Here is a 123,246-nt window from a genome sequence, read left to right as displayed (position 1 = left end):
GGGCATGGTCCCAATCCAATGAAAAGGCAGCATGAGGTGCCTCAAGATGTGCATGACAGCAGGCACTAGCACACTGAACAGATCAATGATTTCCACCAGGAAACATCCTGCCTCTGTCCTACACCTGTGAATCAGCCTCTTGCCTCAAAGCAGCAACTCTGTCTCATCAGATGTACAGTCTCAAGTTGTCTTCTGAGCCTGAAGGGCTTTTATGGGCTTTTGGGAAACTCTGAGGAGTTCTTTCCTTTCAGGGTGTGAGGCTGAGGTCTGTCTGCCAATTCAGCTCTACATTTACCAGCAAACAGATAAACCTGACTCATCCTGAGGAGCAGGACCTTCAGGTTCTCACCTCCCATGAGGAGCATCAGTTGAAAGCCAGCATGGAGTTCCACTCCTCTGTTCCCAGTTCAATTTTCTGTCCAAACAAGGTACCTGTTCAGTTTCTATCTAATTTAATATAGCTGTTGTGACCCTTGAACACAGAGCTGTGCATTTTTTTCTCTTGCTAACATCACTATTACTAAAGGGACTCGTGCCATCATCATGCTGTGGCACTCACCTTGCTGAAAAGATAAAGACAAAAGGACTGCCCTGCCCTAGGAAGGTTACATTCTCAGCCAAGGGACCACAGACAGAGGGCTCAAACACAGCGAGATGGAGTTGGCCAGAGCTTTTGATGAGCTGGTGCTGCAGTAGCTTATCTGCTATCAGACACTTTTATAGGCATCACAGGGAGTGATGCCTATAGGCTGTGATAGCAAGCAATGCCTATAGGAGCTGATGCCAAAAGGACTATGAAGATCAGATTCAAAACAGCCCAAAGGCTGTTGATGTAAGCAGAAGAGCTTTGGCAAAATACACATTGGGTTGGCAGTGGGCAGTGTGAGCTGGTGGTGTCAGCATGAACTGTGGCAGCAGTGTGGCCCTGGGACCTGGGGCTGCCTTCTGAAGCCAAACCCACCAAGGAGTGACAGTGCAATAAGCTGAGCAGTGTCAACAGTGCAGGCAAGAACCTGATGATTCATGTGATGGAGCAGAGGGAACCCAGGGAGAATGCAGAGTGATGTGGCCAAAGGGACATGTGAGAAAATTGATCATAGAATCGTAGAATATCCCAAACTGGAAGGGACCCACAAGGATCATCAAGTGCAACTCCTGGCCCTGCACAGCACACCCCAAGAATCACATCATATGCCTGAGAGCATTGTCCAAACACTTCTTGAACTCTGTCAGGCTGGTGCTGTGACCATTTCCCTGTGGAGCCAGTTCCAGTGTCCAACCACCCTCTGGGTGAAGAACCTTTTCCTGATACCCAAACCAAACCTCCTCTGGCACAACTTCAGGCCATTCCCTTGGGTCCTGTCATTGGTCACCAGAGAGGAGAGATCAGTGCCTGCCCCTCTTCTTCCCTTCATGAGGAAGCTGATCACTCAGTGGCAGGCAGAGGTTGTGGGAGACAAGAGAGGCTGTAGACAACAAACTGTATAGACACAGAGCTTGCAAGGCATGCCAGAGGTAAAGAGTATTGGGAAAATTGAGAGAGGTTGGAGAGAAGGAAGGGAAGAAAAGAGGTAAGGATCCAGAAAATGGTATTGACCAGCAGGAAAAGGAAGATATTGGGCAAAAATTAGAGTTGAGGAGGATCTGCATTCCTGAAAGTCTAGGGTGCTAAGAAAAGGTGAAGAAGGAAAACAAATGGAAATAGGTGTGAGGAAACCCAGGAGGCGGGTTGTGACAGGTCAAGTGAGATGATGAGAGAAATCTGAGGAAAGTCTCTTGTGGTAAGAAAATGAGGAGAAAATATGAGGAGGAATAGGGGGAAAGGAAAATTAAAGGTTTACATCCATCTTCATTGACCTGACATAGATGAGCAGTCTTCCTGTTCTCCAAGGGTCAAGAGCAGGACCAGGAACAAGCATCAAGAACAATGCCTCAAAAGGAAGAATACCTCCCTGCAAAACAAACCTGAAAAGCATGTCAGCATCCAAACTCCCTAGCCATTAAGAAGCTGCCAGGCTTGTCTGTCTTCTTTCCCACACTGCTTCTCCAGCCCTGTCTCTGTTCACATGACTGACACTGGACTTGCTACAAATAGAAAATCTATCCCCTCACATGCTTGACCCCTCTACCCTAGCCTTTCAAAACATTCTTGACTCCAAATATTTTTCCAGGCTGGATTGCCAGTCTCCTATCATGGCCTCTGTGAGACTCAAGTGTTGTGTGTGACTGCCTCTTTCTCCTGAGAAGAAAAGCAATGTCTCCAAGGGCAAGCAGCCCCTTGAGAGAGACACCATTTGTTTCAGTAGGCATACCAAGCTTGGAATTGGAGCACAACAGTGCCAGCAGACATGCCATGGCATGTCAGAGAGCACATCTGCCTCCTCACTGTCTCATGGAGAAACAGTCTCTTTTTAAAATCAGTTTAAAAACTTGCTCTGGGAAGGGAGCCCAGTACTGAGCTACAGGGAAAAGCAAGAGTGAAACAATTTTCCTATTGTAACTAGGAGATTCAAGGGCACGGGGAGGGGGTGGGCAGAAGGACAACAAACTCTAGAGAAGAGCTTAGAAACACATTTTTGGGATTTTGATTCCCACCTAAAGTGAGGTTTTAATGCCAATCTCTGCTGCCTATTGTCTTCACACCTCCCCCATGGTGTCCCTGGTGCTGGTGAGGAATGGCCTTCCACTGGCAGTGCTGCTTTGTTGCTCAACTCTGCCATGATGCTCACTAGCAAGGGTGGCCTGGGAGAGGCCACAAACTGCCTCAGACTGATCTGGCTCCTCTGCTTCTTTACTTGCATTTTCTCCTGTCCAGACTCAGTGTCCACTCACAGTAGACAATGGATGCCCTGAAGTGGAGTCACAGTTGAATTCAGAAGAGAAAAAGTGTGAAGTTTTAAACAAAACATTATAGAGGAGGTTGTCCATAGTGTACAGTCAGAGGAAAAGGTGACAACTGGGAAGAGTGAAGCACCCACACTGCTCTATGGATGGTAACACCATTAGCACAGAGACAAATTCTAATTTTGTATGAAAACTTGCACAGTGTAAGTCTGACAGACACCTTGTAAAGTATAAATGAACCATGCACCATGAAGTATAAATGCATTGCATAAATATTGAATAAAATTAATAAAATCCAAAGGCTGTTTCCTTTGGCATTTTATCACAGTGTTCATACCCGAGAGATCTCTGTTAGTCTTCAGACTGCTTAAAAGAAGCACAATGACAATCCCATGCTAGACAGCAAAAGCAGGATGGATGTAGATTAGCAGTATAAGGCAATGTTTTTAATAGTGCAAATGATTATCTGTCAAAATGAGCTATTTAGACATGTGCTGAAAGCTCCAGTACTTCCATTCTTTAAATTAGGAGATGCTTTTTAACATGATAACAACTATTAAAAAAAAAAAAAAAAAAAAAGGAGTTCATGTTTCAACTGTAATGGCCTTTGTTTTACAGATTGTCAATTAGTCAGAGCCACAACAGTTCTTACACACTTAAAATCTGTTTTGGACAGAGAAGTTATCCACTTACATGCTTTTCTTCTAGGTGTTAATATTGATTTTTTTACTATTTGTTTTATTTTATATTTTCAAAAGTGCGGTGTGATTCAGTCGATGCTGAGAGCTTGCCGTGCTACATGCTGCCCAAAACGAGGCGTGAGACAGCTCCTGACAGTCTGCATTGACAAAAGACTGGTGAGTGGGAAGAAAATTAGAGGTACAGGCTTGTTAGGCTTGCATCATCTTCAGAAGAGGGAAGGAGAAAGCCATAACCCTTGAGAAAGCTAAACCTGCTGGCGGGATCCAGAACCTCTAATCAAGAGGCAAGATAGTAACCACACCCAGGACTGCCTGTCTCCAGAAACAGCACTGTGTTTTGGAACCAAGGAGTAGCAGGAGGAATGAGATGTTCTGCATTAAAGGTTTGGCCAAACCTGATAGATGGATATGAGGCTTCAGCTGCTCCCCAGCTCCAGCACCCTCTGTGCCACTCAGATTGGCAGTGGAGATGCCCCTATGGAGCCCAGTCAACCCAACAGCCATAGCAGAGAGGCAGACACCACAAGGCTCTGACTTGCATCATTCTACACGGCCAGGCGAGGACGAGGTGGCCTCCTCCAGATGTGCCTCTGTCTCTGCACCAGCTTTAAAGTGAACCCAGGATCTCCACATCCAGCTGGTCAGACAAACCTCAGGCAGGATCTAATGTACTCCTGCCACCACAGAGACTTAGTTCATGAAAAATTAAGTGTTTTGGCTGTGTGAGAGAAGAATGAGCAGCTCTCTCTCCATTCTTGTTTCAGGCCTTGGCTTGCTACTGAAATATATATTGCAACTGGTCTAGGCATAAATGTAATATCATATTTTCCACATATGCTGCTTCTTGGCCAGTACTGCCTAGGGAGAAATTCAGATGTGAAAAACACAGTCACTAGTCCAGGATCCTGTCACTACCACAAATATAGGGCTCAGATTCTGCCTTAGAGTTCACAGAATAGCATCAGTGCATGACAGCCAGGCAGGGTATTTCCTCTAAAATAAAAAAGCAGCAGTGCTTTTAGTCATACTGACAGCAGGGTGGAAGGAAGTACTGGCCTCAAATTAGACCTCTAAACAAACAGGTGGCAGTTGGGATTGCAGGTTAAATTACAAGTGCAAAACCCAAAGCCCCTGAGGAAAGGTAACTTTTTCTCTCTCTCTCTCAAACTCAGTTCAGCATCTAGGAAATTGATGTTTAGATCTTATTTCCATCAGGAGGCAGAAGAGGTTTGGCCTCAAGTGCCTCACCCCGCAAAAGCCTTTGACAGAGGTCACTGTTCTGCTGCCCTGGGCTGCTTGCCACTGAACTTTGCACAAATAATCAGAAGGAGAATCCCCTTCTGCCCTTTAGTTCTGTAGTGAAAGCACAAGAGGAAGAGTCTCACAGTCTAGCCTGGACCACTCTGCTTACAATCCCTCTGAGCCTGCCTGTGCCAGGACATGGTGCTCTCAATCTCCTCTGTGCAGCAGCCAAAGGAGCCAGAACTCCCTTGAGAGCACCACAGGCCTCTAACCTCCCTCCAGCACAAGGCCTGTGTAACTACCCCATGTGTTCCTAACTGAGCATCCTTACACCTGATGGGAAGTGCTTTGAAATCTACCAAGCACGGACTACCAAGCTCATAGCTGGTAAACACTGCAGGAGCTGGAGCTGCTGGAGTAGGCAGGCTCCAGCACAATGAAAACTTGAAGGGGGGGAGAGATGTAAATAGTGAGGCACATTCATCACACACCAAACATTCCTGTGCAAGCCCTACCCCCACAGGCACCAGCTCTATCGGTCTTCCCTCCACAGCTGCTCACTAACTGCTGTGCTCTGGTGGCTGGGACTCCCCACCAGTGGGATGCAGCACCTTGCACAGGACCAGGACTCCTCCCTCTATTCCCGCTTAAATTTTTACCTCCAAGGATAGCAAAGCCAAGTTATTTAGGGGCACAGTAAGATAGTTCTGGATAGGAGCAATGAGGTCAAGCTTCTCACTGTGTGCATTTTTGCAGGGATAGATGTGAGATGTGTCTGCTTTCACCACGCTTGTGGCAGGCAACTGGACAAGGAGAACAAGAAAAGGGAGGGAAATGCAAAGCTTGGATGCAATAACTAATCCTCAATAGCAATGATACAGAAACAGGCAGTGTCTTGCCAAGATGAGGCAGATCTGCAGAGGCATTTGCAGCACACACACCCTCCTTGGTGTGCCCCAAGTCTTCAGGGGAGCACGCAATGCCCCATTTTGCATGCTTCCCTGAAGGAGGGAAGCAAGGCCTCCTGCTTACACCCACAAAGGAGCTCAATGTTCAGCTGAAGAAATTGGCACCAGAAATCCTGAACCAACCAATTCTGCTAATTGTGTTTTTATACTCCTAACTAGTATTAACCACTTAAACTTCAACTGAACTCCTCCTGTCTTTCTGTACAAATCACAAAACAGAGATAAAAAGCTAGGAAGGGAACAAGTTTTGCCAGGCTGGTGTAATCTGTAAGCAGCTTCAGTCAGGGTTACTGATCTTGTAAGAGAAGCCTGCTTTATCCTTAGTCTGAGTCCTACAACAGGACCCAGTTCACAAGTCTTGCACAAAGAAAGGTGATGGTTCTGATGATAAAATTAAATGTCAAAGCCCTATGGGCTTGGTAATATGGGAAATCAAATTTCAGAGGCTGCACTTAAATGGGACATTACATCTACAAGTTGCAGAGCAAAAACCCTTGGTTCATTATTTGTGGTTTCATAAAAAGGAAAATGCATAAGACTTGGGGAGAGGGGATGACTTTGTCAAGGTCCCCTGGCTAGTGGCAGTGCTAGGAAGAAAATAACAGTTTCCTGAGTGCCAGCCCTCTGTACTCACATAGTTCCACAAATGCAAGATGCTCCCTTGAGGCCCCAGCAGCTAAAATACTGTGAATTTGCAATCAAGAACTAAAATAAAAACAACCTGGTTGATCCCACTTGTAGGGATTTCATTGTTTTTCAAGCTCTTGTTCTATGTTTCCATCTGAATCAGAATAAACCCACTTCTGCCCACGTCTGAAAGAAACAATGTGGCTGATTAAAACTCAAAGCCTGAGAGGCCTCATTACTGGCCAAACCCTTTACTCAGTGTGCTAGTTCAGTAAATAAAGGATAACTAAGAATAACTAAAGGTTACCACAGTGGTTAAGAGAACTCACTGCTGGCTGATACCAGCTAGAATCCTCTTAGGTAGGAACACTTATTATATTCGTGTGGCATCTTTGGAGGTAGTAGAAATTGATCCTATGGCTGACCTTCTTTTCAATTGGTTTGAGGACTGCACTACTGAGATGTTCCTGGAAAGGAACCTGAATTGTGCTTTAACTTGGTCAGAATGACATAGAGCTGTTTCACTTTTCTTATAAACTCCTCCTTGTATTCCTGGTTTGGAGACTGGAGATAAATTAGGAGATTCTGTGCTTCCACACTGGGTTCACTATTCCTTAGAGCCCTGTTTACAAGAAGTACTCACCTGCATCTTGAAGCTTTCAGTAACTGAAATTTTGAATCCAGAAGGATCTCATTTGTCTTAACCTCATCTTTTTAGTTTTACATTGTAAACTCCACATTTTCTGGTTGCTTTGTAAATTACTAATGAAACTTAGAGCAGGATTTTCTGGGATTGCTCAAGTAGGGGAGTGAATCACCTCCCAGAGGAACCTGTTACTGTCCACTGAACATATAAAGGGCCCTAAAGATTTGCCTAGACTAGATATCTCACTTACCTGGAGCTGTATGAGAGTAATCCCAAAGCTAAGGGAGAGATGCACATAAACTGAGGACTGATTCAGAGAGAAAATATTGATAAAGCATTAAAACATTAAAAAACTTCCAGAGAGGTATGTGTACCAGCTCCTGATGTTATTGCTAAAAGTTATAGCTGCAGCTGACTCTTACAGAGACAAGGTCATTTCCACCCCACCCTGCCTAACAAACTCACTTGTGAATTTCTTCACTGGTTTCCTTATTGCACACCTACACAAAGGGAGAGGTAAAGTGAGCAGGTTCAAAGCCAGAGCCACTGTGGTACATGGACAGCCAGTCCCTCCCTCCTATAACCCTGGTTTTCAAAATCTGGGCACTGTGCTACTGAGACTCCTCCCAGCCAGACTGAGTCATCATCAGCCAGCATTAAGGAAAGGATAAAATTAGCTTGGCTATTAGAAATGTTTGGTTAATAAATAAAACAGTAGGACACTTTTGCTTAACAGTGAATGCAACCATAGACAGAGGTATGTCCTGGCTGCTTGCCTGGATGTAAATAGTGCATGGCTAAAATTATTCGCTTTGTCAAAGCTCAAAAAAAAAAAAATCCCTTCAGTAGAAACAAGAGAGCTTCCAGGGAGCTGAGCATGCATCCAAAACTGTGAGTCCAGGAAGCATTAGCTATGTGTGTCTTGGGGCGCCACTCCTTCCTGCAGCACCTCCCTTCCCCAAGTCCCTGAGTGCCTTTTGGCTGACATCACGTGTCACGCTGGAAAAGCACTGGGATCTCGGCGGAGAGCCGTGCATGTGGCGAAGCAGACAGAGAAGAAACAATTGACAGAAGATGCATTCAAAACCCAGTGCGTTGGACCTGCAGCACTGGTCTGGCTCGTTTAATGAGGAACCACAGTCTGCGGTGTCTGATGCAGGTCATCACTGCCACGGGGAGGATCCAGATCAGCTTCTCATCCTGTGTTTTTTCTTCCAGGGAATTTCTGCTCATTCCTGGGCTTTTCCCTCTGTGGTGAATAGGTCACAATCTAGGTCACGTCTCTGTTGCTGCAAAGCAAGAGTCTGCAGCTGCTAAATGCACCCATGACTGGAGTACTGAAGGCACAAAAATCCCAGCGGCCCAGGGAATGGAATGGAATGGAATGGAGCGCAGAAGCAGAAAGTTGGAGAGATGGTGCAGTGGGAGGCGTCAGGGCAGAGGTTACAGGCTGGAATGACTTTGTGAGCAAAGAGAAGCAGCAGTAAATGGCCTTTACTGTCCCATAGCAGGCAGCAGGGAAGGTGTGGCAAAGAGCAAAAGAACAGAACATCGGAAAGCAGCCCCTGCTGACTCACCAGCTGAGTCATGGCCTTGCCCAGCTTCTATTCTTTTTCCAATCAAGGAAACAGCAACTTCCCGCGAACTTCTTTTAAGGCTGGTTTGGATGCTGAGCATTCCTGCACCAAGTTTCCACTCTTGACAATCCCCTGTGCCCTTCTATATCTGTTTCCCAGCAGGAGGCACAATCCTTCAAAGCACACAGCGTCCTGCGGGAGGAAACGGTGCTGTGTGCTGTGGCCACTCCAAAGCAGAAACAGGATTTACAATTTACTGCTGATCAGCCATGCAAGCTGTGCCTCAGACAGCTAAAAACAGGCTCTCGCAAGAAAGAGGAGGCAAGGGGAACATTCAAGCCGGGAGATTTCCATTCCAGCACTGAACCTCTGCCCTGCTGAGGAAAATGCTCACCTTCAGAGCACTGCTTTGAAAGAGGAGATTGCACATTGTCTTGCTGTACTTTAAGGGTGAGAAGAAGACAGCCTACAGTGGGAGACATGAAAACTCAGGAATTACAATTGCTTCAACTAAATGCCTTTCTGGATTCAGAAAAAAAAACAGTGAAAATCAGTAAGTAAGAGAAATGCTAGAGATGGAAGAAAGGGGAACCAAAACCCAAAGAATATACATTGAAAGATTTCAGGAACAGAAAAATTACACAGGAAACAGGAAAAAATCCCTACACTGGCAAGGCTAAAAGGGAGTTTTTAAAGTCCATTAGGAACATAAACAATCTTCATAACACTGCAGGCCAAGAAGTAGATGAGAAAAACATTAACAAGGTTCCAGACAGGCACAAGGTTTTTAGAAATGTTTTTGTTCTCTTTCAGGACACTATGTCTTTTGCAGTCTTGCCATGATCTCAGAGAAGGACCAGCACTACATCCTAAAGCACTGCAATATCCAAAGAATGTTGGTCTCCTGATGTGATCCACAAGCAAATACAAAATTGCACTGAGAATGTGTACAGGTACCATAAAGGACACTAAGAGACTATGCCAGTGACACCAGCAAAGGATTTATTTTTAAGACTGATGCCTGTAACACAACCAAATATGTTTATTTGTTGCAGTTCAAAGACTACATGGAATTTTCTAATCCAGAAAATGACAACTCTGAGAAGGATTCAAGAGTCACCATGGACATATACCTGAATTCAAGCCCCCAGTGTAGTGGTGTGGGTAAAAAGGGCAGCATGATCCTCAGATAAACAACCACATAGAAAGCTGTGGTAGGAAAGTGATTACATCTCTCTAGTTCACATTGATGGAGCTGATGCTGAAACAGTTTTTATATTTTTGTTGTCAACAGATTGAATAGAGAGCAAGAAATAGCCCTCAAATAATTGATGTGAGGAAGAAAACAATCCCAAGACTAGAAGAGCCCAGGCAGCAGCAAGACTAGATTACAAAGTCTAAATATCTAGTGAGAACACAGGCTTTTAAAATTACCACACAAAGGCACAAAAGGCACCCGTGGTTGGAAACAAAGACAACTGAAATTAAAAATAAGGTGCAGTTTTAAACTGTGAGGATAATTAATCACTGGAGGAAATGATCAAGGGAAGTGGCGACTTCTGCTTTTCATGTTTTCCATGCAGCACACAACACCTTTCTAAGCGTTGCCACAGCCAAATTCTCAGCAAAGACTGGAACAGCCATAGGAAGATCTTTGTTATTGTCTACTTGTTTACATTATCTGATGACATTTCAATGCAGAATCCAGGAACACAGGAATTCATACTTGCCACCTTTACCACTTAACTTGAGTGGTGTCCCCTTCTACATCCCTGCACTTTGGTGGATCTTTAATCCCTTCCCTTATGCTTGGCTAGTCAAAAACACATGGAGAATGTCCCTAAATGTCAAAGCCTGCCTGGTGGGGCAATAATTCTCCATGTGTAGGGTGTTCCCCCCTTGGGAAACAGCTCTGTGATGTGACACAGAGGGACTGAGAAGCTGATGGTGATATTGATGAGTGTGGACATGCTCTGAGAATAGTTACTGGATGAAGGCTCTCTGAGCACTTGAGCTGGGGAACAGACCAGCTATTATTGATAGGCCCTGGAGACAATATGGTGCTAAACTTCATACTCCTAAACTAAACCAAACGAGTTCAAGATTGGGAAAAACTCTGTGTGGTTTGAGATCTTTAAACCCAAACGTTGTGCACCTGTGAAGGTTAGGTGCTTTTGCAACAAAATTGAGTTTGTATTTTTAGGAGTCTGGACTCAGGCACCTCCACTTCACCAATATCCTTCTTTATCTCAAGTCTTCTAAGGAAATCAAGCCCTTCACCATAAAACACATCTTGGTACACCAGTCTAGGGGAAGGGAAGCTCCCTGGGGAACAATTTTCGCCAAAGACACAAAGCTATTCCTTTACTATTTGAAGAATCTTCCAATCTGCTCAGAGCAGGAACTGTGCTAGTTTTTAACACACAATGGAATGCTTGCCTTTTCTTCTAACCCAAGAGCAGGAGAGGTCTCTTCAGTTCTGGAGGTCTTTAATCAAGACTTGATACCTTCTGCCAGATGGATATTACAACTGAACAGTAGGCACTGCCTTCAGGACATGTTACTGAGCAAAACATGACATTCTGCTGCACCACGACAGTCAAATTAGCATAACAGTCAGTGCCTCTTCATTTAAAGTCCACAGATTCATAATCTAGGAGTAACACCCACCATTGCAGAATGATGCACTCAGTTCAGGCTGCTGTGAGCTGTAGCCCAACAACACCAATTTCCCGAAGCCAAACTTCTCTGCAAGGTTTGATCTTGAGTTTAAACCGCCTGTAGTGGAAGAAATCATAAACCCATTTCACAGGCTGCTGATAGAGGCTTGCAGATGAGAAAATGCAGTGCTGGATACTTGGTTACTGACTGGCGTAGCTCTGAGGACATGACACAGTAATTACTGTCACTATTCAACTTCAGAGTGGAGCTTAACTTGCTTAAAATATTTGGTTTCTTTCTGTACTAAAGGCCCAGTTCTTCCAAGTGCTTTCTTTGATGGCTCGTTGATTGCAAAGGGTGCAATTGCCATTGCTGCTGTAGCTCCCTGGACAGCAATATTCGTGGGACCTCTTGTGGGCTCTCTCCTAAATTGCATGTTGGGTGTCGAGCACTCGGGAAAGTGTGTGTGTGCCCATTTGTAGGTACCTCAGAGAGCCTTTTACTTCATATGTCTAAGAGCGGATTGGCAGAAGCCTGACAATAAAGTGCATCTAAAAGGAGCAATAAACGCAAGGAAGGAGCTGCATTTTAAGAGGGGGAATTTAATTCCTTAGTGATCGTCGTTCGTGCTTTGACTTCTTTACACAGACAGCAATGTTTATGGAATCACAGAACAGTCTGGGTTGGAAGGGACCTTAAAGAGCATCTGGTTCTAACCCCCGTGTCGAATGGCTCAAAGCCCCGTCCAGCCTGGCCCTGGACACTTGAAGGGCTCGAGCATCCTCGGCTTCCCCGTGCATCCTGTTCCAGCGCCACAACACCGTCACAGTAAAAGGTATCTTCCTTACAGCCAATCTAAGTCTATCGTATAAACATCTACACCACGTAAAGGACTTCTCTGCAAGAGGGCAGGGACAAGTCAGATGTGACTTGCTACCTTATACTGAAACTTAGCCTGATGTTCCTAATACAGCCCCCCCGCATAAAGAGAATGCCCAAGGTTGTCCCTTCTCCTCCGCCTGCCATTGTTTCTATCCTCCCCTGTTACCTCTCCAAGGCTACCAGCCCTCCCTTCTCCTTACCCCCATCCCTCCTCGCCCGGACCCCTTAGCGCAGCCGCCATTGCCACCGAGGCAGCGGCGCCACTGCCCCCGCACTTCCGGCGCCATCATGGCGGATACGCTCTCTATGCCCCTCTCTATGGCCAGCCCTCCCGTGTCTATGGCCCGCCGCGGGGCATTGTGGGGGCCTGGCGGAATTATGGTGGCGGTGTAGGGCTTGGCCGCGCAGGGCGGAGGAGGCCGCGCTGTGAGTGCCCGGGAAAGCGGCAGGGAGGCTGCGGGAGGGGTCTGAAGGCGGAAAGGCGGCTCTGGGGCAGGGGATATCGGGGGGGAGGCGGGCTCGGCGTGGGGCCGGGCTGCGGCCGGGCCTGACGCTGCGGTTTGGATTCCCCAGTCAGGGCGCAGCCTGGCAAGGCCAAGGCAATCCAGCTGCAGGCCGAGCTCCGTAATTCCCTGTTGGCCGATAATTCCTGGTAGTGCTAGAGAGGCTTCTTCAGATATTTCTGAAATCTGAGAGGTTTAAGTTTGAGTCTGGGTCTTTGAAGGCCAAGCTGAATCTAGACTGAGTTAGTCCTGTGAAGAGCGGCTGGGGAAGCTGGGATTGTTTAGCCTGGAGAAGAGGCGGCTCAGGAGAGCGTTATCGCTTTCTGCAAGTGCCTGACAGGAGGTTGGAGTCAGCTGGTTGGGCTCTTTTCCCAGGACAAGAGGAAGTGACCTGAAGTTGTGCCAGTGGGGGTTTCGGTTGGGCATTAGGAAGAATTTCTTCGCCAAAGGGGTGATTGGACATTGGAATGAGCTGCCCAAGGATAGTGGAGCTATTATCCCCCAAAGTGTTTAAGGAAGGACTGAATTTTGGCACTTAGTGCCCTGGTCTAGTTGATAAGGTTGTATTTGGTCACAGGTCCGACTCAACAGTGTCAGAGGTGTTTTCCAACCTGGTTAATTCTGTAACCTTTGAGAAGCAGGGATGCTTTCCAGATGCTTCCTGAAACTACTGCAGCCACACCAGATCTTGTTCTTCACCTGATTTTATGGATCCCCCTGTTACATATAATTAGCACAGGATAAGTTATGGGAGCAACTGACTTTCTTGGATCATGGGTCTGGCAGAATGCATGCCAAGAGATCTAAAATGGCTCACTGATCTTCAGCTGACTGGTACAGCATCACTGAAAAGTGTTGGCTGTCCTTGATTAACAAGCCAATGCTAGTTACCATCTCACTTCTTTTTAAAGATGTTTCTCTCTGTTAATTTTGTTTTTTGAGTAGTTCAGGGGCAGTAACTGTTCTGCCTGATGGGATGTTACTTTAGGCCACACATTATATTATCATTTTGATGCTGAAGTTGGGTATTTTGTGCTCTCATTCAAAGTGACAAACTAACAAAAAAAGCTTGGTTTGGGCTTGCAGGGTCTCCTGGTCCTGTCAGGCAGTGCTGAACACAGTGTGTGCTCCCAGGGTGGCTGAGGCTGGTTGGAGCCTGATTCGCTCTTAGTCACAGAGGAACTGATGGTAGAAATTTGGGCATCTGCCAGTTTGGTTTTTAGGACATGCTGAGTTCCTGCAGTTTCTAGGGGAGAGCTGGTAACGACTTCTCCATTAATCCAAGCTTTTTTCCTTGTGCTTTGTTGATGTTGCCTGGTGTTCCTCAGTGGTTAATGATCAGCACCATCCTAGGCACACTGTGGTCTGTGGTCTCTGTGAGCCAGCGTTCCTGGTGGTGGCACCAGCAATGGTCTGGGGAGTAGTGAAGGGCTCAGCCCAGTAGGCAGTCGTTTTAAAGGGTGGTTTTTCAGGAGGAGAAAGAGCTTAGTTACAAGACTGTACTGCTTGCTTTAAGGATGGGAGATCAGTTCCTGGCTGGTGTTATTTACTTTACAAACATAGCTCCATACTTAAGTCAGTGTCCATTTTCCCAAGCATATTGGAAAAGACTCTATTGTGAAACCTGAATGGATTCTGTCAATGAAACACTACTTAAATTTAGATGATCATGAGCTGAATGACAGCTGGTATGCCAGCTGTATATTACCACTGGGGCTTGTCACTGCTTCTACAGTTGCAGGAGCAGAGTAGCTCCTAAGGAGTGTCTTGCACTGTGAATTGTAGTAAGAACTTGTTTCATCCCTTGATTCTGTAGGAGTGAAGATGACGACAGCAGCCAGGCCGACGTTTGAACCTGCAAGAGGAGGAAGAGGAAAAGGTGAAGGAGACTTAAGCCAGCTATCCAAACAATATTCTAGCAGAGATCTTCCTTCTCATACTAAAATCAAATACAGGTTAGTATCATTTTTTGAGTGTCATGGCAAAGCAAGCTGGGAATGACTGTTATGTTATGCGTGATAGTCTAAAATTTTCTCAATACATCTTGATGTGCTTGACACTGAGCAAGGTTCAGAGATTGTACAGGAGGGCTGAACAAGTGGGCTAAAAGTGAAAGTCTCAAAAGCAGAGCTAGTAGTTCAAATGCATTGCAGGTGATTTGGGGAGGTTTAATTTTAGTGATAATTTGTTGCTGTTTATGTACATGAATTATCAGAAGATGAACATTGGAGACTGAACTTCTTGGGCAGTGAAGTGGAAAGTAAGTTGGCATTGTGGGTGAGCCACAGGGAACACTGTCACTTACAGAGTAGGTTGGGATGAGAGAAGTGAAGTTAAGCACATCTTGAAAGCTGGAAAACCACATCATGTATTTGGCGAAGGACTGTGTGAGGGCATTGAGAGGAGGCAGGGCAGCCATGGAATAGCACTCAGGTAGTGGAATGTGTTGGAAGAGGTGATGTTAAGCTGCAGATGGTTTATGCAGGTCCTGGGAGAAGAAATTTCTTTAACGAATGAGAAAGATAATGTGATCTTGGGAATATTTTCATATGTTTGAAATTAATAATAAATTTTTATCTTTTTGAAAGAGTAAATAAAACCTGGAGTCAGCATGATAGAGTTTAAATTAAATGTGTCAATCTAAAAATGCTCATTTTATCTAATTGATGTTACTCTTGTCAGTGAAATTACTGTTAAGGTTTTACTTATGCTCTTTTTTGTGTAGATATGTACCCTGCCACCTCTTCTCTCCTGCCCCTTTTGTTTTCAACAATATGTATTCATAAGGGAGCTGAGTGTTTTGGAGAATACCAAAACAAGCAACACAAAAAGTGCTGTCAAATGTGTTTTGCTGTTATGGGGAAAATTCCTGGTGGTTTGTTTTGCAAAAAAAGTGTGGTTTGTAACACCAGTCTGTTGCTTTGGAAGAAGTCTGTGGGGGCCGGAATATACAATATATGTTTCAATTCCCTCCTTTTGTGTGAGAGGGAGAGATGGAGGGAGCATCAAGTGTCTTCTGTTCTTCCTTCCAAATACATTATAAAAAGTTGTTTTTGTTAAGTTGCCAGGACTGTATCACTGCAGGAAAAGTCCAGTATTTCAACCCCACTCATGTTTGTGTGCGTAGCACAGGGTTTGGGGAAATTTTGGAGCTCTAACAATGACTCCAAATTCATTTTTTAAATTACAAAAGCAAATTAAAGGCTTTATGATAAAGACTTTGGGCTGTGCACACAATGTGTTTATAATGGCTCACACCTGGGTTTCTTCCAGGTGCTCTTACTTCCAGCACTGGGCTCACAGAGAGCCAAAAGCAATTGCTGCTTGTTTTTATTCACTAGCTCTTTTCAAGATATCCACAAAAATTTCAGCAGCCTCTAGGTGGAATTTAATCTGGCTCAGAAATATGTAGTTCATTGCTTTTTGCCAGTGTGTCATTGTATAAAAGAGGGGTGACATGTATTTACAAGGTGTTTTGCCTGTTGTCCCAACTTTTTTATTATTGGTCATGGTCTGTGCTCACGGAGAAGAAAAGATTCATGGAAAGGATGTTCTAGTCTTGGTCTTATCTGTAAGCCTTAGAGATTGGGTTTGCAGGAGCAGCTTGTTGTGGTAAAACAATGAAGAAAGGTGACCATGATGTTTGTAGATGTCTGCTAGGACACTGGGATTGGACTGCTGGAGAACAGAACATTTCAACATAGTGAAATACAGACAGATGTTACCATCCTGTTTCATAGGAATTTAAGTAAGGTCCTTTCATCCATTCAGGAGCCACCAGGAGGAGCAGGGGTGTGTGGTGTGGCAGGTCTGTGTGTGCAATGCATACATACACAGGAGGGCTCTGCTGAAGAGAGAATAAACATACATTTGCATGGAACCCAGTTCTTATTCCCCATCCTTATCTGTTCAGCCCAGGATTTACTGGCCTCCATGAAAAACTTGCCCCCAGCTGCAGAGTGTCAAACTTCAGGCTTTCTCCTGATTTGTTGTTTTAGACAGACCACTCAGGATGCTCCTGAAGAGGTGCGTAACCGTGATTTCAGAAGGGAGCTGGAGGAGAGAGAACGCGTTGCCGCCAGAGAAAAGAACAGAGACAGACCAACCAGAGGTAAAAACCAAGAAACAAAAATCTAACTCCTTTGTGAAACGTTGCTCTTGCATGAAATTTGGTGTTGTAAGAAGTTTGCAGTTGCAGACAGCATGTCATGAGAGTAGAATTTAAGGTATTGGCCTGATAGTTCAGGGCTGTTGACCTGCAAGGGAATGTCCACTGGCTTTCACGCTGGCTTCATGCTAGCAGAAATCTAGGCCAGCCTGTAGAAAAGCATGCCCAGCTGATGCAGTATAATTGTAATGAATTGGCAACAAGTGTGTACAGCTGATAAAGGGCTTTATTTTGTACTTGGATGAGCAAGACGGGAAGGAGAAAGAGTAATGACTCATCTTCTGCTGTTATAGCACCAGTGTAACAATAAATCTGTTTGAAAGTATGCTTCACATATGGTGAAGTAATAACAAAATCAAAGAGCCTTTTGAGAAATTCTAATTTTTAGTATTAAAGTACAACCTCTTGTACTTTAGGTTTAGGTGTGAAGCTATTGCATGGCTTTCAAATTCACAGAAGAAAGTAGATGTTGTTTGGACCAAACTAGCCAACAGTAATGCTTTGGGATCATCCTAAATGGGAACCCTCCAGTTGGATATATGTAATAAGAATATTTCTCCACATCTGTTTTTTATGGTTTTTTTTCTGATTGAAATAATAATGACTTATAAAAACTTCTGGAGACCAAACTGTAAGTTTGGGATGTTGTTGCTGCTCTTGAGGCTTCCTGGGGGGAGGAATTAACCTGGGCATTATAACTGAGAAGTGAGGGGAAAGTAAGCATAAGCTTGTTTCTCTTACTCTAATGCAAGACAAATTGTGAAGATTTTTGCTTTCTGACACTAGATGCTGTTAAATGAAATGTCTTAGACACTTTTTGGTTTTACTCTTACACCATAGAACATACAACATCATCTTCTGTGTCTAAGAAGCCTCGGCTAGACCAGATTCCTGCGGCAAATCTTGATGCAGATGATCCTCTTACTGATGTATGTATTTTTTTTTCTGTCTTCTTCCCTTTTGTTACCCTGCCTTAAGGATTTGCTGTTAATGCTATATGTACTTCTTGGCTGCCTAAATATTTCAGACAGGTTCCAACATGTTTTCCTTTTACAGCTTCTGTACTGTGGTGAAAGTCCAGAGTGGTTCAGAGGATTCTGATCCATGCTGTAATGGTATTCTTGGAAAGCACAAAAATACCACTTACAGTATGGGGAATTACCACTGGCTCAGTAAGAATTCCCCAAGAGTAGAACTGTTGAGGTACTTGCAAATGACAGTCTGCATGAGCCACTAATTCTTGCCTCTGACTGTGCTTCTTATTGCTGATATCTAGGAGTTAAGTCAAAGGCTTGACAATAAGCTCTGGGTTTTGTAATCCTGTGGTTTTTGGTTCCAGCGGTACTGGACAAGTTAATCAGGCACACAGAATGACTTGTATCACAATGATTAGAGAGTGACTGAGGGCACTCATTCTCTAGAGTCTGTCAATTACATAGCATTTTTAATTCCAGTTATCCCAAAAGCACAAACACATTTTTCTTTTGACTTTACTATAAAAGAGCAAAAACCCTATTTGTATTGTATTTGTTGCTACCCAAGTATTTCAGAAATCAGCCAGCAGCAAATTGTAGCCTTAGCTGGGCAGCCCAGGGCCATTTTTTATTAAATTAAGTGAGCAAGCTGATTCTTGCTTTCCGTTTGTTACTATTAGGAAGATGATGAAGATGAGGACTTGGAAGACAGTGATGACGATGACACTGCAGCCCTTCTGGCTGAACTGGAAAAAATCAAGAAAGAACGAGCTGAAGAACAAGCTCGAAAGGTAAAATCTCACACATTAAAAAGCACTTGTTTTTTTTGTGAGCTAATGTCTATTAAAACTGGTGTGCCTTAAGTACTTGGGATGAGTGAGAACTGGTAAACAAAGTGCTGTTCAGACCTCCTCTCAGATATGATGGATTTGTTTTTCTGTCTAATAATTATTGATTTTTTTTTTTTTCTATATAAGACATACTGAACATTTTACTCTCTGAAACATTTTATTCCCTTTTCCTACACTTTGTACAGGGAGTGAGTCAAGGTAATCTTGATTTCATGTGTAAGCCTTCTGCACTCAGCTATCATATCAAAGGATATAGTGGCATTAGTGAGCTGCATACAATCCAGCGTAATTTTGTTTGTTAACTAGCTTGTATGAAACAAGAAATACTATTTTTATTTATGAAAATAGTATTTTTATTTATTTATGCTTTTTGGTGCTGCTTCTTATGGCTGCAGGTTTTATGCAGTAGTTGTCCTTTTACAGCCTTGGTGCTGCAAGGAGCACCAGTTTGAACTGTAAGACCAGAACTATTTTCATGTCATTATACACAGGCAAATTCATTTGACAGTTGTCTCTGCAAAATAACAGCAATGACAATACAGTAGTCTTTTCAGAAACTCAATTCACATGTAGCTTTCATACCTCTCTTATAATCTCTCTCTCTCTATATCATGTTCTGCCATTGAAGAGGGAGGAAAGTCCCTGTAGTTACAGATGTTTTCCTGTGAGTGGGACTCAATCCTATGCTAGTGGTCCTTGTGTAAGATGGATTGTTGGGATGAAGTGCATTCACAAAATTCCTAACTCTTGATTTGACTTCTAGGTACTGGAAGTTTGGACTAGTTTCTGGGAGTGGTTTGTGTTGTCAAACTTAACAAGTTTTAGGTTTGTGTTGGGTACTGGTTCTAACATTGTATTGCAACAGAGTCTAGAGTCCAAGTATTTCATCTGCACTGCTGAAACACTCTCCTCTGGTGGTGCAACAGAAGCAGTGGAAGTGTGCAGCATTTCCTCATCTGCTCTTATTTATTACTAAATGCTTTCTCTTTTTGAGTAGGGCTTAAATAATTTTAGTGCTTTTGTGAAACTTTGGTTCCTTCACCTGGAGTGCTTTTGTATGTTTTTATAGGTATACTCTCCATTAGTGTAAAACAAAACAAAACCCCCAAACCATCAAAAAGTCTGTCAGAAAACCAAGCCACCCGTCACCTGTGTATAAACTTATCTGAGGTATTTTTTTAGAACATGCTAAATAAACACATTAGATGCTGATAAGGACACTAATCAAAGGCTGTTCTGACAACATAATGTTTTAGTGCCTCTGAACTACTTGCAGCCTTTCCTATAGCTTAACATACACATTCATAGTGTAGTGTTTTTCATGAATGCTTTGCTGTCAGTGAACAGGGCTGAGCTTCCAGCAGACACCAGGAGAGGATAATGTTTTAGCTGCTGTTGGCAGCATTGTAGTTGTCAGCCTGTTCTTGCCTAACAATATAAAAATTTACCTTTAGAATCAACAAGGCCTGTAAAACGAGTGAGCTCTGCAGTTTTGCACCTGAATAGTATGCAAGGCTAAAAGCTGTACCCTGCTGCTTCATTGCAGAAGCTGTGCTGTACAAGACTGTTGCTACTTGATTGCCCATCTGGCCTGTGAGAGTCTTCTGCATTAAAGGATGTCTGAAAGCATCTCTTGTGTCTTTATCTAGGCATTTGAGGCACATCATGAAGCAATGAATTTGTCTTTTATAGTAACAACATGGTGAAAATTACTTAAAAACACTGTCAGCAATTCGACCGTGTATTCCTATGTGAAATGTACTAAACTACAAATTAAGTGTAGCCATGTGTAGGAAAGATTTTGACTTCAGTTGTCCTTGCATAGTTCTTATAATGAAATTGTAGGTCTGTGTGGATTTTCCACTTTGCTTGATAGTTGAAGTTATGCATCAAGATTAAACAGCATAACTTGTCGCATTTCAGTGTAGAAAACTTGCATTAGGAAAATAAGTTAGTAAATTGCAACTCGGATAGCCAAGTGCTTGCTTCTTTTATCCTGAGTGGAAAGTAAGAATATCATCTCTCTGAAATTCTAATTTTGTCACTAGAGGGTGCTAAAAGCCACGAAGTATTTGGGATAGCACTTGTTTTGTTTTGCTGTCTCTTACAGGTATTATATGTTACTTTCATGGATGTTCTCCTTACCCAGCAGCAGGGCTTGTAATGTCCAGTGCTGCATGCATACTGAATAAAATCGTGTTTTTTATTTGCAGTAGTGCCCACTATTGCAGACTCAGAATCTAGACCTGCAGTGTTCACAGGTAGTCTCTCTTTAAAATTGGCATCTTCAATAAATAGAGTGTTCTGTACAGGTACCTGGAACTTTATTTTCTTGTGGTTTTTTGAGGAATAGGAAACTAAGACTACTTTGATGGAAAAAGTAAAAGCCAGAGTGGGCCACAGCCTTGGAAGGAGTCTTTAGGGGTAAGGGTCATCTTTGGAAAGAAGTCTTCTGTTTGTTGGCTTTAGTGTGCAGTCTGTTTAGCTTATGCCTTGTTTTCCACGGCTTTGGTATAAGGTGTTACTGGCTAAGCATTTTAGAGTTATTTTATATAAAATCCTTTTCCTTTAAGGTGCATGTTATTTCATGTTACTATGTACTGCAAGCCATGATTTAGACCTAATTTTGTAAGTAACCTTGTATTAATAATTCAGATGACTTCAGGATAGCATTTTATGTAAAGTCTTAGCTGTGCAGTTGCTGTTAATCCAAATCCAGGTACAGGAATGCTTTACCTGCTGAAATGCTGCTGTCCCAGGTAGATAATGTTGGTAAGCCAGTGGCCAGGCAAAGAGAAACTGTGGAGTGAATGCCTGTTCCCTCTTCACACTGATCATCATTCTCTAACCCCATTGTTACACAGACAGATTAATGTGTCTCTTCTTGTCATCTTCTTGGAACATCCCAGGGTCTTAACAAGATTAAGTGGATAAACTACTGTAATATATCCCAAACCTGTGCCATATGTAGATTTTTCTCTGATACTTTAGTTATTTTGATTTATTAAAATGCTGGTCCAATTACTTCTGAGACTTCATTTAGAGTAAAGTGTATTTTTGTTAGTAGTCTTCACCATCATTTTGGCGTCCATTATTTGAGTTGCCATTAAACAAGAAGGGCTTCTTTCCAAATGCATATGTGCTGAAATAGCAGTTAAAACCAAAATGTGAGAATCTGCTTTTTACAGGGCATCCTGTTCTCTGTTAACTTCCCATATAGGTATCGCAAATTTCCATAGAAATCCTCTAAATCTAATTTTGACAATATTAGAGTCTAAGAGATTCTAATGGCTTGTCAGTCAAATAAACAGTTCCTCTCAAAGCTTGTTAACTTCTCAAAATGCTTAGTTCCCTGAAGTTATCTAGAATCATTAAATAAATACTATGAATGTTTTTAAAAAATTGTTTGAGAGTGGGAGTCCTCCTGACATCTCCTCTACAATTGTAATATCAGATTGTTTCTAGTAGACACTAAACTGACCAGGAAATTCTAGTTTTGAAAGCCCTTTCTGTGGAATTATTCTAGGTCTGTATAAACTGTACAAACACTAAATCAGTGTCTGTGTTAACCATCCACAGATGGGTTTCAGGAAACATTTCAATATTCTAAATTAAGCTTTACAATGCTCTTCTTTTTCAGTTTTCAAGTCTTCCTTAGAAAGTAAGTTGAAAAAATTAAAAAGAAACTTCAAACCAGTGAGCAGTTGAATGTATGTGTGCAGTTCTGGCAAGCCTGTTTTAATATCCAGTCATTCTTTGCTTTGCTTCTGAGAGCAGAAAAAATTTTAATTTTTCTTAACAGTTTTATTTCACTAAGTTTCTCTATAACTGAATATATTACTTTACCCGTGGTCAGAGTAAATCTTAGCTCTGCCCCCTGTTTTAGCCATGTCACAGGCTTTCAAATAATACATCAGAAAATGAGTCATGATATCTATTAACCTTTTCACTTAAATCTCAAGGGTCTGACTAAAACTAGAAGATGAAATCAGTGATTAAGAAAATTTCAGTGAAAAGGCAAAAGCACATGGCAGAGTATGTTTCTTCATTCAGTGTTTGTGACATGCCAGGAACACCTTAAACCTTGACAAGAACTAGTGGTAACATCCCTTTCCTTGTGGACAAAATCATAACAAAGCTGTGTGTGGACACTGCCATTGTGATTACTTGGTGCTCTTTGTTTTTGAAGTTTTAATTAATTATTTGAATCTCTGTGTTGCACAGAGTTAGTAACTTGCACAGCGTCAGATAACTGGGGTGTGTCTATGCATTCTTGAATTTCATTCCCTGCTGCTAAAGGCAGTGCTGTCATAGTTTGTCATTCAAAAATTACCATTTAAATCAGGTTATGCAGTTTATATTTCTTAACTTTTTTTCAGCCTTCGATGAAACTTGCTATTTCAGGTTTTCTTTCAGCTGCTCAACATCTATAAAAACTGAGTAGGATAAATAACTTTTATACAGTGGAGTCATTTGGGGAATTTCAGCACTTTCTGTAAAAGTAATCTTGCTCTGTGCTAAGGGTAGGAACTATGCTCAAAATAAACATGGTAACGATGTTTTTCTTTCCTTTGCAGTCAGAAACAGATATGCTAAGGAAAGAAATTCCCAAGATTGTCTCTACCACTTATTTTATCTGCCACTTCCCAGTCCTCTGCAACTGTAGTTGACTTAAGCCAGTGCAGTTTTTTTGCTAGCAATAGTCAGCTGTAGACAGAATTCAGTTGAGCCAGAAAAGCCAAGTTGTTGGGGCAGTGTACAAGTTGTGTCTCATAGCCTGCATGGTGGTGCAGTGGAGATGCAGTCAGTAGAGCCTGGAGTGTGGTTGGTCTCCTGTGTCATAATTTAGTGCTCACACTAATTTAGTGTGAGCACTAAAAGCTGTCTTGGCTCCCTCTAGTATCCTCTAGGTCTCTGCCAAGATGTGAGCTCAGGTGCCTTTGGGACCATGTCCAGCTGTTGGTGTCTTAATCCAGAGCTAAATCCCTCTTTTAGTCTTACACTAGTGCTTGTAGTATAACACTTCTTAAAAGTGTTATTTCAGCTTTGATTTTTTTTTTTCTATCATCACATTTTGTCACTTAATGCTTTTCTTTGTTATTAGAAAACTATGTTAGGCTGATTGAGGCTGAAGAATATTATGTGGGTTATATCAAAGCAGATAAAGGTTAGGGTGATGTGTAACATGCCTTTTAGAAATCTTAGTATAGAAAATTAGAATGTGCATCTGTGTGTAGGAAGTACATGGGAGTACTGTATGCCTGTTTTTTATGATTCTTAATATTGGCTTTATCTTTCTCTAGTGGTTCTGAATATTTGCCATTCAAATGACTGAGTGCTTTTTGCTTCTCTTCATGCATGGTGGAGAGTGCTGGAGTCGTCTGCTTTGTAGGAATTGATGAGATTAAATCTGAAATGGGGAAAGGGAGGGAAGAGGAGCTGCAGTTCTTCTTGAAGAGGTGCTGGCTGACTCCAGTCGATTTTTGACCACTAAAAAAAATCATATGTGAAGTGCATTGTAGTTCTCTGTATGTCAGTGGTGTGTGGATGCGTTTTCATGCATCATAAAAACCCAAACCTAAATAGTAATGACTGCTTCAGAAAAGGTCATGCACGATGCACAGGTTCAGTAACTTTGAATCATGGCTGAAGTTAATGTCTGTGCTCTACCTGCCACCTTCAGAAGAGTTCACCCGGACTCCAGCTCTAAAATGAGAAACTGCTGCATCTGTTTGCATATAGAAGCTTGGAACAAGTTCTCTCCACAGAGCCATTTTTCAATAAAGGACTATTAATTTCTTACAATGGTTTTAGTAGTGCTGCCTTCTCTTGATTAGGAATTTTTGGTTTGTAGCCTTTTCATTTGCTCTTGGTGTTTTTCCCTGGCCTGTTGTGTTTTCAGGGCCTCACTTTTAATGGAGCATTGCAGATTAAAGTTAGTGGTGCAGAGCCCACCTCATTTTGGACCACACAGAGAAAACTTCACATTCTTGCATCCAACTGTAAATTTGCTAATGGTCATAAGCAGTATCTGATCACCTCCTGGGAGCTTTCTGGAGATCAGTACTGGGTTTTTGCTTGTTCCAGTATCCAAGATTTTGCTTGGTTTCAAAACAGTGCTTTGCATGCATGTGCTCTACAAAAATCTGGGGGCTGCTGGACTTCAGGTGGGAACACATGGCAACAGACTGTGGTAAATGGGATTTCATGGCTCCTGGATCTTCCATGTTATGTGGAAGGAAGATGGTAAATCAAAGGTTGGCATTCTGTGCTTAAGCAGCTGCGTACATTTCTTGTCTCTGATCCACAGAGAAAAGTATAATTTGAGTTTATATTTCTAACATGGGAGGAAATTGCTTTTCCATATCAAATATTTTTGTTCTCCATGTTTCCATACTTACTGGGGTGATAATAACAGAAGTCGGACTGCAAATGTTAAATTTAGAGCTGTTTGAAAATTTAAAACCTCAGTTGATTTGTGTTAATAACTTCTAATTGTTGTGGTTTGTATTAAAGCTCCATGGATACAGTAGCAGGAAAGAGCAAGTTTTTCCAAGGCATATATGTTAAGAAGGGCATTACAGGGCTTGTCTTGAAGCTGTGCTTTGCTTTTGAGCAATTTGCCCTTCTGGGGAGCTTTTCCCATCCCACTGGCAATTAATTGCAGCTGGTTCTACATTTTGTGAGAAGCAGTGTAATGGTAGGTGTTTTTTCATAACTAAAACTTGAGTAGATTTTGAAAAGTAAAATCTTTACCAGTGATCCTGCATCATCTGCTATTTGTGTGTCCATTGAATCCATGTTCTTAAGAAAGCTGAGGTATTTTAAAAGAAAATTTTATAGAATGACAGAATGATTTGGGTTGGAAAGGACCTTGAAGGTCATCTACTTCCAACCCCCTTGCTGTGAGCATGGACACCTTCCACTAGACCAGGTTGCTCAGAGCTCCATCCGGCCTGGTCCTAAACCCTTCCAGGGATAGGGCATCCATCCAAAATTTTACATGCCTGATCAATTTAATGCAAAAATACTGTAAATTATAGGTCATAATAAATAACTTAGTATTGATTGAATGTTTGAAGCTAGGGAACTCTGGCTAGCATCATCATCACATTTAGCATTTAAATTTGTTAACTCCAGCAGCAAGGAAGCTGTTTCCTCTCTTGGGATCCTGTAGAAGTCCTCAGCAATTAATTTTCTGCAGGCTTTTTTTTTGTTTGTTTGGTTTTGTTTTTGTTTTTGTTTCCCCAGCTTGGGTAAAAACCCTAACCTCATGATCTCTTTGTTTTTAGTCTATATAATTTTTAAGTGATTTGATGGTTTGATTTTCCTGCAGTGCTAATGAAGCTTCAGTTCATTTTTTAACCATTTTTAACCATATTCATTGTCTTCAGACCATACTTCAGAGTAGGAAACCTACTTAGTCATCCTAATTTAAAGAATTACTTTCTTTCCTACTAGTTCTTTCATCAAAGAACACTCCCTGTAAAATTTGTGGAAGCTTGTGGAAAAATATGTAAAATTAATACTAAACAGTAATTTTCAAGTCTGTAAACATTTAAGTCACTAGATGTGCTAACAGAGCTTGAAAGTGTGGGCAGTGAAATTACTTTGTGTTACTTGTAGTGCATTGCTTCACTTAGGCTTGAGTTATATGCATTTGACAGTATAAGGGCAAGAAAATTTGTCTGCTTCTTAATATTGAAACTCTTAAATAGTCTTATGACATCCTGTGTTCATTTCACTGTGGGGTTCTCAGTATTCTTTTTAATTGGTCCCTAGGGAAGTTGTAGTTGTAAAATCCAAACAGCTGCTGAAAATAGAGAAGTTTTAATATGCTGTATGTTTTCTTCTGCCTACTGAATATTGTATGATGTACTGTGTTTTCTCATGAGGATAAAGAAAACGTTTTAATGTGTGTACAGTTTTTAATATAATAAATATGTATATGGTAAAGGTAGAATTCACCTGAATATTTGATGGCGCATCAGAGCTAAGTAGAGCCGATATGCGTGTTGCTTGTTTGACAGTTTATTAGCAAAGTCAAGCTCTGTAGAGTATCTCTGCTTCTGTCCTTAATCTCCTCATATACAAGTGCCAAACACTCTGAAAAATCTGAGCTAAGAATTAAAGCTCCATCTGTGTGAGTGTTCAAAGCTAAATAATGTGTATCTCTACCAGCTAGAGGAGAAAAGTGGCCTAGAAAAATAATATATCCATTTCTGGTTCTCAGGAGCAAGAGCAAAAGGCTGAAGAAGAAAGAATTCGGATGGAGAACATCCTGAGTGGTAACCCACTGCTGAACCTCACTGGGCCAGCACAGCCTCAGGCAAACTTCAAAGTTAAAAGGAGGTACTGTCAGTCTGTTCGGTGGCACCCATCACCTTGCTGACTCTCGCTCTTCAGAGTCAGAAAGTGTTATCACTGTAGCTGGTTTCTATTTCCTTCCTCAGATCTTGTCACAAGTGTGTAGGAGATAGCTTGGGGTAGAATAATAGATCATCTTTTCTGAAAGACTAAAATCTAATCCTGATGACTAGTTGTTCTGTCAGAGGGTCAAACTCTATTTATATGTTTTTGTATATCTCACCTAATTTTCATACAAGCTTACTGAAATGAAAAACTTCTGTTTTCAGGTGGGATGATGATGTTGTCTTCAAGAACTGTGCCAAGGGGATAGATGAAACAAAAAAGGACAAAAGATTCGTCAATGATACTCTGCGATCAGAGTTTCACAAAAAGTTCATGGAAAAATATATCAAGTAGTACAGTTTTATGTGCAGTAGTGCAGAAGGACTTGGTAGGTCGTGGCTGTTCCCTCCCTTTCCCTCAGAATTTAAGTCTGAATGTTTGGTCATGGATTCTCAAATGCTTTTCCAAGATCAGCAACAGCTTCATAATTAAGTGCTATGTATCTGGAGTTTTTATTCCTGCATATTGTTTTCCTTTACAGTTTAATTAAACCAGTTTGTGTCACATGAATGTTCTATTTCTTCATTGCGTGTTTACTTTTACTGTCCACCTGTAAATGGTAAAAGAGAGAAGCTGTTTTGCAATAAATACTGCTGATCATTTAGATTGCTTTCCAAAATGCCCTGGATTTGTAGTGATGATGGTTTATAACTTACACAACTTAGATAAATGTCAGTATTAATCAAAGGTGAGCAAGAGCTGAGTATGGGAAGCAGTGTGAGCTGAAAGGAGCTTATACTTTCTGTAGCAAACTGGACTTCCTCTTAAAAGCTAGTTAGAAACTTAGGTAATCTTTGTTTTTAGTTTCTTTTTCAGTCTGTGTGTGCGTCCTTTAGTGGTGGTAAAAGAATTGTCAGAAACTTGCAAGTGTTTTTATCAAACAAATGATACCAAGATACCATAGTACACTTTGTTTACTCCTGTAATGTCCATATTAATACTCGGGATGGTATAAAATATGAATGACTGCAAAAACAAGCTGAAATATGAAGGGTTTATTTTTTTTTTCCTGTTCTCCTGTCATCTCAGTTGCATTTGAAATTTTGGCCAAATGATGCACTGGATAGGAACATAACGTTTTCAAAATGGAGCAGTTACCTCCCTGCCTAGGAGGTGACAGTGGCAGAACTCAGATGTATTTGTGTAAAATTCTTGCCCTTTTCCTTGCCTATGTTATGCTCAATTGAGTTCATTCTCACAGCTGCTGTTTCTTAGTATTATTTTCAACTTCTTAATTTGAAAACTTACCTGATTTTCTTGAGAGAGTAAATGTAGAGCACAATGTTTCAGATTTTTGTTTGACTTGTATCCTGTAGAAGCTTTCCTTAGCTTTAGCAGTTCTTGCCACCCTTTCACTAAGCTAAGCATAGCTTACTAATGCCAGCAGCTCATACCCGCCTTTACTTGGAAATGAGATTTTCAGCATGCTTGGGATCATGTGAACTACTGGAGGAATATGTGTTTGTGTTATTTCTGCTGCCTGCCTCATGATAGAGATGGTTCTTGGGAAGCAGAAAAATGGGTGCCGTTTGTAAGTCTCTTAAAATAAAGCTACTAAAATCTTGGTAAATAGACAGCATTTACCAAGGAGGTGTTTAGAAGGTGGGAAGAAAAAAGAAAAAAATGTTGAGGGCTGTACTTGTCAGGGCCTGGCAGTGGACAATCCAGCTGCTGCTTCAGGTCCAACCTAGCAGCATAGTTGTCATGGCAACAGCAAAAAATACATTGGTCTCACAGTATTCCGAGATCTAATTGCTGTGCCAAAGTGAGTGAGCACAGAGTCTTATTGGATGGGGAGACAGATGGAATGCCAGTTCAATGCCCTTGTGGAAAATCACACATGCAAAGCGACCATCATTTGTGTTCCTGAAGTAATGTAATTTTTCTGGAAAAAATAACTTTAGAGAAGTCAGATGGCTGGGGTTGAATGAGGTCTTCCACAGGCATGCAGGCAGCTGTTCTGCACACCTGCAGGAGCATCCCTTTCTTAAACTGAGGCACGATGCATAGCTGTGCTGGGTCGTTTCTCCCAGTAGCTCCCTCCCTCACAGACTCTGGAGAAAGATCTGTAGTGCTCCAGGCTGCAGCTTCATTTGAAGGTTTTTGTTGGCATTGTTTTTCAGCTCCACCACAGAATTTGCAGATCCTATCTCTGTTGTTCTCCTTCAGAGCTTTTGTATTTTAGCCTCCTGGAGTGTAAGCTGACCCACAGTGAGGACTCAGCAATACACCAACACAATGTGCTAATTAAGGAATCTCAAATCTTACCTTTTGGTGGGTTTTGTATCATTAATTATGGAACTTTCTTTACTAGTACTGGAAAATCTGAAGTGCTCTGTGATTTTTTTTTGTCAGGGAAGTGCTTTCAATATTGATGTTTAATTTTCTACTGTCCTTCTTGCGTGCCTCTAGGAAAAGTAAGCAAGTCATTTGTTTTTGTAAAACTGCAGTGTGACAGTGAGTTCTTAAAAAAAAAAATCAGATTGACATTCTACACCTCTGCTCTCAGCAGTTTTTTTTTTCCAGGAACCCCTGTTCAGTATGACAAATAGCTTTCAACAAGGACAGTGGACCTGGCAGAGGCAACTTGTTCCAGGAGGTGAAGTGGAAGAGAATTAATGTTCAGTATTTCAAGGAAGGCATTATTTTGCAGTTCTGGCAATCAGGATTGTTCAGTCCTGTGTTTTTGTAAGCAACACCTGAACATACTGGCAGGTATAGACGAAGCCTATCTGCTTTATGAACAGTTTCCCTATTGTTCATGGCTACCTTTGGAATAGCAACTGAAAACTAGAATCTATTTTCCATGGGGGCTAACAGTTAAGCTTCTGAGGTTTTTTTACAAAGCCTCGTCTTTCAAATTTTTCTTGGAGTATGTTTTATAATTCTAAAGGGATTAATAGTATGTGGAATAAAGCCTAATAGTAGTCCTGCAGCTGGAAATAATCATGCTGTGTGTATACAGGGTTCTAAAATGGTTAGTGTCTATTTGTCTTCCTCAAGTAGATGGCTGAATATTGCAGGCTTCCTACTGCAACCAGTAGGACTGCCATCTGCATTTTTCAGGATTTCTTGTTGTTACAGGTACCAGGTCCTATGAATGCCTGGAAGGAGTTCTTTTTTAAAAAATCTCATCCAAACAAACCTTTTTTGGCGAGTTCCAGTTTCTCTGTTCACTTGTATTTTGTTTGAAGTAAAATCCTGGGGCAGGGGTGGTCTGATACTTGATGTGTTTCCCTTGGAGTGTCTCATGGGCAGCCCAGCTGGTGCCTGCTGTGGTGACAGCCCAGTGTCTCTTTTCAGCCAGGCAGGTATCAGTTCCCACTGAGGTGCTAAAATTTCTCTCACAACTACAAATACCTGAAAGTCTTTCATGCTGGAGGAGAGATCTGAACACGAGGTCAAAGCTTCAAATGCATGGGGGATGTTGCCCTCAAGCGTTTTACTTCAAAGAAATCTAGGATTCAGGCCTTGAAGGGATGCTCAGAAAGTGCTTGAGACTCAAGTGTTTATTCATATCTACAGCCAGGGCTAGTTGGAGTGTGAAGCTTTCTTTGGTTTTGTAAGAAAAGTCAGAATCACATGTAGGTGCTTCTCTGATTTTCTTTCTCATGGCATAGTGCTCTGCAATACAGATTCAGGAGGAGGGAAAGGAAGTACCCACAGAATTGTTTTCATCCATGTTTTCATTCCATCTCCTGTCAGGTTCTAGAAGGGAGTTTAACTAGTTGTTATTCAAAACCAAAACTCCCTGTCTAATTTTGTCATGCCTGTTTGGAAGGAAAATTTTGGGAAGCTTCTTTCAAGGAAACAAAGTCGTCTTGTGAGTTTTGTTGTGAGTTCAGCTGTATCTTCCTTACCAAGGCAGATTAACACATCATATCTAGTGACAGAAGCAAGTACAGCCTTGCTACCATGCTATATGTCTCAAGATACAGTGCAAGCAGAGCATAAATGGGCACATCTGGAAAATTCATGTTTCCTAAGAAAGGCTTCTCTGAGCTCTCTTTTTGAATTGTGGATAAGCAGAAAGAAGAGTAATGTTTCAGTACATGCCCCAGTCACTCATTTGAAGTAAATTCAAAAACAAACAAAAACCCCCACACAAACAATCAAAACCAACCAAAACCACATTGAATTCTTATCTGTTCAATCACAGATAGATATTGCCATTGTGCTGCTTTCCTCCATGGACTGAGGTCAGACAGGTTGGCTTTTCTGTATCTCAGACTTGACTTTGTTTTCTTGGCATAGGTGGGTGAATCATGGGACGTAACTCAAGAATGACAATGATATTGTGTCTGGTGGGGAAAAATTAAATAGTGATTATGTCTGGTTTTAAATTGCTTTAGGTCAGAGTTGGAATATACCAAGGGGTTGTGTAGTAGTTTTCTTTCCCCTTTGTAGCATCTGAGCAGTAGCTCAGGACCAGAACCTTCAAGTCACTGATTTTACCAAAACTTGTAATTTCAAGTGGGGAACTTTCATTTTAAAACAAAACCAGACAAAAAAACAAGCACAAAATTGCTTGGAATTCTAATGTGCCTAGTGCAGCTCTAATGAGAAGAAAGGGTCATGTATATCTAAACAAATTATGTCTCCTAATCCAAATCCCAGTTTGCCACCAAGCCTGAGAAACACATTCTGAAGTAGAGGGAAGAGGCACTGTACAGGAGGTGAAAGAATGGAACAGAGAAATCTGATCGCTATCTGTTGAAATCAGTATCAGCTGCATAGGAAAAGATTATTTCTAAATTGTATATGAGAGTATCATTTGAAAGGCCACAATGGGCATCTGTTATGAAAAGTTTTATGGAAATGGAGGCTGTAAAGCAGGCTGTATTTTGAAGAGCTTAAATACTCAGCACTCAGGGTGAAGGGCAGAATGAAAACAGGGTCTTCAGTGCCACAAGAAGCTGTATTTGGATGCTGCGTATTGAGCTCTTCTCCCCTTGGTATCTGCATTACTTACAAATCTGCCACTCCAACCAGCTCTTGTCTCAGAAATGCTCCTGTTAAGAAATTGGGCTATTTTTGTTTTTTCTGAGTTGTTTCTAGTGGATGGGATTTCAAGCAGTTGGGCTTTCTCCAGTAAAAAATGGTTCTTTTTCCTGCACTGGGAGAACAAGCTGTGAATTGGAGTTGGATGAGGGTGAAGGATATATCTGCCAGTTAGTCTGCTTACTTTCAGATGGGGTCCCTCGTGGCTGGTCTCTTTTTTTGGGGCTGCCCAGTTGAAGTTGGTGGCACATGGGTGGGTGGAACCAGGCAGCAACAGAGGTTGTCAGCACCAAACACAGAGTGGAAGAAATTGGGATCCTGTTGTGTTTCTTACTTCTGGTGATGAGAACTGTCACTTGCACCCCTGAAAGGACTGTGTTAAACCAACTTCCCCAATTACTCCTCCTAGCAATAGATGGATTCATCACATTTCTCACTCCAGCACTTGTTTGGGTAGTGCAGCATTGTGATTTATTTTAGAAGGTAAGACTTCATTGGAATTTCTTTGAAGTTTGAAACTTTGAGGGCTGAATTCATTTCATTTGGAGCATAGGCAAGCTGTGGTAACAACAATGAATCATGTTTTCTGAGAACTATGGAAATTATTCATAGTTGTTGAAATCTCTAGCCATTTTATGCCCACCTCATATTGTAATTTATGCATGCTTTTAAAAATGTATATTCTCTTTCAATGCATCCTCTTTTCAAGTGAGAGAATGAATAATTTTAGAAAATTCTGGGGCCAAATAATTAAAAAAAAATAAGGAAATAAAAGTCCTTCTTTATGTAATATCCCTTTCTACCATTTGTTCCAATAAAGAATAAAAGCCAGATGGTTTTATGTAGGCATTAGAGCAGGGGATTGTATCAGGGCTCTGGAGTCTATTTGCAGCCAAGATGGTGGCCTGGATTTTATTGCTCTTGATGGACTTGTGTTGCAAAACTTGTTATATTCATGGAGTTGGGCATGAAGCAAGGGATGAGGCAATGATTTTAGCCCTGCTTTGAGATGGGAGGGTATTATTGCACTGTGCTAGAGATGACTGCTGGGGATATTTCTCCTCAGAGACACCTTTAGCTTGCAGGCAGCTGCAGCCAGGCACTCAGAATGAGCCCATGCAAAGTAGAAACTCAGTTTACCTCTAGTGGAAAAAGTTCAGGCGATGGTGAAGAGAAAGGGAGCGGGTTCTGCCGGAGAGTTAAATCCAGAGTTTATTCCAAGGTAACACAGTTCTGAATCTCAGTACAGCTCGCACAGACCAGGACTGCATGGCTTCAATGCCTTTTAAGCTCACCGGGAGGTGGGAGGGAGAGGATAGGTGAGCCACCAACCAGGTGGGAGGGGGAGGGTCTCAGGAGACAATGACACCTGGACAGGCCAATGACTCCAGGTCTGAAAAGCATCTTTTGAACGTCTGCCAATCACACGATGCCCTTGCTGTAATGTGGAACTTGACAGACAGCAATTAGGAAGAGGGCAGGGGGAAGGCAAGGAGGAGGTAGAGCTTCACACCACAACAGGAGGGAAGCAGGGTTCAGGTTTTGACTCTGCTTCAGCTTTTGTGAATTTACAGGAGTGGTCCAGGCATGTAAACTCTTCCAGTCCCAACCCTGGATCTGAGGAGAGAACAGAGATGGGTGCTCCCATCCCATCTCTGTTCCTGATGGACATGGGTGTAGTTTACCCTTGTGGTGCCGAACCACTTGGAGCAAGACAAGGACCCTCCTTAGAGCATAAGGTGGTCACAAGAGAGATGCAGAAGCTCTGAGTTAATGTTGCTCAAGACAGGGGATAGCAGAAGTGCTCAGCATTGGTCACCTGGAGAAGTTCACACTTGCCAGGTCAGACTCCTGTAGGAGGATGGAGCTTGGGACATTCCTTTGGCTGCTGAGATGTCTCTTAGCTCAGCTGTAGCTGCAGAGCATGAGAGCATGTCTGGATCCAGAGGGAGAACGCCTTTGGCATGAAGATTTCATTAAAATTCCACATTTTCACAGGCAGTATTTTTCATCAATTAGCAGTGATATGTATCAGAAATATTCTTAATTTCGCTCTTCCTTTTAATAGAAAGCTACTGGCAATTGCTGATTGCAACTGGGAGCATGCATGGATAAAGTTTCTCCATTCCTTGCTGCGGTAGCCTTGCTGGCTCCTCTTCAGCAGTTGTTGGTTTGGAGTGGGTTTGTTACTTAATTTCATCCCTTTTTTCTCCCCCCAGTAATTACTCCTTGCCAAGAGTATCAAATCTGAGAACTGGAGTGTGTTGCAAGGATATGGAGAGATGCCACAAAGTGCCTTGGTACAAGGGAATGTGAGGAAGGATTTCACAGAAGACCTGGAGGGTGTTTGGACTGCACTCAGCTGGAGGGAAACACAGTGCAGAACTGGCAGATGCAGAACAAAGATACTAAAATGGTGAAATTAAGTAAAGGGAATAGATCTTGAGATCTATAGGTAATAGATCAGGAGTGTGATGGATAAGCAGGAAAGATGAGCAGAGTAACAAGGACAGAAAAGAGTTCTTCCCACTCTTGCAGTGTGCTTTAAGCAAAGAGGTGATAACTCACTAGGTGGGACCAGATGGACTCATTTGTGTGCTCTCCACGGCTCAGCAGCACTTGTTTCAGCTGCCCCAAAGAATGAGTTCCAGAGTCAGCACAGTTAGCTGCTCCTTAGACAACCAGTTCAGGGACCTGTCAACAGGCTTTCCAAGGGACTTGGTGTCTGTGGGAAAATGCTGAACAGCGTCTGAGATTGTGGTCAGTTAAGAGCCATCTGAAAGGGAGCTGGAAGATTTTAAAGCTCTAATTTCTGTTCTTGAATGCTCAAAAAAACCAGTGCTCTGAGATGTCAGTCCTGTGACTGGCATGGCTCTGGTTTTATCCCAGTGCTTTACTGCTGCCTGTGGTGGTCCTTGCTATTGTAAATGGGAGAGCAAGACCAAGATGTTTCTAAATACCTGGAATTCTTTTTTTTTTTTTTTTTAATCTGTTGTGAAATACAGTTTCTAGAGTGAAAACAACAAACCAAAGAGGTATTTTTAATATCATGGACATCCTAGGAGTCAGCTGTGTATTTTCCTGCCAAGTGCAGGGAGTCTGGTAGGATAAGCCACCCCTGGCATCTGCAGGGACAGTGAATAATTGAGTGTCAGAGAAATCAGCTCCAAACCCAAGGTGGCAAGCTGGGCATAGGAGGAGTGGTTTGATGCTGATTGGCATCATTATGGACTAACACAGAAGCTGCTCTTCCTAAGAAAAGATATTTGTCAGTTTTCTTGGCCGATGCAGCAGAAACAAAGGAATTATAGGAACAGTGAAGTGTGAGCGTGAAGGATGCAGTGGGACAAGCACTGGGTCTTCAGCAAAACCAGCTTCTGGAAATGGGGGAGTGCGTCCAGGGCTTGGTCCTTTTGAGGTTTTTTCATCCAGCATTCAGTAGGCCCGAACACATTTTTTCAATTTCATTTTGTGGCATTTTATTTCCTTGGCTATCTTTTCATTTCACTTCATTTCTTGATTCCCCATTTCACTTATTTCATGAAATGAAATCTTGAAATTTCAAATAAATAATTTCAATAAATTAAGAATTTTCATGAAGGAATTAAGTGAAAACAATGGAATGGGATTGGAAGAAAGGAAGTGCATCAAAATGAAGCTAAAATAATGAAATAATTTTCATTGACATCTCAATATTTTATTTACTTTCATGAAATGAAGGGTTTTTGTCACAGCAGGGTACCCAGATTGCTCACTGTACACTTTTTGAATCCAGCCATGGGGATGTGGATCTCAGCAGCAGCAGTAAGTTGCCATTAGGGCTTGGGTTAGGGTTCAGATGGCTGCAGAGCCTGCAGCTCCAGGGCACTTGGAATGGCAGTGCAAGGGCATCAGGGCAGGGTGCTACATTGCCAGCTCAACACTTTTTTATCTGTATACTTATGGCAATAAAGACGACTGCCACAGTGCCAAGCTGCCATTAGGGTTAGTTTTAGGCCTAGGGTTAGGTTTAGGGTTAGGGTTAGGGTTGAGAGAGTAAAGGAGCCTACATCTCCAGGAAAACTGGGGCTGGAAAAGTCCCGCTAAGGCAATCCTGGCAGGGCCCCAACATTGCAGCTTCTACATCTTTCCAATCTGGACCACCCATGGTGATGGGCATCTCAGGCCCAGCAGTGGAATGGCATTTGGCTTCCTCTGGGGGCTGAGAGAGGAAAAGAGCCTGGAGCTCCAGTGATACTGGGCCTAGAAAGCACAGGCCAAGAGGATCATGGCAGGGCCATGGTATTTCTGCCCTCCAATGTCCCACCCTGCCCAGCAAACAGCACACAGCGATGCGTGTCCCTGCCAATTCTCCCTCTTTCTAGGGTGCTCTGCTAAGGGAAAACTTTGATACATCCAGCAAAACAGTCCACATAAATTACTTTAGTGATGGGTGCAGACTCCATGGTACTTTCCTGCTGGTCCCCCACAAGGGACACATGGAGCTGGTGGGGTGAGGAGGAGATTGCCAAAGGCATTCCCAGCTGCTGGCCACTGCCCAAGCACTCCTGGGCTGCAGCCCCCTTCCGTGCCAGCTCTGCTGGGATCAGGAAGCACAGGTCATGATTTTTGCACATGATGATAACATGAGACTGCTGGACCCTCTGGGACCCCAGGGCATGCCCCACCAACAAATGCCTGGCACAGTGCAACCCTGGAGCTGCTCCTGAAGGGTGCCTCGACATGGCATCCCTCTCTCCAGCGAGCTGAGGGACAGCTCCTGTGTTCAGAAAAGTTTCTTCTACTTTACAAGTTCAAGCATGTTTTTCACATGGGAAAAATCTTGCTGCTGGTGAAAGATCCAAGGAGAAAGCTGACATGGGTGGGGTGAAGGCTCTTGAGTGCTGGGAAATATTTGCACTAAAGGGGTGTATGCAATTCCTCTCTAAAACTGAAATGAACCTGGTCTGTGGTAGCTGTTTTGGGTCTGAACATTTCAACTGGATGATGCACAGAGAACTTTCACACCCAGGGGATATGTAATATACTAGTTTTCAAGTGCAGACCCCGTTCCCACGATCACACAATCCCATTTTCTTGTGGCAAGCTCAAAGCCCTGTGCTTAGATTGAGCTTTTTTACCTGGAAAAGTCTGCATTTGAACAGGCCTGGCCACAGCCAGGGGCCACTGGGGGATAACAGAAAAATTTCTTTTAGCATGAAAGTCTAGCTCACTCTAGAATCAAATTCTTTGTACTCAAACTTTCTTCTGCCACTAGAGGTGATCAGATTTCTTATTCTCTTTGCTATCCTTCTTCTCTTCTTAATTTTGTTGTTCCCTGTAATGAGCCAAATTTTTATTGTGCTTATTCCTATTCCTGTTTATCTTATTTTCTTTTTCTGTTTCCTATTCTTGTTTTTTATTTATAGCTTCACCATAGGATGGTTTGGCTTGCAATGGATTTTTGAAGGCCATCCCCCTAGTCCAACCCCCATGCAATGACAGTGGACATCTTCAACTAGATCAGGTTCCTCCTAGTCTGGCTTAGTCTTATTCCACTTGCTCTCTCTCTTCATCTACCACTGCTGCTACTCTAATTAATGTAACTATTATACTACTGGTATTAGCATCATCATCACATGCTGAACTCACCCTTCAGATGAAAACCCCCATCCCAGAGCCTTCCCAGTTTTAGTGCCAGGTAAGAGCAGGCAGGATGAGCCAGCAGAGGGAGTGCTCCCCATGCAGATGCCTTGTGCCAGCTGGCTTTGCCCAGGAGTTGGCCTATGGCTGCTGGAAAATGGCACAGGAGAGGTGGATGGGGACAGGGATGATGTAGGCTGGTGCTGCAGTCCTGTTCGGGGTCGGGTGAGGCTTCAGAGCCCTGCAGGCAGGAGAGCCAGCACACACAGCCATCTGGGTAACACGATAAGGCACTCATGGCATCTGAAAAGAAAGGCTCAGCCATCTAAAAAAAGCCCTGTGGTGAGGATTATTTAACACCTTAACTGAAAGGGCTCTGACCTGTGCACCAGATTTAGGCTTGAGGAATGTGTACAATGATTTCATTCTAAAAGCAGAGGTGCACAGAGCTGGCATAATAATAATTGTCAACAAATATCCCTATTTACAGCTTGAGAGTATGATTTGGGGCTACCACACATGGCCCCAGTGTGCAAGGCACTGTACAAGCACCTAGATGAGGCTAGCTCCTACCTCTTAAGCTGTTCAGTATTAAAACTGAGCAGTAAAACTGGTGGCACAGGAGAACCTGACTGCCTGGGCTTTCACTGCCTGCTTCTGGCAGGGTTGAGCTGGACAAAGATGTTGGAGGCAGCGGGGTGAGAGGGTGCAGCAGAACAGGGTTGGATGTGCACTGAGAGGACGAAAGCCAGAGCTGCAAGAGGGATGCTACAAGAAAGCCAGAGAGGGAGTTTTTACAAGGGCATGTAGTGATGGGACAAGGGGTAATGGCTTTAAAGAAGAAAAGTTTAGATTGGACATAAGGAGGAAATGCTGCACCATGAGGGTGGTGAGATAGTGGCACCGGCTGCCCAGAGAAGTTGTTGATGCCCTGTTCCTGGAAATCTTCAAGGCCAGGTGGGATGGGGCTTTGAGCAACTTGGTCTCACAGAAGGTGTCACTGCCCAGGGCAGGGGTGTTGGAACTACGTGTGGTCTTAAAGGTTCCTTCTATGAATTCAGATAGGATTTACACCAAGCAGCAATTTTTTTGCACACCAAATTGCATTGCAGTTTTAATTGCAAGCCTACCAGAAAGGGTCATCTTAAAAATGCTCCAAGTAACTGGCCAAGCAAGAGGACCTCCATCTCCTCACACCTTACAACACCTTTCTTCCTCCTGGAGCTTCCTCCCAGCAGGATTTGGATTTTTCCTACCTGGGCTGATCAAGGCCCAAACCAGGGACCTGCAGAGGGATGTCATTTGCCATCACAGTCCCCTTTTATCATTCTGAGCCCAGCTGTCCTGGAGAAAGCTTCACATGCCTGGAGGGCCACTGGCTGTCCACCCTGCTTCTGCAGGGGACAGACACAGGGCATACAGGCACCAGGGGAGCCATGAATGAGGAGTCAAAGAGTCCACCAAGCAGCTGGAGAAGCCATCACAATGGTCAGGTCAGGTGTGAGTATGACTTCCTGAAAGGTCTGGTAGCACTGCCATCCTCCAACGTTTAGCTTGCCAAAAGCTCCATAGCTGCCTCATCATGTGGTACCAGGGGGAAAAAGTTCCCTTTCAGCACTAAACTTTGCTGCAGCTCTTCAGCCTCTCACAGGATGGGGGCCAACACAGACCTGGGGCTCATCTCTTACTTGCTGCCCTGCTTTGTGTCAGACTGGAGGGCACTGGCACAGGACTGAGTTCTGGACTGCAGCAGGGCCATGCAGGGTTACTCTGGAAAATATGCACACTGATATTTTGTTCATCTAAAGCTGAAGTGGTCGGTATGAAAGAAAATAGCTTGTGGTCTTCATACCTCGAGTCAATGAATTCCTGGGCCTTTTATAGCTCAGGAATGCTGGGCACTCGTGTTTGGTTTTACAAGGCTTCGAAGCCGCAGCTTAAGGTCTGGATGAACATTAATCACAGCGGCACGATGGCAGCTGCTTGTGTTTTTACCCCTCTCTCAGGTGAGACTGCGCTGTGGACACTGTGCCCTGTTTTCCCCACTTGCTTTGGTTTGCAGAGAGGGGGGTTACTACCTTCAGGCTGACCTACCTGACCCAGAGTGGTCAAGGAACACGCTCAAGACCAGCCCGGTCTGTTGGACTGCATCCAGACTCCAGACTGGGGATCCTGATGATAAGCAGGATCCTGGAAGCATCCTTCCTGCCAGGGAGTGAGATCTGAACTTTTCATGTTTCACTGCAATGTACTTTAAGTCCAGACCCAGAAGGTATTTAAAGGTGTCTGAAATCACAGCTTTTCCCCAAGAATGCACCTCACTGCTGTTTTTATGTTTATGGGAGGAGAAAAGCCCTGAAAATGGTAACAAACCAGCACAGAAGAGATGACACAGCTGTACGGCGCACCGAATCCAAGTGAATCCTGAAAAGGTCTTGTCATTTTGGATTGGACTAGATTTCTGAATGCTTCTAAATGGCAATCTTGCTAATATTTTTAGCTCTTCTGAGCTCTTTTTTTACACAATGCATGTCTGTTACTTACCTTTGGAATAATGGACTTTAATGTTTAAACAAACTGACTCTGGAAGTTTGCTTCTTTGCATGTTTATTCCTGACATTAAAATGCAAAATATATTTAACCTGCAGACAGTGTTACAGTGACATTCTGGTTTTGGCCAGAGCATCTCTGGTGAAGACAAAACCCAAAAGTAGAATAAGCCCCTGCCCTGTTATACCTGAACACAGCTGGCTATGAGGCTTTTCCCATCCTAATATTGGTTTGGCCTCTGTTAGTTTCCTTTTCTTCCATGGCCTTGAAAAACAAGATACATGCCAAATTTTACTGTCAGATCTTGACTTGAAGGAAGTCAAAAAGCCACAATCTCAGCAATCACCAAACTTTGTTCTTGGCACAAAAAATACTGCCAGCTGCCATATCTTGAAGATGGAGTGATCAGATGGGTCAGGCCGACCTGTGCTCGCATGAGGAACACAGGGTGCTGGGATCTGGGTCAGCAAACTTCTCCTCAAGCTTCTGCAACCCCCCTGGATCTTTGCTGACACACTCCTGCTCAGGACAGGTCGTTTCTTTTCAATTGTGCAAGGATCTGGGGAGAGAAGGTTGGGACAGGCAGAGAACTCATAGGAGAGAGAGGCCCTTAGTGGCATTCATGCCTTTCATGCCTGCAGCTCCCTGGGACCTGATTCAGGAATTTTTTAACAGACACTTTCAAGAGCATGTGAGAGCCTGCTGAGCAAACCTCCCTAACTCAGAGCCAGACACTTGGCTCACTTTTGCTCCCTTCCCCCCATTTATTTCAGTTGCATAAACAAACATAGGAACAATATTTCCACCAGGCTGGAGCATTCCCCTTGCCAGCACTACAGTATGCAATGGGATCTGATCTTTATTCTTTACTGAGCACAGTATATAATTCAAGAACATCTAGATATAAAAGATATTTAGGTACCTCACTCAAACTGATCCAACATCTGTCAAATAAAGAAGCCCCAGACCCTCAAGAAAAAATTTAAAAAAAATAAAAATCAGCGGGAGTTCTATGCTTAGCAGGAACATAGGGCTAAAAAATATTCATTTCTTCACCAAAGTATCTCATTAAGTTTCCCCTCTCATTTCCTTCCAGTGAAGACAGTCTCACTAAAATTGTATCTTTTCTTGATCATCTCTAAAATCATGCTCTTCTTGCTTGGGCAAGCTCACAGTTTGATCCTCTGCCTTGGAGACACACAGATTTCATGCCCACGTACCCCTAGTGGTGTCACCTGCTGTGGGGCCTTTCATTAACACCGGTGAAAAATTGAGAAGATGCAACCTTTAAAGTCCCTGAGGTATCCCCTCTTAGTCTTAGCACATTGTTTGCAAAGCCTCAAGAATTTATTTTAAGTTCTTTCTTCGGGGGACTGAATGTATTCACACTGGAAAAGTGAGAAAATAAACATGTTTATACATTTATTATCTACAATAGTAAGGCACAAATTTAAACAGCAAAGAATAAGAAATCTTTGGCTGACCAACAATATCAACATTTGCTGGGGGTGACACATAACATCCTTCATTTCCCCCCCTATGTACAAATAACCCTCCAGCTGTAAAACACTGTACACAAAACTTCTCTATACAACCAACAACAATAAAAAATGACAGTATTTTACAACTAGTTACCACTGACATCACCTGGAATGGCTACAGCACAGTTTCCCAAAAACACAAAACAGTTCAAAGAGCTGGGAAAGCCAGCACAAATAGAGCTGGGCCGCTCTGCTCAGCGGGGCTGACATATGGCAGTAGTACTCCATCCAAGTCCTGCTAGTGCTTGGGCTGGAGGGAGACACACCACTCCTCCAGACCTTCCCTCCAGGAAAACTAACATCTCTTGAGTTCAACAGAATTGGTGAGAATTTGGTTTATTTGAGCTGCTGCATACACACTGTCTCTAACAGTGTCCTATATCTGGGGCAGCATCATGTGTAAAACCAGCTTTGGATAGCAGAAACTGGGAGACTGTGGTCTGCCCAAGGAGGAGTGCTGTACTCTAGCTGACTTGGAGAAATCGAGCTGAACCACTACCAAACATAACTGAGAGCTGGTCCGTGCTGATCCAGCACTGTTTCTCCTGGATGCCTCACTGTCTGCCTGCACACAATTTACTGAAGAGTTTCAGCAAAAGAAATATTACAGCTGGTAACAAAATGCTTAGGGACTTCCAAGCACCTGGGTATCCTTATTTCTTGGACAAAAAGTGATGCAATTAAAAATTCACCAATATTTTACTTGCATTCCCTTGATTTGTCTTTCTCCCACCCCATTCCTACCACAGATGCTTGAGGAAGGGCCACAAAAGTGGGTCAGTGGTGATGTCACACGCGGTCCCGGCTTTTATGCAAACAATTACAACGTTTAAATTAACTTTAGAAGAAAAAAAATTATCTTACAAGGCATATATTAAGCTGTATAATATCTTCCAAGGGTTTTACACCTTTGGTTTCACAATGCAAAGCTGCTAATACTTGAAACACACAGTTTGCTTCCTGCACAACCTACCTAGCACTACTTTGTTTAACAAGTGCGAAACTCAGAAAGAGGGTGACAACGTACGTCTAATTCTAGGTACACGCAAAACTAAGTGCATAGCTTTAACACAGCAATTTTGTTCTTTTTAAAAACAAAAGGTATCAGCCAGGCAGTACTGAGCACAAGGCTCTGGCCTGTGAAGGCTTTCAGTTCATAAGGGCTACAGTTTTTGGCAAAAGCAGAGCTTAAAATGCCTGGTGTCCTCAACAGTCAAGGGCTCTGATGTGTCACCTACGGAAGAGGTGACCTTGAGCCAGCCCTGAGTGCACGATTACTTCTAGCACCCATCACTTTTCCACTCTGGGCAGCTTCACATTAGATCCCATTGCTCCTTTTCCCAAAGCCAAGCTCTCCTTAAAGTGCACCACAAGGCTCAGGAACTGCAAAGCCAATGCAGAAAAGCCTCGCAGAGGAAAATTTCCCCATTGGCATGTGCAGTGCACGAAGCCACGAGTAACACAGTGGGTGAGCTGGCTGCCTCCTACTGAATTCAGGGACAAAGCTGAAAATAAGAAATGTTCCACCCTGGGTAAAATAAGGTGAAAAGAAACCACAGCTCAGCACATAAAACACATGATGCTCACGTACTGCTTTGCAGTTAAACCCTTTTCCACCTGCTCCTGCACTCCTTAATGTCTAGTCCAACATCAGCTTGAACAGCAGATTTGGTGCTCAAAGAAGCTAAGATTTGGCTGTAAGAATTGAAATTAAGGAAAAATCTTGTTCTTACCACAAATACACTGATTCTTCAAATATGATGAACTAGTGCCCAGAAAGAGGTATCTTCTGATCTCACATGGCAACCCAGCTTAACTCCTCTAAAAACAAACCCATGCAGCTCCCCTCTGAGGGAACTCTATAACTCACAGCTCTTTAGGGAGCTGCTGGGATCCTCCCCCAACTTTCTCTCCTGAAACTTTCCTATGGTTACAACAGGGTTTGCTTCAGCAGGGTACCCCTCCCCCTTCTACATTCATCTACCAGAATTTCAGCTAACAACTGCTCCTATCAAAAAAAGAAGTCTCAGCAAGCTCTGAGGTTGCAAGACATGAATATTTGTACTGTAAATTCAGCTCCAAGAGAAATACTTGTCCAGCCAGGAAAGAGGCACCTGACCTGCCTGCCCAGGAAAGCCACACCAATGCCACTTCAAACAAATACTTAAAAGAACCTGCTGTGTACAACTACAGACCAATTATTCACAAAAATCAAGAAGTGAAATTTTTGAGACTGAAACCTCTGAGAAATGCATTGATACTGAGGAAGATGCAGTTTTTCCTGGATTATTCAGAAACTTTCTCTGGCCTCCGAAGAGACAGGATTTCACTCCCTGTCCTGGTTGCAGAGGCAGGAAAACAGAGCAGCAGCGTGCAACCAGTCTGTAACTTCACTACTTTCTCTTTATGCCAGAAAACACAGTTTTCTTTTTCCTCAACACTCCCCTTCTCACACCACTTTCCATTTTCAACAATCCTTTCTGTTCAGAAAATGTCAGACGTTCATTTCATCACTCCTCTTCAGTGCTCTTGACTTCTCGCCTGGTGAAAAAGTCTCAACTTGTCAGACTCTAGCTTCAGTTTGGGAATAAACTTTGTCTTTTTTCAGACTCTCAGGGTTAGTTTTCAAGGTTGGCACACCGAGGACCATCTTGGGCCTGGCAGAACACCCACAAAAACCCAGAGATGCTGTCCTCTGCTCAGATGAGGACTTCCATCATGTCTGTATCTGGAAACTCAGGCTTGTGGAGCAGGCTGCTCACTCTGCCTTTGCTGTCAGGCAGCTTCCCATGGCTGGAGTTCTCTGCAATGGAAAGGGAAAGTTGGTCTTCAATCCAAATTCAAGTTGTTCAAAGCAAATATCAACCCATTCCTTGAAGGTGGGGCATGTATTACCTGTACACCCTACATACTGAAAGCCATATTTGTTCAGGACACTAAGAATGTGTGATGCTGAATTCCCTGCACAATGACAGCAGGTGTGTCACTGTGCACAGACCCTGAGATGGTATTTAAGAGATACACACGAAAGAACCTCTTTAGGTAAAACCATAGAATGGTCTGGGTTGGAAGGGATGCTAAAGATCATCTAGTTCTGTGATAGTCAGCCCTTTTAATGATACACAGCATGTTTGCAGAGGGAAAACTTGCTTTTGAGAGGAGATGAATGTGTAAAAAACAGGCTCTTTCAAAATTACGTGCATAAAATAAATGTCTCCTTTGCTAGGGCTGCAAACCAGCAGTTTCCACCTTTCAAAAATAACTAAAATTGTACTTCTTCAACCCACCTAAAAAAAAAGATCTCCACTTTCTCCTTCCTATTCCCCCCAGCTTTTCTTTAAAAATTAATGAGAAAATGGTGTTTTAACCAACCATGGTTTCAGTGGAAAAAAAAAAAGAGAAGAGTTTGTGAGCAGGTGTGGAGTGTTTTCAAGGTGTGAAATTCTACAGTTTTATATCTAGCAGCATAAATAATTGCAAATTCTGCCTGCCACAGACGAACGGAGCTTTACAGAAGCTGCTGAGCACAAAGCCCTGCAAAGCCACTCTGGGCAGCCTTAAAAAGTTCTCTCTCTACAATTTTAGTTTCCTTGAAGAAACCTCCACCATACCTTACAAACTGTGGCAGCATCACATACCCACACCTTGCCCCCGTTAATACTGATGTGTCTCTAGGGATTGCTGATAGCCCTGGGGGTGCTGACACGTTGCACGGACAGGGATCTGGCAGAGCTCACCCAGTTTCTCGCTGGCCACTCGTGTCCCCAGGGGCCGTGGGGCTGGGCTGTGTGACGGGGTGGTACCCAGGCGTCCCCGGCCGGGGAAGGAGGCAGTGGCGGGCCAGAAAAGCTCCGCGGTTTTGTCCGTCTGGGTGCTGCTGTCTTTGCTGCCTGTCTTGGCGTGGGAGGCTGCCGGCACTGGGACGGACATGCAAGACAAGGAGGGCAGAGGTGGAGGCAGAGAGGGGCCTGATGGGTGGTCATGGTGCTCCTTTCCCAAGAGCAGCCCTGAAAGCACACAGAGGTCAGTAACATGCTGGCTCAAATGCACGTGCTGTCCCACATCCCACCCTGGAGCTACAAGATGCTGGGCTCCAGTCGTTTAGTTTGGCTTAGCTTTTCCCCTTGATGCTGCTTTTTCTGGCATCCACATGGTACTTTCCTACAAAACAGCTTTTTGAAAACAGCTTCCCTTCCCTGCCTCCCCTCCTGCACACCCATCCCAGTGGCACTTACTCCTGACACGGCCTTGCACACCTCCACACCCCCATCCTATGTGGCCCCAAACAACAGGCAGTCCTGCACTGATTTTCCCATTTATCTGCCACATCACATCAGGCTGTCCTATCCAAAGGGATCCTCACCCTCTTGATTAACTTTATTCAGGCCTTATTTCTAGTCCAAATTTGTTATTTACTCCCATAAAGTTGCAAACATTATGTGCTTTTATCTAGGAGATCTTCCCTCTACTACGACTTTCTATAATCAGTGCAGAATGATTTAATATGATTAAAGAATGACTGATTTTTGTGACTTAAGCACAAGGACACACATTCTGCCCATGGCAAGTGCTCTGGAAATGATCTGTCAGGGCAATGTGCACCAAGGCACTTTTGCTAAGCTCAAGCAGAAAGATTAGCATGAAGTGATGGATGAACCAAAAAGCAGAACTCACCTATGCTTCCCTTCCAGAGCTTTTCTTCCTTCCTCTCCTCAGCTATCTGGTTGCTGGTGAGCGAGGTCTGGCGCGAGTGCGCGCCTGCAGCAGCGGCGATGGAGGGCACGGAGCGAGCCGGTCGCAGGCTGGCACTGTCAGCTTTGCCAGGGTCCTTCCGCGACCGCTGCTGAAGGACCTTGATCATGGCATCCTTCTCAATTATCTTGGCGTGGAGATTCTTTATTCTGCCAAAATATGAATGCTCTGCTTACAGGAATGGAATAAACATTCATATGGGCAGGTCTCCACACCTGGAGGCAGCAGGGAGGTCCCCAGGCAGATGCCCTGCTGCTCTGTCCTCTCTGCTTTTGGATACTTGGGCATGACAGCTCCTGGCAGTTTGTCCAAGGATAGCCATGCACTTCAAAACAGACAGCATTTCTAGCTATTAAGCCAAAACTTTTCTGCAGGGTTAACTGAATCCATCTATGCTATGGTTTTACTAACCCAGCAGGAGCAGTCGGCAGTATCCTGACCAGGCTGCACATTGCTACCTTTACAATACAAACACATAGGCAATTTTCACCCCTGTAACATATTGGGACCAAATCTAGAAACTATGCTTTGGCAGACTGAGTTAACCCCAAGATTCAGGTCTGTTGTCAGCTGGAGTAAAGACCTGCTGAAGGGAGTTCCTTTTGGTTTCTCTAAGAGGTGGTCTGGGCTCTTCCTTTTTCCTCACTGCTGCAAAAACAATCAGCACATGGTGTTCAGAACTGAGCAAAGCTCACTACTTCTCTCATACAGACCCCGAAGACTCTCAAATCACTAAAAAAATTGGATTATCTGAACTCCTCTCCAGAAATGATTAACACCAAGCCATACTAAACAACTATAAAACTATATTTTTCAAAAATTTGTACACTTTGACAGTAAAATGACTAGCCTGACTGTGCTGTACAATATATAATACAATGCAGGTGCATTTTGTGAAGCAGTGAAGGTATTAGTTTTCATCATCACACATTTAATGAGCAATTTAAATGTAGATGCTAATCTATATTTATGAAGGCAGTAGGAAAACTCCACTACTTCCTTGGAAGCAGGATTAGCTCGCATCTGTGAGTGAAAAACAAAACCCAAAACCAGTAAAAAAAAAAATCACTGGTATTTTCCACAAGCAACAAATACACCTTTTTTATAAAAGTGTCTGCAAATTTGTGTCCTTGTATGCCAGACTACTTTTAATAGTGGAACAGCCTCTGCTTTGTAAAAATGTTGGGTTTGCCACAGAAGGCTTAACAGGAAGGTAGGGAGGAAGTTATGACAACAATTCTTTAATCCCCATTTGAATGCTGAAGAGCAAAACTAAGTCAGAGTGAAGCCAAGCTCATCCTTGGAACAGAAGGGCATTCTGGTTTATCTGAACCCAGCCCCAACACCACAACAAGCAGGAGTGGCAAGGCATATCCCTTACGTGTACTCCATGTCCTGGCAGCGGCGGTTGGCTTGCACGATCTCCTCCTCCTCCTGCCAGCCCCGCACCTCCAGCGCCGTCTCACCATAGCTGCCATTGTGCGAGTGGCTGGGGGCCGAGGCATCCCTGGCAAAGAGGTTCACCACGGTCAGTCAGCTCCTGAGACTGTGAGGCTGGCTTTTGCAAGTGAGAGTGAAACTTGCAAAGAAAACCCCAAACCCACGTTCAAAGAGCAAGCCAGCCATGTTGTCCATCAAGCGGATGGATACCTGGCATCGGGCATCCTGTTGCAGGCTACTCTTGGCTTGGGCTGGCTCATTAATGCCATTCATTTAACCGGGTTAAAGGAACAGAAAGCATGCTGGAATCATGGGTGACCCACACAGGGATAACAGCCATCCAGGATAGGGTCAGACATCAGAGGGACTGACTCACCAGATCCCAAGTCAACAAGATTACATCAAGAACCAGTAACAAAGATCTACACTTTGGAAGTTGAAAAACAGCACAGTTAATTGCTGCCTAGACTGGAGTGCGAAAGGAAAGTCCATCCTGAGTCACACATCTAAACGCATTTCAAAGGGAAAACTCATTTTAGGATGTTTCCTGGGGATTTGGTTCCTAAGAAACTGAGTTGAGAAGTTAACTATCCCAGCCTCCTGATCACTGGGAGGTGTCACTGCCTTTTGTGCTTTTGGCCACCACGCTTTGACACAGACAAACTGGAAACAGATAGTCCAGACATACACAATGTGAATGGGAAAGGTTTTACACCAGGGCATGTCAGGAATGGCTGAGGGGAGGAAGCTAGGTCAGACCAGGGAAAATACAACAGGGAATATCTGTCTTCCAATATTTACAAGGCTGTTTAAACATCAGCAGTGGTCAGTTGTTCATCCTGTAGGCTTGGGAAGCGCAAGAATCAATGCAGATAATTGGCAGTGAAGAAGTTTAGCTCAGATATCAGGAAAAACATTTTAGTCTGAAGATTAATGAAGTGGTGGAAAGGGTTATTTAGGCAATAAAATTTCCCTTACTATAGGTTTTTAAAACTAGGTTAAACAATCTTGTTGCAGGCCATGGGATGGGTGCAGCTATATACCATGTCCCTGCTCACTCTGCCAGGGTACTGGGAGGAGCTGCTTTACCTGTGCTGTGTAATTTGGCACCTTGAGACTCCCAGAGGCCATTGCTTCAATCTGATGCCTAGGTTTGATAAACTTTTGGACCCAGTCAAAAGGATAAATCCTGTCTCAAGCAACTATTCTATCTCACTGACATGACACCCAGAAGAAGTACATTAACCCTGGCAGCGTGACTCAGCAGGGCAAGACAAGCAACATCCAGCCTTAAGAGAACACCCATTCTGTACTATTTTGCCATCCTTTCCATGGTGAACAGAGCTGCCTGCTTGCAGCAAGGTCATCTTACCTCTCCGTGGCAGCCGTGGCTGCAGCATTCATGGCAAAGTGCCGGATCGTACTCTCCTCCAGATACTTCTGCTCCCACTTGGTCATGTCAGCTTCCAAGGCCAGGATCCTCTCCTCCTTCTCCCTCACCAGCTCCATGAGGGCTGGGGCATTATGCTCCGGAAGGCTGCTTGCCTGGTAGCTGCCCTGCCTCTGCCAGTGGAAACGGTGACAGATATTCATGCCCTGCCAAGCATGGCGTGCTGACCCTTTTTTCCTCAGTTTTCTGGCACATGCAAGGACATCCCCATGTCTTTTGACAGGGGCAGGTGGAAATCCCAGGCTAAACCCCTTAGCTTGCAGGAGAACAGGCACATTGACCTATGTGCAACTGTAGCACATGCTTCCCCAGACCATGCTGATAGAAGCAGGGATTAGGCTGCTACCCTGGATATGCAGAGATTTCCTGGGATACCCCAAGCCAAGGGAAAAAGTAGGAAAAAAAGTTGATAGGAAAAGAAGAATGAAGCTTTAAAAGATATTCTTCTTGCTGGGACTTCATGCCCATGGCTGGGCAGTGCTAAATATGGACAGGCAGTTATTACCAGAGGGTTTATATATTAAAGCTGAAAAAAAGCACCTTGAGACCTAGTTCCATGTACCCTGTTTAAAACAGCAGCTGGGAAAATATCACAGCCATGCATTTAAGCTTGTTCCTTCTGGCACATTAGTTCTTTTGTGCCCTCAGGGGATGCTGTCCATGGTGTAACAGCTAACTTTCTAACTAGAGGGGCAGAAGATTCCCAGGCACCTGTGGGGTGGCTCCCATGGGATGCTGACAAGCAGCAATGGGTGCATAACTCTTTCCATCTATGCTGCAAGAAAAGTGCTTGTGCAGGCAGGATTTATTCCACCCAGTTACAGCACTTAAATTAAAGTCACCTAAGCAGCAAGGGTAGTTACCCTGAGCTTCTCTCATTGCTGATAGGGAGGCAGAGGGAGATCCAGTCCTTGGCTCAGCAGAGGGATAAGTGCACAATGCGGGGAGAGGCATGAAGCTCTGGGAGAACTCAGTAGAAATAAATTAATTTTTAAAACTATTCAAGAGATTTGTTATACTCCATGGTGAACAGTATTGTGCTGAAGAGGAGACTATGTCTCAGGAGCACTGGCTTCTCATTCACGCTGCACCTTGAAGTTCCACTGGCAAAGCTGTACCACTGAAACTAGAGATACCAGGGAAGGGCTGCAGCCTTTGCCTCTGGTGCAGTAACAACATGCTTGGAAGATGCTTTCGGGAAATGCAGTATGGAGCAGCCCTTGGGAACAATGGCTGTGACTCTGCTCCTGCAAAAACATTGTCCAACCTCTGTCCGGAAGACAGTATTTTGGAAGCGTGGGCCTGATCTACAAATGGTATCTTGAGATATCATGGGAGCTTGTAATCTTCTGAGTGAAAACATCTGCCAGCCCTGCACACTCAGCCTGCAGTGCTGACTGAAAGGGTTTGTTTATTGGTCCCAATTCGTGCGTCAGTGATAAGGAAGATTTGCCATTTGGACTCAGCTACCAGCAAGCCAGAGACAGCAGAGATTCTGGCTCACTGTCTCTTGGTGTGCTGGGTCCCTTCTGTTCACTCTGGTAAAAATGAGAAAAGAAAATCATCTTTTTTTCTCTGCAATGAGAAAATGTTTCAGTAGCTATAACTCTGATCACTTAGAGAAGACAGCTCTGAAGCAAAAAACTGAGGTATTTTGATGTAAAGAGAATCTCTGCAACATTGTGGCTCATAAACAAACAGTATAGATAAAAATAGTAAAAATACCCCAATGTTTTCTCCCAAAGCTTATAGGTGAGACAAGAAGTTAGGAGTTATCTTACCTCTTAAAACTGACTAGATAGAATGGGTGCAGGCACTTGAAAATTATGTCAACCCAACAGCAATTGCTAATTATGGTACCAAAAAAATTTAAAAATAAACAAATAAACAATCTGTAAATTACAGAAGAATTTTCTGCCAAAATGAATGAGAAGGGTCTGCATGGAGCAGCAGCAGTGTGATACCTTGGGCAGGGTGCTGGGGGACCTGCCCTGCCCTGGGGCTACCAGAAGGAAGGGGATGCTCTCAGGTCTGGCTGCTTCATGACTCTGCAAACTCCTGACACTGACCCTGACCGTAGAGCTATTTCCCAAAGGCATCCTGCCAGCAGGATCAGCCCCTCTGCTTTCTGGCAGCACGAGCTCTGTGTAACAGCTGCTTCGGTGTCCACTAATGGCTTATAAATAAGGAAAGGTTATAGTAGCAGATGCGTGCGATGACAGATATGGGTGAGTGCTTCAAGAGTTTCAAGAGTTCCAAGAGCATCATGCTCTGCTTATGTTGCTGGTTTTTCCCCAAGCCGTAGTTTGATACATTTAGCATATCTGCTCACTCTCCTCCAGGGCCAATGCCCATGTATTTGGCATTTGGTGCGGGCTGCAGCCTGGAAATTCTCCGTGCAACCCCCTCATTTTTTTTTCTCCTTTTCAAGATGACTGGACTTTATGACTTAGGGATGAAGGTGTTATAACAAAGGAGCAACTGTGCATAAAATACAAGCATAGCAATACCACTCTAATGACACAGGGCAGCTAAAAAACAAGGAGACACACACAGAAATTAAAAGCTATACTCCTAGCCCATTCTGGACTGGACTGGTATATAAATAATTTATTGTCTGAAGATGATATCACTTGGCTTCAGATCTGTCATGGGTTGAAGTTTCTGTGAACCACATACATCAAGCTTTGCACAGAACAAATATGGGCCTAGATCTTGCTCCTGTCAGATCCCACATCATCCCACTTGGCCTTTTCAATGAAACATCATCTAAAATTTTTGGGGTGAATCTCACATGTACTGCACCTTTCCTCTCCTCCTTCTGTGTGGAGCTTGTTTTTGCACAATCTGTCATTGCTAGAGAGAGAAATATGGAAGGACATTTTCCCCTGCCTGCCCTTGGGCAAGGGAGACAGGACATCTCAGCTCAGCAGCAGACAGGGCTGTATCCAGAGCCCCACAGCAGAATGGCCCCATCCTGCAGCCAGTGATTTGAGTTGCAAGGGACCTTCAAAGATCATCTAAATCCAGCCCTCCCGTCATGGGCAGGGCTTCATGAGTTCAAAGGCCCATCCAACATTATCTTGAATGCTTCCAGTGATCAATGATCCAAAGGAATGGTTTAGGAGGAAAGCCCAACAACCCCAATCCAAATACAGGGTGTCATCTGGTGGGGCTGCAAGTGACCATCTCTATTCAAATCAACTCCAAGGGCCTGTGCTGGGTTCCTGCCCATATCCCCCTGTGCTCACCTGCTGCATCCTCAGCGAGTCCAGCTCTCTCTCCAGGCGTGTGCGCAGCCGCCGCTCCATCTGCTCCCTCTTCTCACAGGCTGCCTGCAGCTGTGTCAGTGCCTGCTGCAGCTTCTCCACCTTCTCCACGTAGGCCTGCTTCCTGCGCAGCTGTGGGGCACAGGGGTCAGCAGTCTGCAGGGCACTGTACCCCACCCTGGGCCACTGGGACCCCTGTGCACTCGCAGGCACACACTGAGCTTGAGAATGGCTTTGGTCATTTGGTTCCAAGAGTTTCTCGAGGGAAAGGATGGTGTCTCTTTGATGGGCAGGGAATGCACAGCAGGCATTGCTGGGGCATAGCCACCCTTTTTGGAAGGAATGCCCAGATCTTCCACTCACTGGGGATCTGCTAACCATGAACCCCCCAGGCCATTTCTAAGCAAGAGCTGTCATGTTGGTGGACACTCTTAGGGCAAACACGCAGGACAGACCCAGTTAAGAGGAATCCCTGTGGGTTTTATTGACTGCTGACACTCAGCACACTGCCTGCACCCAAACAGAGGGGTTCTTTCTTCACTCCTGCATATTTGCTTAACACAGGTGGAACAAGTGGAGTGCCAGCAGCCAGAAGCACTCCACCTACTCTATTCTGCTCACAAGCTTGAGCATAGTGATCTGTAGATGGGATGTCCTGACAGCTAAAGCCAGGCCCTCTTTACATCTATAATGTAATTACTGAATGGCTAAACATGACACAAGGATTTTGCAATGCAGGGTTTTACAGCCAGAGATTGCTCAAGCAGCAAACCCCAAAAGGGGTACAAATTCCTCTTCTGTCACCCTCAATCCATCCATGTCACAGGTGAAGTGAAATATAGGCTTGCTCACAGCAAAAGCACAGCCTGGTCTAAACAAACCTCCCTAACGCCTGGCACCAACAACTGGCAGAGTGACCTCCTTAGCCCTGCTGCAATCTAGGGTAATGCTTACAGCTCCCTGGGCTTTCCCTGAAAATTAATGAGATTATAAACCCCACTAGTCTCTGGCAGCAGCATGAAGACTGCATTCCTTAGGAGCTTACGACTTGGCAAGACCCACACAGCAGAGGCTTCTTATTGAAAGTGCTATTTTGGCAGTAGGAAGGTGTTTGTGTCACCTCCAGCCACACCAGCATGGATAGAGAGGGTTAGGGAGCTCCCCGAGGGTCTCTCTTTGGCAGCAGACCTCCTCTGCTCTCCCATGTCCTGCCAAATGCTGCAGGGTCCATCTGTATCACAGCAGCCACAACTTGGCTTTGGAGCAGCCCTCTAGGCCCCAGGGTTCACACTCACACACCTCTGCCCTTGTGGGTGAGGTGATGCACACGTGCCCACCACTGCCTTCAAAAACAATTTTGCAGGATATATGCAACAAGACAGTTCTCACATTCATAAGTTTATAGGGAGGTTCTCAAGCCAATTCTGACTTTTCTAGTCTGCATGTAGATTCATAAACAAAAAAAAAAATCACCTATGCATTTAAAACACAGAGTATAAAATATTGTAATTCATATTAATTTGGGTTGCCAGTGAAGCATGGATCCATAAGGGAAGGATCAGAGACATGTGATGCTAAGCTCCAACACCTCACAGACACACAGACTTCAAAAAACCCCAAAACTGGATAGCAACTGGAGAGGTACCAATCCATCCTCCTGCTGCATGGTAGGATCAACTGTACATAAAACCTGGCACACATCTCTATAAGCTGTTTACAAAATCACCCAGGGACAGGAATTACATGATCTATCCCTGCAAACTACTTCACAGCTTATTTTCCTTTACTGCCAGAAAACTTTTACCCTAATGCCTAATCTGGCTTTCTCTTATGCAATTTAAGCAAATTACTTCTTGTTCTATTTCCAAACTGTGATCTACCAGAGCAAGAAGCATTTAATTAAACAATTCACTTTTTCACCAGATCAGGAAACTTGCCTGAACACTGCCCTTCTCCTGGGGATTAGGAAAATAAAGATGAAGAAGAGCTAAGGCTAAAAAGAGATCATCCAAGCAAATAAATCTGAGTAAAGATGAGTGGGTCTTGAAAAAATCTGTGCTAGAAATGTAACTCCAGTTTGAACAATTGAATTCTACAGATATGAGATTTGAATGAAAGACTGTAAGAGATGGAGAATCCACTCTCGCTCTAAGTAGATTGTTTCAGTGTACATTACTCTTAACTCTTTATTTTCACCCTGATTTGTTCAGCTTCAGCCTCCAAACACTGCATCTCATTATTTCCTCTTATGTTAAATAGAAACATTTAATCTCTCTACAGCAACCCTTCATCATCCCTCCCTGGATGCATGAAGGAGAGCAGTGGATAATGTCGACTTCGACTTCACCAGGGCTCATGATACTGTCTCTCACAACATCCTCATGGGAAAACTCAGGAACCATGGATGAGTGGACAGTGAGGAGAATTAAGAATTGGCTGAACAGCAGATCCCAGGTGGCACAGGGTCTGGTTGGAGGCTTGTCACTAGTGCTGTCCCCCAAGGTACAATACTGGGGCCAGCTTTGTAAACCTATCAATCAATGACTTGAGTGAAGGTGCAGGTGCCTCCTCAGCAAGCTGCCTGCAGACACAAAGCTGGGAGGAGCTGCTGATACCCCAGAGGGCTGTGCAGCCCTCCAGAAGGATCTTGACAGGCTGGAGAGATGGGCACAGAGGAACCTTCTGAAATTCAACAGGGGAAAATGAGAGCCCTGTACCTGGGGAGAAATAACCCCATACTTCAGTACAGGATGGGGGCTGAGCTGCTGGAACCAGCTCTGCAGGGAAGGACCTGAGAATTCTTTACTGTGTGGGGGACCGAGCACTAGGACAGATTGACCAGAGAGGTTGTGGAGCCTCCCTTGCTGTAGATAATCAAGAACCATCTGGACACAATCCTGTGCCATGTGCTCTAGGATGACCCTGCTTGAGCAGGGCAGTTGGACCAGAAGACCCACTGTAGTCCTTCTAATCATAACCATTCAGTGATTCATGTTCGTGTGCACAGACCAAAGCCCAGACAGCTTTTCACTTTCATTCTTCCCAGCAAAGAACAGCTTCTGGACCCCAAATAAATTGTACAGCTACTTTCTGAGCCCTCTCCAATTATTCAGTTTTCTATTCAAAGCATGGAACAGACACATGATTCCAGCAGCAGTCTCCTAAATGACATGTGGTAATAATACCACCTACACATTTTGAATTAAATCCTTCTACCAGCAGGCACTCAAGGATAATGCAGATTTATATAGAACACTATCTTATGTTAATTCAACTTAGTAGCTACTGCTTATTTCTCAAGGCTTGATTTAAAGTGCTGTTAATTACATGCTAGTGGCAGAAGAAATCTGGGCAGATTTACAAAGCAGTGTATGAGCTAGAGCTCTGTTAACAATAATAACAGTCATTTTGATTTGACTGAATTTGTGTTTTCCTCAATATATTCCAAATTATAGTAAAAATCCCTGGCTTAAAATGAAGATTTATCACGCAGCTTATCTTCTGCATGTGTCTAATAAAGATCCAGAAACATTGGAGACTGTTGAAAAGGTGCTCTGCTTCAGCCATGAAAACAGGGCAAAAGGGAAAGTGAGTGCTGGAGCTTGGGCACTTGCTGGCAGCCTCGGACTAACTGCAGTTCACTCAAGCTGCCTGACACTGCCTTGAACAATTAAAACACAGCAGCTGGGCTAAAACTCATTTGAACTGCCCCTAGAATGAAAAAAGAAGTTAAAAAGTATCAGTATAAAAACCCAGATCAACATGGGTTTGTCAGGCTGAGGACTGATATACTCTGGCAAATACCAAGGCATCATTTTCATATATGTCACCTCTGAGACCTACCATGCCCAGGGCAGGAGATTACCACCTCTGTAACACCTACAGTGCCCCAGGCAGGAATTTACCACCTCCATAACTCCTGCCATGCCCTAGGCAGGTTAGGAGCAACCTAAAGGGGAACATCTAACCTCTGCTCAGCTGTACCAGTACACAATCCAGGATCCAGCAGAGGCACATTTTTATTGAATGACTAGACTAAAACCTGACTACTGCCAAGCTCTTAGAGCCCTAAGGCTGCAAACATATTTACTACAACACAGCAGGCACAAGGTAGGTTCTTGAACCACCTGCCTGGAGATCACTGTATAGTCTCTAGTCAGCAAGTCAATATTACCTGCCAGTACCACACTGACAGTCTGTGGACCAGACACAAGCTAAACACTATTTCTTCCCATCCCCTGCATGATGCCATGAGTGTAGAAGCAGGCATTGCCACCTAAACCATTCCTTTATTCAGCCCTTTGTAATGAAATGCCAATAGAAAACCTCAGGTTGCCTTTCAGCCAAAGAGTGTCAGGTGAATTATGTACAGATTAAATATATGCTGGCTCCTGCAGCTACCCCAAAGGGACTGCCCCAAATACACCCAGATGGTGAGCAAGCTTTAGCCTAACTAACAAAGGAGCAGTTAAACTTAATGTGGTCCTCTTCTTGCTGCTGAATGCATCCATCCAAGGAAATGTTTCTAAAGAGGGAGTCAGAATGGGCCATTGGTCAGGTACAAACCAGGAATGTCTTCAGCACTCACATATAGCACTTTGAATCTTCCAGAGTCTAAGTAACCATTGGTTTAGCCTAACAGGGAGTCTGTCATTGTCATTTTACTGTCAATAAAAAACATTCAAAAACCACAGAGGTCATTTCTTCCTTCATCTTTCCAAGACAATGAATGGCACTTAAGTTAATTGCAAGTATTTGGGAAAGGCTTTCTCTGTTCCCACAAGACCCCTTGCATCCCCTCTCCCCTGGCCAGCCCTGGGGAGGGAGCAGGTGGAAAATGAGGCTCTGAAGGGGAACAGAGCTGCCCAAGATCCTGCCAACAGTCTGTGCCAGAGTCTGAACCTCTACCTAATCTGCTAGGGCAGAGGGTCATCAACAGCCTTTCTGTCACCAATGACGTGGCCACTTAGGTAGTAAAGATCAGGTTCCTTTTAGTACCCATCAATCATTCTCCCTCTGTTGGTCCCAGGAAAAGAGATTTTAGAGGTCTGAAAGGTCAAAAAGGCCCGTTTTGACAGTTTTACCTGATCTGCTAGCATGCATAGACTTTCAACTAGTTACTAAATCCACACCTGATTTGAAGGTCCTTAAGGAATACAATAAATTGAGACTTTCTTCACCAGTAATGGAGAACTGATAATGTCACTCTTAGATATAGTTAAAACTGAACATTATTTCCACTATGAACTTGTCTAGTTTCAGCTTCCAACTACTAGGTATAGTTCTCTCTGTCAGTTTAAAGAGCACCCTGTGCATGGGATTTTGCTTCCTCTCTGAATATCTATTTTTATTATCAGGCTTATATGATTACTTATTGGGATTCTTTCACTTCTTGGGTCTCATGGTATGATAGGTTCTCTTCAGCTCTCAAAGAGCTGTAGCTCTAAGTCCTGGTCTATAACCTGTAGCTCTAAGTCCTGGTCAGTCAGTCTGCTTCCAGACAGATCAGCCAGATATTTTAAGATGAGAAGTCACCAAGTCCTGCACTGCTGTGTGCATCTCAAAAGCTTCCTGGTATTCTTTGGTGAGAAATGGGATGCACTAACACCACATGTCTCTATCACAGTCCCAGGCCAGTGAGTAGTCAGTTTTTTATTCAATTTTTCTGCTAAATCCTACCATTACCTCAGCCACCAGCTAGTAGAATTTAATCTTGTTCCTGGTTCCACGTTGAAGGCTTTGCTCTAGACACAACTATGGCCTCCTTTGCTTGCTTGTTTGGCTCAGTATTGTGTAACTACACATTTTCTCTATAAAAGGGCAAGTGCAAGGGAAACAGGAAGACCCAGCACCCTGTGGGTAGAAGAGAATCAGGACTTGGATGGAGAAAGGTCTAACCATGAGCCATGTTTATCCTCAGAGCACAGAAATATTGCCCATGCCTCACCTCCTCTTCCAGCTTGATAACCTTGGCTTGTGCATTGTTTAGGGCCTGGTCAAGGATTTCGATGTGCCTCCGCTGGTCCTCATTGGCTGAACGCACAGCTGCCAGCTCCATCTCCAACTTTTCCTTCTCCTTCAAACTCTCTTTGTCTGAAAGAAAGACAAGAACAAGAGCCACTCTGTGAGGACAGCTCACAAACCACACACCAGAGGTAAGCTGTCACCTCTCTAGGATAACAAAAATTATGAAAAGCAGCAGAGAGCCTTCACAACACAGTGCTGAGACACAGCGGGCAAGGAGCTCCTACTGCCAGGGCTCAGCCCCGCAGTGCCCAGCCTTACACCAGCAGCAGAGACCAGGGGCAGCTTGGGCTGCATCTGCACCAGCAGAGATTGTGGCCCCCAGCACTCCTTCACAGCTTTCCATTCTGCTGAACTGCTAGCACATCCCCCAGAAACATTTTGGCTTGCACCAGCTACTCCTTTTTTACACTACACCCTGCATCAAGAGCTGCTTATAGCTGCCACCTTCAATTCTGCTGCCTTCTGTAATGGGCAAGAAAACCTCAGCCCCATGGATGTGGGCTGTGCTGAGCCTCGTGCTTTTGATTTGCACAGATGGAGACCATGACACACAGAAAATTTGAAGAAGCCAAATAGTAAACACAAATCTGTGCTGGACAGCATGAAAATGGAGAGAGGGGAAAACAGCAACAAAGAATATGATAGGAGGCCTCTGTACACACTTCCTCTGACCATGCAGAGAAAAGGGAGGCTGTGGGAGCCATTTCAGGCCTATGGGGGCCCTGGGTGACCTTCCAGACCTGCAGGACTTAAGGATCCAGTGACAAGTGCTCCCCTTCTGTTAAGCATTGCAAGTGAGACTAAAGCATGTAGATAACCTCTGTGCCGAAAATCGTCCCTTTTTGGGGTAAGATTTAAAACAACAGTAAAAAAATAAACAACTGGCTAAATTCAGTCTGCTCTGCTCACATCTTTGTCTTCAGCAACAAACTGCAGGCCCACCATTGACTTTGCTGGCAAGCTGCCTGGGGAAATGCTTGGCTCCATCTGCTTCTGCCCTGACAGTGCTGAGAAGCCATTTCTGGGAACACAAGTGTCACAGGCCAGTCACTGGATCCCTGATGTCAGTTAATGACTAGAATGAGCAGGGGATCGAGGTTTCTTTCAGTGACATCTGAAATTTCAAAATCTAGCCTTTGTTCTGAATGACAACAAAAATAGATACTTGGAAAACCTCCAGGAAGGAAAACTTCCTCCAAAAAATTTATTTGGCATCAATTAAATGTTGTTTTGATTTTTGATTTTTCAAACATAGCATTACATAATTTATTATTTTTTAACTGAAGTGAAAAGTTGTTTCAAAAACACTGAAACACGGGAAACCTGCCCCAAACATCCAGCCCATGCCTTAATGTGGCCACTCAAGCTGGCAGCCCAACCATCCACCTTCCCCCAAGGGGGGTCAGACAACTTCTCATGGCCAAAGCCATTCCACTTTAGACCTGAACTACCCCCAGCAGGACCACATTCTTCCTTAGTGTGAGGTGGGATGAGAACAGGTTTAATTCACACACCATCAGCAGGTGCCTGCAGCAAGGTGAGACGGACACAAGGTGAGCCATGTGGAACAAGGCAAAAGTGGATGAGGTGAGCTCAAACCCACCCACCTGTCTTCTCATTTATCCTAAAAGGAGGAACTCGGCTCCTCATAAAAACTGCTGGCAGCAATACCCTCATGCTGGTCACTGCAAAGCCCACAGGCAAAGCCCAGTGGGTGCTGTGGACATCACAGCACGGACTGCAACCATGAGCCATCTTGGGATGATGGTGGCCTTCCTCTTCCCTTGTTGGCATGGGATTTTATTTCAGACATGCAGACCTCTTCCTTCAATGCAAAAATATTTACTTCAATCAGATTAGCCAGAAGGAATATTAGTATCTATTGTAGAAAAGTGTAAATCTGGGCAAATTATCAGGGAGCTAATGTCATTAGAGGGTGAGGAAGCTGGAAGATGAATGCTATTTCAGCCCTCCACTCCACCACCTCATGCTGGGACTACACATGCTCTGCTCTGGATTTGAAACCCGTGTTTCATGTTACACATGGGGATAACATAGCAAAACAGTTATTGGGATCTTCATTTTCAACTTCCATTCATGGAGCTTGAAGTCCTCAGCCTATTCTGTTGCATTGTGCTTTCTATCCTGCCAAAAGAGGACAAATTATACACAAATACACAAAATAATCACCACTAGAAAGCTGGCAAGAAAAATTTCCTGAACAGCTCTCAACACTTCTCCATGTCACCTTCATCCTGTGAAACCCTAGAAGTACATTTTGTAAGTTCTTTGCTTGCATTAATTTTTAGTAATGAAGGACTTAGTTGAACATACTTAAAATTCTCTTCAAGTGAAAACAAAGTATCCTTAAAGTCTAAAAACACTGTTTTACTTGCATACACCTTTTTAACTAATAATACCTATTTCTATGCTCTGCTGGGTCACTGCCATCCCCCATTACAGAACAGTTCCCAAAAGGCTTCACTGCTGCAGCTCACAGTTGTAATCTCATAGCTTTCTACAGACTGCCTCTGACTGGTGTACCTCCACAGACTGTGGATATTACACTTGTATTCTGGCTGGGTAGAGGAAAGGGGAAGAAGCAAGAAGGCTGCTTCAGTACTTCTCAAACAGGCTTTCTGACTTGTCAGGCTGAGCAAGTGCATCAAAAGTAGACAAGTCTTGAATCTGCTTTGAAATGGAAACTTTAGGCAAAAAGATACAGGCATGAGATGACACAGACTCAGTGTAACTCAGATGTGACTCCCACCTTAGCACACATTATATCCAAGTATCAACTTATTTGACCATCTCAATACATCCCAAGCTGATTTTTGCCTTGCTCTGATGCTGCAGAGTGGCAACATGGACATATTTTAAAGACAGTCCTTGCTACTACAAAATGACCACTGCTAGCAGAAGAAAATATATCAAATTACAGCAGCCGGAGACTAATTTGGCTGCAAGAGATTTCCTGCAAACAAGAGTGGTTCCCATAGCACATCCCTTGCAATTTCACTTATGCAGGTATTCATTTCCCAGTGGTGGCTCTTCACTCACAGCTGTTAATTCCACAGATGCCTTCCAGTGACCATGCCTTTCCTCAGTGAAACCTGAGGGACTTCTTTAGCCTCTTGTCACTCTTGCAGCTCCTGACATGGCAAGTGTGTGGAGGAGCTCTGCCATCTGCCATCCCTGGTCACAGGTGTACACCATGGCAGCTGCTGCCAGTCACCCTTGGACCAGCTGATGTACCAGGATGGGGCACAAGAGTCACCTCTCCTGCTCACCTAGACCAAGCTGTGTCCCAGCCAACTCCAGTGGCCCAACCTTCCCAAACAGCCATGGCTGTGACACAGGGGATCAAGAGCAGGATGGGCCCTCCTGCTCTGAAAGCCTCCCCAGACTGACTGTCAGAAGGAATCTGAAATGAGGACAGGACCTTGTTGCCTGCTCCAAAGACCTCTCAGCAGCTGGTATCCACCCCATAATAATAAGCAAAATAAATAATTCAGTATTTACACCAAGCAGCCAAACAGGAGAAGGTTTTCCACAGCTTTACTAAATTCTCTACACATCAAATAGGGCCAGGTTGCCAGGCCCAGACATTTCCCTGCAGCAGAGCTTCTGTCCATCTGTCGAAGCCTCACTCAGTCCTCTGCAGCTGTGGTTTGATGCTGACAAAGCTGAGCCAAAGGAGGACTAGAGCAGCAATGCAGATTATTTCCTGATTATTTCCGGTCTGGAAATGGGAACATTTCTTTGCCTGGGATATTTGGGACAGAGATATATGCACAAGTTCATGGCACATGAACTGAACACTCCTACAAAGTCTAAGGCTCTATCAACACACTGCTAAAACTGTCCCTGTATCCCTACTAACAGATGCAGAGCCATGTGGATGGGCACAGACCTCAATCTGTCTCAGACACCTGAAAAAACAGTGCTTTCACAGTTCAGAAATCCCAAAAAACACACAGAAATCTCACACTCCACCAAAACATCTTTTTCCCAAGATATGAGGATAATAAGCTGCATTGTAAGCTTTCTCTCAGCCCTATGCCCTTGAAACCATCCTCAATCTTCCTGCCTCTTCCTTTCCACAGCATCTCTCAGCCTCCTCCTGTCTCTTCTCTTGCCCATATGCCTCCATCAGTCGCTGCTTCATGGCTTTGCTTAAAAAACCCTTTTCGCTGACAAAACATCACATAATTATCTTTAAACTAATACAGTGTGAGTATTTTCCAGACTTGCCTAGAACTCAATACTTAGAGGCATGTGGCCTGGCTTTGTCTATTACTACTGCAAAGAATAAGATTCTGCTAATGGAAAGCTCTGCAAGGAACTGAGAAATGATCCTTGAACATCCTGCCTTGCCAGATTTCTTTTTCTGGGAGTTTTTCCCAATACTGGAATTTTACCATAGAAAAATTGAAAAGCACTATTACCAGCCTCAAGAATCTTATCTTTCTTTCTTCACCTCATCACCGGAGTGGCTTAAAAATGACAACTTTTAGGAAACTGGATGTTGGAGTCTCCTTATGTAACTTGGGTCATGTTTCCAAGCTGTCTTCCAAAAACATAGGAACTAGAAATCTGCTTTTGCTTTCCTAATGAAAATTTAGATTTGCATTTACTAACCTGCATTTACTTAATAACCTGCGAATAACCTTCGTAATAAAACCAAAATATCACCTTCACAACAAACCTTTTTCTCTTCTTGTAAAATGACTATTTCAATCTCAGTGTATGTAAAGCAGCTAAAACTCAGTTTCCTTCTTCTCAGTTTTCTGCCTGTGCATCCCATTAAAAGACATGAGGAAGATACAAACTGTGCTTGCAAAAACCCCCAGGTCAGCAGTGAGGTACAACTGAACCCCAGGCACAGTCTGCCCCAGTGGAAGACTCAGGCACAACAAACATCAGGGTATAAATGCAGTGAGCAACAGAGGATTTCCAAGCAGAACCTTTTATGGACTCTGAGAGGGGTGTTTGTTAGGCAGACACCCTGATATCGAGGTCAGTACTGTGCATGTCCCAGCAGCCCAAAGAACATGATTGAAGAGGACCTGCTTTACATGTGCCTATTTTCTATTCTTGGAAGCACTCTGCATTGCATTAGTAACATTTAGCTCGCTGGCCTAGCCAGGAGACACTCCAAGCATCCAGACCTTCTTACGTGATAGGATCCCAGAAGCTATATTTGTTTGTAAGCTGTGAATTGATTGCAGCAATATGCTGAGTGCACAGCACAGTTTCACTGCTAGATATTTATCAGTAGAAGCACAGAGCATGTTTATGTACTGGAAAAGAACTCAAACCAAGTCCATCCTCAGGATTTAACTCCTCCTTGTAGCTAATAGCATATGGCAACACTGCCAGGCTATCGCTATGTGAAGAGAGCAGATCCCAGTCTCCAATTTCTACTGAGCAGCTTATCCCATCTGAACTCTTCCTGAGGACGACAAGATTTATACAGCAATGCCATTTCCTTAAGAGATCATCCCATTGCATTTGCAGCAGTATCTACACACCTTCATACCATTTGCTAATACGGAAAAAGCTAATGTGTCATGGAAAAGATCACTGGATTCTCCTCTGGTTTGTGCACACATGTACCAAACAATCTGCTGTGCTGGCATCATCACTGCTGGTGGGAGCCAGGACAAGGCTCTCCAGCATTTGCAGCAGCTGCTGGACATTGCAGGGCTGGTGGTGAGGCATTTTGAATAATACCAAGCTCTGCAATGCTATTGGAAGTGGATGGTTCTCCACTGCAGTTGCAGCTCATCTTCCAAGGAAGCTCTTGATGTGATAAAACAGAAGGATGAGCTGTACACAGCAATGAGCTTCACTGGGATTTCAGCTCACAAGATACTGCACAGCTTCCAGGTGGCCAAGCCCTTCTGGAAGCGTGCTGAAGATGCTTAGGATACAAAAGAAGCCACACACAGCCACACGGCATCCAGCTGCTCAGGTTGGATGGTCACACACATCAGTGCATGGCAAGGAAACAAGCAGCACTATGGCCAGTCATTACGGGAGCCTATAATGCACTGGGAATGGATGCTTCCATAGCAATAGAAGCTATAAAATCTTTGTCACTTCAGCCCTTGGCAAAAAGCATGGTTAAGCTCTGCTCTTTCTGCTGTTAGTCAAACCATGGCACCGACAACTAGTCAGCAGAGCTCGTTCTGAGCTTTTCCCAGCCAAGAGGAGAATCTGGCTTCTCTAAAAAGCATGCATCTTTAGAGATAATCTCTGCAAGCAACACTTCACAATTTCAGATAAATATTTAGCAAAAATAAGCTAAGTTGTGTTACCATTAACTCCCACTGCTTGGTTCTGGTGCTCAGAGAGAAAAAACCCTACCCCAAACAATCCAGTCTGCAACTTAAACAAGACTGTGTGATGAATTAGCTGAGTAAAACCAAGCGACAAGCAGAATAACAATTAATAGCAAAGGGTTCACCTCCACTCCACTATGTATACATGTGTGCATGTATACATCCATGTATGTATAGATATATATCTGCATCTTCCAAACAGATCAGCACAGTACTCACTCTGAGTGGCATAAAGGCCCTCTGTTGCCTTATCCTCGTGCCCATCGAAGTCTCTGCTGGCCAGCTGCCTATTGGCTGTCTCCAGTCGTTCTGCAAAAAACAGGAAATACTTCAAGTATAAATATATGTATATAAAATTGCAGGCCAACCAAGAAAATAAGATGCATGCCAGCAGAGAAGTATAAATAGACTCTCTGAAGGAGGATATTAAAATGGAGGCTGACACATACATAAAAGATGAGGCCTTTGACCTCTTCCATGAAGCTGTGTTATTCAGATTCACAGAAACTGGGAGGAAAGTCTCTGCCATTCACAGCTGACATGCCCAGGCAATCATGTCTCACACTACTCAAAATGCATAAGGCATCTGCAATCTGAATTACCCAACTGTGTAAAGAGATGACTGCTTTCCTGCAGTGAAGAGCTGCCCCTAGCGCAGCAAGACATCCTGGGGAACAGGAGCCCCCAGCCCTGTGACACCACTCCTTGGGGATGCCCTGGGAAAGAAGGCATTTTCTGCAGCCAAGGACAGCTTCCCCTGGAAAGGTCCTGCCTTCAGAAACTTCCCCCCTTCAAAAAGACAATGTGTCCCACTTACACCATTGCAAAAAACATAAGTCAGCTTGAAAAAGGCACCTCATTGCAGGAGCAGTGAATACCAAAGTACCCCCCATCAGGAACCTGGATGGGCAATAGTTACCCAACATATCCTCCATTTCCTTTCTCAAAAGGATACACCCTCGATTTTAAGTTTTTTAAAAAAGAGATAACCTTTGATATGATATTGGCTACTGGCCTGTGAAGGCACTGACCTTGGAGATTTATGGGTAACACAGCATTGTTCTACATAACAATTCGCTCTTTAGCTCTTTAGGAGTGGGCAGGCATCTCGGTTTGAGACAATCGGATACTGTGACTGGTGGCCTCACTGTCAAATCCATATTTTCAAGTGTTAAACACAAAGGCACCATCTGGAGCCAATCCTTACATTTTGCCAGAAGGTTTTTTTGCCACCAGGAGGGTGACAGCAGTTTTGTGTAATGCCAATGAGCAGGGCCTTATTTCTCATGATGTGTATCTAAATATTGTGGAAGCCACTCCTCTAAAGCCTGCTGCTCTGGAGCTTGCTAATGAAACACCATGTCAACCAAAGGGGGAAAAAGCCACAAGCAACTGTAACGTACCACGGAGATCCCTGTTGAAGTCATGAAGTCTCCTAATTTCTCCTTCGAGTTTGTTTCTCATTGCTTTGTCCAGGGACTCCCTCTTAGTGGTGGTCTTGACCAAACCTTCATAAGCTTCTGAAATTCTCTGAATCTCAATTTCAAACTGAAAGGAGACAGAGTTCCTGTTAAAGCCCTGCAGGAATGTGTCCTGTTCCAGTGTTTGCCCAATAACACAAGGGGTCAGGACAAGGCTCGTGTCCAGTGCCACGCCAGCCACCAACTCTGCAATGACCGATCTCCCTGGCAGACAATGGCTTGAAGCCCCAGCAATGCTGGTGGCTCCTGCACTGGAGACCCCTGTAAACACCCTGTGGGGCAGCTCACCAAGTCACAACAATCCAGGACACCCCACTGGCATCTCCCAAAAAAGCTTGAGGTGGGCTAGACTTGATGGAACTGCTTGGTTGCCTTTGGTCTATGTCCAAGGTTACTGCTTATTAAAGCAGCCACCCAAGAGGAGAAAAAACAAGAAATGGTGTACTTGTGTGGGCTGTATTCTCTCCTAGAAAGGGTGTAGGAGGCAACATTTACTGTTCAACAGGTCCCTGATCCAGAACTTATCTCTGAGCTCTGAATGCCACCAAAAGTATTTTAGGCTCAGCTCTGGCCTCCTGTCACTTTTAAACCACTGTGATCCATTCCTTTCCATCCTTGACTGAAGACTGCTCTATACAAGAGAAAGTCTCTGTAACAAACAGAACCAATTGCTTTGGGTTCTCAATCTCTTGAAATCTGGCGAACTGCAGGCAGGGTATGCAGAGGAATCCCATAGTGGTGAACTTGCATCTTAAGACCTGAGCCCAAAAGACTGACAGAAGAATAGTCCTGGGTAGAGTTTTGCTGTTCAGCTCAATCCATCCAGCTCTTTTAATAAGATAATGTCATGTTAAGTGATACAGCTTTGGTAAAATTATCGCTGCAGAGATGATCAATGCTGATGTGGGAATCTGTTCCTGCATGCCTGGCCCTTGTGTTTGTGGCGAAAGGCTTGATAATGTGCACAGGCTGAAAAACCAAAAGACACACATAGCCTCCCACGTAACTTTCTAAATCTGGTGCTTTTTTGGCCTCTTGAGTCACGGGTGGGACAGATTCATGATTTTTGAAGCTAGGGTGCAAGCTCACCTCCACTTGCTGAAGAGTTACATCCCTCTCAGTAAGCTTCAGGCATGATTTTCCAGCTGCAGCACTTGCAGAATGAAAGCTCCAGAGACACTGGAGCTGTCACCCTACTAGGTGTGTAGGAACCCACAGCAAGGCTCCAACAGCCTGGACTTGCACCTCCTACAATGCTGGAGCCACTCTGTCAAGATACAGCTCACGGGCAGGCAGCACCTCCAAACCACACATCAAGGAAAGCCTTGTAGAGCCATGATGGGGAAACCTGATTACCTTCCCCAATTTCTGCTTCCAGCTTGTTCACAAGCACAAAAGCTGAAACAAGTGGGGCAATTCAGCCTAGCCATGAGAAAGTGCTTCTTTACTGAGTGGGTGGTCAAACCCTGGAACAGGTTTCCTAGAGAGGTGGTCGATGCCCCAAGCCTTTCAGTGCTTTAGAGGCATATGAACAATGCCCTTAGCAGGATGCTTTAATTTGGTTGTCTCTGAATTGTTCAGGGAGTTGGTAAGCCACTATCTGCAGGAGAAGATGCTTTCTCCAGACAGCTCCTACCACAGCAGAGCAGATTTGCCAGCACAAAAGTGGCTTTCCACAGCCTAACAGTCTGGCCCAATGCAGCTGGTTACCACAAGGGCTCAGCTTGGCCCTCTATATGCTGGTATTTCCCAAAACACATCACCACACCGCCTGCAGCCCTGGAGGCAAAAACTTCCTGTAGCAAGTGCTCCATCAGCACTGAACAAAATTAAAGGAGAGCAGAGGAACAGCCATAAATTGTGTTGGTGTTTCTCAACAGCTCTGGGATTTCCTTCTCCTTCTTCCATGGAGGAAAAAAAAAAACCAATTCAGCCTTTTCTCTGCCTGGTAGCTCCTGGAGCCAACCCACTCAAACAACCCACACATGTGGCATGGGGAAGAGCTGGCTCAGCCTGGCAATTAAACTTCAGCAAGGTAACACTACTCAGAAAAGGGAAAATCATCCAAAAAGCTCAAAATTAAATGCACGCAATTCCTCTTCCAATTCTTTTTAGGTAAGAAAATGAGGCAACTCATTAAACAGCACAGGGACTCACCACCACCTTGTACCTCTCTAGAAAAAAGTCTGCTCACATACGACTGAGAATGTGACAACCCTCAGAACTGATCTGTTTGTACAAAGGCCCAGGGAGTTCTACAAGTCGGGCTGACTTTCTCTAACTTCTTCTCCTATTCTGTAACAAATAAAAGTAATGGGAAGCTGGTCCTACCTAGAATAAAATTGTTACCCACAAACAAGTACTCATTCCTGACCTTTCCGCTTGCAACAGGAGGGAAGAGTTTTCACATCCAAAGTACATAATTTAACTCAATCACATTTTCAGAGGCAATGTTTGTGGGAACCGAGGAAGACCTGCCCTGACCTTGTGTTCAAACACAGCAAAAGCAGCATGGGAGGGATACCACGTGTTAGAGATTTGGTTTCCTGAAGAAAGAATGCACTTGAGTATGTGTTTCACTTTAATACTCCGCTTACATTCCCCCAAAGTCAATGGGACTCAAGTCCACACTTTGACTGAAGTGAGACTTCAGCCCATGCTTGAAAACCTTTCTGTTGGTGTCTGATGCAATAGACTTGCAGGGCATTCAAGATAAAGAGAGAACCATTTCCAGGGGTGAAAGAAACGAGAATATTTATAGGGCATTACACTTAAATACCTTTCACTGAACAACGCAGCTTTTGTAAAATTAATAGCTGAAATATTTCTTTTTGCCCACAAAGGCCACAGGAAGTTAGTAATAAAGTTTTTGCAGATTTCTTCATGAATAGTTAGTGTTGCTGTGAAATTTTTTTTAACTAAGCTTAGGAAATTCTGGGAATAAACTCAACTCATCTTGTTGTAGAGAAGGAGGCAGAAAGGACAGCAGCCACAAAACACTTGGTCTTTTTCCTAATCTGTTTGAACAGATTGTCACAAATTTCTCCCAAAGCCAAGGCTGGGACATGGTCTCTGAGAGCTGCTTCTCCTTCTATGAAGGGTGTCTCCAAGAACACCCTGATCCACACAGCATACAAAAAAAATTGAGCTCCTATACAGACTCCTAAATTCTGGGAGAAAAGACCTGCAATCTAAGCTCATTTGTGTAAAAGTGGTGGGAAGACATATATGAAACAGTAGTGTAGGGTCCTAAAAAAGTTATTTGGTCTGAGCCCTTGGGACCCAAAGCCAGCAGATCTGGGAAGCATCTCTGAATTGCCTTCAGTGAGCCTCAGTTTTAGGCAACTTCTACTTCATTTGATACAACTCTTCATCTTCTCACCCCAGGCAGCACGCAAGACATCATCCTTCTCCGCTGAAAAAAATCTGCATATTTATAGAAAAGAGCATGTGGGATCTCTTAGAAAAATGGGTTTCAAGCAAAATCTTTATTGAATGATTCTTTCAGATAAGGGGACAGTGCTTTTAGAACCAACATGCTCAAATGGATGTCTAACATCAGTTCTTAGAAACTCAATGAGCAGTGACTGAAAGCCTCGAAGACAACCCAGTTCATCCATTCCCAAACAATGGACAGCCCCACTGGTGGCTGTTACACTTCCAAAGACTGTGGAGCACCACACGAGCTTATTCTGGACAAGGTGGCTTGGGACAGATGAGAATATGCTCCTCATATGGCTCTCACTTGCATCTCTAACCCCTGTGCAGATGGTGCAGGACCCTCCTGTACCAGGAGCATACTGCCCATGGGAGACTTCCAGGGAAAGCTCCGGTGAGGCCAGCATGGAAGATGGAAGGGGAAAATATCCAGTTGAGAGATATCTGATGGACTGCTCTGTTTCATGCTAAAGGCAGTAAAGCCCACAAGGCACAGGATTACCCTTCTGTGAGACCACCACGGAGAGGCAGTGGTTAGAAGTGGCCAGTGGTGCATCCCCACTGCAGTGACACAACTATGAAGAACAGCTGCCCAAAGGCAGAAGCAGCAAGATGGCTATCCTGGCCAGGCTCCATCCCAATCTCTACACCTACCTTCTGCAGCTTGTCTGCCTTCTCGTAGTACCCCTCCAGCTCCTGCCGCAGCACGTGGTTCTCCTCGGAGAGCATCTCCACCATCTGCTGCGCCCGCTCCACGATGGCAAAGGCGTCAGGTGTCAGCTGCTGGCCCGGCAGCGTCGGGGTCTGGGCAGCCACAGGGGCCGGCAGCGGGGGCAAGGAGCCTGGGAGCAGAGGGCCAGCGGTGGCCTGCGAGGACATGGGGCTGTGCTGCTGGGCCGGCGGTGGCGGGAAGGGCGGCTGGCATTGTCGGCTGTGGGAAAGCACACATGGGGGAAGCGTTAGAGCCACACGCCCTCGAAATGCTTATGGGAGCTTTCACCTAGTGAAAGCATGGTTTTTTAATAGTGTTCTAACTGGACAGTCACGACTCCTAAATGCCAACAATTGCAGCAGAGCCTGGGTAAATTGTTTCCTCGCCTTCTCTCAACAGAGACGTACGTGTCTGGTATGAGCGCACAAAGGAAGCACTGACTCAAAACCAGCATTTTTGCCTAGGTGTGCAGCTAATACTTCAGCAGCCACCAGCCTCTCCCTGCCTCCCCTTCCCACAAACACCATGGCTGAGAAGCATAAGCTGGCAGGCTTGAAGAAAACACAAGGGATGCATTACTCACCCTTTGAACACCACTCCCTGCCCAGAGAAAGATCAGTGGATCAGCTGAGTTGGGAGGCAAGAGGAAGTGAAGTGAGCAAAGCAGCATCCCTGAGTGGCTTTAGCAAGTGGAATAGGAAGTGCTGCTGCAGAACTGCTGGAGGCACAGCCCCATTCAGTCACAGTGAGCCATGAAAGCCATCCTCCACTGGGAGACCTCATTGTGTCACTCCCCGATTAAGGGCATCTATCACTTACCAGACTTATATCAGGGAAAAATAAGCAGTGAGCTGGTAGTGGATCTGCTTGTGAGCTAGGCTTGCTGTCAGCAGGCAGCTCTTTAATACACCCAAATCATAATTTGCAGTGGCTGGAAGATAATCCAGGAGGATGTCTCAGCAGTGAGGGTAAGCCTGCAGAGTCCCTCACCCAACCCATCTCCATTCCTCCATCCACTGCACAGGCAGCCCTTGAAGCCTCAACCAGGGGAAGCAGCCTCAGGCAAAATCTCACTGTGCAAAGGCTGAGCCACTTCTCAGCCCTGATGCCAAAGTTCTGAAAGGTCTACTCTGATCTTGTTAAAGAGACTCAACCCAGACCACGTGGTACCTCAGTGTCAGGGTCCAGTTTGGCTGGAAAATAAGTTGGCTGCTGGACCCCACCTGAAGTCTGCAATCAAGCACATTCTGAATTTGTATTTTAACGTAACCACAAGCTATTAGGCTTGCTGTTGATACCATTACCTCTATTTCTGTACCCTACGCACAGCACAAGACATAATGAACACACATATTTACCCCACCAGGCTCAAAGAACCATGAATGTTTTTTCTTAGACGGACAATTTTGTTCTATATAAATACATAGTAATTATGGTTACTGTTGTCTTCAGCACCTACACAGCTTCTCAAAATAGGGTTTTCAAAGTCCTTCAGTGTTGGCCTAATTCTATTGACAATAACCCACCACTTCGTTCAACTGCAGCAGAACAAAGCTGAAAAGTGAAGGCAATTTTAAAATCCTGCCCTAGAAAATGAACAGCACTGCTCTAACAAACTTGTCCCTGCCAAGCCACACGACAGCAAAGAAAGACAGCAATTCAGCCTTAATCTTCTGTCCAAACTAGAGTGAAAGCAAATCTGCAGGCCCCCAGACACAGCACACACACAGTCCCACACTCTCATCCCAGCTTTGCCCAATGCATCCACTCCGGCACAGAAAGGTACTGAAATGCAGGAAACACCGAACACAAGTACACTGCTAACTTGGTCAGAAGTGTCCCTGGACACTTCTGACCAAGACCAGTGTCCCTGGGAAGAAGATCCCAGCAGAGATGAATGCAGCCAGCACTGAGGAAAGCTGTGCTGAGCTCAGTCTGGCCTTGAGATGGCTTTTACCTGCCTAGCATGGACATCTCTAAGGCTGTCTCTCCTGTAAATTAAACATCCACGGAGGCAGCTCAAGAGCACAGGAGAGGGGCCATTCCCTCTAGGCAGCTCCCAGGGCCAGAAGGGTTCGCTCTCAGTCCCAGGCATATTAGTTTTCTGGCAGATGTGCAGGCTAATAACTAAGGAGCTAGATGTCTACTGAAAGAGGATAAAAGACAGAAAGCCAGGGAGGTGCTGTATGACACTTCACAACAAAACACACAGGAACTAATAGAATCACAGAATGGCATGGGTTGGAAATGCTCTTTAAAAACCATCTAGTCCAACCACCCTGCCACAGGCTCAGACATCTTCCACTAGATGAGGCTTCTCGGGGCTCCAATCAACCTGGCCTTGAACACTTCCCGGGACAGAGCATCCAGAACTTCTCTGGGCAGCCTGTTGCAGTGCCTCACCACCCTCAGTATAAAAACTTTCTTCCTTATATCTAATCTAAATCTACCCTCTTCCAGCTCAAAGCTATCTCCTTTTATTCTGTCTCTGCAGGCATTGGTAGAACAACCTGCTCCACCTTTCTTATAAGTCCCTTTTAAGTATTAGAAGGCTGCCTTCTCTTCTGGAGCCTTCTCTTCTCTGGGCTGAACAGCTCCAACTCTCAGTCTGTCTTTATAGAAGAGGTGCTCCAGCCCTCTGATCACGGGCATAGCTCTCACACCATCCCCACAGTCCCCTTTTCCTTCTGGTGCTCCAGTGTTCAAACCTGGCAAGGCACCTGATGCCCATCGTGGGACTTGAATATTCTTTTGCTCAAAAATCTGAACATAAATAACATCATGAATGAGGGATGTCACTCACAGTACAAAAGATGCTCCACAAGTGAATGTGAACTCAGACAAGCACGCAACACCTCCTCAGTGTTGCTGACAGCCAGTCTGTGCTCACATATTTTACCACAGCAATTAATTCAGTTAAGTGTGAGCTTGTCTGTCTTTACCAAAAGAAAAGGCACCACCGGTTTTGTGCAAGTAAAAGCCCAACTGTCCGGATACAGTTACACCCCTGCAAAGACACTTGGTAGAAAGCACAAAATTTGGAAGATTTGCTGCAGGTACAGATTTTCTCACTTCTTTATGGGAATAGCATAGAGCAATGGAATTAAATTGATCTCTGAATCTAAACCAGAGGAGATACAGCAATCTTTCTTTTTCATTATGAAGCACAGCAATCTTTGTCCACAGATACACCCCTTAGACCCTTGCATGAACTTTTGACACTGTACTTTTGGGAAATCTTAGCCTTTCATCAATTTCATCTTTTCTTGTCACTTTAGTCTGTCTAGCTTTACACTACAGAGGAAGGAAAGACCACAGAGATCTCTATTTTCTTGAACTGCAAATGATTTTCTGAGCTACTAAAGATTTACACCCTATAGCAGCAGCCAGCCACCAAAGTCTCAGCAGCCATGGCCACAGGAGAGATTCTCCAGCATTTTCCAGCCCAGAAACTGAACAGGTACAACTGACTTTATATCTCTTGAAGCACAGCTATTCAACAAAATTAATGTTTCTAACTTCCTTTTTACTTGTTTAATCTGTCCCAATTTAGTTCTGACTTAGCCAACTGCAAAATCTCTGAGTACATACGTAATAAAATAAACACAGCAATTCACACTAACAAATCAGCATTTGCAAAAATAGGAATAACAGCAGCTTAGTTCCTATCCAAATTCTCATGTAAAGCTCCAAAGAAACGCAGCAATCAGGATTATCCTGAGGTCCTTTGGGCTTAGTAAAGAATGACATTCTCACAATGCTTTTACTGTATTTTAAATGTTGATCTTACTCTGCATTAGAGCAGGTTAAAATCTTTCAGCCAAACATTCTAGTTAACAATCATCCTTTTTAAAAGCATGCAACAGTGGAACACTATGAGTTTTGGCTATCTCTGCGATATTTCAGCTACATTTCTATTAAAAACATATTTTTTGTTGGCATTATTGTAGAAGTAGGGCCCCCATAAGCTTCTGCAATGTATTGTAAAGAAGGAAAAAGAGAAAAAAAATTAAGGAAAACAGCGTTTTGAATAAAGAGCACCAGCAGGCCGTGAGGCTTTCAAGGGCTACTGTGCTGGGGTCACCAAGCACTCTCTTTCTTTTCACAGATATAGCATAATAGCTTACTATCTATAGCTTGCAATGCAATGTCTTCAGCAAAACAATGGACCTCACTTTCATAAGAAACTCCTCAAGATGCTGGGGTTGCCCAAGCCCCCAAATTTAGGCATGGTCTTAATAGTCCTCTTATACTGGACCATCTGGGAGCAAGAATTGCGAAGACAGAGAAATTTGGGGAGAATTTTTAATTTTATGTGGAAATAAAAAGCCTGGAAAGGAAAATTAATGATAAAGTCCACTTGCTGTTGATCACCAGGGAATCATAAATACAAAAGAGCTGTTGTTGGATAAAGCAGCACAGTATTAGTAAATGAAAATGCCTGTAAATGTTCTGGAAAGGAAATTCCACCTCAGCCTTGCTACAGGTACAGTGAAGCTCTCCTCTGTTCAGGGATGGAAAGGGGCCAGTGGAGGAAGGACTTTGTTTCCAACACACCGTGGCATTTACATTCATAATTAAAATGCCTTCCTCTAACCTATTTAGCTCATCTTTCTCTGAATGCTCTGCCTTCCTTTGCCTCTAGGGCAGACTGGCCTATTTCATCTTTCAAAGACTCTCCCAAGGAACTTCATCTCACAACTTCTTGCATCTTCTGTGGATGCTCTGGCTGAGTCAGCGATGAGAATAAAGCGTTTCTGGGATGCAGTTCTTTGAAGTTGCCTTAGGCTTTTACCGTACAATGAGAGTAAAAAACTGTGTGAAATATGCTTATTCCTGCCCATTGACTGGGAGCCTTCAGTCAGGATACTAACCTCAGACCAGGTGTCTACCTGATTTCATTATGAGTTCTGCAGTCACGAAGCAGACTTCAAACACTATTCTGTCTCAGCGGGAATAACGTGGAAGACACAGTATTATGACCATGCAGGAAAAAGTCAGCAAGCCCAGTCTGATGGTCAGGGTGCAAGGAAACACAATTATAGATCCATCACTAAATGGTGATACAGAAAGAAATGGGAGATCATTTGTCAAAGCCCAGACATGGCCCTCATGGTATTCTCTGTCCTATGGAATCAGCAATAGTTTCAGCACCTTGTAAAGACAGGTGTTTGTTTCAAAAAACATTCTGCAGACTTGGACTCACATGTCTTGAATTCACTGTTTCGTGGGTGACATTTGTTAGTTCTGGAAAGACTTGGCCCAGCTTCTTTGGCACAATTACGTGAAGATTCTGCAGGGAAAATGATAATCTAAAAAGCACATGCTGTATCAAACATACCCTTGATAGTAGAGAGGGACAGGATATTGTATTTCCTCACTGAGATCTACACTCAGAACAGATTCTTAGCATAAGGAAAAGGTGCCTTCCTGAACCTCTGCACTTCTAGAGGAACTAGCTGGGATAATAACAGAGAAGAGTAAGGAGAAATGACAGGGCATCATCCAAGCTGTGCAAACAGCTTCATTTCACTTTCATTTATTTTAATGTAAGGCATCTTAGACCTGAAGGAAAGGATACAAAGCAAAGCTCTTCTGCAAGGCTGTCAGATGGAAATGTAGCCTCCAACCCAGGCTCATGCTTGGGCTATCCTTGCAGAGGAGAGCCAGGAAAAGTCAGTTTGGGTGTAACATCCTTCAGCTTGTCCACAGTGCCAGCAAACCCGCCCCCCTGGGCTGTCTCAGGGAAGAAAACGAGCTCGTTGTGTCCCGACAGCAGCCACAGACATGGCTGAATCAGTAACTATCAACAGGTTGTCTGAAAACAGCAGTAATATGTGTGGGGGAATAAATACACAAATACTGGAGAAGCAGCAGACTATTTCGGCAGTTAATTATAGACTTCTACATCCTGGGAGGGTGGAATTTTATGAGGCACATAAAAAATGGGATGTATTTAAAAACAGCCCAGATTTATTCTTTTCATTGATTCTGCATGCCGACTTTGAAAATGCATGGATTAAATCAGAATGAAAAGGTGCCTGCATGATTGTCTTCTGCACGTATCACAAATTAATTCCCCTCAGTAAGAAGCAGAGTTTCCAGTTCAAGGCTTCATTTGCATTATACACACTTTTTATTAATAGTGCAGATAAAGAAATCATTCTGAATAAAAGACACCAGGATCTGACAAGAGCCACTGGGATCAGTGAAGAGGATTCATTGCACCGAGTGATCTGGATCACAGCTTAAGCACGACACGGAGATACAATATTGACTTGAGCTGGTCCAAGTTCATCCATCCAGGAATAAATACAGCAAGCTAAAGTGAAAGGCTGTAAAATACTATCCTGGGCTCTGACAACCCTCCCATGCCTGACTGGATAACAAGCTGTATGGGGAGAACCCAGGGTGCCAACTGCAAGTGTTAATGAGCTATGTAAACAAGGAACACTGAGTCAAATCAGAGGTGTTACTACACCTGATTAGCCGCTGGTCCAGCTGGTACTGAACCAGTGTTCACAGTGAACACACAGTGACAAAAAGGGATTTTGACAACAGTGAAATAAGTACAGGGCTCCGGGCTCCATCTGTTAAATGTATTAAAGAACTGATAGCACATGTCTCTTCACTGTATTTGACAACGATTTTGCAAAATCCCCAGTAACTAGAAAACACAGGCTGAAACTAAAATGGAGATCTTTGCCAGAGATGGCAATTAGCTAGTGGAACAAGGCTATAAAATCCATGATGGATTCTCCAGATGGAGATTGTTATACTCACCAGGACTGAATGTTTCACAAACTGGAATTAATTCACGGCATCGTGCAAAAAACTAAATTAGATTAGTTCCAAGCCCTTTTACCTAACAAGCTGTGACTTTCTGAACCTGCACCTAAGGAAAGTTAGCAAAGACACCATTCAAGAATGGCTGCACATCTAGGAAAGGAAACTTTTTCTAAAGATTATTATACTTGGCCAACTTAAAGCATTCAGAAGTTGTGAGTCAGGGCCCCAAGCATCAAGCAACTGGCTCAAAAATACTGACATTTTAAAAGGAAAAAATAGTGGTTCATTTTTATTTGCCTTCTAGTTGTTTTGTCCTTTAAGCTTCAAGGTTCAAGTTCTGGTCTGCAACTGTGATGTCCATAAAACAGAAGTCACTAAATCTGATTTATATAAATGCTGAGACTACCCCTCCATCATATGACTCTAGGATTTCTTCAGTACAACACCAATTAATTATCTTGAAATTTACAATACATTTCAAGATTTCGCCCCAATGATTATAAAGGCAATGTTTCCTTTAAAACCAGTCATGTGCAAAACAAAAAGTCAAACCAAAAAAGGAAATTGAGCAGCAGCTACAGTTATTCCATTATTCTTCAAGAGTTCCAAGCCAGCACTGGTCCATTTCCAAACACATTTCCCTTTTCAGAGAAGGACTGTGGGGAAGTGGGGGTTCAGTGACCCTTTAAGTCTCTTCCATCCCTGGTATCTGTGAGTGCTTTTTCTGGATCGATGCTCTCTATGTTTCTCCTCTTTTCTGGAAAACAGAAGACTCTCGCATGGTCCCTGTCCAGAACATGCCAGGATGGATGGGCTGGGGAACTGATATGACCAAGACAGAGGGAAGGAGATGCTGGGGTATATGACATTCCCATCTGACCATGAGCAAAGTTCTGTTTCCGTCAGCCTCTTTCCCAGACACTCCTGATGAGATGAAAGCTGAAATTCCTTACCTCACTTGTTCCTCTAACAGAAAAACCAGCCTCTCCAAACCCTACTGTTAATTAACCTTATGAAACCAGGCAGTCCCCTATCTCAACCTCTTCTGCCAAGGTCCTCCATCCCAGCCAGATGCCTGGCAGTGAGCATCCCCAGAGCCCAGATAAGGGGAGAAGCAGTGAGCAAGTGCAGGGTTCACAGGAAGGTTCATGCTTAGGAGCAACCCAGGAGTGTAACACAGCACTCCCCCTGCACCCAACTACTCCAGCAGGGCTCAGACAGCGACTGCTACCCAGGCAAATCCTCTAATAAAGACAGGGCTGACATCCCTGAACAGGTAACCTGCCTTTATCCTCTCCAAAGATTGAAATACTTGGCACAGAGACTACTTTATGAAGTTGCATTTTAGGCAGCCCAGACATGGGCAAGCCCATTCTGTCATGCAGCCCAAGATGCATGCAAGGATGCACTGGAGCACAGCTGCTGAGATAAAGAAATGATAAGTGATGAATAAGCATGCAGGGACCAAAGTCACCTCCTAAATGCTTTTGTCAACCAAATCATCCTGGGTGACAGGACCATACAGGACCTGGGACCAGTTATAAACTGGGATAAGCACAGAATAAACTGAGTGAGTTTATTTCCTGGTTTTTAGTGACAGCAGGTCATAATAATTGAGAAAAAGCCCAGGTAATGAATATTTCAGTGTGCCGAAGGAAAGTGAAAAGTTGACATCCTTGTGTTTAAAAATACAGAGAAGCCTGAGATGAAGATGAAGATCACCACTTTGCTGAGACCCAGAGGCTCAGAGGCTCACTGTCTGACATCTGAACACAGCCAAATGTTCCCTCATTCACTGATGGGAAATCTTCCCAAAATCCAGGCAGCACACAAAAGGAGCCAAGAAGGACCTGAAAATGACCACCTGTACATCAGGGTCCAGAATTGCCTTAAATAAAGCTCGAGACACCATACACCTTGGAGCAAACCCAGCTTTGGTGAAACGAGCCCAGCCACACCAACCCCCTACCTAACATCTGTACAAGCTTGCTGGCATAGCCAGCAGGGATATTTGCAGACTGACAAGTATTAAGGCCCTTGCTGAGTTGCAAGAAAGATACCACTGAAGACTTTTTTAGTAAGTGTGCAAAACTTGGCAGCTCTGCTCTGTCACGCTGCCAGTCCTCTGCTGCACCACATATCCCTCCCCCTGGTGCCCCAGGGCCTGACAGGAGGGAGATTCCTCCAGCACCATGCAAAGAAAGCACACAGGGGTAGCAGACATCCCCCCTGCAGTGTGATTTGGGGGTAAACGATGCCAGGAATGAGCAATGACCACCACCATGAGCCAGTGGATTTCTCCACACAGCTGCTGGGGTGATCCAGCCTTTGCTGAGGACTGGCATGGAAATCTGCACTGAATCAAGAGTGTTTCTCAGCATTAACCTTGCTGATCAGGCAACTGGGAAAAGCTTTGGAAGCAGCCCCAAACAGTTTTCCATTTGACTCCACTGACGTTCTCAGTTAGCTGAAGCAGCGCATGCAGCACCCAGCTCTGCTCACTTGCACAGACTCAGAACACTCTGTGGCTATTGAACCAGCATTTTCCAAGAGTGGTAAAAATACCCAAACCAGCTCCTTTTCTGTGGAGATGAATCTGCTTGGTGCTGGAGATGTTTGTTAGCACCACAAAGAACTGCAGGAAAGCATGGCCCCAGTTGCCCTCACATCCACATAGGTCTTTCTTTGCACAAACAGGCATTTTTGCTGAGGTCTTAAAAATACCATCTTGCTCTGAAAAAATTGCATAAACTCTGCACAATGGCCATACATGTAGCTGTCGAAAGACTCAGCGCAGGCTTGCTGCTTGTCACAGCCACATTGCCCCTGTCACTGAAACTACACTTTGAGCTTCTACCTGTCTCAACACGAAACCCATCTTTGCTGCAAACATAGAAAAGCAGAGCATTCCCTCCTGTATTCCATGCCTTACACATTTTGGACAGAAAGAGGCAGGTCAGTTGCACCACCTTTTCTTTGTGCCTGTGCTGCATTAAAGTAACTGTGCAACCTGAAGTGATGCCAACAAAACCTTTGGGGATTCTGGGATCAGTAAAGACCCAATGAGGCAGCTTGCAACATGGAAACTGCTCACATTCACACCAAACAACTTCAGACTTCCAAACCCAACAAAATAACTGTCTGAGAGGTCAAAGAGACACGGATGAGACAGACAAACACTTGCACTGAGGTACAACATGGAAAAAGAGCCCTGAACACACCGCCTCATCTCTGAAGGCAGGACCGGCACCACTCGCAGGGATTAGCGTGCAGCCAGCAAACACTGGATTATTTTTAATGCGCTTGGAATAAACCTGTGCTCACAGGGAGGCCTGGCATGAGGGGCCCAGTACTGTGAAAGCCCCACATGAGTTCTGTGGGAAGATGTAAGCAGCACATAGTGGAATATAAGCTTTATAGAGTCCTCTGGGAGATGCAGGTGCCTCCACCAGCCAGACCTGCCATCCCTGCCACAGGATGTTAAGTCCCCACTGCAGGGCGTGATGTCCCCACCGTGTGCCTGGAGCTACAGCTCACTCTGGCCGTGTCCACACGAGGCCCAAGCCCACAGACACCCAGGCAGGACCAGGTGACCCTGCAGACCCCCCCGCAATGGCCATTACCTGCTGAGCCCGTACTCTGGGGGCGGCTGGTAGCGGACGAGGGCCAGCTCTGCCCGGGCGGGCTGGGGGGCGGCGTAGGCGGCCTTGAGGACATCTTGTGATGATTGCTCGCCGTAGAAGAGCCCGTGCTCCTGCGCCTTGCTGCCTGGGGCTGCTGCCTTGCCTTTGTAGGGGTACTCGGGAGGCGGGCCCCGTGGGTCCGTGGCCTTGCTGGGTTGTGGGGCTGCCTTGAAACCCTTCCCACCTCCTGGGGCTGGGGGATGCTGCTTGGCCCCGTTCCTCTCCAGCGAGAGCTGCATGATCCTCTCGCTCAGCGAGCGGACGTGGCCCTGCTTCAGCTCCTTCAGCGCCTCATCCTTATGCGCCTGCCCGCTGTTGGCCCGGTTCACTGTAGGCCTTCCCTCCGTCCTGGACTTTTGGCTGGAGGAGCCATAGAAACCCGGCGTGGCGGCAGTGGCTGGTGGTGCGGGCTGGCCACGGAAAAACTGGGACTGGGCTTTGGCCTCCTCATAGGTGGGGAGCTCCTCGGTGCTGTGCGGGGGCTGCGGGGCCCGAGGCTGCTTCTCCATGGCAGCACCGTCCCCCTGGTGCTCCTGCCCCTGTGGTTCCTGCCGCCCTGACGGCTGGACCATTGGCAGGTCGTCGGGAGCAAGGTTTTCTGCGGAAGAGAGAGTGCTGGCAGTGCTGTTGGAGGGGCCGGCGCTGCCCGTCGCCTGGTGCTGTATGGCCAGCAGGTTCATGTTCTCGCTGGGGTTGCCATACCTCAGCCGCTCCTGGATCAGGCGCTGCAGGACGGTGCCGGCTGCCACCTCCTCCGCCCCTCGCATCTCCGCCTCTGGCACACGGCGGAAGCTGGGCGGGCGCAGGGTGCAGAGGGTCTCCTCGGCTGGGCAGGGAGAGAAAGGCAGCCATTAGCTGTGCTATTGAGGAGCTCTAAATCCCCTTGCTGTTTCTCCCCTTCCTACATCCCACAACGGTGACACCCGTGCCCAGGATGCATCCCCATGGACTCTTCTGGCAGTACAGGAGACATGTCTGGAAGCCAACAAAGGAGGCAGAGCACTGCTCCCTGCTCATCCTCCACCCCTCCACCCTAATTCTGTTTGGCAGTGACCCCTAGGAACACATTCCAGTCCCCTCCCTGGCCTTCCCCTCCATAATATTCCATGCGTCCAGTGCCCACAGCTCTGAAACTGCCTCTAAGTCAACAAGGGACATTCCATGTCACAGGGAAATTTGGTATTTTCTAATATGGTAGGATAGGGTAGGATAGGGTAGGGTAGGGTAGGGTAGGGTAGGGTAGGGTAGGGTAGGGTAGGATAGGATAGGATAGGATAGGATAGGATAGGATAGGATAGGATAGGATAGGATAGGATAGGATAGGATAGGATAGGATAGGATAGGATAGGATAGGATAGGATAGGATAGGATAGGATAGGATAGGATAGGAGCTGACAATGGTTATCTCGTCCCACTGCTTGGCCAATTCAAAGCTCAGAAAAAGTTCAAACATTTCATTAAGGGCCTTGTCCAAATGCCTCTTTAAACACTGACAGGCCTGGGCCTTCCTCTCTAGGAAGCCTGTTCCAGTGTTTGATCTCTCCCTGGAGACAGCTTGCACAACTTACAGAGGCAGCCTGCATGGCAACACCAACTGCTGTATTTTTGATGGCCAAAGGTGTAAGTGAACTGCGTGCCATGACAAAATAAAATGTAAAATGTGTCACAGAAGAACAGTGAAATGGAACTGAAAATGAAATGGTCCTAAAGGTCAGAGAATAATCCGTGCTCTGGCATCTTCCTCTAAAACAGCAGTTTCCCTTCTGGCTGAAAACACTATTTCTAAGGGAGTCAATACTAACTGTTGTGATTTTGCTGGGTCAACACAAGGAAGGCATTATGGTTGTAGATGTAATGCCAGCATTTAAAAAAAAAACACAGACAAATTAGCTACACAACCCTAACACAGGCTACCAAAGTCATTCAAAGTCAACGGCAGCATGTTTGCACTACATAGGCAGTGGAGCTTGCCTGGAGCTAAGCATCTAGAAGCATTTGGACAAAGCTCTCAGGCACATGGTGTGATTCATGGGGTGTCCTGCATAGGGCCAGGAGATGGATTTCATTATCCCAATGGGCCCCTTTCAACTTGGCATATTCTATGATTTAACCATGGCTGAGAACCCTGGAGTCCCTCCCTCTTGGAGCCCTCCTTCCATCCTGAAAGTGCTGTAAGATGTCTATCTGAACACTGTCTGAGCTCAGATGAATGTTCTTGAAAGACTCCAGTGCAGACAAAAGTGAAGAGAGTCTTCCAATGTCCCTAGGCAAGAAGGAGGTGCTTTCTGCAGTTTGTTTTCTTGAGGTCACTCTTGGCAACTTTCTCTCTCCTGCTGTTCCCAGTTCTCAGAGGAGTCTGTCAGGACTTACATTTGGTTTTTAGCATTTGAAAACAGTTTAAAAGCAAACTTTCTCTTGAGGTCTGGTCATTTCCCTGAGGTTTCATCAGTTATTACACATGCTGTGGGATAACATATACAACCAAAATGCCAGAGGGAAAGAAAAGCCTTTGACTCTTAACAATGATAAGAGGTCATTTCTGCTAACATTTCCATGGCAAAGCCTTAAAGATGATTGTGGGGCTCAAAAGGGAGAGAAGATTCCCAGGCTGTTTCACTCTACACCTGCCCTAGCAGATACACCTCTCCTGCTTTCCCTGAAGCAATGTTATCTGCCTGCCAGCCTCACCCGCTGGGGTTGCACCCTGGCCACCAGCTCTCAGAGGGTCTGTCAACTCCTCGGTATGGTGTTTGAGGCAGGAAGATGCACAGACACACAGTGCATCTCCATCTACCTGTCTGCTCAACAGCCAAGTATCCAGCTGCTTTAAATGTCCCTGCAGTTACAGCAAACTCTTGCTGCTTTGGTCATGTTATCACAGCACACAGAAGACTCATCACACTGGACATTTTCACAGACAAGCAACGTCTCCCTAACACACCAGAAAGCTTACAGTTTAGGTTGTTAGACAATGCCTGAGAAAAGCCTGAGGAAAAGGGATAAAGCCAACATCACACAGTCAAGGCAGTTTTTAATAATACACCAGGATTTCCGCTTCTGTGCTAGTCATGTTATCATCCTTTTATCTAGGAGGTGTACTTTAAATTGCCTACTATTGAAGTCCAGAAGGACTGACCACAGTGAGCTTTCCACAGTGCCTATGGTCTTGCTCCATCAGCAAAAGAGCCATGGAAACTGGTCCAGCTGTGCAGTGAAAAGCAGCCATGTCCTGAAGGACAGGTGGAAATGATGCACCCTCCACGAATACAGGTGACAAGTGACGGTGGGTCACAATACACAAGTCGAAGGTAACTTTGACTCTACAAAGAGTGAGGAGCTGGCCTTCAACTCTCTAAATATTATTTGTAAATGGTTTAATGCTCAATTTATACTTTGGGTAAAACCTGGAAGAAAATGCAGTGTGTTCATACAGAAGTGTGGCCATGTACTTACCAGCTTTTTCTTTGGCACTGATCACTTCAGCTGTTAGTGGGGACACTTCATGCCTGCCAGCAAACAACTGGTGATCCTGGTAGAGAAAGCCAGAGTCTTCCAGTACCTGAACTGGGCTGGTTGGCTTGTAACAAACAGATGTGGAGCCTGTAAGAAAGAAGAACAGAATGCCACTAAAAAAATGCATGAATGACAAAATGTGAAGCCACGACTTATGACAGTAGTTCAAAAAAGTTTCTTGAGCATGGCTAGGTGCTGAGAAGCCCTTCTGAGGCCAGTGAGCAAATCACCTCTTCAGTCCTCACTTTCCAAATAACACATTAGCTCTGGGGAACAAGAGGCAAAACACCAAGTCACCAGTGCTGTTTCATGCACTGACCCAGCCTGGCCTACAAGGTGCTCAGTCCAGGTACAAAGAAATGTTTGTAGGAGCTAACAGTGAAAAGTCACAAGCTCACAAATCAAGACATAGCCCCAGGACATGAAATCAACTGAGCCATCATAAAACTGAAAAAGGGAATGGGTAAAAAGAAGGAAAGGTGAGGACACAGCCACACATTAAATAGGACTATAGTCTGGGAAAGGTCTTTCCACAAAATCTGCTCATGAGTAATAGTTTAGCAATACAAAAAATTGCTGAGACATAAAATACAACCAGTGCTATCAAGGGAGAGAGTTTATAAATCACTTTGTCCAGATGTTCTTAATACGGTAAGGAGCGGATGTAGCTCGAGGGCCATGAGAATTTGTGCTGCAGACCAACTGCACAGGAGCTGCATGCCCTGCATCCCACAGACACTGATGGCTGCACTGCACTGGTTTTGGCTAGGACAGAGTTAATTTTCTTCTCAGTAGCTACTGCAGGGCTATGTTTTGGATTTGTGCTGGAAACATTGTTGATAATACAGGGATGTTTTAGTCTCTGTCAAGCAGCACTTACACAGCATTAAGGCCTTTTCTGCTTGCAACTTGGCAAACAAGGCTCATCCTAAATCTGTTCTCAGGGGTGCTTGTTCTAACAAACTGATACAAAACGCATCACAGCAGTGTTAAGCCACGAATGACATTGGCTTGACCCTGTATTTCAAGCCACAAATGACATTGGCATAATCCTACAATTCAAGAAAGATACAGACTGTACAGGGTCCAAAGGAGGGCTGCAAAAATCACCAGTGGGCTGCAGAACCTGTTCTGAGAGGAAAGGCTGAAGGAGTTAGGTCCTTTTTTCCCAGAGAAGAGAAGGCTGTGAAAGAGCTCTCAGTACAGTCCCGCAGCATTTAAAGGGAGGCTACAGAGAAGGAAGAGGCTCTCTTTTCACAAAGAGCTACAGTGAGAAGGGGCAGCCAGCACAAGTTGCAGTAAGAGATGTTTTATCTCTTGATAAACATCTCCTTGACATAAGGATGAAACTTTTTACAGTGAGAACAATCACTCACTGAACAACCTCCCTGGGGATGTTGCAGACTCCCCATCACTGGAAGTTTTCAGTATGCGATTAGACACTGTCCTAGATAATCTCATCTAAATTGTCTCCTTCCCTCAAAAGGTTAGACCAGATGATCTGTGAGATCCCTTCCAACCTGGTCTGTTCTATGCTTCTGTGATTTTTACTTTCTCATTTTTTCTGAGAACTTACTCATTTTGTAAAGAGAGGCTCCTTGAGGTTCAAACCTTGGAAATGAGCATCTCCTGGCTGCAAGTACCCTGGCACAACAGGCACACAGCAGGCTCACTCTCCACTCACCCCACTGGTTGTCACAGGTTTTAGGCTAAGGGAATGGTCATCAACCTCCAGCCACTGCCAAGGACTTGCTTGAGCAGGAGGCAGAGTGCTCAAAGTGGCACCGGTGATGCATCTGGCCATCCCTGTGGGGCAGGAAGACCACAAGCACAGGGATCCACAGCACCTCATTCTGCAGGAAAACCAGCCATCCACAAATGACCTGGATTTATTAATCCTGACTGCTTGGTTTGTGCTCAGCTAACTACATGCTGCCTGCACATATTACACAGGTCATTGCTAGCCCCATGCAACTGCATGGAGCAAGGCGGCAGCAGGATGACAAGGGGGTAGGATCCAGCCTGTCATTTCTACAGGCACGAAGATACTATTTTCTTCTGTGCCAAGAGGAGAGGAAATAGGCATTTCTGCAAAATGTTAATGAATTCATCACTTTACCATTCATATTATGCATGAATGTGTATGGCAGTTATCTATATTTAGAAAGCAAGAGGGAAAGATTGCTTGCTTGAGTAGATCTAAGCCATATATGTACATGAAAACAAGCATAGGAGACTGGTCTGTAAATTGTGCTGATGCTGACTGAGACCCAAGAAAAATCTCAAGTACACTAATTTCCAAAATTATTGGCCTATTCTAGTAGAGAATGGAATTAAAGATATCCTTTATTGCTCCTCCACACACAGAGTCCTGCCTTGGAATTTGGAATCCTGTATGCAACCAGTGCACTTCAAACCCAAGCTTGTTCTATGAATAAAAAGTAGATTGGGTTGAAGCAAAGAAAACTTGCACACCCAAGGAAGAAGACAAGCAGCTTCAAGAATTACAGGCAACATGGGCAGCCAGCAGATACTGGCTTGGCCCCACCACTCACCAAAGAGAATTGAAAAGAAATAAACTGTTAGTAAAATTGCATCCTTGCCTCCTGCATTTCAAGTCCGTAGGCACCCTTGGGTCATGGTTTCAAATTTTACAAGATGGAGAAAAAAGACATGTTTTTTTCTTTAACAGGAGCAGAAATTCTCACCTAACAACTTGTCCCTGGTTGTCATGGCAGAGCAATATTCTACTAAAATCAGGACTGGTAAATGCCAGCATCTGCCAAACTGCTCAGTTTCTGATCTCTGCTATATGACAGTCAAAACCAAGTAGCCCCAATCCAGGCAGAAACTACTGGACTGTGCTGTACCCATGTTGATGTTTTATCATCATAAAATGATGTAATGATGTTTCATGATGTTAAAAAATGATGTAACAATATTTTATGTTCATTCACAGTAGGTTTTAATAAAATGTCAGCTGTAACTGACACAGAAACCAGTTTCTGTGTAACACAGAAAACAGTTGCCAATAGATCAGTGCTTGGCACACAGCCACAATCCAGATCGTGGGCAATAAGGCACCACTTGAAAGCTCAGTGGAACCTCACAAGCCATTTGGAGCAAGGCACAAGCCTTATTTCTTTCTCCCCTTGCTGTCACTGGAGCCTTCCAAATCCCAGCTCCCCTCTCTGAAGGGAAAGGCTTTATTACATCCAGCTCTGACATGGTGCAAGGCACCCATCCAATGGTTAGGGACTTGCTCCTTTCCCAGACCTCCATATTCCTCTACAATGGTCACCAGAAGAGCAATTTTCATCCCTACAACTGATTCCTAGTGTCAGAGCAGTGGTGCCAGCACCTAGGAGTTAAGAATCCAGTTGAGGGCAACCTAGAATGAAGATCATCACCCTGCCAGGGGCGTGTCCCTGGGGAATGGCTTTTTACCCATATCTAGCCCAAACAAGCCACAAACCACAGCTGCTGCAGCTGCTGCCCCATGTTTTGTGACAGCCACTGCCAAGAAGAACTGACCTCATCATGCCTGTAGGTGCCTGCAGGCAGCTGCCAGCTGTCCTGTGCCCTCTGCTCTCACTCTCCCAAAGCCAGGCTAGCTGCCTCAGCCCCAAGATGCCAGGATGCAGCCCAGTCCACAGGCATCACGCCTTCAATTGCCATGTATCTAGTGTCTCTTATAGCCATCTCTATAAGACATGAGCATATTTCTGGCCCAGTTCAGTCCTTGCTAAATTGTGTAGCTGCTCCAGGCCTTCATTTCTGCATCTCCACCAACTCCCCTCCATCTAAGTGACTGCCTGACACCAATTCATTTGTTTTCCTTTACTTTTAGATAAGCATGCATTCCACTGTACAGAAGCAGATGTATTATCCAGGAGGTTACTGCACAGCAGTGCAATTCATTTGAAGATTCAGAACTATTCAAATGAATCAGCTGCTAAGATTAACACCAGACAGTCAGCCAGGACCCAGAGACAGTGGAGCAACACTTAAATATTTCCTGTTTCTGATGTGGCTTCAGTCTGGTTTTGAAAAGGATCTAAAGCAAACCACATAGGAAGCTCATTGCTGTGACATGAGAGGAAAGCCATGTTTTTAAAGCAGTCACAGCATCCCCAAGAAACAAATTTACAAAAACAGTCAGAGAAGATGGTTTTCTTACAGCCAAACTGTACTACTACTCTTGTATTCAGCAAAACACCAGAAGATGCCAGTTGTGAAAACACAGCTTGCTGCTATTTAGAGGCAACACCTCAAGGGAGAGCCCAGGTAATGAGTTTCTGCATCACACCCACTACCCACCCAGGTAACATAATGTGGCTGCCTGCAGCACAGCCCATGCTGCTGGCACGTATGACTCCTCCTCTACCACCCAAAGCCACCCAGCCAAACAAAACCACAGAGCTGACCTTCAAAAATTCCTCTTTCAATCTGTACTCTACTGACTAAGTGGTTCAAAAGAGACTGAGGTGTTTCAAATATGATCCTAAGCAATCATTTGAAATTAAAAAGTAAGGAGGCTTTACACTTTCCTATAAACCCTGCCACAGTATGTAAGGGAAGTCCAAAAATGACAGGAGAAAAATTACATCATTTCCAAGCCCACCTCTGTCCTTCTGTATCAGAGCCGTGCCAAAAAGGAAAAATACCTTATTCGACATTTAAAATATTTTCTCTACCCTGCTGCTGAATAAAAATTTCAGGTCAAAAAAGGAAGAGAATTATTTAAGGGAAATAACAAAAGAACAGTGAAGCACTCCGTGGCCCAGGGGGCTGCACGAAGGCTGTACCACGAAGGGTGCACCAATCAGTCCCCTGTGACATTGGGTCACAGGGACCCTCTGCAAGGCTGGACATCCCTCCATGTGCATCCTGGCCCATGAACCCTACTTTCTCTCCTAACCATTGGCCCAGTCTTGAGAGCAGGGATTGCCATACCCCAGCCACACAGCCATGCCACTCTCCCAAAGCTGGGAGGAAGATCTGAGTTTCCTTTGGCACAGAAGAAAATAACTCGCGTGTCTTACTTCTTGGTTTAAGTATAAAAATTGGATTCCTAACAGTGTCACAAGGGATGCTTTTGGTACCTCCAACAGCACTGGGATTCTTTTGCAGCCACAGCTCCGATGAGGTGCAGGGGCTCAGGCAGCCACTGGTGACTGTTTTCCATCAGCAGCTCCCCAGTCAATGCACAAGTTTTCTAGGTCACTTCTGGGGTGGCTGACTCATCCTCACACCCCATAATTCTGCCTGGGAACCTCGCATCCAATGCCAGGGCTCCTGAGCCCTGTGAGGACTGAACAAGCATCACTAGTATCACTTCCACGGGAGCAGAGCAATATCTTGCAGGACAAAAATCCAACATGCATAATGCACACCAGATGTGAGTGAGCAGCACCTCTCATTTCCCACATGAAAGTGAGAGAAGCTGCACCCCTGTGCCTGGCGGGATTATCAGACCGAGCTACGCCTCTGCAACTCGCCGCTCTGGGTAAAGAGATCTTCATCCCAGTATCAGCTCCAGGATCTACATTGTGCTATTCCACTGCTCAAAAAGAGTTTCTGGAGTCACCCATCCTTGGTACTGTCATTTCACTCTCTAGAAAGTGCATGGTCCAAGAAAGCACATGCAAGACTAATAGGAATAGGCAATGGAATCAGCCAAACCCCGTCTTTCCCAAAGAATTGTGCTAACATGCCCAAATTTAACTGCCTACAAGGATGAACATTCTCCATGAAACTTCAGCCTCACGTGCTTATTTTCATATATGCTTCCCTTCAGCAAAAACCAAAGCAGGGGAGAATAAAACCTATGAGAGAAGCAAAGCAAATGTGCTTTGAAAGCAGCTCCCAAACCTGGCATGAGATCAGATGGATACAGGCGAGAGTGAAGCCAAGCCTGCCTCCCCGGGAGATCCCCTCGGATGCCCGCACTTCCCCGCCTTCCCAATGGAAATCAGGTGTGTGGCGTGTAGGGGCAGACAGTGCCCATCACCACTCTTTCATCTCAGATGGTAACAGGTTTTATAATGCTAGAATAACATGCTGGTTTTTTCCCCCTGACCCAGGCTCACCCCAGAGGAGAGGCAGGATACAGGCAGAGTATTCTCATCACACCTCCAGGTGTCAAACACTACCTGGGCATTAACCTGACGGAGGAAAAGATGTGTATTCCTTAGGAAGCTGTGTTAGGCTTTGCAAAAATATGTGCATTTTTAAGGTCTCTCCATTTTATAAGCGACACATTTGCCTTCGCAGCTATAACACTGAGTCTACAAATACATCCAGCCCAAATTTATTCGAAGAATTGAATCAATAATTGAAACTCTTGCTTTGATCAAAGTGCCAGTGGCACAATGACAGCTCATGTCAGCATTGCTGCTCTGAGATGAAAGGATAAATATTATTCAGAGCTGAAAGTAGGGGAAGAAACTCCCAGTAAAAGAATGAAATACAAAGGCTGACATGGAGCTTGCAAGTGAGACAACACTTCTGCTACAGCCACACCACTTGTCAGCCCAGCAACTGTCTGCAGACATTTTCACTACACTATAAATTCTGATTTCCAAGCAATAAAAAACCCTCCAAGATAAAAATGCATCACATAAATTCTTAGGTAAGGAAATCTTTTCCCACTGGGGGAAAAAAGCAAAATCATCAATCAGCTACAACTTACAGACAAGACACTCGTAGAGCAGGAGTTTAAGCCATGATAAATTTTGCTGTACTTACTGCCTTTAAAAATGATCACATTACAGAAAAGCACTGGCATGATCCGTGTCACTCCGATATTTAAGCCCTTCCATTAATTAACCAGAAGTGAAATAGGACCTAGGTCTGCGGATCATTCAGTCGTAGTTCCTTGTTACTTCACGCAACTATGTTACAAAATTCCCTTCTTGAAGTTAAAAAACAGCATCCTGAAGAAGAGGAATTTTTTTCCCCCCATTTGGAGGAGGCTTTGGGATTTCTTTTCCTCAGACACACACAAATATTCCTCTTGGTTCCCACTCACAGTCACAGACATTGCTCTTTATCCATCTATGTTTCTGGGGTTTTTTTTTGCTAGTGGTGTCCTTTAGGTTAAATAGCTTTCTCCCTGAGTCATTCCCACAAGCTTGCAGTGTACAAAGGAGCCTGGGATAAGGACAGAACAAAAATAGTACAAAGGCTGTACAGTACTCTAACTGAAAAGGCGGGCATTGAACTCTATCATATGGATTTCTAGAGTTTTTCCATTTTTTTAACACAAGCAACAAACGATCCTAGGGATCTACAGTTCTTCACTTGATCTCCGTGAAGAGCTGCTCATTCTTCACTAAGATAACCCTACACTAAGCAGAGTCTTTGCACAATTCTTAAGTGTCATAACTTGAAGCAAAAAGAAATTAAACCTTCTCCCTACCAGAATATATATTACAATTATGATCCTTCCATTATTAAAACATTACATGCAACTTATATTCAGCCACTTTTAAAATGCAGAAATTTAATAAAGGTGTTATACGTAGAAGTGCTAACAAGATAATTGACTGTAGTTCTTGCTCCCAGATGGCTCAGCTCAGATTTAGAACAGGAAAAATCAAAGCAACAGCCACCAGTGTGGAGCCATCATACCAAAGCCAGCTTCAAAATGTTGCTGGTCACAAGCAGGATACATCCCAGGAAATGGGACATGTCACTAGCAGGGACCCTCTGTCTGTCCCAGGCAGCCATCACAGGGAGGAATTTCACTAAAAGCATTTAAAATCATTAAATCATTCATTAAATTAAATTAAATTACAATGTCATTATTTTCCAGCCTGAGACTTGATCACTGGAGTTACTGTTGCCTAAAGTACGTTTATATTTGCGTTAACCAACATGGTCAGAGCAGATAATCCCAAGTGCTGCTCAATTATTTAACCCCATGCTATGTGTCCTTGAGACATGCCATGCCCCTCTAGATCACCCCTCTCCTCGGCTGGGGCTGCCTTGACACATGCTGGCTGCCTTTGCCTGCTTTGCACAAAAATGACGTGCTACAGCTTCAAGATGTGGGACAGACATGCATCAGGAAAACCACAGCCACACAATGTGGTGGGACACATCTGACCTGGACAAGGCTACTGGAAGCCAGCAAATGGTGCAGGACCTCCTCTCGCTAATGGGATACACCTTACTGTGCTGCCAAACTCTGCTCTCACCAATCCACACCTGCAGCAGTTTCACTGGCTTCTACAGATCCACCTGAAATTTACACCCACAGTAGCATCTCACCTACTCAAGAAGTCACTAAAATGACCAAAAAATAGACATATACATTTCCTAAATGCAACATTTGTACAGAAAAGTTGCCCTAAGAATTTATTTTTTTAGAGGTAATGCTATTCTTGTTACTATTATTTTCTACTTCCATCTATTTCTACTTCTGCCCTGAGTGGAAGGCAGGCCGTTCCATTTAAAAATTCAGGACACAAATGGGGACCAGATTACATCTATCCCAAAGCTGCCAGAAAGCAATTGCTATATGAAGCCAAAAATCCTCCTGGGATTTTTCTCAAATCCACAAAATATTCCCGAGTACTAAACTTTCCACTGGGACTATTACATTAGCAGCTAGTCTGTGTGTGAAAATCCAAGTATGCAGCTGTCCTCCTAATGGTTTCCAGGACAAGAAGGTTGCACAGGGCACACACTCCTGCCTTAGCACCAAATAACATTTATATCAGACTTGGCCTTTAAAGCAAGTTACATGCCTATCAGTGAGAAAAGAAGGCACAGTGGACTCTTTCCTGAAGGAAATCTGCAATGGTCAGCAACAACATCTCCGCATAATCCTGAAACCAGAAGAGTCTGGTTGTGCCTGACCCTCCCCAGGCTGCTGCTGGGATCCCTTCCAACCCCCTTAGGTGTGTCTTTGCTGAAGAAATGCAAAGCCTTTGGCTCTGTGCTGGCTTTTCCTCAGAGAGGAGCTCCTGCAAGGAGCGCCAGAGCTGTATCCGTGCATCCATCCCTCCATCCAAGGACTAATGCACAGAGGGCTTGGTCCAGATCACCATGGGAGGCCAGGACTTGGAAACTGCCCTCAGGCCTGTCACCAATCCTGCAGATATCTGAACTTAGGAGAGGCCACACATGCCTCTTTGGATTGAAGCTGCCCTCCTCCAGCAGCTGAGTGCTTTCCAAAAGAAGAGCGAAAGCAAAGTTTCCCCTGCCAAATGTTGACAGAGAGAAAAGGGGAGCAATGGACATCAGGACAAATGATTGGGGGGATCCCAGTGGCCCCACACAGCCTGGGGAAACTAGGAAGCCCAGCCCCAGCAGCACTCTGGGGCACATACCTCCCCTATTTAACAAGCTAAAACCTAAATCCTCCCTGAATTCATCCCCTCACACCGCTGTTCCAGTCATGGCTGGGGATGAGGAACGCTGGGCAGGACAAAGACCCTCCATGAAGGGCCACACCATGCACCCAGCATAGACCCAGAGAGGGCTCTTGCCAACCCAATATTCCCTGTCCTTACCACTTGGACATTTTTGATAAGGTATTTATAGAACCCTTGGAAAAGCTTTTCTGGCCATTAGAAATGACTACGTATATATACACATATATATGTATAAAAGTAAATATGTACACATGGTCTGTATTTTATTTATATACAATTTATGCAGCCATATATGTCTATATCTATGTAAATATAAAAAAGTACTTAAACATACATCTCCATCTTGCAGATATATATTTAGTATCTATATATAACTATATACATGCACACCTGTTAGAAGGAATGGCGCTGCCAACTAGCTGTGCTCAGGAAAATTCATAGCACTCATGCTCACTGCCATCCTTCTCTCAGAAAGCTTTTAGGCTTATTTCTATACATAAAAAGGCATAACCTGAACTCAGTGGATGCACAAGAAGGGCCTTGCAGACCCTCAGCCACCAGATTCTTGTCTCTGGTGGCAGCTGCGCACAGCTCCCGGGATGCTCACACAGCACCAGGAAAGAGAAAAAAAACTCTTTCCATCGAAAGAGGAAAAAGCCCAAGCAGCGACCTTCCTGTACTTAAAGCTATGAATCACAAAACCTGGCAGAAGGATTCGGGTTAAATTCACGTTGTGGGTTTTGGTTTTTTTTTCCTTTCAATGCTGACTTTTTTTTTTTTTTCAACCGGAGTTTATATTTGTTCCCTGCATGGGTAGGAAGGTTAAATATAAAAAACTTCCCTTTCACCATCCCCATGCAACAACAACGTGAGAAAGCGCTCTCCCGGCGTGGGAGGCCCCTCCTGCGTGTCCCCTGCGGCCGGCGCTGCCGCTCCACGCACCCGCGGGACGGGACGGGACGGGGCCGGTGTCCCCGGTGGGTGCTCCGGGGCCGCTCCGAGTGACAGCCCGGCGCTGGGGACCGCGGGGACGCTTCGATCGCCGCTGCGGAAACAGCAGCGGCCGCTCCGAGCGCCTCTGGAAACATTCCCCGCGCTCCCGGCCGGCGCTTCGCTCTTCCCGGGAGCGCCGGGGCGGCGGACCCGCGGCGCGTTCCTCCTTCAGAAGATACTGCGGACACCCCGCTCCGACCGGGGCTGTTTCGGGGCGCGCCCCGCGCTGCTCTGCCTTCCCGGAGCGGGGAAGATTGCCGGGGAGGACTCCGGGAGTGGAGGAGCGGGCGCAGCGGCGCCCGCCGGGCCGGCGGCTCGGGTCTGACGGAGCATCGGGCCGGCTCGGCACGGACCGGGCCCCGCTCCCGCACCGCCTGCGGGGTTCACGCAGCCCGGGGCAGCAGCGGGGTGCGCTGGGTCCGGGAGCCGGCGGAAGGCTGCCCAGGCCTTCCCGCATCCTCCCGGGAGGGCGGCGGGGCACGGCAGCACTCACGGGTGGGCATGAGAAGCGACATCCCGCCGCGGCATCCCCGCACACCCCGGCGCTCCCCGGCACACACGTGGACACGGACACCCGCACCCCCCATGCACAGACAGACACACGTGTGCGCGAACATGTACGCACAGACACGCAGCCGAGCGGGGACGCACGGGCACCGTCTCCCTCCCCCGCCATTACCTCCGGCTCCGCGCCCCGCCGTGCCCGGCAGCACCGCTGCCATCCGCGCCGCTCCCCGCCGCCGCCGGGCGCGCACCGCCGGCCGCCGCGGGCCGGGCCGGGGCGGGGACAGCCGGGGGCGGGGGCAGCCGACGGGGCGGGTCCAGGGCAGTCCAGGCACCTCCCGACGCGGGGCGGCCGCTACCCGCCCCTCTCGCCCCTCCTGTCGGGGATGGGGGGGAGGCACGTTCGGGGGAGCCTGGCGCCCCAGGTTGGAGGCTCGCCGCCCCATCCGGAGCCACTGAAAGCACCTGGGTACGCCCGGGGTGAGCCTGTGTGGCAGCACAGCTCATGTCTGGCGATGCTCGGGATCTAAATCCCGACCTAGAGACCGCCACAGATTCCCTGGTCCCTTGCGGGACAGTTGGTGGGGGTTACGCCGAGTCCCAAGCCCGTGAATTAACCCTGGGCATCCTCCTCCTCTCCCAGAGCTCTAGCTTCTTCTTGAACATGGAGGAATAGGTGGCTGTCGGGGATTGACCGGGGATATCATTTCGTTCCTAAACTCAGCGCCACATTCCTGAGCGCAGCCCCTTGCCCTGCTGCCCACCTGCTCCATCACACGTCTTTGTGGTTTGGCACACCAGCTTCGCGGGATGAGCATTCATTAGGGCTGGAGTGACCCACTGCTCCATCTCCCCAGACCACTCCAGCCCTGCTGCTAAGGGTTTGGCAGAGGCGACATGGCAGAAGAGCTGCTCTGGCGTTTGCACAGCGCTTCATTCCCATCCCTGCAGCCATGATGTGGGCACAGACTGGGTTGGGCAGTCCCAACACACTGTATTCCCAGCACTGCCCCATAAGGTAGGCATCTTTTGGGATAAGTGGCACTGCCAGGACACTGCTTGGGTTTCTCCATCTCAGTGCTTCAACCTCTTTCAGTCCAGCAAGCTGCCCAGTGATGCCAGGATTGTCTATTGTATTTGTACTTCCTTCTCCCAGGGACTGATGGGTGGCTTCTTCCTCCTCAATACTGTGCCAAATGGATAAAGACAGGTAGGAAGAAATGCAGCAACAGGCTGAAGAAGAAACCGTTCACTGTCACTACAGCCCCATAAAGGGGCACAGAAGCTGGCCCAGTGCCATGGCCACAGGACTGGATGGATGCAGAGAGGACTCTCAGCAGCTCCAGGCACCGTGAGAGTTCTGTGGTTCACAGCAGCCTGAGGCATTGCTTTTTTGCATCACAAAACCCAGCTTTGCTCAGAGTTTGGGTTTTGCTCAGATGCAAGACAGACGGAAGCTATAGGATATGGGAATAGGCAAAGAAGGAAAAAATATTCAGTGGCGAAATCAGGTTCCTCAGTTCCTGCATCTCAGCATCTCTCATGTCAGAAGTTACCCCAGAATGATGTTTGCCACATGAGCTGGGCATCCTCAGAGGTGCCCTTCCCTCCATGCCTGTGTGCAAGGTGAGGTGTGAGTCAGGTGCTGTGATGTCTCTCTGAAGCTTTGAAACTGAAACATCTTTTTCCTGTCTCCATGAAGTAACCTAATACAGACTGGGGTTATGCTCAAACAGGGGAGCCCTGAATTGCAAATATGCTGCATTTTGAGGTGGGGGGAAAGGGGAACCATCACATCATTGACCACTTCAGGAGAAAAATTACAGGCTTAGGGTACCTGACTTGGATTAGAGATAGATGTTCTGTTCCTTTGTCATCTGCAGATGCCCTGAGTGTGTGGGAGAAGATTAAGCCCAAATTCAGGTTTTTGAATGTCCAAATCCTCTGCAAAGTCATGGAGAGCCTTGACAATAGAGTGAGACACCTCGGTCCCCAAGAGCAATTTGCCTTGGATTTTTCAGATTTTCCTACCACCCACAGAGAGGTTAGGTTTGCTTATGAGCACAGGTGAAGCACAAGCCAGCTCAGTTGTAAAATGAAGGTGAAATTTTGCCCTTGCTTGTTAAGTGCCTGTTCACCGTGCCAGATGAAGTGGGACGAGGGCACTGATGTCAGTGAATCCACTGAGTCCAGTTCAAAGTGGCAATTCAAGCACTAGCTTTTTTCATGTTCCAACTGGATCATTTGGTTGGGCAAAATGGGACCCATTATTTTGGTTATTCTGCTTCCCAGTCTGTGTCATGGGGGCCTGGGTGCCATCTGCCTGTACTGCCTTTGGCCAAGCAGATCCAACCTGTTCAAGGGCTTATATTTGTTTCTCATTCTGGCCCCAGGGTTTGTGCTCCCCTGTCACCTAGTGAAAGTGATCAGTGGTGATTTTAGTGCTAGAAGAACAAATATACCAAGAAAAAATATTATCTGCCAGCTTGTCTTTCAGTAGACTTGCAAGGACCTGGTGAACCATGCTGTTATATTCCCAAGGAAAATACTCCTTTTTTCTCCTTAAAGTAAAAGGAGAATTTTCAATTTTCTCTCATGTTATTAATTTTCTGGTGTGTATTTCCACATGATTTTCAAAATTTTTTTTCCTGTTCAATTCCATTTTGATTTGATAAACCGGTAAGTGGCCACAAAGGATGGCAGACTGGATAACATCTGATAACCTCTGGAGAGCTGTGTCTGCCCAGGAGGGCAAGGAAATTGCCACCCAAGCTTCTCTCCTTTGAAGCTCCAATATTTTAATAAATTTCATATGTACTTAGTAATTTGTTTATTTATGTATTTTATTAAAATTTATCATTCCCTCAATTTGGGAATAGCTCCAATATTTTAATATTTCTTTGTCTGTTTGTTTGTTTTATGTCATTCTTCTAAGTAATTTGGGGTAGGAAAGAATTTCCTCTTTCACCCCTTTTGGTTCTAACCTGCTCATCCAGGACCAAGTGCCACCAGAACTCCAGTTGTAAGGTCAGCAGATATGATATGACAGTGATATCTCTTTTCAGGATATGACAGTGCCATCTATTTTCACTGCCTCCCTCCTGCTTCTCCCAGTAGCCATGGACTCAGGAGACTTGCATTATCCATATATCTCATGTCTCTTATACCCTGCTAGGGAAAACAAACACCTTTCATGGTTATCCCAAGGATTTTGGTGAGCTACATGGGAAGAAGCATTTCCAGGTGCCACCACAGCTTGGTCCTTAGCAGCCCCCTGTGTCACTCAGCATCCCTGCTGCATCCCAAACACCTGCTGGCTGGGGAGCTCTGAGCAATTGCTACTGACAGACCTGGGGCTGGACCCCTGAGGCCCTGCAGCAGGGATGCAGCCATCCCAAACCACGAGCGCACACGGGCATTGATGCTCATTACATTTGCTGCCATCCATGCGTGTAATCCCACAGATTCCAAATGCTGCAAGCAAACAAATAACTGTCCTGCTCCGCCTGACACTGCAGCAACCCCAAATGCCTGCACACAATTCCACTTCTTGCTGCCTCTGCTGCTTTTAACAGTGGCTGATGGGCAGACTGAGGGGTCCAGCCCCGTTAACACCACTTCTGGGGATGGCACAAATAGCTGCCCTGCAACGGGGAGACCACAGCAAGAGCTGAATCAAGAAATATGAATACACGGCATAGAAACTTCCACCCAGGCAAATTTAGTATATAAAAGCCACAAAGCCCTTGACATAAAAGATGTTCTTACCATATCTCAGGTGGACAATAGCCTCTCTCTTCTTGATAATTTCAGGCTTTACCTGTCCTGCAAAGACTTCTAGCTACTGGGCAGAGGCAGATCCTCTTGCAGCATTGGAGCACCACTTTCTAAATCACATCTGCAAAAGGTTTTCAAGTAATCTTGTAACCTGGCAGCCAGTAAACTCAGCTCCAGTAAACCTGGAGCCCCAAAGGAACCCATGTTGCTAAATAATTAGCCACTGTTAAGATTTCTACCCCGACAACTGTGCACGTTTATCAGATCGCCTCTGATACACATTTCATAGGCAGCATTGTATTTGGAGGCAGCAGAAATATCTCTGCACATCTGTTTTTCCAGTTCTGCCAAAGAGCTTTCATTTTTCTCTAATAACTTGACCTCTTTGGTTTCTGGCAGAAGACAGCTAAGCAGAGCGCTCGCTCCCTGGATTTGCTCCAGTATGGGATGAGGTCAGGACAAGAAAGAAAAAACAGCTGGATGGTTAAGAAGCAGTGGGAAGAAACAGGGCAGGGACCAGGGCTTTTTCTTTCCTTCCCTTTTATATCCAATGGGATTTCATTTCTGGGCGTGTTTATTCCCCAGGCAGACAGTATCACCAAAACAGTATTTCCTGCAAGCTGCTGTTCTGGGGAACCTCCTCCAGCAGCTGACCATGCCCAGGGTGCACTTATAAATAGCACAGCCAGCTAATTCCTCCTCTGGTCAGCTGTCAGGAAATGTGAGGCGCAGGTCCTAGGGGTTTCCACTGATATATTGCATCTCCTATACATATTCATCTCAGTTTTGGCAGAGTGAGGTTCATACCCCCCACTCCCACATTATTTTTCCATTTCATCACATTCTCATTACTCTAACCAGGACTTTCTGTGCTGGGGGCTTTCACCTCGCATTTTTTATTCCGTCTGCTTCCTTTTTTTCTGATATTCAATTAAATCATCTTTAAGCGGCAAGCAGAAAAAATGCCAGTGGGGTGGGAAGGAGGTGGAAAAGAGAGGAAGGATGAGGAAATGGAAAATGAGGAGAAGTTATGCCAAGCACGGGAGAGACAGAAAAGTAGTCTGCATATGTTCCTCTGTTGGGATAGTTTTTCTCTCCCTGATCTCACTTTCTCCATAGCCAGAAATTCCACCTCAGGATTTGCCAAGGCGAAAATGTAGCATTTCTCTGCTGGGCCACAAAGCAAGTGTGAAATGTTCTGTTTTAATCATTTACAGAACAAAAGGAACACAACAGTCACCATCTGATTCATATCTGCTGAAATCCAGCAGCTAAAGCTGTGGGAGAGGAGATGAAGAAAGGAAAGGGTGGTTTGTTTTTTTTCTTCTGGTTAGTCACTGTTGACCTAAGACAAGGAGGACCACACTGGATTATTGGAAAGTTTAAAAGCTCCTAGTGTCCTCTCCAGTAGATGACTGCAAAGAAAATACACAGAACGTTACAAGTGCTGTTTCCTCTAGTACATGATCCCATTTCCCTTTGTGAGACAGAAAGTTTAGCTGCATCATCAAGTTTGAGAGCCCCTCATAGACCTTTCTCCCATGATGTTTTCTAATCACTTTTTGAGCCCATTCATACTTTAGGCACCCTGGACATTCTGTGGCAGCAAGATGCACAATGGAATTGTGGGCTGAGTGAAGGCGTACTTCCTTTGGGCTGTTTTAAGCCTTTCCCTCTTTCACAGAATCTCAGACTGGTTGAGGCCAGAAGGGGCCCTGCAGGTCATCTGCTCTAACCACCCTGCTCAGGCAGGACCACCTAGAGCCTGTTTCCCAGGACCATGTCCAGATGGCTTTGGAATAACTCCAAGGATGGAAAGTCCACAACCTCCCTGAGAAATATGTGCCAGTGCTTGGTCACTGTCACAGAAAAAACTGTTTCCTGATATTCAGAAGGAACCTCCTGTGTTTCTGTTTGTGCCCATTGCCCCGGGTCCTGGCACAGGGCGTCACTAAAAGGAGTCTGATTACAACCTCTTTACAACATTGCTACAGGTATTTATACACCTTGATGAGACCCAGCTCTCTCAGCCTTTGCTCACAGAAGTACCACAGTCCCTTCATCACCCTTGTGGCTCTTTGCTGGATGGTGTCCACTATGCCCCATGCGTCTCTTGCACTTATTTATTCTATGCCATTCATAATTCTTGTACTGCTACTGTACCTTCCTTCAAGCATCTCTTTTCCACCTAGTTCAGCTGTAATTTACTCAGAGCCTGCTTTCATGGAAGCTGCTCTCTCCCTCAGTCACTTTTGCCTCCCTTGCTGGGTACTTCTCCAAGGAACATCAGAAATGCAAAAGGTACAGGTGAACCGCTGATTTACACAGCAGCAGACCACAGAGAGCTTTTCAAAGGTCAGGCATGGCAAAGCGGGGCACAAATCTTTAAGACAAGGAGAGAAAGAAGAGATAGGAAGGGATTTGCCATTTGTTGTTAATTCCATCATTGGGAGCTTTAGAATCACCAAAACGTTTGCAAACATGTAGAAAAGGAGAGTATTAGAAACATCCAGCCTAGATTCAGCAAGAACAGAGCTGTCAGACTCATCTGACCTGCTGCAATGAGGTGATAGACCTGGCAGATGAATGAGAAGGTGCAGATGCTGTATGTGTTGGTGTATAAGGGGGACTTCCAGTACTGTGTCGTGCGGTGTCACTACAGACAAGATAGGAACACCCAGGCTACAATAAAATAGGAAAAGATGGATGTGTGTCTGGTCAAAACTTTTCTTAGAGGTTAGTTACTCATGGTATGGTGTGATGCAGAAACCCTCTCAGGAATCTGGTGCCAAACAGCATTTCCAACAAATAATGCAGAATCCAAGGACAGCTTTTTACATTTGCAGTTGACAGCAAGCTGGGACAAGCTGAAAATAAGCTGGACACCAGACTAGAGGTCAAGGAAGATATGATGAGCAGGAAAAAAGGGATAGACTCCACTGATCCTCCGTTGGATGCCCCCTTCAGCCCCTGCAGAGTGGGCAAGAAACACTCAATCTGACCCTTTTTCCTGCTTATGCCTGCCTTTGGCTTAAATTATGGAAATCTTAGTAGACACTGAGGAAACCCCTCCAGGGCAGCAGAGCACTGGGGTGAGTTGCCTGGGAAGGCTGCAAGGATGAGTTGGTCCTGCACACAGGGTGATGCATGATATCCCTGCCTCCAGGCAGCAGTGAGGTGTATCTGTTTTCCTGAAGTCCTGCTCAGACCTGCCTTTCTGTGATTTTTATCCTGATGATGCTTTATTACAATATTGATGTTTTGTCACAGCATATCCTTAATATAATACTCATTCATCTGCTGCTCCTCTACTAATAACTCCTGCTGTTCAGGTGGCTGGTTTGATCAGGGCTTTGTATTTTTGACCTGGTATTCTTTGGTTACACAATCACTTCACAGCATATATCCACGGTGCTACTGGGATGACCTTGTCCTCTACCTCTCCAACCTGTGCTTGGTCTTACCGCCTGCCTTACCTGGGGCTGCAAACCAGACAGCTGGGCCTGACTTGGGCCAGGGGACTGATCCAGCTGAAAATTCACCAGCTGGGAGCAAGGCAAGAGAAGAAATCATATTTCCATTACTTGTTCTGCTATCTCATATCCTTTGTCTGTCTAGCCTACCTTGGATGGAGTAATCATATCTTGTGCTGTGTTTGGAAAGCAGAGTGGAATTGTAAGGTGATATAAGCACTGGTTTGGATAATCTTTTCCAGACTGAGGGATGTCTAAACATTTGGGCAAAGAAAAGTGGTGTCTGAGCAGTTCCTCCTAAAATCAACCACAACTCGTTATTTGGGAAATGGAATTTTTTTCTTTGTCACTAAATACTAAGATCTAGAGGGTTTGCCAGGGTTAGAAGTGGGCACATGCCACTGAGGAAAGACTCTGTTCAAGGAATAAGAGAAGGAAAACCAAAAGGATAAAAGGAGCTGGTGTAAGTTCTGTCACAGAAAATGCAGTTTAAAGTTATTTGATGTGTTTTAACCACAATCAGGTAATGAATGAGGCAGCCAAAGGAAGGCTCTTGGCTTTATGCCCACTCCCTGTTAAGACACTCCTCTGGATGAATGCATGTCAGAGCAGTCTCTACCCTGACACCAAGTGGAGAGAACTCACACGGACTACTTTAAAATGTGATCCTCACTGGCAGTGAGGACAACCACTCGATGTGCCACCTGTTCCAGAACCAGTGGGGCATACAGTTTTTAAGCATTTTTGTATTTCTAGGATTTTTTTCAAGAACCTCCTAGCAGCAGAAATATACATTGGAGATAGTTATACTTGATAAAAACCACTCTCTGTACTCCTGAAGTTTTACCCTCCTATCCCAAGTTTCCACCAGTGCCATACATGGTGAGTACCCAGTGGATGCATGTGGATCATCTTTACTGGGGTCAAGGTGGGTTTCAAGAGTGGCAGGGTAGTCACAGAATCACAGAAAGGTTGAGTTTAGCAGGGACATGTGGAGTTCATATGGTCCAATCCCCTGCTCAAGCAGGGCCACCTACAGCCCATTTCCCAGGTCCATGTCTAGTGAGCTTTTGAATACCTCCAAGTATGGAGAATTTCTTGCCCTGAAAATGAAGAGGAGGGTGCCTTTTCCTTGTGAGGAAGGGCCAGTGCTTGTGCATGTCAAGGTGATGCACATTGCAGCATGCCATAGCAGTCCTACCATGCCAAAGAGCAAGGCAGGGTACCTAATCCTGAGACTGGCATATCTCCCAGTGGATCTTATTGCCCAGCACGCATCTTTCCAGCATGCTCTTCTCAGGAGGGGTTGGGAGCTGGTCAGTCCTGGGCTCCTCAGTACCAGAGAGACATGGAGCTCCTGGAGCAGATACAGCAGAGGGCTACAAAGAGGATTAAGGGACTGGAGCATCTCTCTTACAAGGATTAGCTGAGGGCCTGCTCAGCCTCGTGAAGAGATGACTGAGGTGACCTTATCAATGTCTGTGAGTATCTGAAGGGAGGTGTCAAGAGGATGGAGCCAGGCCCTTCTCAGTGGAGTCAAGCAATAGGACAAGCCACAACAGGCAGAAACTGACACACAGGAAGTTCCACCTGAATAGGAGGAAAAGTTTCTTTACTGTGTGGGTGACCAAGCACTGGAACAGACTGCCCAGAGAGACTGGGGGTTCTCCCTCACTGGAGATATTTTGGAACTACTTGGATTCAACTCTGTGAAACTGATGGCACTTGGCCAGGGAGGTTGGACCAGATGACCCTGCTGTGGTCCCTTCCTGCTTTACCCATAAGTAGATTTTGTGATTTTCCCCTTTCCATGCACATGAAACCTCCAGTGCTGGGTGGACAGAAGCCCTCCTTCAGAAGCTTCCCATCCTGCAGCTCCAGTCTTTACCACACCTTATCTAGAACACCTGTAACTCATCCTGAGAATCACACCTCTTTGGATCTTGGCCCTGGGATTAAGGGGAGATCACTGCCAGAGGAGGTTTCCCCATTGATTCAGCCTCTGAAGCCTTCAGCTGCCATTGCTTATTGGAGATTGTTTTCTCTCCAACTGTCTTACTCTTCTCTTTTGCTTTACATATCCCTACTTCTTCCTCCCAGGTGAAGAAAAATCCCTCATCATTTTGCAAAGTGCCAGAAAGTCACAGAAACTCCAGTACTAGCTGCTGGCTAACCCTCAAACCCCCAGCCAAGAAACAACAGCATCCTATAGTGCTCTGCCCCAGAAAGGTAACAGCTTTTCTCCCACGGGGAAAAAACCCTGCATCAATTTAACACAGAAAGCTATCAAACACATCTAGTGTCAAGTTAGTCCATCCCTCTGATGGATGGCATTCAAAAACAGCACAGAAAGGAAGCACTGGTGCTGATAGATTTAAAAGCATTTAGCTGCTGCCCTGTTGTTAAAGTCATCTCCTAATTACTCAGCATTAAAAAAAAAACAAAAAAAAAAAAACAGGCAGAGGAAAATGTGTGGAGCATGGACTTACCCAGCTGATCCAGAGCAAAGAGGGCTGGGGCACCTTCGGTGAGCTCATTGTCTGAGGGAAGAAGAAAAAATGCTAGGGAAGTCAGCTGGGGAGTAGATGAGGACAGATGGGGTGACAAGGCTGTTTTAATCACACTGCAGATAAGCCCCTGCTCAGCTTGCTTCCAGTTCACCCTGACAGCTTTCATGTGCGTGTTGCGGGTTTTCTTTTAATTAAGATATTACTGAAAAACCTCAGAAGCAGCTCAAGACAGAGACTTGTCAGGATGAGCCCTGAAGAGCAGAAGCTCATCTGCTCCATCTGTACCCTCCCTGGGATCCCCAGTAGTACTCCCCTTTTTGTCCATACCGCAGCTCTTCACTCCCTTACTTCAGTTTAGCCAGTGCTCAGGGCATGGCCAGGAGCACCCTGTCTGCAGCAAAGCTTTCCTGTATGCTACAGTCTCCTCCAACAACAGCAGCTGGAGAAGGTTTAACCAGCAGGAGCAAGAATTATTCAGAGGCTGATCAAACCTATGAGTTATCTGATAGCAGCACTGCAGTAACTCAGTGCCTGTGGCAGGTGAGACCACGGGATCTGGAAATCCCTGAGCTGGTGGCATCTCTCACCAACAACTTCTAGGGGTTTCTTTTGCGTCCCATAATGAGCCAATCTTGTCTGCTCCCAGCTGCAGAGCACAACACACACATATCCCTCATCACCAGTAAGATTCACAACCACACATGTTGCGTGACCAAGCATTGAATTCCATTTCTGCCTTGTAGTTCCTGGGGATTTTGCTGTTTTCAAACATTTCTTTCAATGTCAAAAATGCTGTTAAATTGAAAAACTCAATAAAAATTTAAAAAAAAAAATTAAATTGCAGACGGTAGGAGTTTTTGTGGTGTTTCTTTTTTTTTTTCCTTTATGATTCATGGCTTTTTTTTTCAATGAATGGTCTTGACTTAAAAATCTTTTGATCCAGAGTCTGTGTATCCCTGTATTCCTAGGGGTTCCAGGAGGACATTTGAGAAGGGCAGGTGCATGGTACCCTACAGCAATCCCATACCTGTGCCCTCTCAAAGCGATCTTGCCCCCTGTTATAAAATGCTCTTAGGCCCAATGGATAGAAAAGGTTGTGAGCCAGGAGTTTAGGATGGCAATGGGCTGCATACAAAACCAAAAACCAATGTATATGCACATTCAATTGTTCAACTGGTTTGGATTTCTATGAACTCCTGATGGCAGTGACCCTGCCGTCCTCTGCTTTACAGACACAAGCATAGTGCAATCCTGAAGTCAACAGGCATTTAACCAATACAGGTATAAATAACAACACAGACCATGCACATAGCAAAGACTTTAAAGAAACAATAGAAGCAGATATTGTTCTAATGGGGAAAAAGAATGGACTGCAGCAAGCTTCCCTGTGCTGTTCCCCTGGAGCCACCCCGGGCTGGGTACCAGCAGAAGCAGCAGATGTTCTCTCCTAAGGATGTTGCCCAGAGGTGCTGGGGATGTTGAACCCAGGGCTCAAAAGCATAAATCTACTTATGGGTTCAAAAGCATAAAGCTACTTATGTAATTCAGCTCTCACAGAAAAGGAGGCGATGCCACATCTTGGTTTGTCCCTCTCCCTTCCCCCAGCATCTGCGCTATCAGCGGGAAGCCAAGGGAAACAGATGGAGATAAGTGAGCGCTTTACCAAAGCAAAGTGTTTCCGTTCCCAAGGTGCTGCCATCTGGAAGGCTGGGGGTTTATTTTGGTTTTAGTCTGGGGCACAGCACATCCCAGACAAAGAAGGAACTTTGCCCAGGGAGGGACAGCTTCTGCTAGCCCAGGGGACAGGGACCTCTGGTAAAAAAGATGACCTGGGGCTAAGCAAGGAGCACTTGTGGCTGCTCCTGCCAAATGTTCAAATGGCAATTAAAAAGCAAGTAAGAGCAGCTGACTGGAAATTAGGTAGAGATTAATTGATAGAGGAAATAGGACTGCTGGCTATTCCTCATTGCATCTGCACCAAGTGCTTTCCTGAAACAGGGAATTTCTGGAGAGCAATGAACCCCAGCCTAGAGATGGGACTTCTTGTGTCTTGCTAAGGTGGGCCAAAGCCTCAAATAGCCCTTGCACAGGGGGTCCCAGTTAGGGCAGCCCCCTTGTCATTGCCAGGACAGCATGTATCCCTGAAACCAACCTAAATTGTCCCACACAAATGTGATTGAAGAGAATATTTTATCAGTTCTCCTTTCACTCCTTCCCAACCATGGTCATCGGCAGAGTCCTACTTGTGGAGAGTGAGGGTGGTTACATCTAGCACAGGTGGAACATTAACTGGCCATAAGATGGGTGTTGGGGCCTTTTTTCTTTTCCTTATCTTTTTAATTTTTTTTAAGTCCACTCCAAAGCAGGAAAACAAGCTGCAGACCAAGTGGCTGAGTCAGTGTGATAGTTTGGATCTGACCTTTCCCACCTTCATACCAAGTACTGCCCAGCTCTGGACATAGCCCAGCAAAACCCCTGGGACCACTGCAAGCACAGTGAATGGCAGCAGCACATTGGGAAGGCTCTCAGCACTTTCACTGGGTGGATTAAGAGCCAGCAATCATATCCTACCTCCTTTCACATTGGAAAAGGGGTGGATCCCACCATGAGACAACCAGTTTGTTTCATCCAGCTTCCAGTTTTCACCAGGGTCCATCTCTGATCCGCAGCATCAAAGATCTGCTTGCAATGCCTCCTGCTGCTCTCTCTGGGGAATAACCAAAAGATACTCTGAGCATCTGTCATGTTGCTAGACCATAGCCAGCTGCTGAGAAGCTCACCTCTGCAGAGGGAAATCTTGTCAATGTTTCAGGAAAAAAAGAAAATAATTTTTAAAAATTGAGGAAAAACCCACATGGCTTACAGGGAACTCTTGGACAAAGGAGCTGCTGACTCTACTCAACTTATCACATCAACAAGCCTCCCCACTGCATCAAAAGGCCACCAACACTTGGACCTTCTAAATTTCTGTTATCAGTCTGATCCACACTTTGAAATTCCTAATCCATCATGATACTTGCAGGGATGGTGTTTTACCTCTCAGTGGGATGATGTTTCACAAGGACATCCATTAGGGATGTGTGTCTTGGTTTTACAGGCCTAGCTATCAGGTCCTGGCAAGTGAGGGGAGTGGGCAGGCAGGCTTGCTGGCCCTTGTTCCCACATCCCAGCTCCTCCATGGACAGGAGTTGCAGGCTGGAAGTTTTAGTCAGATATACATTCCAAGGCAATCTACCACTGGCCACTTGGCTCTCACAGCTGCCCCAGCCCCCGAGAGGTGGCTGTGAGCCACCACGGAAGAATGGGGATTATTGAGCAGTTAACACAGGAGCTCTCCACCCTAAAAAGTTTCTTTCTGGTGTCTAAATTATTTTCCTGCCTATCAGTCATTCAGTGCAATCCACAGGTTTGTTGTGCCTGGGAATCCTCATGGAGACATTTCCCTTGACTCCTTGGACCTGTGCATCTGGGCAATCCCAGATGTGAGCAAAGACTCTGAGAATAACTCATGGAGAGCATCCCTGCAGAGGTCTTGAGGTTCTCATGGATGAAAAGCTGGACATGAGCCAATGGTGTGTGCTCACAGCCCAGAAAGCCAATCTAATCCTGGGCTGCATCCAAAGTAGCATGTGCAGCAGGGTGAGGAAGGGGATTCTGCCCCTCTGCTCTGGTGAGATCCCACCTGCAGTGCTGCATCAGCTCTGGAATCCTCAGCAAAAGAAGGACACAGACCTGTTGTAGTTAGTCAAAAGGAGAGCCCTGAAGATGATCAGAGGACTGGAGCGTCTCTCCGGTGAAGACAGGCTGAGGAAGCTGCGGTTGCTCAGCCTGAAGAAGAGAAGACTCCAAGAAGACCATATAACACCTTCCAGTACCTAAAGGTAGCTTATAAAAAGGTTTAGATTGGATATTAGGGAGAAATTCTTTCCTGTGAGGGTGGTGAGGCACTGGAACAGGCTGCCCAGCTGGAAGTCCTCAAGACCGGACTGATGGGGCTTTGAGCAACCTGGTCTAGTGGGTAGTGCCCACAGCAGGGGTGTTGGAACTGGATGGTCTTTAAGGTCCCTTTGAAACCAAGCAATTCTGTGATTATATGGTTCTATGATCCCTGGTGGGGTAGCGCATGCAGACATTTAATGCATCCCTAGGCCTCCAGGATTACATGGATTTGGAAGGGAACAGAGTCCTTGCAGTATCAACAACCTCTAATTTATTAAGGAAGCATACAACAGTGTTGTGATGTAACAAGAAGTTTTTGCCTCTGTTGGAAGATGCTGAAAAGGAGGTGACAGAGATTTTTCCTAGCACTGTCTGAAGAAAACCCTGACCCCAAATGACAGCAATGGATCTGATTTCATAGTGAGATGAGTCCCGTGAGACCTACCACACTGACAACAGGTCATCACTACTCGGCCTCTGATTTCCTTTGTCATTATTTGTAGGAATTTTCTGTAATTAATGCTGTCACGACCCTAATTCAGGACACTCCTGAGAGGAATAGGCAGATAGCAGTGGAGGGACACCACCACACCAGCACCATCTCCTTAGGAAATGAGGCCAAGAGAGAGATGGACGGGGCCCTGCCTCCACAGGGAAGCAAAGCATGGCTGAGCTATCCCACTGCACTTGTCGAGCACTGGTACCTCTCAGCTACCATCTACTGATGGGGGTTGCAGGAAGAGGCAGCAGCCCCATGCGGGGGCACGTGGCTCCCAGCAGCTCCCAGCATGGCACAGCCCAAGCCCCTGCCTCAGCCCACTGCCAGCTCTCACCAGCAAGACCCAGGAATGTGCTGGTGCTTCCTCAACTGGCCAGACCTGCAAGAAATCATTTCACACATTCTCTTGCTCAACACCTTAATTGAGTAGAATGAAATACTTGTCTGTATATGTTTGGTGAGCAGCGAGCAGGACAGGTCATTGCATGCGCAGGCAGAGCAGGGCTGGAGTTTTTTGATGTAGCAAATTCACCTGAATTGCAATTAAGAGGTGCTGAGACTTCAGGCAAATTTGGGTGGACTAAGTAATTAGTTTAAGCTGAAAGAGAAGAAAAAGAGTCCTGAGAAGAGCAGCAAGACTCCATCTTGACATTTTAAAAACTGAATTTTTTTTCTCTTGTTCTTTCAAGTGCTGGTTTTGGCTGGAAAGTGACCTGGTTTGCTTTTTCTTTTCTTTTTTCTAATTTTTTTTAGTCATGAAAAGCAGTAAATAATCTCAAACCAGAATGTCTCATGCTACGTTTAAGAAAAGAAATCAAAGAAGAAAAGAAACATTCTCCTTTAGGGGGTGATCCAAACCGAAAAGTATTTTCAATTTTTCCCTTCAGACACTGAAATGAAAAACCTATTATTTGTACAGCTACACTACTGAAAGGCATCACTTCAATGTGTACTGCTGGCAATTTCTTCTTTCTACCTGCCAAGGGAGGGGTTTGTCTTCAAGTTCAATAAAAGTATAAGAGAGAAAGAACAAAAGGGCAATTTATCAACGTAGCATAGGAGATAAAATGGCTTTTCCATATTTACTTGTTTCTCTGAAAGAGAGAACCTCAGCTCTTTGCTGGCTGCCCCACTCTGCTCAAAACCACATAGACATGAAATCTTACAGACACGAGTCCTGAGCCCTCACCACACAGATTAATTGTAGTTGTGACTTCACGGACATGTAGTCCTTCTGACTTCATGGACATGTAAGGCCTAACCAACATTAGAGAAAGCAAAGGTCAACATTTATTTGGGTCAATAACACCAGCAGTGACAAACACCCAGAAGATCATAAACCTCAGTCCTTGCTGTAGCTTTGGGGCATCCATCTTTTCCCTTCACAGCAGAACCTGATGTCAGCAGAGGCGGCTGGTGTCAGGTGTTCAGCGCCAGCATCAGAGATCAGAGATGGTTTTGTGGTCCCTGTCTCACCTCAGAGCACACATTGTGTCCACTGTCTGCTGTGGCTGCCCAAAAGGATGGGATGGGAGGGAAAGAGGTGGGTGGAAACACAGGACAAGGCCCACAAGTTGCATTTATATTCATGCAATAGACCTCTTGCTAAAATGCAGAGCTGGAGAAGGAGACATCGCTGCTTGGGCTGGGGTCTCACCAGGGCTGGAATCACAACTCCAGCGGCTTGAAGGGCTCAGCCTTGCTACAATCAAAAATCAACACCCATTAACTCAGTCTTTCAAGAAGACAAATCAAATGTGAGATTTCCAAAGGGCCTGCACTCAGGTTCTGTGTGCAGTCATCACCTAGGGCAAGGGCTGCTCATTTTACACACCTATAGCTTCCACCATTCCTCTGAGGAAAAACATGGTGAGAAAAGAGCCACATTCCTCCTATATCCTGATACAATATTAAAAAAATAATAGGGGCTAAATACATTAAGACACCTTTCACTCTGTAACTTTTACTGTACCACAAAAACAGCAATGCAGATCACAAGGACTGTCCATTTTCAATCTAACCTGCAAATTTCATCCAAACCACAGGAAAAAACAGCATAATATTGGAATGACCATTTCACCAATGTTTTACAATCCCTCTAATCTGTCAGGAATGGCTGCTGGAGCACAAGCCCCAGTTAAGCTTCTCTTCTGGAGCATTTCCATTTCAAGACAATCTGCCACACAGCCTCTCAGAGCACTCAGCAACTGCATGGGGATTTTTTTTTTTTTTTTAGTACCATAAACTGTAGAATTCACATGGCCAGAACAGCAGGAAAATAAAAGTTAATGACCTGAGATTAACTCAGACAGAAAAGAGATTAAAGCATCAAACCCTAAATGCTACAGCATGCAGGAGCTTGATGTGCTGGACAAGTATAGGCTGGAAATGTTTGCCCAAACACTGCCCTTAAAATTGGCTCCATCCACATAGCTCAGGTGCTGCTCAGTGGAGATGAAGATGCTGTGCAAAGGATCTCACATTTCTCTGAACTATCACATCTCCTCACATAGGGTTCATCTTTAGAGCTCTAACTGCATCCACCTATTTGACTGGGAGTAAAATCCAGTGGCTCTTCCAGAAGACACAGACTCAGCTACTCCTCCTCTTCTCCACGAGGCACAGTGTCATGAGATACTCAATTCAATCTGATCCAGCTAGATCACTCCAGGGCGGGTGATCACTTAGGGCTGGTGATACCCACACACCACCTTGCTGCTCTGAGCCCCCAGTACAGCACGCTCAAGCCCTTTGCATTTAATGATTTCTTGATTTAGATGAACAACCTTTCCAACACCTTGTAGCACCCAAGAAGAGTTCACGTGTGATCCCTTCTGGATAGGATCCGTCCTGGGGAAGCTGGGCAGTGTGGGGTGCACGCAACCTGTTCCTGGGATCAGAGCAGCCCCAAGCCACACCATCCCATTGCTTGGGGGCCAGGCCAGGGCTGGTGACTGCAGAGCCACCACCAGTTTGTAGCAGCCTGGTGTAAGAGTGAGCTTGAGCAGGGACCATGGCCAGAGAAAGGCTTCAGAGCAGCTGAGGTGGTCACAAGTCATTGGAGGTCTGCTAGATGGGGCAGCAGGGAGCACACCAAGGGGAGCGGGGGTCAGTATCCGTGTGGAGAGAGAGCTGGGACAAGGGAGGAAAATCTGGTCCTGTTCATGTTGCAAACCCTGCGGGGGTGGCTGGCCATTGCTAGTGTGTTCTCCAGCAAAGAGAGGGCACTGATCCTAACACGTGCTTCCATGCAACTTTTGGGGTTTGGGATCAATATTCATGCCACCAAAGGGATGACAATTGCAGCCGAGGCAGACCTGAGGCTGATAACAGATGCAGGGGGTGAAGAAAAGAGCTTGGTTCAGCTGGAGATGAGGAAGAGATCTTGGCCAGGCTGTGGGAGAAGGTCTCTGGCAGCAGCCTTGCAGCAATCACACATGGGATTAAATGCTGTGAGGCAGATCCTTCTACCTGTGATGTTTCCTAGAGCCCTGCAATAGTACAAGGATAGCCTTCTTTTCATCAGGCATGCGCTGGGAACCTCCCTCCCCATGCTCACCAAAGGGGCCTCAAGGCGCCTACACGATAACCCAGACCCTTCCCAATCCCAGTGAGTCCACAGAAGTTAAAGTATCCCTCGACCCATAGTTTTGCCCAGATTAAGTTACTCAGATAAAAAGCTGAGTAACTTTTGACAACTTCTGTGTCAAAAAGGCCATGTACTCGGAATGTGAGGGCAGTGCCAAGGGGAAGTCTTGTCACTTGGGCAAGCAGCAGCTGCTCTTGGGCAGGGATCCCTGCTCTGCAAGGGCACTGCCTCCTTGCAGCTGTCCATCTGCCCAAAGGCAACATGAGTGGGAATGGGAAGGTCTGACTGAGCCTTACAGAGCTGAGCAGGGCAGGATCAGGACTTTGAGGGGGACAAATTTGTTTAACCTGGAGCAGCGTGGGCACAGTGAAAGGCACAAGGTGATAAACTACTTCCCCTGTACCCCAGAGCTCAGCCTGACGGCTCCCTTTAATCACCCACAGCTGTTCTTTACTGCCTTGGATGTGCTCTCCTTTAATTAGCCCAAAAGGTGACTAATGAGCTATTTGTTAATGTCATCAATCAAAAAGCTCTTTTTTGTAGCTGGTCTGAGAGAGGTTTTTTTTAAAAAGCGTCGAGTTTCAGCCAGCTGGCAAGGAGCATGATCACCAGCTAATTACATGATCTCATGGCAGTTATCTCGAACTAATACATCATTAATCTGACCTTACGACAGCTAAAGGAGAAGCCCAGAGCCAAGAAGCACTTGAACGCTCCACAGTTCTCAAGACAGGAGCCCTTTTTATAAAAGCTGCAGGTCTATACACAGCAAGCACATGTCAGGGCAAGCTGCAAGCTGTATTGCTCCCTTACCCTGACAAACAAAAACATTCACAAGTCAGGAAACGCACCATGTCCTCCAAAGGGAACCTTCCCCGAAACACAGCCACCATCCCCCTGACTCAGCTCAGGGCTGCAAGGATGACCAGAGAGGGAAGAGGCTCAGGGTCAGGATCCCAACGTTGCTCAGGAACCCTAAGGCAGTTTTTGATAAGCTTTCTGTGGGACAAAACCCTTTTGGAGGACCTGTCCCAGTCTGGTCTCAGGGGACAGGTGGGTAGTTTCAGGTCACCTGCACTAATGGGGATGGGCACTAGAAGTGATTGTTATAGCTAAAATATCCTGGAAGCTAATGGCCTGTGAAGATGACTGACACTAGAAGCTCCTATCTATCCTCTACATCCCTTTGGATGTAAAGGTAGGAGGCAAACCAATAAATACATTCCTGTTTACATGTCATGACTCCATTTAAATAGCTCACCTCTAACTGTGGACCATCATGTACACAGACTACCAGAGAAAATCTTGAAAACCTTTGAGAATAATATCCTTAGTTTCAGCAAAACTCTTTCGTTTCAGCTCTCACTCTTGAGCAAGGGCACCCCCCAAAATGGTCCCAAAGGAGCTGCTCACAAACCTGCCCCAGCCATCTCACAGGCGTGGCAGGATATCGGGATCCACTTCGCAGTTCTCTAGGATCACAGTGCAGGAGATGCTGGATGTGCATATCAATATAGATTTGGGGTGAATTTAAGATCTGTAAGGTCCTCCAAGTCACCATGTGGAATAAAATTTCTCTTTCTTACTTCCCTGGTTTTCTCCCAAAATCAGTAAATTGAATTGCAACTCCTTGAAGCAAAGTTTTTGTCTCTTTTTGTGCCTGTTGCAGAGCTGTCTGTATTAAACTAGCAGCACCAAATGCCACCACACCTCAGCTCTGACAGTTATCTTCACAGGCAATTAGATGCCAGGATATTTTAGCCATAACAATCACTTATCTACTTAAGAGATGATAATTTCTCTGTGCTTCCCTGACCTCTCAGAAAACACATTACTGCCTTGTTTTTTTCTTTTTTTGCAGTCATAGGAGAAAATGTTCCTGTTCCAGCCTCAGTTCAGACAACATCTTAAAAAAAAGGGTAACATAGAAATGGTAAATCTTACCTGAAAAAACAACTGTGATTTCTCTGGTGACAAAAAGCCTCTGTGCCTAGGTGGTGCAAGACCCAAGCTTTCCTGAGAAATGTTTGTCCTCTGTTGGGTAAGAGCTCCACAAAAACTATGTAGCCATTGCCTGGACTTGCTTTAGTTTGGGTAGGTAAGTCGGGGGAATTCAGCTGCTCTTGTGTGTTCAAAGAGCTTCAAACTGCTCTACACCACCTCTTGAATTATGGTTCCCACAAGAATGCCAGGTATGTGTCTGTCTTCCTGAGTCACGCAATTATCTATGGGAAAGTAACCCATAGAAACCCAGCAGAAGGGAAAAAGAAACCCAACTGGCTGTCTAAATCCCTCCACAGTCAGAAGCAGCCCTGCAAGGAGATCTTCTCAAAGAGGCTTTGCTAATTCCCACGTCCAAAATGCCAAAGCTAGCAGAGATGTTGGGCTGCCTGCTTGCTGCCTTTCTCAGCAGTTTGCGGCACCGCACGTGGGAAGTGCCAAGCAGAAGGAGCAGCCCAGTCTCAAAAGCAACCACAGCACTGTAAGAGACAATCTGAAGCTCATTGGGTTGCACAGGTTATGGGATGGCCTCTAGCCAGAAGGAAATGTAGGGTGAAATAGTCCCTGATGACTGCTGCTAATGAAGGCTGAGTCATCAGTGACACAGAATGAAAAAATGGTGTGATGCAGCAGTGTCTGGGCTAGTTACATCTTGATAAGGAAGGTGGATGTCTTCCTGGGTTTTCCCTTGAGTCAGAAACACCTGGGGAAAGTGATACCTGGAAAGGGATATCTACCATGATCAAATGCCACCTCAGGCAGTCTCAGAAGAGGAATAAATAGCATGAGAGAATGTTACCTTCTAAGTTAACTTTCCAGAGAAGCCACTTGTACCAAGCAGATGGGAGGAGGTAAGAGTGACAACGAAGAGCAAAGAGTGAAGGGAAATACCCTGCCTTCTTGCCTGGAAAAATATGGTCTTACCATGGTGAGAATGGCTCCAGCAGATGTTCACACTCTGCATCTTTTTCTGCAGTGACCAATTTTCCTGTATGATTTCCAACAAGGACATCCCAGAAGTAAAGCTCCAAATCCTACACAACATCTGAAAGCTCACTTGAGCATAGGCAGCCCACACAACTGTGGCAGATGTGAACAGATCTTGGTTTCTGCTCCATCTCCTGAAAGATGGTCACCATCCATCATGTCTTTTGGCAGCTTATGGTACTCAGGAGATTATATAAAATATTGAGCTTGGTTGTTAAGTGCTTCCAGATACCAGATTAGACAGAAACACCTCACACCTAGAGGCAAACAGCCCCCATTCCCAGGGCCAGGAGGGCTTCAAGCACCCCTGTGTACTGGATGACAAAGAGAAATGTGTTGTGCAGCATTCAAGCCAACTCTGAGGCTTGGCTTTATCACCCCATCCCACTGGCCAGCATTGCCTAAGACATCTGTCAGTATCTGGCTGTGCTTGGCACCTTCATGCAGTGCAAGCAGGTTGGGATGCTGCCAGGCACGAGGTGGGTTGTTGCCTGTGTTTTCAGGAAGCCAGCAGGTCCAGGGGCAGCAGCCAGGGAAAAAAAGACTCTCAGATACCTTGCACTCCCATCCTTTCTCCAATGGTATAGCTCTGGCCACAAAGAAAAGAGCATTCAAGCTCTTACCAAGAGACATTTTGGTGACTGCCAGCATGGTACCAACTGGTGCTGGCTGTCTTGCAGCCAATGTCTGGAGCAGTGAAAGATTCTGGCTGTGCCACCACCTATGCACAGGCGAGGAGCTGAGAGAGCCCTGGCTGGCCCTCCTCACACCCAGACTCACTCACCACAGCTGTAGAGCAGCAGGAGCAGAACCAGCAATGTCAAAGCTCTCCCACCAAGCCCCTGTTGTGCTGATGCACCAGAATCCATCCTGGAGGATGGGGATGCCACCAGGCTTCAACTCTGTAGTGGGAGAAACTTGGAGAAATCACAGGTTGGATAGAAGACAATTAATGGTCATTTCTGTGATGGAGTCTTTGGGTTAAGCATCTTTTTTTAAAAAATACCACATAGTAGGCTTGTAATTATAGGGATACCAAGTCCCGATGGCTTTTCCAGGTCTGTTGACTTGGGGCATGCTCTTACCTTCCTCCTGGCATGTCTGTGCAGGGCTGTGGTCACCCCACCATGGCATAGGCTCATCCACTCCTGCACAAACATCCTGGGGAGCCAAAACCGCCTTCAGGAGGGTGAGAAGCCAGTGCTGCGTAATTCACGGTGCTCCACCGCTCTTTCACTGTGAGTCATGAGCTTCCCAGGAGATTTGGAGCCAGAGGCACCCATCTGCCTTGAATCAAATGGAGTGGATGGTTTCAGCCCAAGCCAAGCTCCCAGGTGAGTCTGGGCGAGGCAGAGATGAGCAGTCATTGCACTGCAGTGCATCTGCTGCAGAAAGGTTTATCCACAAAGTGGGTAAACCCACCCTTTCCTCTTTTCCTACCCTGTACTGAGGACAAGGGATGATGCTGGACATCATCAGCTTCCTGCCCTTTCTCCAGCCACATCACCTGAGCTGTGCCCCTGGGTGCCCATGTAAAAATTCCCATCCCTCGCTTCTTATCCTGCTCACCAGTTCTTCTGAACTGATGGCAGAAGTCAGTTCACAATGGGGCCTGTCTTCTGCTACACATCTGCGTGGATGTAAACTCTGCATTCCCCCAAAAGAGTGCAGCAAATAGAGACAGACGATCATACCAGTCAACAGGATGAGAGGGGTCGTCCCACTGGTGTTGGAAAATTGTCTGAAAACAGACATTCTTTCCTAGGAAAGCCTTTCTGGGCCTCACCTCACAGGGCAGCTCAGGCATGAGTGAGGCTGGGGGGAGATTGTCCACATCATGAACACCGGTGAGGTCCTGCACAGACGACTCCTGAGAAGTAGTGGAGTCTCCTGGCTGAGGGCTGGGTTGTCCCAGTCCCCACGCCTAGACCATGCCATGCCTGTAACGCTGTCTTATTCACAGACATGCTGGGCTGCCTTTTCCAGGGAGAGGAGGAAAGTGGGACTGGTGGTAGGAAGGAGATAAGTCCCAGGCCAGGTGCAGGCAGTGGGGAGTCATAGGTTACTTGTGGGACAGGCAGAGACAGGCAGCAGTGCCTGGGTTATTCAGTGATGGGAGTCAGAGAGGAAGAGTTCTGTCTCACTGAGACCCTGACAGACAGCACTGCCATAATCACCATAATTCTCTTCCCAGTGAAGGATGGGACAGGCTGAGGAAGCTTCTTTGCTCAAGTATCCACATGCATCCTTCAATGCAATTGAGGCTCAGGCAGGGTCTCTACTGGCAGGTAGGAAACACTTTTTTTTGTAATATTTTCCAGAAGACTGACTTAGACATAAAATATTTACAGCTCCCTCTTCAGAGAAACTTGCTTTTGGGAATCTTTCTGTGCTGAACAAAAGCAGAACTCTGAAAAGAAAAATACAGAGGGAATCCAACACAGAGGGAATCCAACCAGCCTCTCACTGAATTACTTTCCTCAGGATCAGACAAGAGCAGAAAAGAGGTTGGTAAGGTGGTGGTGATGTTGGTGACTGTGGGAGGAATTGATGGCAAATTCCTGTCGGGTGTAAGGATGTCTCCTCACACCCAGCAGTCTGGTGACAGTTTATGAGGGTGTGATGATCTCTGCCTCTGGGGTCAGCCAGAACACTGACACTTAATGTCTTGCCACTGGGATCACAGAAGTGCAGCCAACAGTCGCTTCCTGCTGACCTTCTCTCGGCTGCCTGCTCTTCCTTGTGAACTGTGTGGTGGGATGCTGGGGTCACTTCCTACTTCGCTTTCTCTGCAGGTCCCCTTCTCTAGTTGCAGGAGGATCTGGATGCATCCAGGGCAGAGACCCACCTGACAGAGGGGTCCATCTACCCACTGGCACGGGGGAGCCAGGGCTGCTCCCAGGGGAGAGGATGGTGCAATTATAACCCCACCATTAATGACACTGAGCAAGATTTTGGCTGCCAGTCTTATCAAAGGCATGGTGGTGGATGAGTCCCTGTCACCAAGCCCTTGCCTCGTTCTCTTTGGTTCTCATGAAAAACTAGAGAGGACCTGATGCTCTGCATCAGAAAAAAACCAAAAAGCTGAAACTTCTTAATATCTCAGTAAAGAGAAATGCCATTTCCCAGCCAGGTCTACTTGCTACTTAAGAAAAAATCCTGACTCCACTCCAAGACATCAGCATGGCCGTGGCATTTGTTCCGGCTGAAATTTGAAGCGCGTCACCTCCTTTCCATTTAGTAACTCCTTTCAATGCTCCTAAGTATCTGCTAGACTTTTATTTTGTATCAATAAAGGGGTTTCAATTTGTGCATGTTATTTAAACTCTCAGCAGGAACCAAAGTAACAATTATCCACCCCCCGGTTTGCTGATTCACCAGACACTCTGACGAACGCTGATGCCGTGCAGCCAGCGTGAGCTATCGGGGAGGAACAGCCATAAAAAAAGTGTCTGCTCAGGTCAATTATGGAAGAACAGTGTCTGACAGGATGTGTCCAGCTGCATCCTGCAGACTGAGACACCTGGTGATTTAATCATCCCTTGAGGTGGTATTACTTTCATAAGCACATTGCTGAAAAATTCATCAGCAATCCAACATTGGTGGTAGCCCTTCTCAAATGGAAACAGCTCCAGGTGTGGGGCAAAGAGAAACCTAATCCGGTCAATAATATTTTCCCTGACTTCAAGGAATGATAGAGCAGACCCCCCATTTGCAGCAAAGTAAATGGATGGTGATAACTCTTTTTTTTTTTTTTTTTTTTTTATTATATGGTACCAAGTAACTGCCCTACACTTCTTAATAGCCAAGAAGATACCTCCAGTAATACTGACATGTTTTTGATGGTGCAAATAAACCAAAAAACCTTCCTGTGGCTTTACCACTCACTTCATTGTAGCAGTCTGTCCTACCCAGGTTGGCTATTACAATTCTCTAATCAGAAGTATTGTGCTATGAACTCTTTTAGGAGTTGTTTAGGAGTTTTTTGCTGCCATGAATAAAACAAAGAATAACTTCGAATTCTATTAAATACATTAATTTTTGCCTGACTCCCTCTCCCCCAAAGAAAGTAACTGCTCTCAGGCCTTTTTCTCTTCTTATTCTGGAAGCATTCTTATTGGGTTTGAGCAAATTTGAGGCACCTTCTTCTAGGGTATGGAGCAATTCCATGTCTCTTCCCAAAAAGATGGCGTGACAGAGGCTGCACCTGCCATTTTCTTTCTTTCCAGTAAGCCACTACATTTAGGCTTCCCCCCAAAATGTCAGTCTTTGATTGCCTCCATATCTCAGTCTTGTCTCTCCACAAAAACAGACACAGTCCCTTGCAAATCCATCTTCTCCTCCCCTATGGGGTCACTGAACCGCATTGAATGTAAGAATGGATAATCTGCAACACCAAGATTTAGGCCTTTCCTTCTAGATTTGTTCATGATGGATGAAACATTGCATGTGTTCCGTGGATGTGGCCTGAAGGAGAACAAATCTACCTCTTCCCCCCCATGAGCAAGCTGTAACAGCCCATTCTTGGCTGTCTGTACCTTGGGCTGTGCCAGCAGGTTTTCCATTGCTGTTTTTTATCCAGGCACTGGAGCTTGCCCACCAGTCTCTGCAGTTTTCCAAAGGGCTGTCATTTGTGTCTGCAGGAGCCAGGATGCACAGAGACCTCAGGGATGCTCCCTATCCATGAAAGTGCCTTGTCCCCTCAACACTTGGACTCATGAGGATCAGAGGCAGCTCCTGTGGCCCCTGTGCTCACCCCACTGCCTCCCAATTGCCAGAGGAATCATTATTTTCCTGGAAATTATCAACTAGTGCTTTTTTTCCTTTTTCCCCCCTCATTTCAGGAATGTACCACTTTCAACAAAACTTTTGCCAGGAAAAGTTTCTTAGGTTGGAACTTTTAGTCTGTGTGTGGAAAAACCACCTGGGAGGCAGCAGCAGTCAGCAGTCAGGGCAGGGCAATGGTGGGACCTCAGCTGGCCCGTTTCAATGCAGGTCTCTGACCTGAGCTTCCTGCATCCTTAACCCCTTGGTTACAATCTTGGGGTCTAAGTCCTCTTCCAACAAAACTAATAAATCAAAAAACATATTTGAGATTTGATCCTCCTGTGAAGCTGGGGGGGAAGGGGGAGGGGCAGAGGGGAAGTTATATAAAGATGAAAAAGTGTTTCTTCCCAGCCTTAGCTCAGCCTGTTTAACTCCCAGGGTAAGTTCTCCACACATTTCCCATGATGCTGGCAGTCCCAAGCCAGGATTGCACTATCTGCACCCTCTGCAGCTCAGCTCTGGGAGAAGGGCTCCAGGTTCCAGGGAGTATTTAACAGCCTGCAGCAGCCTGAAATGCAGAGGTGATGGATGTTCTGTGCTAACTTGGCTCAGCCCTTCCACCCACCCGTGTCCTGCCCAGGCAGTAAAACATCACATATGGCTGGGACTGCTTTTCCCTAATAGCACTGAATGAGTCCATCCTCACAAACAACCATGCCCCACCAAAACATCTGCATGGCAAAACTCCTGTTCCTCACATCTCATCCTGATCACCAGTTCTTCTGAACTGGTGGGGGAAAGGTCTTGTGCTAAACATCTGCCCAGCTGCAAACACTGCACTCCTCTGAAAAAGCAGACAAATGGAGAGAGAGGTTCGCACCAGGCAATGGGATGAGAAATTCTGTGGCTGCCTAATTCTGTCTGAAAATAAACACTTTTTCCTAACAAAGCCTTTCTGGCCTTCACTTCTCAGGGAGGAGCTGAGTGGGAGCTAGTCCTTATCCTGAACACTGGTGGGGTGCTGCACCACTGCCTCTTGGGTTCAGGAAGGGAAGGAGTGAAGTGGATGGGAAGCTGGTGGGGAACTGCCACCTATTCAGCATTTTTGTGAAGCAAGCCCTTTGTTTCCCTTGTTTTCCTTTAGCCAGCACCCAAAGTCAGACAGGTATCTTCAGCACCATCCAACATTTTGTTTTGAACAGAACTTTATCTTCTTTACTTTGCCATTTTACTGACTAAACCAACAACATTGATTTGGATACACACCCGAGTGTGTTTCCTTTCCTCTTCCAATTCATCAGTTCAGCAGCCAAACCAAACACAGCCATCCCCCTGCCTGCTCTCTGGCCATCACTGCACCAATAAATAACAGTGCTCCATTTCCAGCTTACCTTGAGAGGTCTCTCCTTGCACTGCCAGCTATATCCAGCACTCCTGTTGTGAGTTTTCCCAGCCCCAGAGTCTCCTTCCCCCCAGCTGTGTGGCTGAACCAGCTGCACAGAGAAACCTTAGGGGTCTCTGCTACAAAACTGGGCATTGGCTGCCACTGCCTGGGACAGGATTCAAATCTATGTGGTGGTGGAGTTATTCCTGTTTCACATCAGTGTGTGTGGGCACAGGGCTATGTGCAGGGAGCTAACATGAGCCTTTGACATCACTGGTTAAATTTAGGGAATTAGCACAGTCCTAAAATGCTCTGGAGGGAAGCTACAGCCAGGCTGACAAGGTTGCACCCTGCAACCATCTGCCACACAAGCACAGGGCAGGGGATGGAGCCAGGAGTTTCTATGCCAGCTCCATTGCCATGCTGCATCATCCATCCAAAAATAACCCCCCACCAAGGTGCACTCAGCTCTGCTGCAGCACAAAAGCAGACAGCCTCCTCAGGCTTGCCCATGACATGGACAAAGGGACCCCTCCCGAAACCCCACAACCCCATGGAGCTGCTGGTCCTTGCTCTGCTGGTCAGAGTGGATGGTTGTGGAGTGACAGAGAGGTCCTCACATGGTGGGCATATGGCAGGGGAGGTAAAGCTGGGCAAGTCCCAGCCCATGGACTCCCCCAACAGCTTGTGCAGCTGGGAATCCCTG

At 45.4% G+C, this 123,246-nt stretch overlaps 2 protein-coding genes across 4 annotated transcripts; one reads left to right on the top strand and one right to left on the bottom strand.

The window, feature by feature from the left end:
* Nucleotides 1-12,433: 12,433 nt before the first annotated feature.
* CWC15 (CWC15 spliceosome associated protein homolog) lies at nucleotides 12,434-27,626 on the top strand. Its single transcript, XM_059838577.1, has 7 exons — nucleotides 12,434-12,574; nucleotides 14,468-14,606; nucleotides 16,650-16,762; nucleotides 17,660-17,748; nucleotides 18,474-18,584; nucleotides 26,878-26,996; nucleotides 27,281-27,626. The coding sequence occupies exons 2-7, from the start codon at nucleotides 14,476-14,478 to the stop codon at nucleotides 27,408-27,410; spliced, it is 693 nt and encodes a 230-aa protein (XP_059694560.1). The 5' UTR covers nucleotides 12,434-12,574; nucleotides 14,468-14,475; the 3' UTR covers nucleotides 27,411-27,626.
* A 14,071-nt stretch (nucleotides 27,627-41,697) lies between these two features.
* AMOTL1 (angiomotin like 1) lies at nucleotides 41,698-115,858 on the bottom strand. Of its 3 annotated transcripts, XM_059838574.1 has the most exons (15): nucleotides 115,346-115,858; nucleotides 107,946-108,081; nucleotides 105,354-105,404; nucleotides 84,672-84,818; nucleotides 81,159-82,044; nucleotides 70,689-70,965; nucleotides 66,519-66,663; nucleotides 65,335-65,424; nucleotides 58,689-58,834; nucleotides 52,724-52,873; nucleotides 49,395-49,585; nucleotides 47,964-48,089; nucleotides 46,505-46,731; nucleotides 45,568-45,837; nucleotides 41,698-44,633 (listed from the first exon to the last, which is right to left on the bottom strand). In XM_059838574.1, exons 2-15 carry the CDS (start codon nucleotides 108,028-108,030, stop codon nucleotides 44,530-44,532), a joined length of 2,895 nt encoding a protein of 964 aa, XP_059694557.1. In that variant the 5' UTR covers nucleotides 108,031-108,081; nucleotides 115,346-115,858; the 3' UTR covers nucleotides 41,698-44,529. The 3 variants fall into 3 exon arrangements, with proteins under 3 accessions (XP_059694557.1, XP_059694558.1, XP_059694559.1); XM_059838575.1 differs by lacking the exon at nucleotides 105,354-105,404; XM_059838576.1 differs by lacking the exons at nucleotides 105,354-105,404; nucleotides 107,946-108,081; nucleotides 115,346-115,858 and adding an exon at nucleotides 95,790-95,878.
* Between the last annotated feature and the right edge of the window lie 7,388 nt (nucleotides 115,859-123,246).

Source organism: Haemorhous mexicanus, chromosome 2 (assembly GCF_027477595.1).
Source record: "Haemorhous mexicanus isolate bHaeMex1 chromosome 2, bHaeMex1.pri, whole genome shotgun sequence".
Lineage (NCBI taxonomy): Eukaryota > Metazoa > Chordata > Aves > Passeriformes > Fringillidae > Haemorhous > Haemorhous mexicanus.
Note: the sequence above shows the minus strand (reverse complement) of the source record. Positions and strands in the feature narration are given on the sequence as shown.

Excerpts from the sequence above, each read along its gene's own strand:
- CWC15 (XM_059838577.1), top strand. The coding sequence starts at position 14,476 with ATGACGACAGCAGCCAGGCCGACGTTTGAACCTGCAAGAGGAGGAAGA. Across the intron at positions 14,607-16,649 it reads CATACTAAAATCAAATACAG|ACAGACCACTCAGGATGCTC; the intron begins GTTAGTATCATT and ends TTGTTGTTTTAG. Across the intron at positions 18,585-26,877 it reads CTGAAGAACAAGCTCGAAAG|GAGCAAGAGCAAAAGGCTGA; the intron begins GTAAAATCTCAC and ends TCTGGTTCTCAG.
- AMOTL1 (XM_059838574.1), bottom strand. The coding sequence starts at position 108,030 with ATGGACCCTGGTGAAAACTGGAAGCTGGATGAAACAAACTGGTTGTCT. Across the intron at positions 65,425-66,518 it reads CTTCAACAGGGATCTCCGTG|AACGACTGGAGACAGCCAAT; the intron begins GTACGTTACAGT and ends TGTTTTTTGCAG. Across the intron at positions 46,732-47,963 it reads TGCCAGGACATGGAGTACAC|AATAAAGAATCTCCACGCCA; the intron begins GTAAGGGATATG and ends ATATTTTGGCAG.